Genomic DNA, 144179 nt, shown 5'->3' on the forward strand with positions numbered 1-144179 from the left:
TTAGTAAGACCTTAAGTGTCATAAAATGGTTTAATATCAGCAAAAGAGATTAAAATGTGACTATTAATAAAAATATGTTTTTAAAGGGATTGCCTTGGTATAATAATAGGGCACATGCAGAGGTTGGAGGGAACTGATTTCAGTGGAAGATTCCTTTCGGTATCAGCCAAGAGTATGTTTCCCAAAAGAGAGTGGGTGGAGTTAGTAATGACAGACACATGGAAAGGGGAGCCTCTGAAAGGATTGTATTTTCCATTTGTATTTTGACGTCAAATCATATTTCTAAAGTTGTATTTTGTCCGAATCCTCTGCGCACTTCTCCAACTTGATCTCAGCTGTGCTGCCTTAACTCTCTTCCCCAGGGAGGGTAGAGACAGCAGATGGGGTTAGGGCAGAGGGCTGACGCGTCTGACAGCAAACGGCCGGGTTGTTGAGTGGAAGCCGCGAGCATCAGGAAGCTACTTTTCCCCTGAGAACCAACTAACCACTGAAGAAAGTTGAAAATGAGCCCTTTGAGAAACGCTATTAAAAGTAGTAAAAAAATTGCAATTGTGCAGATGATGTGCTGCTGTGTGCTTATTCGGATGCTAATGAGTTTGACATTAGGGAACTCAGAGGGTTTACAGCTACTCCCTTATGTGATTCAGTTCTTTATTGGCAATCTTTGAGAAAATAAATGGAAAATGTATTGCTAATAAATACATAACACGATAGGGTATTAGACAAAAAGCCATTACTTTCAGAATTTAGAAAGAGCTCTGCTCACCAGTGTGACTGTTTTCCAGGATCTTTTGTTTTAGGTTGGAGTATGGCAAACAAAGGGAAATAGGCAGGTGGAAAGCTTCAGAACTCTTTCTGAACTGAGGGCAAAGTAGAATAAGCCAAACACATTTGTAACAAAAGACCCCCCTGCCTTTTTTTAAGTTGGTATCAAACACAAACTAAGAATTCCCAAGCTCCTGTGCTACTTTTCAATTTTTACACCATGTGCAGTAATCTGCTCTATCACTTGAAATAGTTTTATTCCTGTTTTTCTCCAGGAACCACAGAAGCCTACTGGAGGTGAAGAATCATCTGCTTAATGTATGGTCAACAAATACAATAGACATCTATGGTTAAAAAGCCGGGTACTTTAATCTACTGCAAATGGTAAAACATTGGACAAGAGAAACCTTTTGCAAGAAAGGTTGGTGGTTTGTGTTTTAAAATACCTTGCTAAATATAAACATTTGAAATTTGTGTTGATATACATAGTATTTTATGTAATATTTGTATAAACAGCCCCTCTGGTATGCTGAGTATATGTATTACACTGAATTTCAAAGTTTACTCTCAAGGGCCAAGTGGTCTGAGGATAGATATTATTCTTATCCCTGAGATCAAATGAAGGTCATACAGCTCTGTGTATTATGTCTGAATGCAAAGTAAATCAAAGGCAAATTGTTTCCATAAAAAACTGGTTAAAATATTGGCAAAAAGAATTAGTAGCATTTTATGACAGGTTCATCATTAAAGATAGCACTAAATAACAAGATGAATTTTGAATCTGTCTTTTGTGACTTGAGTGTAGCACATTCCAAATCTTGTCTGAACTTTGTTTTTTTGAAGGTTAAAAGTAAGATAACAACAACAATAGAATCTTTCTTATCTAGTTTCCCTAGTAAATTGAAGACATAATAACATATAAAGTTTGGTTAAAAAGAGAGAGAGAAAGACAAAAATGAATTTGGCTTTCCTTTAAAAAGTAAAAACATTTTTACCATTGATGTGTAGTGTTAAATAATTATAGTATAGTCCAACCAAATTATAAGAGTGTTCACACAATATTTATTATTGTTTCATTGTTAATTATTGATCTTCTATTTAATTGTCCTACCTGATATGCTTCCCTTCTTTTATTTTTTATGTTAATAGAATGAATTTTATGATTTTTCACTGACGTGGACAAAAACATTTAGTAACTTGAACAGAGGCAGGAAAACCAAATTGGAATATAGGTTACCAGTAGAAAAAAAGAGGTAAGGCAACATTTTTATGAAATAGTATAATATATTGAATGAAAATAAATTCAATCAAAGCATGTATATAAAGGCTCTCCTATATAACAGTGTTTTGTCTCTATGGATTTGCTTTTTTAAAATTTATTGTTACTGCTGAATTTAGAATTGTGATTTTGTCAGAAACATGGTCATTTTAATATTTAAAAATATTAAACAAAAAATCCTATGAGCCTATAAATCTTTTGCATATTGATTTGTCTGTGTTATTTGTTCACACATTTGCCCTTTAAGAAAGGCTTAGCATTAAAATAGTTTTAAAAATTCAATTTAAATTCATTTGTATTAGAAATTAATTACTTAAGGATTAAAAGTAACTGATATATTTTAAAAAATATGTCTTAAAAAGTATTATATGATGTGTAGAATTAATTCTTATAAATATTGAAAAATAAGAAATTAGGTTGTCCTTTGGAAAATTTGTTTAAAATAAATTATCTATATATGAAGAACTTTTGCTTCCTAACATTTACATATTTTGCAACACATGTATCTCCAAATATCAGCAAAAAATATATATTGAAGACCCTTTTAAGGTATTACTAACTCTGAGTTATTTTTAAACAGAGCACACACAAAAAAAAATACAAAAAATGTCTCCTAAAACATAAAGCCAACAATTACGCCCTTATGTTACAAAACTGTGACCCAGAGGCCATGGTACAGCGACTAATAGAAATCCCTGGCATACATCGTCTACCTATGGGAATTATAGAACTATTTGCTGGAGTCGTTTGGCAAAAGGACACAAACATATGGCTTTGCTTTATATTCAGCATTGCCAGTTGTGCAAAGTTACGGGATGAAATCTACAACAGCAGTGACAACTCAGAAATGAGAAGTAATAATCAAAATAGATCAGCCTCCTTAGAGTGCTACCTAACTGGTTTCAGGTCTAAGATTTCCTTTAGTGCAGTGCATTTCTAAGTGACTCTAGAAAATCACCACATATGTGAGGAATGTGTATGTAGCTGGCCCTCAAGAACTATTCCCAGAGAACTGTTCTGAATCTGATAGCATACTGAGTCTGCTTCCTCCTTTAAGTATGGTGTTTATTGAGAGTTAGAGGGGTTAATGGAGACAAAGAGAAGTATTGTAAATGTAAAAGGTAGACATTATGCATTCTTCAGCTTTCTACACAGACTCAGAAACTATACAATAAGAGACAGATAGGAACAGAGATTTGAAATCAGGGACAATGTGCTCTTCATAAAAGATTAAGAACATTTTTATTTTATTTAGGATAAAGGATTCAGAAAATATTAAAAAGGAATACAGATGTTTCACAAATGATATAAAAACCTTTTTTTGTTAGTTTAGATATTTTAAATGTTTATTTTTTTAATTACTCATCCTGAGTAATTAATATATGTGTGGAAAACAACCAAAAAAGTAAAAAGAGTAAAAACAGAAAAGAAAAACTTGAACATTTTATCTTAGTATTTCTATCAATAAGGTAACTATCCTTTTAGAATCACAACTCATTTCCCTGATCTTTGTCCTGTGTAGGAGTGAAACATATTTTGCTTTCCTTTTTGGGCTGTTCTAAAGCTATGTTTAAACAAAATGGTGCCAGAATTATCAAAAGAAAAGGCACTCAATGTAAGGTTCTTTGTTCTTTAACCTAGCCAAATTTTATTCCAAGGAACTGGCATCATCTAGTTCTTTTATTTTTGGGTGTTTAGCTTTTCCAACTTCCTGAGTTTCTCTTTGTCATTTTATAAAAATTTATCTTTGTAAAGGAAACATCCACTGAGGATTTAGGACTCCTTATAGAGAGGACCCAGGGACCTTTTCTCAGCAGCCAGAGCACTTCCTCTCACCATTACAATGAGATCCCCAGCATTGAAATGACATCACACAGACTAATGTGACAGAACTTACAAAATGACATTACCAATTCAAAAATATCAGAAAAGGAACACAATAAAATCTTGTTAAAAGTGGAAATTATTGCAAGTTGAATCTATATAAAGGACTTTTCATATTTAAAGTAGCTTCTTGTGTGAGGCTACACTACCTAGACAGTAATAAGATTAATTGTTTAAGAATTTTGAGACAGTGCCCTCAAAATCTTATAATAACCATGGCTTTTTCTATTAATATTAAGAAACACAAGACTACTTATAAGTAAGCAGCAAGAATATCTGTACTTAAAGTTCTGTTGAAGGAGACATAAAACTTAAACATTACCAAGGGATTTGCTTTATCCAGTTCTTAAGAAGTGATTAAGTAAAGCATAGGAAATATACTCATTAATATTGTGATAACTATGTGTGATCCCAGGAAAACAGTATGTAAAGTACTATATGATTGTCTAACCACTAAGCTTACACCTCAAACCAACACAAAATAAAATTGAGAGAATATTTGAATGAGTAAATAAATAAGTTAGAGAAGAAGAAAATTCAAAAATATATATACTTACTTGGATTTATTTACCATTAGGTTACAATAGGGTTATGAGTGAAAAATAAAATCAAAGAAAACTAAATCTTCTCATATACCAGTAATTTACTTGTGTGAATGAAAGCAAAATTGAGTTTATGAATTCTGTATCCTGTTCCTGAGTATATTCATCTGAGAAACTGGTAACTCCAGGACAGGACTCACTCATCAGCACAAAGAAAGGCACCAGATCTGTGTATTGGGGTGCTATTGACAGGAGATTAGGCGTTTGCTCCCAATGTAAGCACTAGTAAGAAAAGGTGGTCAAGTACAAGTTAACTAAGAAATTACTGTGTATACCTGTATACAAGTTTGTAAGGATATAAAGATGTTAAATGAGAGTTTTCCAAATTCAACTAAGTAGTTAGATTTTATTTTATGGTCATTTTTCTTCTTCATTGCCTATCTATTTATTTCTAATGTGTGTTTTTTCATGTCCTTCCTCCAAGTTTTCCTTCTTTGCCTTCCTTACTTTAGAATTTTTCCTCTCTTGTAATGTCTCCTTTTATTGACTCTTCTCCCCAGAGAACTGGAAAATAAAGTGGTCCTAAAGTTTTCTTCATGCCTTTATTATGAATTAGATACCAAGCAAGAACCACTTTTTTCTCCTTTCTATCTAAATATTATATATAACATATCCATGCTTATAAGTAAAAAAAAACTTTTAAAAAGTAGTTTCAGATCTGGAAATAAGAGTGGCAAAAACCTTCCTTTAATATTGTTACTCTTAAGAAGTAGACTGCAAAGCCAGGGGAACTATTATGGGAATCTCAGAAAATATCGTGTCTTGTTTCTCCATAAACAATGGAGTATGTTAGATAAAAGCCCTAGAAACTGCCTGGCCGGTTGGCTCAGTGGTAGAGCATCAGCCTGGCGTGCAGGAGTCCCGGGTTCGATTCCCAGCCAGGGCACACAGGAGAAGCTCCCATCTGCTTCACCCCTCCCCCTCTCCTTCCTCTCTGTCTCTCTCTTCCCCTCCCGCAGCCAAGGCTCCATTGGAGCAAAGTTGGCCCGGGCACTGAGGATGGCTCTGTGGCCTCTGCCTCAGGTGCTAGAATGGCTCTGGTTGAAACAGAGCCATGCCTCAGATGGGCAGAGCATCGCCCCCTGGTGGGCATGCTGGGTGGATCCCGGTCGGGCGCATGTGGGAGTCTGTCTGACTGCCTCCCCATTTCCAACCTCAGAAAAAAATACAAGAAATAAATAAATAAAAATCCCTAGAAACTGAGAGGAGAGCGTTTTAAAACATCACATCTGTTTTGAAATAAGTGACTCATTGAAATTTACAAAATTAATTGCAGACTTGTCAATAATATTTGGAACTTAAGTAGTAAAAATGATCTTCTCTCCTTTTCCAATGAAAATAAATAAATAAATAAATAAATAAATAAATAAATAAATAAATAAATAAATAAATAAATAAAACAATGTTCCCAATTGGAAATGTCATTTCTAAGATTGCAGCATGTTGTTTAGATCAATGTCCTGATTCATGCCATAACCATGTGCCTTTTCTATAACTATAAGAAGATTTGAAAGGATGTTGATTCTCATCACACCTGCCCTGAATCAACACATGCACTGAGGTACAGACCTCTTTCTGTCTTTCAACTAATACCTGAATGAGGTACACACTAAATATGAAGTTTGATTTTACAAAAATTAAGTCTATTCATTGGCAATTTATTAAAGTATATTGTGAATAATTCAAATGAAGAACACTTAGAAATATTTATTCCCATATTCAAGATTTTAGAGAACAAAGACTTATTTTCAAACTAAGATTTATGAGGAGAGCAAGCCATCTCATAAATGTTAAAAACTTTCACCCCCCAAAAAAAGAAAAGCACAAATGTTTTAAGTTTCTGATGTTTTTATTTCTTGACACTGTTTTTCATACTTTTATTATTCTTCAGTTGTGAGGGAGAGAAAGAAGGTGAAATATATAGGCTGTATATTATGGCCTTGGTCCACTTTGTTTTTACAATTTGGCCCACAAGTTAAATCTGAAAACTTAGTTTTATAAATTAGTATTAGTTTTTACAAAATTAATATTGAACATATATACTACATCAACAAGATGACAGTAGCTCCACAAAATTCAATTATAAACTAATATTCCAAGCACAATCAAGCAGGGGTCCATGATTATCTATACATCCCTTCCAATGACTTAAATGGGCAGGTGGCTGCATGAGTTGATGAAAGAGCAGTCAGGTTCTGGATAGCTGAATTTCAAAGTCATCTTAAAGCTGTTATAACGAAGGTTACATGTACATAGGTTTTGGAAACTTTTATTTGTGCCTTCTGGTACTCTTCACAGTCTGCTTTGTTTTGGGGAAAGAAACTCATGGAGTTCAATCTTCACTTGACTTTTGGTAAAAATTTTCAGTGGGGAGAGTTAATTGCACCTCTGTGGCAGGATAGCCTTAGAACCGAGATGAGTTGATGTTCACCCACAGGAGGAACTTCATCAGAAATAGTTGATGGTTTTCATCATGTTAACCCTCATGCCACTGATCTCCCTTAATTGAGTTATTTGTTTAGCACACGGAGGGAAATTTGCTTGAGTTGAGCCACTTTATATGCAACAGTGATCCTCATAGAGGAGGAGGATTTTACAATGCAGAGCTAACCATCCTGAGTAAACTAAGCCACTTTAATCCTAGGTAGTATCACATCTGTCATAAATTCATGTGGTTTTAAGAGAAGGAACATCTACAGAAAAAAAAATCACCTGTTTTATTGTTGTTTACTCTTATTATGTAATTCAAAATATTTATAATGATGAACCATTATATTTAGACTAAAGCAACTGCTGTTCAACAAAAGCAGTGAACACTTTTTGTTTGCTAATTAAAAAAACAGTTCAATGATTGGTGTGCTGTTTATTATGAGATGATGACAAAAGAGTGCTGGTGGTTTTAATAGTTTTAGCTTACAAGAGCTGTCGTTAATTTTGTCTGTAGTGTTGCAGGTGAAAAAAAATGCACAATGGATAAATAGTCTATATTGGTTTAACTGAACATAATATATAGTGTGTTCTGGAGTTGTTTGTCTCAATAGACTATAGTAATCAAAAGTAATGAACCTATTATGTGCAGGACCTTGGAGAGCGTCAAATGGCAGTAAAAGTGTGGCACATAAAAGGTTTATTAAAGGAAATTAAAGTCCATCATTGCCACACCTGCTCCCCTATTATAAGTCTATGGCAGGTCAGTGCCTTCAATCACAACTCAGCTCAGAGAGCAGAGATGCATCTCCCATTACCATTGCCGTCACAGGGTTTCCATGCTAGTGTCAGGATTTAAGGATGGGAACCACAGAGAGTGCCTTCTGCCTGTGTCTGATTTTCATCAAGCAAAGTAACTTCTTTCTATTTAAGAAACCTTTTGATAATGTATAAAAGTGAGTTAAACTAAGAAATTATTAGGGGAGTCTGGTGAAATGGATGAAACTACTCAGGTCAGAATCTATCTCCACATGGATAAAAACAACAGCCTTTTAAAGTTTTTGCATCGCTTTGATAATGTACTTGATTATATTTAAAATATTTAGTGATGGTGTCTAAGGGCATTTGCTGACACACAAAACACTCAAATTTTACATTTCTTATAGATTAGGATGACTATAACCAGTATTTATTCTGAAATTCTTAAAATAAAATGTATGTCATTATTGATGATCAACATTTCTAATGGTTTTTGAAGTAAGAGAATTGCGGGATTTGCCTTCACACTGCTTTTTTACATGGAGAAATATTTTTTTCTGACTTGGCAAGAGGTATGTAGCAGAAATAAGGAAAGGAATCAGGTTTTAGTAAATTAGTCTGAAACCTTTAGGTTTGGCATTTGAGGTTTCGTCTCCTTTAGACAATCTTTTTTTTTTTTCTCTTTGTAATGCCAGAAGTGTTTGAATTACTAGCAAACACTTATGGACAAGACATCTGCTGCCTTGTCACTGTTTTCTCTGGTTCCAGCATGTATAGAAGTATTTCTAAAACTCGTAGAGTGTGAGGACAGTAAGAATACTATTCAAGAGCATGGAAGTTTACTATGTTTTTCATAATGACCTTACGACCTTCTAATGACATGCTTTTATATTTTGATCAATGTCAAAGGAACAACCTCAGGACTTGTGTTCAGGTTAGAGATGGATGCAGAGGCTGAAGATAAAATGCTGCGTACCCGCTCTAAAGGAACGAAGGGTGAGTGAACAAGCAGGTTCCAGAACACCGTGCCCACCACACCATGAAATATGGGTGTTCCAGTGCTCAGTCCCTGCTGTGTAGCCAGAATGATTACAACTTCTGCAGGGCTTCCTTATTGTAAGTCAAGGCAGAACATTGCGTCATATTATTGAGAAGTAAAATATTATGAACTAGGAGGTAAAGGACTCAGAAAAGCCCAAATAACATATGACGCTAATTTTTACAAAATGCAATCACAGACAGACTTGAATATCATGAAAACAACGTAAGGGTCAGTAAGGGAAGAATGCTTCATGGAGACTTTCAAATTACTGAGTGACCTTTAATGGCCAAGGGAAAAGATCAAATTGTTAGTTCATTGCCAAAGCAGATTTTAATCTTTATGTTATCTGGTTAATGACTCCCAATCTAAACTTAGTTCAAGTAAAATGATGATGTTTATTCTTTGACTGTATCTGCTGGGAATTTCCAGCAGCTCTGCAAATAAATGTTTGAAAGGTTTAACTTACCAGTTATCCCTCTCTTTTTGTAACCAACAGATGGTAATGTAATATTGAAATATAAACAGGCCCTTGATGATATAAACATCTGGAAAATAGAATTGACTGGCAATAGTACACCTTAAGGAAAATAACTTTTATTATAATTAGCTATATTTTTTGTGACCCTTAATTCTAAATAATAAGCTGTAGATTCACCGTGGCCTCTGAAAACACTCTGGGTAGCCATTCCCAGTCTTCTTACACTCAGCTGTTTCCAATCTTCTTATGCTCAGCCTTGCTGAGCGGGGCTGAGTCAGGTAGCTGTCATGCAATATTTCAAAAATATTTTGAGATTCATGGTTGAAAGTGACAAATCAAATGAAATGCTTTTGTCATATTCAGTCAAGGTAAATAATTCCTGTTTGAGTAAAGCTCAGAATCTCAAAATTTTTAATAAATTCTAGTATGATATTTTTTTCAGTTAAAACGTAATTTTGGTTTTCATTAGCATTGATAATCAAAGTGCAGAATAATGATGTATGAGATATAGGGCTTTACATAAACAGAAATTTTACACTATTATCTTCCAGTTTTAATTTACTTACATTTAAACTAATTGCATCATGTTGTCTAATATTTGGAGTGCAATATTTCTAAATATTGAGTTTTTATGCAGCAAACTGCTCAATATAAAACAGGTTTAAGGAAAAGAGGTTTTTTTGTTTGTTGTTGTTCATTGGATTACACATATAAGTGAGATTATATGGTATTTTTCTTTCTCTGACTGGTTTATTTTACTTAGCATAATAATCTCCAGGTTTATTTTATCCATTAGATTCCACGTATGAGTGAAATCATATGGTACTTGTCTTTCTCTCACTGGCTTATTTCACTTAATAGCTGTCAGAGGGTGTGTGTGTTGGGTGAAGGGCATGGAGGGATTGAGGGGCATAAAAAGAGAAAGAAAAACTCATGGGCATGGGCAGCATGGTGGTGATTGCTTGGGTTGGGGGAGCAGAGGTGGAGAAGGGTAATAGGGGGAATAAATGGTGAAAGACAAAGACTTGACTAGGGGGTGGGTGAACACACAATATGATGTACAGAGATGTGTTGTAGAATTAGACACCTGATACCTGTATAATTATGTTAACCAGTATTACTCCAATAAAATCAATTAAAAACAAATAACAATCTCCAGGTTAATACATTCAGAGGCAGGGACACATAGAACAAACTGATAGCTGTCAGAAGGGGGTTGGTGGGGGGACTGGATGAAAGAAGGTAAAGGGATTAGCCAAGAAAGATATAGACACAGACAACAATATAGTGCTAACCAGAGTGAAAGGAGTTAGGTAGAGAGGGGAATGGAGATGGAAAGAGACTTTGCTTGGGGCAGAGGGCACGTATTGTGGTGTGCAGATGGTGTTGTATTGAGTTATACACTGGAGACTTGCCTGATTTTGTGAACCAGTGTCATCCCAATATATACAATTAATTTTTAAAAAATGGAAAAGAGTTTTTATCATTATTTAGAATAAGCTTATGTCTGACATAAATATCAGTGTTCTAGGGACTGTATTTGGACTATTTAAATCTCTTGTTTGGACTTCTAAAAGCACACTACTCTAGCATACTTTTATATTGTGACTGTTTTAATTTGCAAGTTTTTGGACTTCAAATTCCTTTGGCTCTTACATATACATTCTTAAATAGAACCAAAATGTTCTTCCAGAAATGAAACAACTGTTTCTCATGTAGCATGAGTAATCTTTAAAACCACCTGTTGTCTCTCTCAGTATGTTGCTTATCCTTGTGTAGGCAGGTATTTATAAACATGAACTTCTTCAGTTCCCATCATTTCAGTAAGAAAAATCAAAGCTCTTTTTTCCAAAATGATATTAATATTAACATGGTTGAAACTTATCTTCTTTTCTTTGTGTATAAAATTTGTGAAACAAATCTTAGGACACAATCATTCATATATCTTTTGCCAATTTTATTTATATACTTGTTTAATGTCAAATTAAAATGTAAATAGGTTTTTCTTGAAAACTTTCTATAAACAATAATGGTTAAATATTTAAACAGTTAAATTGATTTAAAAAATAATTCAAGTCCTTTGTGCTCCTGTAATTTTTAAATAAATCTCTAAAAACAGTTATTTGGAAACTCCTATTTATAACATCAAGTTTCCAGGGTTACCTTAGGCACTAAACCTAGAATCATTTGTTCTGGGACATATTAATTTGTCCTCTTGTCTTCAAAAACCCAATATCAAAAAGATCAGTCCACAAGTGGGAAATTATTGTATATGAGGTCTATAGTAATCTATTGGTCATTATCTCTAGGTAGGTGAATAATTTCAGTTGTACAGTTTTCAAAATTATAAACGGATTTTTTTTTCCAACAGTGCCAATGAATTCTCTAATCCAGGAGCTCAGGTAAGATTTGTCCTGCATTACTTTTTTCTAATATTGATTTGCTTTAATTATAAGATATTTTTTTTTGTACTCAGAATCTTTTTTTCACTATGAGGACTAAGTCAATGGGCATGGGCACCAAAAAAGTGGAGAAAAGGAAAAACTATTAATAGTTGATCCCAAACAATTCAAACTACTATTATGATAACAAACCCAGAAGCATTTTGCTGTAATGTGATTTCCCACTTTTCTCTGTGGATTGTGTGTTGTCTCTGTGTACACACCTCACACGTGGTTTGTTTTTGTGCTGATGGTAAGTGAAGAACTGAGCTGTTATCTGTGAAACTGGTTAACGAATAACCCAAGTCTCAAATTCTCTACTTTTTTTAATTAATCGGAACATTCTCTCAGGTAACCACATGATTTTTTTTAAATGTAGACATTTGAAGATAATGTGGCTGATGGGTATTGGGGCAGATTCAAACATTTTCACCTTACATACTGTAAATGTACCTCAGGTAATATTCTGAAAAGTCCACTTTATTAGGTTTTACAGAAAAACTCTAAGTAGATTTTCTTTCACATTATGCTTGTGAAGTATAATTTTTTTAAAGTACATATTTAAAAATAAACACTATTGACAATACATTTTCTAAACTGGTGATATTTTTAGTGAAATTGTGTCAGGAACAAGATAAATCCCTTGTTTCTTCTCTAGATGTACTATTGTAATCCCAGAAAGTCCCAAACACACTAACTAATCCACTTTTGTGAAAATGACAATAGTCAGCATGTGTTCCTCAGGGAAATGTTTGAAAACTGAAGGGTGTGTAACAATGTTCATACACGTTAAAGTCTATAACGTATCCATGAACAGTTTACATGTTATTTTTTCAAGCAACTATGCTCTGTGACTTTTTGGAGCCGGGGCTTAGTTACTTCTGTGTCCCATGACTCATTCAGTCAGTTTTGGTTCTCCTGTTTAATGGAACACATATCTATCAGAACTGAGTACAAGCTTTCATGCTGATGCTCTTATCTGTGGAAATATTTTAATAGGGAATCCTTTGCACTCCCTACATTTTCAATTTCATGATTGAGAATTTTACATTTTAAACACTTTTATAAGAGCAGAACATATAGTATACCCCACATTGAGACAGTATAAAAAGATTGAATTGTCTAGCTCAACTAAATTCTTGCTTTTCAAACCTTTCCATTTAAAATTCCAATTATGTTCCTTATAGACTGATCAAAAGAAAGTTAAATTATTAGACTCAAAGTGGGTGAGATGTTTACCATTACAGGGAACTGTTTTCTAGTGCAACAGAAACTGGGTGCCCACGAACCTTGGTCCTCTGTCTATTATAGTAACTGTGTTTTCAGTCAGCCTTTTTAGGAAATAAAATTATTTAAGAGGAGGGGGAAATGTTGAAGGCTTTCTGAGTAATGTCTTATAAAATAACATGACAAAGAAAAGAGAATATTGAACAAATGAGTGTGTGCTTTGACCTAGGGAGAAATTTATATTTCATAGAGAGAAAGAAAGAAATTATCAGAGAGAAGCACCTTTGTGGGAAAAACAAGTTTAAAAAAACTTTTTTGGAGAAATAGAAATTATTATTTCAGTTACTTTATTAGCATTAATAATAATAATAATAATAATAATAATAAAACTAATATTGATTGAGGTCTCATTATTTGCCAGACACTCTTGAGCATTATTTATCACTGTCATTTAATCCTCACAATAACATTACAATGAAAAAACTATGAAAGTTCCAATTTTCAGGTGAAGAAAGTAAAACTAAATAACTTATGTAAATAGCCCAAGATTTCACCACTAGTAAGTAATCCAGACTTCTGACTCAGAAACCAGCTTTTCAACCACCAAGCTACACTTTCTTTTTATTTTTATTTTTTATTTATTTATTTTTATTTTTTTGTATTTTTCTGAAGTTGGAAACGGGGAGAGACAGTCAGACAGACTCCTGCATGCGCCTGACCAGGATCCACCCGGCACGCCCACCAGGGGGCGATGCTCTGCCCACCAGGGGGCGATGCTCTGCCCCTCCGGGGCGTCGCTCTGTTACGACCAGAGCCACTCTAGCGCCTGGGGCAGAGGCCAAGGAGCCAACCCCAGCGCCCAGGCCATCTTTGCTCCAATGGAGCCTTGGCTGCAGGAGGGGAAGAGAGAGACAGAGAGGAAGGAGAGGGGGAGGGGTGGAGAAGCAGATGGGCGCTTCTCCTGTGTGCCCTGGCCGGGAATCGAACCCGGGACTTCTGCACGCTAGGCCGACGCTCTACCACTGAGCCAACTGGCTAGGGCCAAGCTACACTTTCTTTATACACAATTTATAATAACTGCCTATAATATAAATAAAACAGTTGATTGTTTATGTACTCAGTGGCTTTATTTTAAAATTTTACTCTTTAACTCTTATAGTATATTTTTCAATGCATAGTTTTCTAAAATTCAAACAAAGAATGTTTTAATTAAAAATAATGTTTCATGTTATCTAATTCCCTTAATTTTTTTAATCAGATATTTAATTTTACCTAATTTGTCATTAGACCTACTCAGAAAGCTGGTGATAATGTCTGGGAAAATTCATAAACAAAATTAATTCACCTATTATTCTTTTATAAGAACCAGTTTATAAAAATTTCTGATTACTGTTAATTTTATAATTGTGTATTTTCAACAGAATGATCATACTTAAGTTAAATGGGTCCCAAATTATTTCTTAAATGTTTTAAGTTGACCCTGATAGAGACTCTAATTATCATTCTATGTAAATCTTGAAAAAAGTTCTAATTAATATCTAAGTGTATATATTTTAGTGTCTTTTTAAATTTTCTACAACTTCACTTGCTACAATTGCTCCTCCAATTTTTTCCTCAGATATTTTGTGATCTAGAATCCAGAATTTGTTCTGCACCTGACCTTTGAGTGTTATGTGGCATATTTTTCTCAATATAAAAATTATGGCTATTTTGTAAAAAACATTGGTAACTTTTTATTTAATTTTTCTTTAGGATGCATTGGGCATGTTATTGCTTCTAGAGATACAACTTCCATAAATATTGTACATAAACCAAAAGAAACTAATTTAAATATACTCTATATTGTTCATAACACTAATGAAAATTGATACTGATATTCTCATTTTCTTATTATATTCTATGTCAGCTACTGTTATCACCACTAAAAAAGCAGTTTATAACCACAGGCCCACCTTTAATCAGATTTATTTTTTTTTAATTAAAAATATTTTTTTTCTTCTTTTTCCAAGTGAAAGGAAGGGAGATAGAGAGACAGACTGCCATATGCACCCTGACCATAGTCCACCTGGCAACCCCCATCTGGGGCCGATGCTTTGCCCATCTGGGGCCTTGCTGGCAATTGAGCTATTTTTAGCACCTGAAGCAGAGGCTCCAAAGAGCCATCCTTAGTGCCCAGGGCCAATGCGCTTGAACAAATCAAGCCATGGCCGTGGGATGGGAAGGGAGAGAGAGAGAGAAAAAGGGGAGTGGGAGGGATGGAGAAGCAGATAGTCACTTCTCTTGTGTGTCCTGACCAGACATCAAACCTGGACATCCACACTCTGGGCCACACTACTGAGCCAATTGGTCAGGGCTTAATCAGATTTCTTATTAGCATTTCACGTCTTTCCTACAACACAATTCAGGTTGTATAGAGAAAGCTCTATTGCATCTTTCTAAATCATGACCACTGTATTCTTTTCTTTTATTAGTATTATTCTTAATCTGATTCTCATATTATTGTACTACTAATATTGGTAATTGTCTCCTGCATTGAATAAGTGTTTTTATACCAGTCCAGCCCCTTTGCTCTAATTAGAAAATATATTACTTCTAAAGTGTCTTTCTTATGTAACTACTTAGAGGTAAAAATAAATTCAATGTTCTTAAGTATATTAGAATCAAATCCCACTGTCCTTTTATGGCCTTACTGCTGCTTACCAATTTGTTTAGCTTAAGTTTTATAATAAAATTAATTTATTTGTCTTTTTTAAACTTTATTTTATATCATTTGTTTCTTCATTTAAAACCTTATCATCTGGTATTTTTTTGTCAAATTTTAAAATGTTAAATATTTTGTGAGCTCTATAATCAACAAGCTATAGATTTAATAGTAACATCTGATAAAATCTATAACATTTAGTTGGCTTTTTTTCTATCTTATTTCATTCAGTATAGTCTTGATATCAGCTAAATAATTTATTTAATAAATTTGTATTTCTTCTTTGAGTATAAAGTTTTTTTAATAGTCATGATTTTATTGGAGCTATTATTGCACAGATTTCTAAAGATGACAACTAAAAGAAAAGAAAACACATTTACAGAACACTGAATAACATCTGTGTTCTGTAAACCCATCATCAGGGTTAAAGGAAACAAGTAGTTGTAATCATAAGGTTAGATTTTAAAAAAGGGAGAAACCCTCTTTTCTCACTTCATTGCTGTGATTTCCAAATTCAGAGCTCAATTTGTTTTGGATATTTCAATAACATACTTACTATATTTATGTTAGTAATATGTCTTTCTAAATATGATGCCAAACCTATAAATTAGAATCCAAGAATCTGACACCTTAAAGAAAACCTGTTTTCCTGTAAGCCACTTTGAGAATGAAGTGAGACTGATAACCAAAGAAGGTGATAGTAAGAATTTTATTTAGAGAAAGAAGAAATGTATCCATTTAGGGGACACCTGAAGTGTCACTATTCAGTCACCCACTCTCCTCCATCTTCCTCATACATTCCTTGTGTGAGGCTGCTATTGACTATGCAACTTTGATGCATAAAATGACTTAATCATTCCAGATTATTTTGTTTACTGTACTGTGCAGTAAACAAAATAAGTGTAGGATAAAAAAATGTCTTAAAATGTATTAGGGAGGCTTTGACAAGAATGAAAATAGTTTGTTGTTTAATAAGTAAATTCTATTAATTATAATGCTATCATATATTTATATACTTACATGGTCTTTTTAAGCATTTAGCACTGAGTTTGATGTCGAGTGAGCCTGCAATATGTCTATTGAATGAATTGTTGAAATAATATGCACTGTGAATACTTGGATACATACCACCTTATAAGATAGTTAAGACAAATTATAATATTCACATTTACCTCATGAACCAAGTTCAAGAAAATTTAATGTTTTCTACATGGTTTTTGCCTAAATGACTGAACCAGAAGCAGAATTAGGTCATCTATGGTCCAGTAATCATTCCTTGCCTTTCTGTACCCACTGCAGTCACTGTATTGTCTTCTGCAACTACAGGCACAGCATTTCTTCTGTTTTTAATTTTCAATTACAGTTGACATAAGCTATTATATTAATTTCAGGTGTGCCATATAGGTTAAGACATTTATATAACTTACAAAGTAATCTCCTTGATAAGTCTAGTAACCATCTGACACCATAAACAATTATTACAATATTATTGTCTATATTCCTCATGTTGTATTTTATATTCCATGACTTTTTATAACTGGCAATTTGTACTTCTTAATCCCTTTACATTGTTCACTCATTCTCCCCACATGTCTTCCATTTTTCAACTTCAAATTATTCTCTGTATGTATGAATTTGTTTCTGTTTTGTTTATTTATTTATTTTGTTTTAGAGTCCACATATAGGTGAAATCGTACTGTATTTATCTTTCTTAGCTGACTTAATTCACTTAGCATAATTTCCTCTAAGTCCATCTATGTTGTTACAAATGACAATATTGCAGGAATCAAAGGAGGACAAAAATGCCCAGACAACTTCATGAAGGAAGTAGGATTTACTAAAGCCGGCGAGCATGTGAGATTTGTAGCTCCAAAACATAGGCTCCCTGAAGTTGATTTTTTTAAAGGTTATGTACCTTTACAGTGTCTAAGCAATGGGCATATGATTTTTTTAAGGTTTGCCAGGACTCAAGGAGAGGGGAGGAAAAGTTTTGATGGGGTCAGCAAGGGGAGAGGTGTTTCTAGATCACTGGCCATAGTTACCTACAGATCCTGCTATTCTTGCTTTGTATTATAACTATAGGATATAGTTAATTTATTACTGTCTGACTTAGTTACCCCTGCTGGCTTCTTTCCCTTGTATTCTTTTCATTTCTTTCTTCTCAGGGAAGAGGGGGCCTGCCTCTCCTTCCTCATTCCCCCCTTTGAGACTTCAAAATTTCTTTTATACTGGAGTCTCATATTCTTTATCTGATCCCAAGGGGAAGGCCCAATAGTGGTGGGTAAAATATACATGTGTTGTTGTTGTTCGTTGCTGTACTGTGGCCTCTATCATGATCCTTATGCTGTTTATTAATAGTGGCAACAAACATGGACCAATTAAAGAAATTCCTAGGAGTAGTAAGACTGTTACTATTAGGGTTTTAAACCTACTAGAGGCTGAGAATCATCCCCCAAAAAGGCTACTGGGGTTTCCTTTAACTTTGGTCTGGGCTATTGTTGGTCCTTCTATCCATTTCCCCCATCTTCCTGCTGCTATTTTTACTTTAAATATTGTTGAAGTAGGAGGATTTGTAGGATCATAAGAGACATAGGGCTGGTTATTCCCTGGGTCACACACTAAGTTTGAGTCTGATTTTAGGTACAGGTCCCTTTCTGAGTTCCCTTACACTCATAGAAGCTATAGAAAAGCAAGGTGGTAGAGACATCTTGGCTTTCCTTAGTGACATGGATACATGGTTCACAGTCCTCTGCCCTAGTTCCCCTCCCTCCCCAGAGTTCAATTATAAGGAGATCCGCAGCGAGCTTCCTCAGGCTTCAGTAGTAAGTGGACCAGCCAGTTTCCAGTTTGTGGCTGGAGTAGGGCATGTTGTTCTTCTAAGGATCAACTTACAAGGGTTGGTAGGGTTAGTCTCTTCTGTCTATGAAGATGTTTCTGCTGGGGCCGCAGGCTTCAGTCGACTGTGGTGAATCCAGATGGGTATGCCTTCCACCTTGGCAGCAGTGGGAGTGGTCAGGATCATGGTGTAGGGTCCCTTTCACCAGGGTCAGAGGGGAGCTGGATTCTAATCCTTGATCCACACCTTGTCTCCTAGGGAAAAAGAATGGACAGGGGCAAACAAATTAATCAGAACCCTATCTAACACCTACTTGAATATGGTACCGGCTACCTTGCCTAGAGTTTTTAATTGCTTATGTAGTTCTGTTTCTCCTAATTCTCAGAGAGTCCCTGGCAAGCTAAGTAATATAAGGGGAAGCCTATTGTATAATACCTCATAAGATGAATACTTGGTGTTCTTTGAGGAGGTGTACCGAACCTTAAACAATATTAGAGGCAAAGCTTGTATGCATTTAAGACCTGTTTTCTGACATAATTTGCTAAGCCCTAAATAGAGTTCTATTTATGCTTTCTACCTTTCCCGAGCTCTAAGGTATGTATACTGTGTGAAACTTCCAGGTGATGTCCAATGCTTGAGCTGTTTCTTGTACTAAGCCACAAAGGCCAGGCTGTTGTTGGAGCCTATCCGAAGTGGTAGTCCAAACCTTGGAATTACTTTTTGGAGCAATGCCCTTGTTACTTCTCTAGCCTTTTCAGTCTGAGTGGGGTAGGCTCCTACCCATCCTAAGTAGGTGCATACTGATACCAACAGGTACTAATAACCTTGACTTTTAGGCATCTTGGTGAAGTCCACCTGTATATCCTCGAAGGGGGCTGCCCTGTAAAACTGAATACTGGGGGGTACTGAAGGTTTGTTTCGCATTATTCTGATGGCAGGTTGAGCAGCGCAGGCTGACTTTCTTGGCTAGGCTTGCCAAGAGAGGGATATAGAAATATCTCTCTAGCAGTTTTTCTGTCTTTTCTTGTCCCAGATAGGTGGCAGCATGCAAAGCCTGGTCTACTGCTGGCCTCAAAAGGTGGGGAACGACAACTCTACCATCTGGTGGTTGCATCCAACCATCCTTTAATTCTTTTCCCCTTCTTTCTTTGTCCACCTTTTCTCTCCCTCGGAATATCTGGGTGCAAGTTCTGAGACCCACAGGATGAGAGGGGCTATAATACCCTTGTGGTAGGGCAGGGTAGAAGCCCTCTTTTCCTCTGCATCTGCTCTGGCATTTCTCTGGGCTTCCACCATTCCTCCCTTCTGGTGTCCTCGGCAGTGGATCACTACTATTTGTTTTGGCTTCCATACTGCTCCAGCATCTGGAGAATTTCTCCTGGATATTTAAGATCTTTGCCCCCAGAAGTTAGGAGTCCTCTCTCTTTGTAAATTGCCTCATGTACTTGGAGAGTGAGAAGGGCAAAACGTGATTCTGTAAAGATATTCACTCTTTTTCTTTCACTGAGCTCTAAGGCTCGAGTCAGGGCAATCAGTTCTGCCCACTGAGCAGAAGTGAATTGGTGTAGAGGCTATGCCTCTATAGTCTCTATTAAGAGTCACTACAGCATACTCTGCCTGTATTTCTCCCCTTGAGTTGATGGAGCTGCTTCTGTCCATATACAGCTCCTAGACAGGCTCCCTTAGGGGTTGATCTAGCAAGTCCAGCCAACTGGAGTATACTGCATCAAGTACTTCTAAACAGTTGTACTGCAGCTTTTTCTCATTCACTGGGAACAGTGTCACTGTAATAGTGGTACACACCTCTATTACTAGTCTTGGGTTTTCATGTAATAAACTCTGGTACTTAGTGAGATGGACACTAGAGAGCCAGTGATGTCCTTTGGCATTCATCAGAGTCAGTATTGCATGTGGTTCCCGCACTTTTGGGTTTTGTCCTAAAATTACGTTATCTCTTGTACCAGCATGGCAGTGGTTGATAGGGCTCTTAAGCATGGTGGCCAGCCCTTTGCAACCTCATCTAGTTGCTTGGAGAGGTGGGCTACCAGTCTAGGACATGGCTCCAAATCCTGGGTTATTACACCTACTGCTGTCTTGCTCCTTCCTGTCTGAGACATAGAGCACAAAATGTTTTGCTAGGTTAGGAAGACCTAGTACTGAGGAAACTTGTAATTCCTTTTTAAGAGTCTGAAAAGCACAGTCCTGTTCTGGCCCCCAGTCCATGGGCTCTTTTTCTTCCCTCTTTGTGACTTTATAGAGGGGTTTGGCTAGTACTGCAAAGTTGGGGATTCATAAACAGCAGAATCCTACTATACCCAGGAACTATCTAACTTGTCTCCTTGTGGTGAGGACTAGGATGTTCCGAATTACCTGTTTCTGTTGTACTCCTAGCCTACTTTCCCTCTGTTGGAAAATGAATCCCAACTATTTTACTTGCCTTTGGATGATGTGGGCCTTCTTCTTCAAGACCTTGTATCCATTCTTCTCTAGATGGCGGAGAAGCTTGTCCATTCCTCGAGCACATTCTTGGAGAGTCTCATGACCTAGCAACAGGTCATCCATGTACTGAAGGAGGACACATCCTATGTCCTGTGCCGGAAACCTCTGGAGGTCCTGAGCAAGGACCTCCCCAAAGATGGTAGGGAAGTTCTTCAACCCTTGCAGGAGCCTAGTCCAGGTATACTGCACCTTTTGCCCCAGTAGCCGGGTCCTCCCATCGGAAGGCAAACAACTCTGGCTTTCAGCAGCCAGTCTTAGGCTAAAGAAGGCATCTTTTAAGTCAAGCAAGTGAACCATGAGACTTGAGCAGGGAGGAGGCTTAGGAGTGTATAGGATTTGGTACTGTTGGGTGCAGAGTCAATGCTGCCTCGTTTATGACCCTCAAGTCCTATGTTGGGTGATAAATATTTGTTCCCAGTTTTCTGACAGGGAGTAAGGAGTATTCCAGGGTGACTGGCATGGTATAGTAATGCCATACTCCTTGAACCTTTTAAATGCACTTGGATTCCTTCCAAGACCTCCCTAGAAATTGGGTATTGTTTCTGGCTGATGGGCAGTGCCCCAGGTTTTAATTCCATCCACACTGGCACTTGGTTTATTGCCATCCTGGGAGCGGGCGTTTCTTCAGCCCAGACTTCGAGGTATTTTTGAATTAGTTTTTGTCTCGGCAGCTTCCCAGATGCAGTAGCAAAAATTCTCTACTCCTTCACTCTGGGAAGAGTTAGTTAGAACAAACCTAGGCTTAGGTACCAGTTATAACCTCCCAGCTAGGGGAGGAGACCCTGGGCCTGATTCTGGCAATACAGTGCGAGTCACTTCTGGCTCAGGCTTAGGCAAGCTTTTGCTGGGACCTGATAAATCTGGCAACGATGGGCCTGAGTCAGTGGCAGTCTCTGTGGTGGTCAGAGAGTCAGGTATGGACATAAGGCACATAAGGTGGAGGAACCAGAGTTTCTGCTTCTTCTGGTTCACTGGAGGTTAAAATTTCTGACTTTGGCTGCTGCAGCAACTCTCTGGGTCTAGTGGAATGCTTCCCTGCCTTAGCTACCAATACTGTAGAAGCCTGACCTCTAAGCCAAGTTGGGTGGGTGCAAAACTAGTGTAAGCCAAGTGTCTATGTAAGGAAACTACTCAGGGTGACCTGGATCTCTAATGACTACCTGTCACACCTTCTGTATAACAGACTTATCTAAGCTTCCTTTTGTCAGCCATTCTACCCAAAAAGTGGGCTATTCCTCAATTTCCCTGAGGACATAGTAACCCTGTAATCCCCTGAGAACCTTCTCTTAAAATTCTTGACCATTGTGACTGAAGGAGTGCATTTTACCTATGAGCCTCCCATACCTCCCACGACAGACAACAGTCACACCACAAGAAGGAATGGGGGAAAGGGAGGAGAAACTTGGAGGGGATGCCGCTCGCTTCAGTCTGTCACCGGCCACTCCCCTCATGTGAATAGCAGGCCCTCTTGGCTTATGGCGGGCTGATTTAAACCCTCAGCATGCAATATTGCCACCCTGGCCATTTGGCCTAGTGGTAGAGTGTCAACCTGGCAGGTGGAAGACCTGGGTTTGATTTCCGGCTGGGGCACAAAGGAAAAGTGCCCATCTGCTTCTCCACCCTTCCCCCTCTACTTTCTCTCTCTCTCTTTCTCTCTCTCTTCCTCTCCTGCAGCCAGGTCTCCATTGGAGCAAAGTTGACCTGGGCACTGAGGATGGCTTCATGGCCTCTGCCTCAGGCACTAGAATGTCTCTGGTTGCAGCAGAGCAATGCCCCAGATGGGCAGAGCATCACCCCCTGGTGTGTGTGCTGGGTGGATCCTGGTCGGATGCATGCAGGAGTCTATCTCTCTCTCTCCCTGCTTCTCACTTCAGGAAAGTACACACACAAAAATGTTTTCAGTCATAACTAATTCAAATAGGTTTTCATTCCCTTATTCTTTCTCTTCTCCTTCTGGTACCCTTATGATGCAAATGTTGGTACATTTGACATTGTCCCAGAGGTCCTGTAAGCTATCCTCATTTTTATTTTGTTGTTTTCGTTTTTGCTGTTCCAACTGGTGTTTTCTGCTATCTTGTCTTCCAGATTGCTAATTCAATCCTCTGTTTCATCTAAGCTGCTGTTGATGCCCTTTAATATACTCTTCATTTTTTGTTATTTTTAAAATTTATTCCTGACTCGTTCTTTTTCCTGGTTTTTATCTCTTTATTAAGGTTTCAACTGAGTTTATTTACTCTTCCTCTAATTTGAATGTGCATTCTTATAACCAATGTTTTGAATTCTGTATCTGGTAGCTTGCTTGCTTCCTTTTCATTGATGTATTTTTTTTTTCTAAAATTTTGTTCTGTTCTTTCATTTAACACATATTTCTTTGTCTCTTTTTTTTTTTTTGGTTGTTGTTGTCTTCTTGTGTTTGTTTCTATGTATTATGTAAATCTGCTATTTTTTTCCAACTTAGTCAGAATCGCCTTCCGTAGTAGGTTTTCTGCGAGGCTTAGTAACACATTCTCCATGTTCACTTGATGTGGGTACTCCAGAAATGTTTCTTGTGTGGGTTATGTGTGCCCTTCTGTTGTAGTTGAACCTTGATGATCTTTGGCATGTCAGTGGGTGGGACTGACCCTCAAGACTGAATTACTGTGAAAGGTGGCCATGACTATTGCTCATGGGAGGGTGCTGACCCATGAAGCAAGAATCACTTTAGCTTTGATCCTAGCCAAGTTCACCCTTTGGGTTTATTATTTGTCATGGTAGCTGAGTGGTCTTTTGGTGTAGTTTAAAGCCAGTCACTAGATGTATTAATTTTGAAGCCTCTCCCAAGGGGTTCTGATGCAGACCAAAGTCATATGCCATTTGTGACCCACTTGGGGTTGCGTATGGGAACTACAAAATGATGTTTGGTTGGTTGCTGCTTGTACTGGGCTTGGAGGTGCTTGGGAGAAGCTATGCTGAAAACCAAGGCCAGCTGCTGCTAGTGCTATGCTTGGCACCCTTTGTTGGGCCACACAGTGTGAATTTAGTCTAGTCACCACTTGTGTCAGGTTTGTGGCCACTTAGTTGAAGCTACGTTCTGAGTTAACACTGAATATAGCTTATGCCATGCTTAAGGACACCTGATAGGAGATACAATTGAAATTAAGACTGGTTGCCACTATTGTTGTCCTTGGGGCTGCTTAGAAATAAGTACGAGGCACACCAAGGCCAGCTGCTGCTTGTTTGGAGTTTGTAAATATTTGAGAGGTTTTAGGAAGTTCTGTAGTGCAAACTAAGGCTGGTCACTGGTATGGGAAAGCCATGGAAAGAGGCTTGGTTTAGGCAGGTGAGTTGTATATGACAAGATCTTAGAGAATCACAAGGGTGGATCCAACAGTTTTAGCTAAGTTAATGGAGAATCAGATTTGGTATAAGCTTGCACCTACTGGCTTGGTGAAGAAAGGGCTCAACAATGGAGCAATGGCACCTGCTAGTGCTTCCATCCCTGAAGAGAGCTGCCATGACCTCTGCCCCTCCAACCTTTACCCTTTCAGTTCTTTCATATATGTTCCTGGTACTTTTTGAGTTGCTGCCCCTGCACTGAAGCCTAGAGTGAATGAGTCTGTGAGCAAGCAAGTCCATGCAAAATTCCCTCAAGAAAAACAGATAGGATTTTGGCAGTCCTCCATCTTACTTGGATGCAATCTCCACTGTTTTTCATATCCAAATGTTATGGGGATTTCTCATCCTGGCATTTGTGTCCTGGGTTGGGGAGCTTGGTATAGGGTGGGACCTCTCACTTCTCAGGAAGGTATACCTCCCAATTTTGATTGCCCCACTGTGGTTGTGGGACATGCCCATTCAGTGACTTTTTCTTTATATCCTTATTTATAGGATTTCCATTTAGTCAAGCTTCAGGTGGTTCTTCATAATGGTTGTGGTAATGGGAGAAAGGAAGCATGTTTACCTACTCTGCCATCTTGACTGGAAGGCTTCATCTTTTTTTGTTTAAATAAATTCTACTTTTTAGAGCATTTTTAGATTCACAGCAAAAATGAGAAGAAGGTACAATGATTTCCCACGAAGACCTTGCCCCCATACATGCACAGCCTCTTCCATTATCGACATTCTCTAGCAGAACAGTACACTTGTTCTTTCATATTCTGGGGAAAATATTAATTTAAACTTTATTGGTAAATTAGCAAATGAAGTTGAAATATACCAGACCTAGAAAATCACCCCATTAAATTTTCTTAATTCACTGCACTGCCAATTATAAAGAAGCCACTATTCTTTTCTTCTAGATTTTTTTATGAATTGATTATGTGTTTTTAAGTCTTTCTTAAAGCTTCTGAAGATAATTCATATTTCTGTCCATTCTGTTTGTTCTTCTTTTTAAAATTCTATCATGAGGTAATGAGCTATCATGGATCTTATACTTTAGGGACCAGTTTTATAGTGGAAGGTGTGTGCTACTTAGAGTCTACCTGAGGTCACTGACACACATTTAGAAAAAAGGCAACATTAGGGTCTTATCCCTTCATAGCCTGTAAAACTTGAGAATAAAATGGCTGTGTGGCATATATATATATATATATATATATATATATATATATATATATATGCTCTAAGTTATATCTGCATTTCTGAAAAATTCTATGAGATTTATGAGTAAATATTTAGAATGGCATTTCTTATAAAAAAATAAAAACAAGAAAATGTGCTTTATTTACCTTTTTTGTATGTTTAACTATTATCACACGGATACTAACCAATTAATTATTAGAATCTAAGGCACTAATATCTCTAGAAATCAGACATTTTCTAAAACTGACCAAATGCCACTGCAGATTGCACATGAAAATTTACTTCACTGTGGTGTTCAGGTTTGCAGAGCTCACCACCAGAGATCATTTATTATTTTTTTTTACCCATCTAACTTTATTTCTCTGTAACACAAATCTTTTTACATATCAGAGTTTGTCAATCCTGATTGAGTAATGAATATTTCCTTTGATATTTGTTCATTGAACACTTCTTCTGTATTAGAATAGTACTAGCTATTTCACTGGGACCTAAATTAAAGGCATCCATGTAATAAACCCAGGGAATAATGGAATAAATTATTGTGGGTATTATAAGCAAGGTGCTATGGGTATTCAGAAGCAGCGATGACTTTCAACTTGGGAATCAAATATAATCCTGGAACCTGATTTCTTAGATTATCGACCTGGTTGGCATTTCCTGGGAGTTTATTAGAATGCAGATTCTCAGGCCCACACCAGACCTATTGAACCTGCATTTTAACAATATATGTAGGATATTAACATCTGTATTAAAGTTTGAGAAGTGCTAGTTTATTTAGTATTTATTTAGAAAAGCTAATTTTCAGTGGGTTGATTGGCAGAAAAGTCAAGTGTCTGAATTTCTTTGGGATTTTCATGGTCTGTGAATTGCGAGTTGATATTAATAATTGTTTGTATTTCTATTTGGTGAAGAGTAGCAGAATTCCAAACAAACAGTTTTGACAGTAGTACAGCAGAAAGCACAAGCCTTAATCTTTTGTTAGTCTTTGAGTTGACCTCTTAGAAGTGTTTGAAAACAGCCTGACCAGGTGGTTGTGCAGTAGATAAAATTTCAATTTAGGACACTGAGGATTCAAGTTCAAAACCCCAAGGTCACTGGTTTGAGCATGGGCTCATCAGACTGAGTGCAGTGCCGCTTTCTTGAGTGTGGTGTCATAGACATGACTCCATGGTTGCTGTCTTGAAGCCCAAGGTCTCTGGTTGAAGCCCAAGGTCGCTGGCTTGAGCAAGGGGTCATTGGCTCAGCAAAGCACACCCCCTCTGTCAAGGCACAAATAAGGAGCAATCAATAAACAACTAAAGTGCCATAACTATGAATTAATGCTTTTCATCTCTCTCCCGACAGTCTCTCTCTCTCTCTCTCGCTCGCTCTCTCTCTCACTAAAAAGAAAAACAAAACAAACAAAAAGAAATGTTTGAAATTAACTAAATCTTTCTTAAATATTTTTCAAAGATTATTAGAAAGAGAATTTATGCAAGGACACTTTTGAATATTATTTTATATACATCCATAGATGACTCTCTAGTCTTCTAGAGCAGCGGAAACTATTTTAAAATAAATAAGCTCAAGCCTTTGTTTCACCAACCATTTTTGGGCCACGGACCGGTTTAATGTCAGAAAACATTTCATGGACCTGCCTTTAGGGTGGGACGGGTAAATGTATCACGTGACCGAGACAAGCGTCAAGAGTGAGTCTTAGACGGATGTAACAGAGGGAATCTGGTCATTTTTAAAAACTAAAACATCGTTCAGACTTAAATATAAATAAAACGGAAATAATAACGAAAATATAAATAACTTACATTTATTTTTTCTCTGTGGACCGGTACCAGGGTTGTGGACCACTGTTCTAGAGTACATTGGCAGAATATTTATAATGTTTCAAACAAAACACAAAATCTGTCAATTTTCATTTGTCACATTACTGTCTTGCCACTTTGATAAATTGGTAAACAGTATGCTGAGGTTCCTATCAACCTGTTCAGCTCTTCACAGTTTATAAATTTTGGTTAGTGTCTTCTCACCCTGATGTGCTTTTGTGTATCTCTTAACTCAGCAAGAAATTTTTAACACTATTTCTTGTTTCTTCTCCACCCTCCTTATAGGAATGCAATAACTTTAATCTTAAAGCAAAATATACTTCTATTGTTATCTTTTAGGTAAACTATAACTAATTTACTGGTAAGTCTCATTTTACTTCATTATATTTATGAAAACTTAATATTTATGATATCTGGTAATATTTTTCTTGCTTAAAGTATTATCTGAAATAAATGTCCTACAATGTTGACAAATTAACTCTCCACAGGCAAAACATGATATGCTTTAGTTTTTAATATTTCTTCATAATAGGTTACTTTCACAACTCTAATTTGATCCCTCAGTTGGATTTTGACAACTGATTCTTTTGATGGAATAAACAGTGGGATAGGTTCTATCAGTGACTAGCTGTGTGATTTTGGAGAAGTGTTCAAATCTTGCTACCTTTTTTTTTTTTTTTTGTATTTTTCTGAAGCCAGAAACGGGGAGAGATAGTCAGACAGACTTCTGCATGCGCCCGACCGGAATCCACCCGGCACGCCCACCAGGGGGCGACGCTCTGCCCACCAGGGGGCGATGCTCTGCCCCTCCCAGGCATCGCTCTGTTGCGACCAGAGCCATTCTAGCGCCTGGGGCAGAGGCCAAGGAGCCATCTCCAGCGCCCGGGCCATCTTTGCTCCAATGGAGCCTCAGCTGCGGGAGGGGAAGAGAGAGACAGATAGGAAGGAGAGGGGGAGAGGTGGAGAAGCAGATAGGCGCTTCTTCTGTGTGCTCTGGCCAGGAATCGAACCCGGGACTTCTGCACGCCAGGCCGACGCTTTACCACTGAGCCAACCGGCCAGGGCCTCTTGCTACTTTCTTGACTAATGAAACATTTTTCTATAAAATGCTTTCAGTTCTGGCTTCTAAATTTAGCTCCTTGCCTGACCTGTGGTGGCACAGTGGATAAAGCATTGACCTGGAATGCCCAGGTTGCCAGTTTGAAATCCAGGGCTTGCCTGGTCAAGGCACATATTGGAATTAATGCTTCTTGCTCCTCTCCCTTCTCTCTCTCTCTCTCTTATTACTAAAAAAAAAAGAGAGAGAAAAGAAAAAATAAAATAAATTTCTTTTTTTTTCTCAGAGACAGAGAGAGAGTCAGAGAGAGGGATATACAGGGACAGACAGACAGGAACGGAGAGATGAGAAGCATCAATCAGTTTTTTGTTGCGCACTGCGACACTTTAGTTGTTCATTGATGCTTTCTCATATGTGCCTTGACTGTGGGCCTTCAGCAGACTGAGTAACCCCTTGCTCGAGCCAGTGACCTTGGGTCCAAGCTGGTGAGCTTTTGCTCAAACCAGATGAGCCCACGCTCAAGCTGGCAACCTTGGGGTCTCGAACCTGGGTTCTCGGCAGGCATTCCAGTCTGACGCTCTATCCACTGTGCCACCACCTGGTCAGGCTAAATAAAATAAATCTACCTCCTTGCCCCTGCCCCATCTCCTTCCCTCATCTCAAAACAGCTAAATTAAATCTCTTGCTTTATTCAAATGTATCTTCTGAATTCATCTTTGCCTTTAAATCTCTCTTTTGCTGGCTTTCACTTGGTTTCTTTTCTTCGCATGATCTCTCTTATTTATTTTCTCCTCTTTGAAAAAAAAATAAGTACTTTTTTCTGAACACCCCTAGCCCCAAATTTTGTTCTTCCAATTTCATCACCATACTATTTTCTGCAGGAAATTTTATGAACAAAGACACTTCTTTTCTTTTTATAAAATACTCTTTCCATCTCAACTGTTACAAGATATTCCTAGAAAACTTCTTTTCTTTATCTTTTCCCAGATGGGATTTGTACTTAAACTTTAACGCTAATCACTAAGGTCATCTCCTCCATAACTTCTCCCCATGACATCCCAGGCTAACTGATACCGTTTCTCTTGTGTACACAAAGCACTTCTTTTCCTGTCTGTCTTAGAACACTTATTACTTTTAATCATAGCTATTTTATTATTCCTTTATCCATCTCTCCAATTATTCAAAAGAAAGAAGATCCCTGTCTTCAAGTTTACATTTTAGTAGGGGGAATAATAAAAAAGGAACAAACTTTACAAAAAACTTGATATAGTTTTTCCTTTTAGCTACAGTCAACTTTTTAAGGACAAGAAATCTATTTTACTGAGTTGTGTGAGAAATATTTATTTTATATTGTTTACCAATATTTGTTTTGAAAATAACAATGTGATTAGTAATTTATTGTAAAGGAATTTCTATTTTATATATTAATTTTCTATCACTGTCTTTAAAGGGATTATAAATTTTGCTTCTAAATCTTTAGATTCTTTTGCTAGTCTGTCCCTTTAAATTCAAAATTGTTTGTTTACCCAACAGACCTTCCACTGGCCCCTTAACAACAAACCAGCTTACTCTAGCTGTAATCATTTCTAATTTATTTTTCTTCTGCCAATAAATGTTTTCCTCTACAAATATATTTTATGAAAGTATCAAGTATAAAAGTGAGGTACTCTTAATTTTGTTAACTTCTCCCTTGATATCATTTGGTCATTTTTAGTCAGGGAGGAAGCAAAAGTGAAATAGAAATTTATAATGCCCTTTCCTGAGTTTGCTTGTATGAGGGATCAGCCAAGTGAGTCTATGGACTGGAGCAACCAGATGCCACAGGATCAAAAAGCAAAGACACTGCTGAACATGTGAATGCTTAGGCTGGGGCAGCCAAGTCAGAGCAGTGTACACAAGAAAGAACAGTTTTGGGATTTTGTTTAAAGTTCCTCACAGTGGTTCTCAGCCTGAGACTTGGGAACTTACTCTATCTGTATGGGAGTCACACCTGGGGATTTTCCTCAGAAGGTGGAGTGGAGTGTGTGTCTCTAGGAGCTCTTTCAAAATCAGGGCCAGGGAAGTAAAACTTGTGTAGGGAAATGATTGCATTATGCCCCTTGGGTTGCTCTTTATCTTTATTATTGTATGTGAGAATCACAGAGCAGACACTGTTTTTCAGGTTGCACCTGTGAGAACAGAGAGACTTTAGACTCCTATATACCTCAAAGTATTCATGGTAATTGGTCAAGAGCCAAGATACTGTGCGCTTGTAGATGAGAGTTGATACAAAGCATTCCATCTGCTCTGGGTTTCAGAGTGGGAAAGCTGGCAGGCTCACACTCATTGGTCATTTTCAAATAAATGTGATTTCCCAACGCAACATGCTCCTTGATTTACTCCTACCTCACTGACTGTATCTTCTTAGTTTTCATTCCTAGTTCCCCCTCAACACTCCAATCTCTAAACAGTAGACTCCCAAGTAGACTTGCTCCTTTTTGCTGGTGATCCCTTGGTGATCTTATTCAGGCTTTCAGTATATTAGCATATAAATAAACACTGTTTTCCCTGAACTTCAAAGTCATATCTCTAATGTTTTAGTCAGAATCTCCAAATGGATCCTTAATGCATATTTCAAATTTAGTAATCCAAAATTGAAATTATAATATTTTATAAGTTGGACAGACCCACAGCCTTCTCCAAGTCTGTAAATTGGGAAGCATGAAAGCTTTGGAGCCACCCCTGATCCTCCACTAGAATCCTATATGTAATCTCTGAACACTCTTATGGCTCAAATTTCAAGCTAAACCCACAATATGACCATGTCTCACTATCTAGATTGCTATTACCATGTTCTCAAATCATCATTGCTCGCCGGAATATATAGCAGTAACTTCCTCACTGATTTTCCTACCGCTGTCCATTGCTACCTACAGTTCATTCCACAGAGCAGCCAGAATGACAGCCTTTACCACTTACCCTCCATTGAGTTTCCCTTTTCTCAAAGGAAAAGGCAAAATCCTTCTGGCATGGTCTCTCTGACCTCTCCACCATTGCCCCCTGCACACTGAGCCTTTCCTTAGATCAGACCTGCCAATGCCTTAGCTTTTTCCCCAGAATGCTATTTTACTGCATAGCTGCATGTCTTTCTCCCTTACTTGCCTCAACTCCTTACTCAAATGAGTAAGACCTTCCTTGATAATGCCAAGCCCTCATTTCTCAGTTTTCTCTATTTTGAGTTTTAAAAAATCAATTTAAAATATAAAGTTCAACTACTTATTACCATTTTTCTAATATGTCTCCTTTCATAAAAATGTAAACTTCCTGAAAGTAGAAAAGTAGAAATTGTCTTTTATTTCATTGATAACATCTGCAATATCTGGAGTAATACCTGATACATATTAAAGTGGTAATAAAAAAATTGTGTAAATATTTTCTGAGTACTGTAGAAGACACTGGAATAAGAGAGGAACTCACAGTTTTTACAAACTAAAGATAATAAGCTAAAGGTCATGAAAATACAGTATGATAATTCTTATACAATAGATTTATGTAAGGGAGAACAATGGAATGAGCAGTTAATTCTGGCTGACAGTTTGACCTGAGCTGGAAGGATTAGCATTCATCCATCCAAGAATTTCTATGGGCAGAAAGCAGGAACTCTGTATAGATGCATTAAATGAGATTGAGTGGAAAACTCTTTCAGCATCTTGTTTCTTGATCTTATGTGGATTTGAGTGGCTGGGGAGTGGATGGAAGATGGTCAAACAAGGAAGGAAAAATAAGACTAGAGATTGTCCCTTCATGCATATGAAAACCAATTCCCTTCATTACTTCAAACCCATTTCCATTTACCTATCCTTAACAAGATTACCCCATATTTTCAAAATTAATGAAAAATCATGTATCAAAAGCTTATATTCTAAGCTCCAAATGTCTTCACTGTTATGATTTTGGACTTTAATGAATTAAGCTTTGATGTTAAGTTTTTTCTATATTAAGGTGACCAACTTTTTTACAATGAAAAGGAGGACAAAAATAAATTAAAGAAGACAATATCATAAATAAAAGAAATAGTTTATTCATTTCAACAATAATATACTATAATATAATAAATGCATAATAAAACACTTGTAATATTTTATATTGTAATTATGCTTACATGCCTATTAATTTTTAATAATAATTGTAAGAAAAAAGTGCTCATTTAGATACAAATACATCACATCACACGCAATGGATCGACTCTGCATCGATCAAATACGGACATTTACAGATTAGTCTTCCAATATCAAAAAGGAAGACATGTAGGAGGACACTTTTTGAGGGAGAACAGAACTTACAAAAGAAGAACTGTCCTCCCTAAAAGAGGATGATTGGTCACCTTATCTATATCTAAAACAGATGCAAAACATTTCTTGACAACCCTGTAGATCAGTGGTCCCCAACCCCAGGGCCGCAGACCAGTACCGGTCCGTGGACCATTTGGTACCAGTCCGCAGAGAAAGAAGAAATAACTTACATTATTTTTGTTTTATTTATATTTAAGTCTGAATGATGTTTTATTTTTAAAAAATGAACAGATTTCCTCTGTTACATCCGTCTAAGACTCACTCTTGATGCTTGTCTTGGTCACGTGATACATTTATCCATCCCACCCTAAAGGCCGGTCCGTGAAAATATTTTCTGACATTAAATTGGTCCATGGCCCAAAAAAGTTTGGGGACCACTGCTGTAGATCAGTGGTAGTCAACCTGGTCCCTATTGCCCACTAGTGGTTGTTCCAGCTTTCATGGTGGTGGTAGCGGAGCAACCAAAGTATAAATAAAAAGAGAGATTTAACTATAGTAAGTTGTTTTATAAAGATTTATTCTGCCAAACTTAGCAAAAATCCAACATAAAGTACTTGGTAAGTAATTATTATTATGTGCTTTAACTTGCTGTAACTCTGCTTTATAAATTTTATAAAGTAAAGTTACTTCTCTACTTTATAAATCACCATACTGTGGAACCAGTGGGCGGTTAGAAAATTTTACTACTAACAGAGATACAGAAGTGGGCGGTAGGTATAAAAAGGTTGACTACCCTTGCTGTAAATCAAGCCTGCAAACAGGATTTTAACATCATGATCTCTATTATCCATGGAAATACCCTTACAAGTAATGATTTACAAGATAACTCCCAGAAGCTCATCTAAACAATGTGTGGATCAAATGATGAAATGAGTATTTTGAGCTGTTCCACAGTCTGAATCACTGTCTGTCTCAAGAACTGTGAAAACACTTTCAATATCCTCTTTTATAGGTTATGGGCATGTTCACATTGCCTAGATAAGTGAACTCCAGACATGTATCCTAGGCTCTCAGAACAAAGACTGCAAAGGGGTTTATATCCAAGTTCTGTAGGTCCAGAGTGAGCTCCACAGCTATCAGCATTTTGAGTTTAGCTACTGGTACTTGCTTTCAGCCACAAGGGCTAATCTCATCATGCCTTTGCCCTTTGTCAGGTTACTTGAAAAAGACTAAGACAGGAATTTTAACACAATGCATTCTGGGGGCATGCTCTTGGAGACATTTGTTAGCAGAAGGGAAGCAGGATTGGGCAGAGGGAGAAGTTAATTGTGATGCAGTTGAGAAAGAAGTCTCAGCCATTCTTACTGGGTTGCTCTTTAGAATTTGTTTTGCCTTAAGGTAAGAGTGCTTATGAGCTGCCCACACAGAGATTTGATTTAGGGGTAGATTGTTTTCTGACTGAAGGCAATTTCCAGAAACAGATTCAGCTAAGACCCATTAGCTCCTGACACTCCACCAGGTAGGGGAAATAAATACCTTAGTCCTGAAGTAAGGAGAGGGTAGTGGCATACCACAGTGACCACCATAGTGTCACAGTTCAAATACACTTGCTTTGTTTATTAAGTTTACTGTCTACTTATTCTCTTTTTCTTCATTGCTTTTATCCTTGCCAAATACTTTTGCCAGTCTAGATGGCTTACCTGATGGCCTAAATCAAACTTTCATCCCTAAAGGATCTGAGCCTCTGGTCATTATGATCTTCAGATTCTCTGGCTGCTGCATATGTTTATTCTTGGGTGTCAAATGTATTCTTCTTTTTTCCCAAAAATTTATTGGCAGCCGTACTATTCCAAATGATCAGGATCAGTTACTTCTGCCAGGATGGCGATTCTTTTCCTTGCCTGCTGGTCTCTAAGTACAAGTAGCCCAAGTAACTAAGAGGCAGTCCAAGTTTTTATTAGGAGTCATACTATGTCTCCTGATGGAAACAGTCTTTCTTTGTGAACTAAGATTGTTAGATCCACAGAGCCAAGATTTGGGGTAAGAAATGTACAAACATTTCAAATTGGGCCCTCTCCATTATATAATGATCACCACAGAGTGCATATTGCCTCCCAGGAAGATACTTCATCTTGGCAGTTTATAACCTCCAAGCTAACATCTCAGTTGTGCATTTAAGAAGTCATTATATTTCTCCATCAAGCTGGAAATTTCTGGGATGTATGATAGTGTGGCGAATAATTTTGTTCTCAAGGTGATCTTCTTAACTGGGTCCCTGGGTCTTGTCAATGTAAAAACAAAATAAAACAAAAAACAAAACTTCCAAACCTGTAAGAGTTTTTATGAGTTTATTTGAGCCAAACTGTAGAAAACTGCCAGGAAGCAGAGTCTCAACAAATGAGAAAGTGCTCCGGAAAATAGCAGTTTCACCACTTATTTTATACATCAGAATCAAAGAGGAAGATATAGGGTTACATGAAATTGATTGGTGATAGACTAGGGAAGTGGGGAAATCTCTGAGAGTGGGTAAAAAGTAAAAATGCATATGCTGAAACTTCTTTACTTAGGCAGGAACAAGACAGTTAACGGTTCACATAACAATAACAGTGAGGGGTCCTCTGGCTTCTGCTCTGATAGGATGCCTGACTTGATAGAGAAGGAAGATGACCCTTACATTGCAAATGCATGTTATCAGGTGCATTATCATAGATGCAAAAGACAGCAGACAGGCTTGAGTAAAAGCAAGCATTGATCTTTGTTTAGAGAAAGTTCTTCCCTATGAAATAACTACCTGCCATGAACTGCTTTTAGTTAGAAAGGTTTTGGATAGACCATCCTGTGTTTACCTTAATTCCCTGAGTTTGCAAGGCCATTATGTAGGCTTTCCCTGAGCTTCTCAGGTTAAGTTAGTGGCCATATCTTGATTTATCAAAAAAAATTTCTATCTACAGTCTAATGAGCTGTATAAAAATTCCTTGTTGGTAAGACAAAGTTCTATAAGCCCTTAGTGGTGTTGTCTGAGGCTCTAAAGGCAGGGAAGACAACTTCATATCCAGAATACCGTATTTCTCCAGGTATAAAACGCACCTTAATTTTGGGACCTGAAATTTGAAAAAAAAAATGTATTACATAAAGTTATTGAACTCAAGTTTTATTCATCATAATTCCTACAACTCCTCATCACTGTCAGAACTCCCATCCATTAGCTTGTCCTCATCTATGTCTGATGACAAATCACTGTCTTCATGTATTGTCTCATCCTCAATTCCATCTATGGCATTTGAAATGCCACACTTCTACAAACACTGTATAAGATGCACCCAGCTTTTAGACCCAAAGGTTTTCGGGGAAAATGTGCATCTTATACATGAAGGAATATGGTGTGTGTGTGTGTGTGTGTGTGTGTGTGTGTGTGTGTATGTGTGTGTGTGTTTCAATCAAGTTGAATTTCTGCCTCATCCAGAGTGAAAAGGATCCAGTGGCTGGTTGGTCTTTGAAAGGGATGGTATAATATTGGGAATTTGGCATTAATCTCTTTTGCTGGCAGATTGAATCTTGAGCTGTGAGAACAGCTAAATCAGTCTTAATAAAAGCTATTTAATACCTCAATCCCTGCCACTATGGCTACTTCATTAATGACTCCATTCTGCCAGCAATATGAAAGCTGAAGATGAGGCTGGCTGACTTCTCCATAGCAGACCATTCTGTCTGAATGGTGATTTTAATGCTTATTCACTGGTATATGTTCTTATTCCTTGGTAAAAGAGAAAGACCTTCACATTTCCTGTTAACTCGCACAAGTTCACCCACATGCCTTTTCCTCAGACCTCTTTGTTCCTAATCTTTGAGCTAAACTATTCATCTCCTTGTTCCTGCCTGACTAGTTAAGCTATTAACTTTGCTTATGAGTTCATTTATTTTCTAAATTTAGCAATCTTTCAATCCATGCAAGACTTCAGCTCTGGCCTTACATCTCTGTCCGTTAGAAAGATTTATTCTCTGCGTTCCTTTCAGAGCCACCTTTAAGACAACCTATTTTCAGATTGTACTCAGAAGCAGAGACAACACACTTACCATGCTTGTCCTTCTTCTTCTTTCATATCTGATATTCAGAAACCCTACATATGGCCCATTTGTGGCAATTGACCATGAGGTACTGCCACCAGAGTGATGGGTATCATGAGGGTCTGCTCATACAGCTTGCATGTTCTGTTTAGACTTGCTTCAGCCCAATATTAGACCTTTCGTCTTATGATGGATTACTTTTTGGCCTGTTTGACATGATGACTTTGTAAAGCTAACAGACACCAGTTAAAGATGGTCAGTTCTGGCTTCATGGTCAAGGATTCTGTCTCTCCTAGGACTGGTTATAGAGTAGTATATAATTCTTACTACTAATTTACTTGCTCCAGGAATTTGTGGGTCTGTGTTGTGATTCTCCCATTAGATCTTGCCCTAGACTTCATTAGCATTTTTTCCTTTTATTACAGATACATTCAAAAATACCATAGACTCTATCAAATTTTATGTCCAACCAGCAAGGCTGTCCATAATGCAGCTAAGACCTGCTCTGCAGCTTTTTCAAAGCTGGCCACCTTCCTCATCACTCAATTCGTGGGTAAAAGTGATATTTCCAAGTGTGGAATGTGATGTCCCCAGAACCTAAAAAGGCCAATCTGGAATTTACTTTCTTCTCAGTGGTGAAAAGTGTAAAATGCAACAATTTTGTCTTTTATTATAATGGGAATACCCAGAATACCCCCAGTCTACTGAACCCCTTAAAACTGCACTACAATGGTGTGCTTCTGAATCACACATGGTTTATCTTCCAACCTCTGGAACACAGATGTCTTGCCAAAGCTTCTAAAGTTCCACTTCATGCTTATCTGTTCTTGTTAACATGATATTATCAACATAATTTACCAATGTGATGTTTTGTGGAATGTCCTGTTAACCAGGTTCCTTTAGACTGTATTATGACAGGGAGCAGCAGAATTTGTGCACTCCTCAGCAAGACTGTATAGATCTACACTATTTTTCTTATTATTGGAATGCTAAATTGTCCCTGGTTTTGCTCTCTGATAGAGATGAGAAAGAATATATTTGCCATATTGGTGACTATAAAAATATTTGAATGTATTAATTTGCTAAATAAACATCAAATATTTTAGAACTAGTATTTGCTTGAGTTTGTGGTAGTACACTGTTAATCACTAGAATTCATCTTAGTGGGTTCTACATTTGTAAATTTAATGGAAAAATTATAGGGCCCACTAACCATGCATTTTCTTTGTTTTAAAGGTGGCCTAAACTTTGCTATTTTTTCTAGAATATAATGCTTGGATTTGCTGTTTTGGTGATGGAAAGGGAGAAATTTTAGCAGGTTCAATTTATGGCTCATACTTCATTAGCCAAGAAGCCAGTGCATATTTTTGCATGTCCCTGGAGATGAAAGAGCCTGATCACCTCTTCTTTTGTGTACCATTTGTTTTTTGATGTGCCTACCCACATCTTTTGCCCATTTTTTTACATTGATTGTCATTTTTTAATTTATTTGGAGGATTTATTTTTTACATATTCTGTATATATGAGTTGGAAATAACTTCTGCTCTGTGGCCTATTTTTTTTATTCTTACTGGTCTTTTAAAAACTGTTTTGAAGCATATAATAGAAGGACATACATGTCACAAGAGTAGAGCACAATGAGCCTTCACAATGTGAACATGCTTGAGTAAATAGATCAAAAAACAAATTGATGGGAAGCTCTGCTTACTGGCTGTTATCTTTTGATGAATAAAAGTTTTAGTTTTAATGTATTCTAATTTGTCTTTTTTAAATTAGGGCTTTTTAAACTGCTTAAATCTTTGTGAAGGTCATGAGGACATTGTCTCACTTTTTTAAATATTTAAGTCTTTATTTATTTATTTATTACAGAGACAGAGAGTGAGTCAGAGCGACGGATAGACAGGGACAGACAGACAGGAACGGAGAGAGATGAGAAGCATCAATCATTAGTTTTTCATTGCATGTTGCAGCACCTTAGTTGTTCATTGATTGCTTTCTCATATGTGCCTTGACCGCGGGCCTTCAGCAGACCGAGTAACCCCTTGTTGGACCCAGCGACCTTGGGTTCAAGCTGGTAGGATTTTGCTCAAACCAGATGAGCCCACGCTCAAGCTGGTGACCTCGGGGTCTCGAACCTAGATCCTCTGCATCCCAGTCCGACGCTCTATCCACTGCGCCACTGCCTGGTCAGGCTATCTCACTTTTTTTTTAAGAAGCTTTATTGTTTTATTATAGTGCATATTTGAAATCTATAATTCTCTGGAATTTTGTTGTTGTAGTTGTAGATACTATAAGGTAAAAAAGTCAAGACTTTTGTTTTTCTTTTTTTTAGACAGATATCCAATTGACCTAGTTAGATAACCTTTTCACAAAAGACAACTTTGGTATAAATTTACCACATATGTGTGAGTCTATTTCTGGACCCAATAGATGGGACATCTATATGTTCTATTTCATCAGTCTACTTGTTTGTGCTTGCCCCAATAACATCTTTTTGTTAGTACTACAGATTTATGATAAAGTTTGACATCCAAGACTTTAAGTGTTCCAATTTTGCTGCTGCTCTTCTCCAAAATGATCTTTGCTATTCTTGGGTCTTTTCATTTTCATACACATTTTAGAAATAACTTTTTTATTTCTAGAAAAATTCTTGGATAATTTTGGGAGGATTGCATTGAATCTAATAAATAAATTTGGAGAAAACTAAATTTTTATAATACCAAGTCTTTTACTCCATGAATATCTTATATTTTTTCATTTATTTGTTTTTAATTATCTCAAAATATTATCTGTTTTATACAAGTTTTATACATCTTTTTATATTTATTTTTAGGTATTTCTTATTTCTATGTGTCATAGGTGGTTTTACTTTTAAATTATTTTTCTAATTTTGTATTGCTATATATTAAGTTCAAATAATTTTTAAAAGTGACCTTACTAAATTTACCTTCTTATTTTAGTGTTTTACATGTAGATTCTTTTGAGTTCTCCTCAAACACAATTATTTCTCTGAAAAAATAAGAGTTGAAGTTTTTCTTTTTAATCATTATAACTTTTATTTTCTTTTTAATTCAAATTCAAACTTTCTGGTTTCTTTCTATGAGTCTGTAGTAGTCTGCCTAATTAGAAGTCAGTAGATACCCACTATAAATTTTTCATAAAATATTGGAGCATGTAAATAATTTCTTTGGACTTGGGGATTAATAAATTCCAAATTGTTTTTCAATAATATTCTTCTGGGGGAGTATGCTCAGAACATTTGTATTAGTTAAGCTAAATTTTTAACTGTTACATGACTTCTGATAACTTGCATTGAGAATTTATTACTGTAAAAAATAAGCCAGAAAGCTGTGTTGGAGCCCTGTGCTTATTAGACAGATATTGGGGATTTACAGTTGCCTAATAATTTGTGTTTTCTTTTCTGAAACCTGAACAGTTAATGAATTTGACTTCTAAACATACTTCAAGAACTGAGTTTATCATTAATGTTACCCAATGTTGTTTTCCTCAATCACTGTTGAATAAAATTTCAGTCATACATTGTTATTAAAGGAAATACTATTTCAAATAAACATTTGAGTTTCTAAATGGAAGCATTTACAAAAGTATAACCAAATTTTGGGGGGGAAGGGATTCAGATATTATAAAGATACTTTAATAAAATCAAAACCACATATTTAAAATATGGCATTACAACATATTTGGTGCATTGATAAAGTCCCCTGGAGGACTCTGGATGTCTAAAGCAACAGTTAGATTCAATAGAACAATAAATGCAAGGGTATTTTTTTCTTTTTGTTTCTCATCTACTAGAAAAATATAGATAATAGAGCTCATTTATTTCCTTAACATTTCAGAGCTCTGCAGATGGGAAAACACAACCCAGTGGAAATTATTTCTGGCAACCTTGAGAAGATATGTTAGCATTTTGTGGCATTTCTTTCAGTGACATGTAAAGCATGGCTTTCCCTCATTGCAGTGTCACAGTGAAGTGTCATAATAAAGCCAAAATAGTGTGCCCTCAGGGAAAACCAGGGAAAGGGACCATTTTCCATGCACACAAAGGGTAATATTTATTATGAAGCCTTTCATTTTAGCTAAAAATGCTGCCTGAGTGATGGTTACTTTGCAATAGAGAAGTACACAGAGTATGAGATTTAAAGCAAATGTTATGTATATATCTAATGTAATTTACGTAAATATAAATAGTATGTAAAAAAGGAAAATGCACTTATGGACATATAAGCATGCATAAATCTACAGTGTGCCAGGAAGAGAGTTTGTGCTGTTTCATAGTGGCAACAAGAGCCTGATGTTGATGGAATCCAAAGAGCTCTAATCTGGGAGTCAGAAAAGCTCAATCATGACCTGTTTTCATCCTTATTGGCACAGATGTTATTATCTTCTTTATCTACAACATGTGATATAAAAATTATTATCCTTGTTTGCTGTATAAGAAATTTTGTGTTCAAAAAGATTTAATTTTTTTGTTACACATTACACAGCTAATATTCCTTAAGGATCTTTATACACAATGTCATATACAGTAAATTCATTTTAAGTTAAATTTGTACTTTTGATAAAACCTTGTATTTCCCTTTTATCCTTGCACAGTTCTTATTTGGATCCAGATAATGAACTTGATTTTTATTGTCATTAAATATCACCTCATTAGTTTCATTCTACTGCTCCATACTATGGACATTCTGGGGATCTTAATTACATTTCACAACATGTTTTTCACACTTAAACTCAGTAGCTTCTCCGGAGCTAATGAGTATTGTCTATATCTGTACCCGAAGCATTGGGCAGTGACTTGTGATAGGCGGCTTCCTTCCAGTTGGAGAAGTGCTGGTTTATCCAGGTACTACTTCACCCAATTGTCAAATTACCCAAGTTCATTGTTCTTATTTTGCAACCCGCAAGAGAGAGTAGGAGCTTTGGGGCCTGCAGAGTCAGATTCAAATATCAGATCACCAGATACATAATTTGGAGAATGTAACTTGTCTTTATAAGTAAATGTAGATAATAATGTTAAGAAGACAAAGTTTATAAGGATCTTACAGGTACTAGATGTGCAGCCTCATTCATCACCCCTACCATCAAATAAAGAAATGACATTTTTCTGACTGGTCAGTTCTTTTTAACCACCACCACCACCAGCCTTTTCCCCTAATACCAATATTATGCTTAAACTGGTTTCTAGAATCCACTCTTTTTCTTGCTTTAATATGTGAAAGACATTTCTCAGGACCCTTTTTCATTTTCTATAAACCTTCTAAGTTTAAGACAATGGTCTAGTGGTCTTACTTGTATTTTTTTTTAGCATCTTTCATGGAAATTCACTTGATATTGGAGACTTTAATTAGTTTAGAGAATTTCTTTTAACTCTTTTTACATAACGAGGAAATTCATTCCCCTTTGATGTGTTTCTTCTGTCCCTCCTCCTTCAAAGGTCAATTTCCTTGACAGAGGAGGTAAGTGTAAGGGCAGTTCTGTGTGTCTATACCTGCTTTCATTATATTATGACTTCATTATAGACTGTTTTCCTTGACAAATTGGTAGGCTCAGGACATGAAAGTTTTTGTTTGCTGCAGTCTTATTATAAAGACGTGTGTTTGCTCTCATCGCCATATGGTTATATTCTCTTTTGCTCCATTTTTTGTGCATGGTCATTTTAAATTTAGGCTCATCAGAGAAATTTTGCAAAAGTATATTAGTTTGTTTAGGAACTACACTATTCTTTTTCTCAGAATAATTTTAATTTCTCTAATTTTTAATATTTTTTAGAGATTTCTAACTCTTTCCAATGGTCTTTTCTTCCAGAATCATTTTTTTTTCCCTAAAGAGAAATAACATTTTATTTCTCTGAAGTTTTTAAATCTACTCTTCTAAATACATAATTTTCATGAAAGGGCCACCATCTTTGCCTTGATGTTTCTAAGAGAACAATTTAAAACTTTTGTCTATTTGGTAATATTCCTGAGTATTTAATGTTTTTTGTGTGTGATGAAATGAGTAATACCATATTATTTTGAGTCTAGTATTCTCTCTTCTGGATATTTTTATCTAAAGCTGTTGCATTTTTATTCCTAGAGAACTGAATGAATATGTCTTACAAATTCACTGCTAGCTAATCCCTCTGGTCTTTTTGGATCTTTCCAAGAAAATGTTTGTTTCAACTTCAATACATAGAGTGATCTTCAATACATAGAGTATTCAATACATGGAGTAATTCTGAGTGAGCTGTATGTAGAAAATCTCTGTTGAAAGAGCCACCCTCAGGAGCACTTTCAAATAAAATCATATGAGAACAGGAATAAGGATAAATTGTCTGTTTTTATGAAATCTAATCTTATTTCTCCTCCTTTTATGTGTTTCTTTCAGTGTGCCAAATGGGTGAAAATCAGAAAATAGAATGCCATGTAGCATCTTTTTACTTTTTCATTGTTGTTATTGACTGGAGATGGGTTGATTAAATTTTCATAACTTGTTCCCTCCCTTTATGCTCCTTTCTTTTAAGTCAAAGCACCAGATGTGGCATCTCAAGTTTGATATGCAACTATGGCAGAGATAGGCAGGTTGGGTAGCAAACAACTTTGAAAAACCTTGTGATTTATCCATGCTGGACTTGTTTTTGTATCCAGTGGTATGCTTTTCACATTAGCTTTTTTTAGGATTAGCAAACCAGTGCAAATCTTGTTTTATCTCTCCCTGGGTATTTAGTGTAGTGCCAAGCAAATCACAGATTAACATATGCTTACTCAGGATTAGGGATGATTTTTTTTAACTCTTCATAGGCAGTAAAATAGAATACACAATTGATTCACTGGATGGACTATTTTTGTCTGTACTAACAACAGACCCAAATTTCCGCAGACTTTGCGTTATATTTCATGAAAGTCAAAAGACAAATAGCAGTAAACTATTATACTATGCACTTAAATGTCTCAATTGTTACAGTGCTGCATATGACTGCTCCATGGCAAAGAAAAGGAGAACTGAAGAGCAGACCTTGGGTGTCCCTGTCAACAAGAGGAAATCCTTGCTGATGAAGCCCCGACACTACAGCCCAAACATGAACAGCAAGGAAGAGCACGACCCCAGGACCAAGGAGGAAGAGGACGATGGCCTTCCTGAAACCAACAGTCACCTTACCACAGGTATCAAGGAGTAGCCCAAACTTTATCTACTCTTAGTCATCAAAGACTCAACTTTACCATATGTAGGACATACAGCTTGTGTGTTCTAATTTAGAAGTGAAAGTAAACATTTCTTTCACTCAGAATCCATTTACTGAGTGCTGATCTTTATCTTTAACTGGGAAATGTCTAAGATAACAAACAGAGAGTCCTTTTCCTGAGTCCATTTTCAAAGTGCAGGATTGAACTGTGGCCCTTTTTGAAGAATACAAAAGCTACTAAGCCTTAAAGTTGAAGAATATCTTGACTCCCACATAGGGTAGATGTCTAACACCTGAAGGACTTTGTAAAATAAAAGGATAAATTTGAGCTCTAAGATATTTAATATGTAAATACATGAATAAAACATTCATTTTAGTTCCATAAACATATATAGTATATATTATTTAGCCCCCCCCCAATAGAACAACATAGACAATACATATGGAAAGTGACCTTAATATTTTCAACATTTAAAAGATAAATATTTATAACAGTAGACTGCAGAAGAGACCTAAAGTTGACAGTCTAGCATCTCCTTCAGTAAGAAAATGCTATATTATAGAAAATTATCACTGTGCCCATTATTTCCAAGATAAATCATTTTAATTTTCCTATAAGCACACATATTTCATGAATTCAGTTCTTCACTCACTCATTAAATGTTGTTTAAATGCTAAGTGATAAGTAGGTACAATTTCAGAATTTTTGGATGTTTCTAGCCAGTTCACAGTTACTCCCATTGATCCTTGGTAGTCATAGTGCCTCCAGGAATCTCACCAACCACTCTGTTTCATGGGGTTGAAATTGAAGAGCATGCAAAATATCTTTAAAAATTTTAAAAAAAAGTCCCTGGCCAAATGGCTCAGCAGTAGAGCATCAGCCCAGCGTGTGGAAGTCCCGGGTTTGATTACTGGACAGGGCACACAGGAGAAGCATCTGCTTCTCCACCCTTCCCCTCTCCTTTTTTTCTATCTGTCTTATTCCCTCCCACAGCCAAGGCTCGGGCACTGAGGATGGCTTCATGGCCTCTGCCTCAGGTGTTAGAATGGCTCCAGATGCAATGGAGAAATGGCTCAGATGGGCAGAGCATCGCCCCCTGTTGGGCATACTGGGTGGATCCTGGTCAGGTGCATACGGAAGTCTGTCTGTGCCCCACCCCCCCCCACTTCAGAAAAAAATACAAGAAAAAAAATCTAAAAAAATAAATAAATACAAACCTAAAGCATGACTTATAAAATGAAATTAAGTGTTCATATATTTTATTAAATACACATTTTTTCTAAATGTGATTTTATAGAAATCAAAAATAATTGAATTGAGAAAAAGTACATACTATATAAATCAAAGGAAACAAGAGTTTTAGATCATAAATATCTATATATATAGAATTATAGTGATAGCAATAGGTGTTAACAGAAAAATATAAAAATATATGGACTGAGCAAGCACAAATCTCAGAGCAAAGTCAACAGATTTCCAGTAATCTTGGCAAGTAGTTTCAGATTCTATAGTTAAAACAAAGTTGTATTCGGATGTGACAGTGTTTAACTAAATGTTCAAACTTCTCTATATTTAACATATGGCTTAAAACTTCATGGCTCACCTGTAAATTATAAACATTCATGACTTTTTGTTTTCTTGAGCTGTTTGGACTTTTGTTGATTTGTGAAAATTGCAGACTGACTCTAGAAAGTCCTTGAATCAGTGTGGTTGGACTTGTACTATATCTGCCCACTGATTATATTGTAGTTGTGTGATCATTTTAGATGCTTAATATAAACCAAGAAAATATATTGTAAAAATGTATCAGTTAAAATTGCAGTTATAAGCACTGCTGGACATCTATTTGCAGGTTCACAAATATTAACTACTTTTTTTTTTTATAAATAAATTTTTATCTTAATGGGGTGACATCAATAAATCAGGGTACATATATTCAAAGAAAACATTTCCAGATTATCTTGTCATTTAGTTCTGTTGCATACCCATCACCCAAAGAGAGATCGTCCTCCATCACCCTCTATCCAGTTTTCTTTGTACACCTCCCCCTCTCCCTCCTCCCTTCCCCCCACCCCCCGTAACCACCCCACGCCTGTCCATGTCTCTTAGTCTCGTTTTTATGTCCCACCAATGTATGGAATCCTGCAGTTCTTGTTTTTTTCTGATTCACTTATTTCACTCCACATAATGTTATCAAGATTCCACCATTCTGCTGTAAGTGATCCGATGTCATCATTTCTTCTAGCTGAATAGTATACCATGGTGTATATGTGCCCAATCTTCTTTATCCAGTCTTCTATTTTTTTTACAGTGATTAAAAGCCTTTAAGCAAGCTCTTGGCCAGTACAGCAAGAATCCATAAAAGAGTAGTGTCCTTAACATGTTCATCAAGTCCAAATTGGCCCCATCACCATGCCAAATTCTTGAAAAATGCAACCCAACCACAGTTCAGTCTGCTAGGAGCTGTCACAGGGAGCAGGAGTCCAGGAAAAGTCCACATCCAGGAAAAGTCCTCATGGCACTGGAATTGTTGTCACCATTCTATACTTTGCAGCTCATGTTCAAGTCCCAGTGACCGCTGCTTCTAGCTGGTAATGATTCAGGTAGACTGGAAAAGCCATTTGCAGCATGCGTGGATATGGAGCTTCTGTTCTCTGCCTGGAGAGATGAGACTATGTTGCTTTTCCTTGGAGATCTGCGACTGTGGCATGGTAAAGAGAACCTTGGGATACACTAAGCTGGGTGGCAAAGGTAGATTCATAATAGAAGTTGGCAAAAGGGGGAAAGAGAGCTCTAAATTAGGAGTAGGTCCCAGCCTGAAATATGAGTGGGGCATTGAGGTAGGAGGAATAAAGGAAACACTATATATTAAGCAAAGCAGCAGAAAATAGGACTATCAACACCCACAACAGAGATCTTTGAGGGAAGAATAAAAAACCTGACTATTCAGGCAAAACATAGTTAAGTGGCCCTTGTGCAAATGAGATCAGTTTACCTGCTTCTTGGAAGAAATACCCTAGGCTCATCCACAGTGTCATAGATGGGGCCGATGGCTTTGGGCACCTTCAGCCTTCGGTGGCTAACCCCAGCATTCTGGGAAAAGTTAGGTCATAGGTGGCCGGAGCAGGGCTGGAAGAGACTGAACCCTCCCTTAGAGGAGCGAGGGGGAAGCCTACCTTCCAGTGTCCCTGTTTCCTCACAGCAGAGGCATGTAAGCCTGGCAGGCTTTAGCTCAATGACCTTCCTTTCCAATATTGAAGCAGGACCCAGATGGCATCCTATGAGACCCCTTTGGGGTGTTGGAGCCTTTAAGGGTGTATCCTAAAAGCTGGTAGTTCCCCTGATCTCTATTGGGCTTTTTCTGCCTCTAGGTATCTTAAAAGCCATGCTCAGAAGATCTCGCTGAGGGGTTTGAGGATCCCCATCCGCATATATAAATCTTTTCCATGTATCTGGAGCTATTTGGAAAGAAGAAGCGCCCATCTACTTCTCCACCCCTCCCCCTCTCCCTCCTCTCCGTCTCTCTCTTCCCCTCCCGCAGCCAAGGCTCCACCAGAGCAAAGCCACCCCGGGCACTAAGGATGGCCCCATGGCCTCCACCCTAGGCGCTAGAATGGCTCTGGTTGCAACAGAGCAACGCCCCAGATGGGCAGAGCATTCCTCCCCCCGGTAGGCATGCCAGGCGAATCCCGGTCAGGCACATGCAGGAGTCTATCTGACTGCCTCCCCATTTCCATCTTCAGAAAAATACAAAAAATAAATAAATAAAAGAAAAAATACAATAACAACAAAAAAAGAAAAAAGAAAAGAAAAGAGAGAGGGGAAAAAAAGGGCATTCCCTTGTGCTAAAGCTACAGGGAGCATGGAGTGAGCTTGAGTATGTCCTATGAAACATGGAGCTCTATGTTGACATATAAGTCTTTGAAGAAGGAGGAACTGCTGAAATAGTTCATCAGCATTTGTTCCTAAGACAGCAGTCTTTATAGTAGAAACACCATAAGTAAATATTTGCTGTCTGTCTATAGATTAAGGGGGGAATATGGCAAATGCTGAAAAGCCATGATCTTTGTGACCCTCCTCTCCTCCAACCCCCTCGCTCTCCTCCCCCACCCTGTAGCCCCAACACTGTTGTCCATGTCTCTGAGTCTCATCTTTATGTCCCACCTATGTATGGAATCATATAGTTCTTAGTTTTTTCTAATTTACTTCTTTCGCTCAGTATAATGTTATCAAGGCCCATCCATGTTGTTGAAAAAGATCCTATGTCATCATTTCTTATGGCTGAGTAGTATTCCATAGTATATATATACCAAAGCTTTTTAATCAACTTGTCCTCTGATGGAAACTTGGGCTGTTTCCAGATCTTTACTATTGTAAACAATGCTGCCATAAACATGGGGGTGCATTTCTTCTTTTCAAACAGTGCTATGGTGTTCTTGGGGTATATTCCTAACAGTGGTATAGCTGGGTCAAAAGGCAGTTCAATTTTTAATTTCTTGAGGAATCTCCATACTGTTTTCCACAGTGGCTGCACCAGTCTGCATTCCCACCAGCAGTGCAGGAGGGTTCCCTTTTCTCCACATCCTCGCCAGCACTTATTCTGTGTTGTTTTATTGATGAGTGCCATTCTGACTGGTGTGAGATGATATCTCATTGTGGTTTTAATTTGCATTTCTCTAATCATTAGTGATGTTGAACATTTTTTCATATGCCTATTGCCCATCTGTGTGTCCTCTTTGGAGAAGTGTCTATTCATTTCTTTTGCCCATTTTTGGATTGGATTGTTTGTCTTCCTGGTATTAAGTTTTACAAGTACTTTATAAATTTTGGTTATTAACCCCTTATCAGATGCATTGTCAAATATATTCTCCCATTGTGTAGTTTGTCTTTTTATTCTGTTCTTATTGTCTTTAGCTGTACAGAAGCTTTTTAGTTTGATAAAGTCCCATTTGTTTATCCTGTCTTTTATTTCACTTGCCTGTGGAGACAAATCAGCAAATATATTGCTGCGAGAGATGTCAGAGAGCTTACTGCCTATGTTTTCTTCTAAGATGCTTATGGTTTCATGGCTTACATTCAAGTCTTTTATCCATTTTGAGTTTATTTTTGTGAGTGGTGTAAGTTGGTGGTCTAGTTTCATTTTTTTGCAGGTAGCTGTCCAATTTTCCCAACACCATTTGTTGAAGAGGCTGTCTTTACTCCATTGTATTTTCTTACCTCCTTTGTCAAATATCAGTTGTTCATAAAGCTGTGGGTTTATTTCTGGGTTCTCTGTTCTGTTCCATTGATCTATGTGCCTGTTATTATGCCAGTACCATGCTGTTTTGAGTACAGTGGCCTTATAATATAACTTGATATCTGGAAGTGTGATACCTCCCACTTTATTCTTCCTTTTCAAGATTGCTGAGGCTATTCGTGTTCTCTTTTGGTTCCATATAAATTTTTGGTATATGTGTTCTATATCTTTGAAGTAAGTCATTGGTATTTTAATCGGTATTGCATTGAATTTATAAATTGCTTTGGGTAATATAGACATTTTAATGATGTTTATTCTTCCTAACCATGAGCACGGTATATGCCTCCACTTATTCGTATCTTCCCTGACTTCTTTTATCAATGTTTTATAATTTTCCGAGTACAAGTCTTTAATCTCCTTGGTTAGATTTATTCCTAGGTACTTTATTTTTTTGGTTGCAATGGTAAAGGGGATTGATTCCTTAATTTCTCTTTCTGACAGTTTATTATTAGTGTATAAAAATGCCTCTGATTTCTGAGTATTGATTTTATATCCTGCCACCTTGCTGAATTCATTTATCAGGTCTAGTAGTTTTTTGACTGAGACTTTAGGGTTTTCTATATACAATATCATATCATCTGAAAATAATAATGATAGTTTTACTTCTTCTTTTCCAATTCGGATGCCTTTTATTTCTTTTTCTTGTCTGATTGCTGTGGCTAGGAATTCCAGAACTATGTTGAATAAGGGGACACCCCTGCCTTGTTCCTGATCTTAAGGGGATTGCTTTTAATTTTTGCCCATTGAGTATGATGTTGGCTGTGGGTTTGTCATAGATGGCCTTTATCATGTTGAGGTATGTTCCCTGTATTCCCACTTTGCTGAGAGTTTTGATCATGAATGGGTGCTGGACTTTATCAAATGCTTTTTCTGCATCTATTGAAATTATCATGTGGTTTTTCTCCTTCCTTTTGTTTATGTGATGAATCACATTGATTGATTTGCGAATATTGTACCAGCCTTGCCTCCCAAGAATAAATCCCACTTGATCATGGTGTATGATTTTTTTCATATATTGCTGGACCCGGTTTGCTAATATTTTGTTGAGGATTTTTGCATCTAAGTTCATCAGGGATATTGGCCTATAATTTTCTTTTTTTGTGTTGTCTTTGCTTGGTTTTGGAATCAGAATTATGCTCGCCTCATAAAAGGAGTTTGGAAGTCTTCCTTCCTCTTGAATTTTTTGAAATAGCTGGAGAAGGGTAGGAGTTAGTTCTTCTTTGAATAGTTGGTAGAATTCACTTGTGAAGCCATCAGGCCCAGGACTTTACTTTTTTGGGAGTTTTTTGATAGCTGTTTCAATCTCATTTGTTGTAATTGGTCTGTTTAGGTTTTCTGATTCTTCCAGATTGATTTTTGGAAGATCATATGATTCAAGGAATTTGTCCATTTCATCTAGGTTGTCTAGTTTTTTGGCGTACAGTTCTTCATAGTATTTTCTTATGATGTTTTGTATTTCTGTTGTGTCGGTTGTTATTTCTCCACTCTCGTTTCTAATTTTATTTATTTGAGTCCTCTCTCTTTTTTTTTTTTTTTGGTGAATCTCATTAAAGGTTCATCAATCTTGTTTACCTTTTCAAAGAACCAGCTCCTGGTTTTATTGATCCTCTGTATTGTTTCTTTAGCCTCTATGTCATTTATTTCTGCTCTGATCTTTATTATTTCCTTCCTTCTACTAGCTCTGGGCTTTACTTGCTGTTCTTTTTCTAGTTCTTTTAGATGCAGGGTTAAGTTGTTTATTTGAGCTTTTTCTAGCTTCTTGAGGTATGCCTGTAATGCTATAAACTTCCCTCTCAGGACTGCTTTTGCTGTGTCCCATGAATTTTGAGTTGATGTATGCTCATTATCATTTGTTTCTCAGAATTTTTAAATTTCTTTTTGATCTTAATGTTAACCCATTTGTTATTTAATAACATGCTATTCAGTTTCCAAGTGTTTGAATGTTTTTCAATTTTTCTATTGTGGTTGATTTCTAGTTTAATGCCATTGTGATCAGAGAAAGTGCTCGATATGATTTCAATCATCTTAAATTTGTTGAGACCACTTTTGTGCCCTAACATGTGGTCTATTCTAGAGAATGTACCATGAGCGCTTGAAAAGAATGTATATTCTGCTGTTTTAGGGTGAAAGGTTCTGAAGATATCTATTAAATCGAGTTGATCTAATATGTCCTTTAAGTTTGCTGTTTCCTTGTTAATTTTCTTTCTTGAGGATCTATCTAATGATGTTAATGGGGTATTGAAATCCCCTACTATTATAGTATTGCTGTTGATCTCGCCCTTTAAGTCCATCAAAGTCTGCTTTATATATTTAGGTGCTCCTATATTAGGTGCGTAGATATTTATAATGGTTATATCTTCCTTTTGGATTGCTCCCTTCATCATTATGTAGTGACTTTCTTTATCTCTAACTATGGTCTTTGTTTTAAAGTCCATTTTGTCTGACATAAGTATTGCTACCCCAGCTTTTTTTTCATTTCCATTTGCGTGGAATATTTTTTTCCATCCTTTTATCTTCAGTCTGTGTACATCTTTTGATTTAAGGTGTGTCTCTTGTAGACAGCATATGTATGGGTCCTGTTTTCTTATCCATTCAGCTACCCTATGTCTCTTGATCAGATCATTTAACCCATTAACATTTAAGGTTATTACTGATATGTAATTGTTTATTGCCATTTTTTTCTTTAAAACTCTATTCCTCTTTTGCTATATTCTTTTTTTCCTTTGATCTGTTTACGACAGGTCCCTTAGCATTTCTTGCAGCCTTGGTTTGGTTGCAGTGAATTCCTTGAGGTTTTTTTTGTCTGTAAAGCTTTTTATTTCTCCTTCAATTTTAAATGATAGCCTTGCTGGATAAAGTAGTCTTGGTTGTAGGTTCTTGTTCTGCATTACTTTGAATATTTCTTGCCATTCCCTTCTGGCCTCAAGTGTTTCTGTTGAGAAGTCAGAAGTCATCCTTATGGGGGCTCCTTTGTAGGTGATAGTCTTTTTTTCTCTAGCAGCTTTTAATATCTTCTCTTTATCATTTAGCTTTGGTATTTTAATTATGTTGTGTCTTGGTGTTGGTTTCTTTGGGTTTCTCCTTAATGGAGTTCTCTGTGCTTCCTGAACATGTGAAATGTTTTCCTGCCTTAATTGGGGGAAGTTTTCTGCTATAATATGTTTGAACAAAGTCTCTATCCCTTGTTCTTCCTTTTCTTCTTCAGGAACCCCTATGATGTGGATATTATTTCTCTTCATGTTGTCACAGAGCTCTCTTAGAGTTTCCTCAGACTTTTTGATTCTCTTTTCTTTTTTCTCCTTTGCTTCCATGCCTTTATTTATTGTGTCCTCTAACTCACTGATTCGATTCTCTGCTTCATCCATCCTGCTTTTAATTCCTTCCATTGTATTCTTTATTTCAGATATTGTATTTGTCATTTCTGACTGATTCTTTTTTATTATTTCAATGTCCTTTTTTATATTTGTTATCTCTTTATTTAGGTTTTCGTAATGGCCATCTATGTTTGTTCTAATATCTTTGAGCATCCTAACAATCGTTATTTTAAACTCTGCATCTGGTAATTTGGTTATATCTGATTCACTTAGGTCCTTTTCTGGGGATTTCTCTTGGTTTATTTGTGTTGTATTTCTCTGCCTCCACATTTTCTCTTCATGGGAGTGGCTGTAATCACATGCTCGGGTGCACAAGGTTGGTGGCCTTGGCCTTTGCCCCGCCCCCGTGTGTGACATTATGCTCGGTCCTGAGGGCACTGGTGAGCACCTTTGCTTAGCTGCGAGTCTCTGCCTGTTTCCGGGCTTTTGCCCTGCCCTTGCAGGAGGAGCCCACTCAAGGAACGGCTCCTAGCCTTGGCTCTACCGCCGGCAGGACTGTGTGCCCAAGCTCAGCTCAGTAGCGGAACTCCGCCTCTTCTGGGCTTTTGGCTCCACCCCCGCGGGAGGAGCCAGCTACCAAGTCAGACTGCAAGCCTGGGTTGCACTGGCGGGGCAAGGCTGTGCTCAATGTTAACTACTTTTTATAGTTAGTACTAGAAACACTACTAATAACAATGAATATGCTGAAATTTCAGCAGTAGTGGCCATTATTTCTGCATTTTCAAATGAATTCCAGGCACATAAATTATATCACTTAATTGACCCAACAATGACATGATATATGTATGATTATGGGCACAATTTTACAGATATGATTATCAAGGACCAAAGAGATTTAATGCTTAAGGTAACATAGCCTGTAAATGTTGAAAAGAATAAAATTAAGAAACAATTGAAGGACAGGCAAAATAATTATTTCCTAGCTAACCATGCTTCATAATCTAATTCTCCCTGAGCTCTGACTACCTTCAGAAAGCAGACTGGGCAAAATTTCTACAACATTAAATCAACGTTTCCAGAAATGATAGGTCACAGATGCTCCAATCTCTAAACAAAAGAGCAAAACTCTAAAGTTGTCTTTAGTACTTTGATCAAGTTATCCCCCACTCTCCAGAAAGAAACAAAGCTAAATCAGTGCTCATTGTCAGTGTAAGGGCTTTTCATCTCTTGTCTCATTTACTGCTGGTACCCCAAGGTCTTTACCTGCTCGGTTATGTACCTAATTGTGTCTTTAGTAGGTAGTTCAGATGATGAAAAGAAGGTATAGTACTCATGAATGCTCAGACCATGAGCTTGTATCCATTTCATGGCAAAAGTACACCCTATACCCTCAACTGTGTCTTTCAAAGAGCTGCAGTGGGCTATGAACAAACCCATGCAGATACACCTTCTTCATTGGAGCAAAGAGAAGACAACCAGTTGGTAGGATAAGCATACACTTTCCAAATGCAGACAAAGAAAAAAAAAGGTCACCTTGAAGTGAGATTAAACCAGTGTGGAATACCCAGTTCAAAGCCACATGCTCATGATTCCAGGAAATCTGTCACTGTTATAGGAGTACAAGAGAATGAGCTAATACTTTTAAAATATATATATTATCTCTAAAAATATAGCAAGTAAGAGACGAGCCACTCCAATTTTAGAACTCTGAAAGACAAATTTATTTTTCTAAGGCTTTTCTTCCCAGAAAATTTACATATTAAAGAAGCCTGTAAGACTAATTTACCTGCAAAAGTAACTAAGATAGTTATAGAAACAGAACAAAAATACAATAAAATCCAGTTTTACTAAATGAGTCGAACTCAAAGTGTATTATGGTTTTCAGAGGATTTCTTTTAAGTTCCTTTGATGTAGTAGAGCTGACATACTTGCAAGACTCAATTAGCATGCACCTTCTAGGATTACCAGTACTTCAGAGTAAAGACTTTAAAGCAAATAAACAAATGTGAACTTTTACATATTAGGAAATAACATTTATTTATTTTTTTACTCTACAAGGAAAGTGTCCCAGCTCCAGCTCCTTCAACATTTGCCACATTTTGAAATGTACTCAGGACTGAAAAATAGCTGTCCTTGGTAACTGTTTAATTCTCCTACTCCTCCCAGAAGTGGATCTAGGAATTTACTGACCTATTGTGGTATTTTTCTTTAAGTGAAAGGAGGGGATATAGTGAGACAGACTCTTGCATGTGCCCCGACCAGGATCTACCTGGTAACCCCCATCAGAGGCCAATGCTTGAATCACCCAAGCTATTTTTAGCATCTGTGGCTGATGTGTTCAAACCAACAGAGCCATCATCAGCACCTGGGCTGATCTTCAACCAGTCAAGCCACTCACTGCGGAATGAGAAAAGGGAGAGAAGAGAGAGAGAGAGTGAGAGAGAAGCAGATGGTCACTTCTCTTGTGTGCTCTGACTAAAATTAAACATAGGAGGTCAATAAGTGGGGCTGATGCTCTACCCACTGAGCAACTGGCTAGGACCTATTGTGGTATTAAGAAAGTAGAGGTGGGGTCATTTGCTAGTATTTGTTTATTGTTGTATTTTATTTTATATATTTTTATTTATAATTTGGACTTTTTTATTTCATTGAAAGTAGGCTGTCAATTGTATTCTACTGTCTATAAATTCATTTTTAAAAATGTTCAAACCTGGGAAAATAATAGGCTAGTAGTATTCTAAACAATTTCTTTTAAGGGTTGCTATATTTTATAAACATCAGGTGTGAAATATATCATTTCTAGGCTGTGGGATCTGGGATAGCTTGTTACATATGGATAAGGCTGGAGCTGGGAGGCACATGGCCCTGGTTTTGGATCTTAGCCCCCTACTGGCTAGATGCCCTTATCTTTTTTTATTTAGGAATTAAATTAAAGGGGTGACATTGATCAACAAGAGTACATAGGTTTGAGGTGAGCATCTCCATAGCATTTGAAGAGTTGACTATGTTATGTGCCCAGCATCCCATTTCTAGGTATCTACCTAAAACTCAAAAACATTGGTACACAAAGACACATGCCCTCCCATATTTAATGTAGCATTATTTATGGTGCCTTTAGTTCTTTAGAATCATAGTTTCCTTTCTGGGAAGTAGAGTAGAAAGAATTCTTCTTATAGTTATTATGAAGATTAAACAAAATAAAGAGTTGAACACTATGCCAGAAACATACCTGTTTATTGTCCTAGGATGTCATTGGATTATCCAGTCACTGGATCATTGAGTTATTTTCATTTTAAAGACAAGTACCCAGAACTCAGAAAACATGGGCCTGCTCAAGGTCACATAGGCAGGTGAAGTAGAGCCAGCCACACAACCTCAGTCTCTGGACCTTGAAGCCATAGAGGTTTTCCTTTCACATTGTGCATTGTGCTTGGACCTTCCAATTTCCCAAGGTAGTTGGTGAACTTTGTCATAGCATGTGTGGTACAGGTGGTAACCTGGGCTAAGTCTTTGTGCTGTGGATTGTGCCCTTTCACAGGCCTCAATTTCACCACTTAATTATAAAGGAAAAACAAGCCCCACCTCACTTATGTGGCAGGCCCTATGTATCCTCTGCTTTTACTACCATTGTTAGCATACAGTGAAGAGAAGAGAGAGCCACCAATTACTGAGTATCTGTTGGTGTCACCTGCTTTCCATGCACCCCTGTATGATAACTAGAGTGTGCCTTGCTGTGCCAGTGAGGACGCCAGGATCAGAAAGTTTAAGAGACCCGTTAGAGTTTGAACAGAGTTGAATGCCAGAATCAAACCTAGGTCCCTCTGACTGTAAAGACAAGCATCTTGTAGTTATTTCAGTGGCAAAAACACAAAATAAATCACTAGGCCATCAGGGAAAATGAAATCACAACTGACAAAAAAAGTAGACAGCCCATTACAAAGCTAGGAGAAACAAGTATCTTGTCACAGATCTTTCAGGTTTGAAAGCTCATTCAACTTTTTATTTCCTAAAATTACAGAGAAAGCCAGAGAGGGTGGGGAACATAGACAGTTGGTTTGCAGGCGTGCAGACCGTTCCTGGAAACCATCATGTGAGATGTACATACGCATGGCTATCGGCAGGACTCCTCTTTTTCTGAAGAATAATTAATAAATATTTTCTTTTAGCATATAACAGTTGAACCAAGCAATTATGTAAACTGGAAATGACCCAAAAAGCTAGCAGTTGGCAGCAGCACAGTGAAGCGCATTGTCGTGCACATGTGCATTTTTGTCACTCCCGCCTCTCTGGTGATCTGCACTTAATAGGAATATTTTAAACTATGTAGCTAAGCAACAGAGGTAATTGTTGCTTTCTAGAGCTTTTGTTAGCACTCTACCACAGCCCAAATATGCATAATTAGGTATAATGTCTATAAATCATTATTGTACACATGTGGGTAGTTAAGTGGAGTGAGAGAATAGTTCAATGAATTGAGCATATTCACTGAAAATGCTTTTTATTTGTTTTCTGTAGTTCATAATACTTTAAAATTATCATAACCCTTTACACTTTCTCTTAATCACCAACCATGATATTGAGAAGAACTTCATTTGCATATTAGACTATGTTTAATATATTATTTAAACCTGGAGTTCCTCTGATATGAATTCAGGAGAGGATAGACCATCCTATCATATTATGTGCTTGTTTATCCAGCCTCTTTCCTAGGAAGTAAAATGTTAAATTTTTCAGTTTATTTTGAATAGATCCCAACAAAAGACTGCACCCTATAATCAGCACTATTTAAAGGGGCTAGTGTTTTGACTAAATTCTTCCCTTCATCCAAAAATGCTTTTAGTTACTATGGCAATATTTACTTGATCCTGGCAGTCCAGTGTTGATTTAGAGAGATAATTACCAGAAAGGAAGATGATGGAGATGTATTTTTGAATGTCCTTGTCAGAGACAATGTTTATTAAAAAATTAAATGAGACAAAAAAGGCTTATTGTCTTCTGCACAGACACCCTCTCCCACAGCATTCACATTGAATGGCTATGCTTTTCTTCCCTCCAAATATGTTCATTAATGCAGAATACATTTCACTTGGTATCTTTAGCAGTCTTTAAGGTGGCTTATTATTTTGTGTTGCCCATCCACCACCCTATCTTTTGAGACACACAAAAATAATCCTCCTTTTCCTCCTCCGCCTTCTTCTTGTTATTTTTCTTCTTCTTCTTTTGCCTTATTTTTTGGCATAATGTTCACTAAGGGAAGCATTGCTGGGTTGTCTGGTGCATTTCACAACCTGGTATGAGCTGGGTGCCATGCTCCCTGAAGTATACCTTGTGATGGGCAAGAGTTAGGTCACCTTAACTGATGTGTATACACTGGAACACACACACAGATACACAAAATCTTGTCACTCCAACTGGGCCATTGCAGAGGCTGAAAGGAAGTGACAGTAAGAACTGCACTGGAACAAGTGAGACCTAGTGGACTGGCTTAGACAGACTGGCACTTGAGAGCCTGCCTGTTCGAGGAGGCACAGGACTTCTTGACCATTAGCACTTCAGTTCGCCCTGTACTGAGAACTAATTAACATTCAACATCCTCCAACCTTCCCCATCTCTTGTTTCATTGTCCTTTAGTACAAATTCACTAAGTACCAAACCAGAAAATGTGTTTTATTTAAGATACTATTTGATCATGCTAATTTTCCCACTTGCTTGTATTTTTCTTATAATAGAATTTTTGTGTGAGAATTATGAAACTGTTCAGAAAGTCTTGAAAGCTTCAGAACTTTTTTAGTTATCATCATTTAGATATATTTTGTATTGTAACTAAAATTTCATAAAATCTGAAAATATGTTTGAAAAACTGTAAATGTAGAAAACATACACCAACTAAGCTTTGAAAGTATGTCGTCATGCTAACAGAGAAATCTGATGAATATGTCCTTTATAATGTATATAGCACTGTATATATTTGACTTCTTTCTCAGTGGCTAAGATTTGCAAATATTATATAAGAAGTACAATAACAATAATTCCACATTTAGTATTCTGTTACTATTATGTATCTACTTCAGTACCCTGGAATTACTTAATTCTTAATATACTGAAAATTCCAATCATGTATTTCTTTAAAGGTAACTATCAGCATGTGAAGGTCTAAGTTTTGTTTTGATTTGTTTGTTTTAAGAAAATACATATTTTCTCCCTAATGTTTTTAAAATTAATAGCTCCTACATAGTCATATATATTACATATTGCATATGTATGTATATATTATATATATTTCCCTAAAATGTTTTTAAAAATATTCTTAAATTTTAAATAAATTTAAATAGTTTTCTTAATATAACTTCCTTAAGCTATTTTTTGTTCTTGTTTTTCAAATATTGCTTTTCATTTTCCATAGAAGAAATCATGATAAAACCTATGGATGAGAATCTTCATTCAACTGCACAAGAAAACTCCAATGGGAAGGAAGACAGATATGGCTGTTACCAAGAGCTTGTGGTCAAATCTTTAATGTACTTAGAGAAATTTGAAAAAAATGCATCTGTTCAGAGTGTAAATGAAAACTTAAATGACAGTGGCATCCAATCTCTAAAAGCAGAGAGTGATGAAGTAGATGAGTGCTTTGTGATTCATTCTGATGATAGAAAAGACAAAATCAGTGACTCCCACCTAAAGTTCTGCTCCTCCAATGACAATGAAAGTAACTCTGAAAGTGGAGAGAATGGTTGGGACAGTGGCTCCAACTTCTCAGAAGAAACCAGACCACATCAAGCCCCAAAGTATATTTTAGTGGATAATAGGAAAGACGCATTGGAAGTTACCGAAATAAAAACTGAAGGTGACAAATTTATCTCTTGTGAAAATAGGTGTGATTCTGAAACAGAAAGGAGAGACCCACAGAATGCTCAAATGGAACCATTGGATGTCAAAGCCCAGGCCTCATTCCCTGGCATTGAGGAAGATAATAACAAGTGCTTGGGAGTGATGACAGAAGAGTCTGTTGGCCTGGAGAAAACAAAGGGAAACTTATGTTTGCTGGAGCAGGCAATAGCTCTGCAGGCGGAGCGAGATTGTGTTTTCCATCACACCTACAAAGAGTTGGACAGGTTTCTACTGGAGCACCTGGCAGGGGAAAGGAGACAAACCAAAGTCATTGACATGGGTGCAAGACAGATCTCCAACAATAAATGTAAGGCATGTTTTTGCATTTATTTTAGAAATAAAATTGCTTTAGGGTTGGAAAAAAATTAGTAAGTGGATTATTTCTTCCAAACAGCTTTTTTGACAAGCTAATACAATTTAAAAACTAACTTACTATATTATAAAATAAAGACTTTCTTTTTGTTTCCCCACTCTCTCAATTAATCTCAGATCAAGGTTGGTCAGTTTTGCAGTTTTTCAAACACAATCAATAGATCATTGCCTCTATTTCTTTAAATTTGACTGCTTTTTAAAAGTATATAATACTTTTTGAAAAGTACCTTATTGGACATTAGAAGTACATTACGACTTATTGGATTTTAAACCACTGTATTAATCAAATTAACTCCAGAAATTTATTTTTTCTTTGCCACCCTCTTTCTGAGATCATTTGACTCTGATTAAGCTTCAAAATAATGTCAAACTACTTGTAAGTCAGGCAGGATGATCTATCTGATCCTTCTTAGGATAAAACTGGTTGTTAATGCTTTTATAAGCCTATGTTTTTTATAAGCTCTCTAACTCAGGGCCCACAATATATATTGGCCAAGCTTAAATGAGAGAATAAATATGTTTAAAATTGTTCCTCAAATTTTAGTGAAATTGTGTCCTCTCTCCCTTAAAGATACTCAACACCACATCCCACTAGGTGGACCTGATGATGATTCCCGTAATTAAGTGGAGTTTTCCAAATAATGGTTCTTAAGTGCCTAGAAGGCTTGTTTAAAATGGGTGTTTCCAGGATCCCATCAGACACGCTGCTCCAGAACTTGATTTCTTTTTTTGTAAGCAAGTTCATCAAGTGACTTAGAGTCTAAGTCACTTAATAAGTGACTATTCTAAGTCAGACTTATTCTAAGGTCTGGTAACCAAAGAATTAGAGAAAATCAAGGTTGTGGCCCCAAGGTTATGCTATGAGAATATTTAGATGTGCTGGTTGCTGATATTTATGCAGAAATGAGTGATATATTTTGTTATTTTAAGTTTATCTTAATACTTACCAGCAATCTTGTGAGATATTATCTTGTACCTCAGAGCTGAGAAAACAGCAAAGAGCAAAATAATGTTATGTAGTGAAGAACAAGATAATGCTATGCAGACATACTTCCACGGTTGGGATGGGGACAGAATACTAATCACTAGTAAGTAGTTTGGGACAGGACATTGTATTTAACTCTGTGCACTCTACTAATATGCAATTGTTGGACTTAACATGTGTGTGTGTGTGTGTGTGTGTGTGTGTTTAATGTACTACAAAATCAGAAAAAAATTTACTTCAAATTTCCCAACCCATAATATTTAATATACTATATTTCATTCACTCTAAGATACATAACTTCTCAGTTGAATATCTTTGATATATGAAGGATGTACCATAGTTTAATTTCAATAGGTTTTTTTTTTCTTACTAGCACACAGATGTTGATTCATCTTACAACTGATGAAATCTGTAGGCAGTGAAATATAGTATTTGGAGAAATTTTATCTGAGCTAACAATAATTGACAATCTTTTTGTCAATTGTGTAGAACTTTTGTAACATTTTTTGCTTTCAAAAATTAACAAGATGATAGAATCTATGCTTGTAGGCATGGGTCATGATGGAGATATACTGAATTATTAATGGGGCTCCATGAGTCAATAGTATATTTTACTGCATAAAGTAGAGTATAGTATATTATCCTGCCTTAGGGTGTTAAAAGACTATGCAAGGAGATCCAGACCAGATTAGTATAATACAAAGGGGGAAAAAAGTAAAACTCAGGTGAACTATAGGCTAAGACTAGAGAATGCCTACAGAGTCTAAATTAAGTACTCACTTTCCTGTTCCTTTTTCCAGATTTCGTAGTCAACACATAAGAGGTGCTTTTTTCTCTGGCATGCATTCCAATCTTCTAAGTCAACACTTTTACCAAATGATAACCATGCTCTTCAAAATACAATCCTTATTTTCTTTATGTCTTGGGCATGTGACAGTTAAAAAGAGAATAGTAAGATTATAAAATATTGTTTTACCCAAACCTTCAGATGCATCAGCAATTAAGAAAAATTTGGCTCCTGTTACTACTAAGCATTTAGTGAGACTTTAGATCATAGTGTAAGTAGAGTCATCATATACTTTATTGTACAGCTTAGGGCACTTTTAGCGTGAAGAGAGGTGATTTTAATAATTGCACGGGAATATCAGGTGTGAATAGGACAGTCCCAGACAAACCAGGATATAAGGTTACCAGTGTGTAAGATCATTATGCAGCATTTCACAAAGAAAATGAAAAGAGAACCAGGCCTGAGAGTTGCAGAAGCTCTGGCTTCTAATCCTGCAAACAGGTTCTGTCCTATAGAACATTTCATCAGCATCTTTGTTTCGCCCACAGAGAGGAGGCTTGCAGACAAAGATGCATGACAGACTGTCAGTGGACCACACCTGGTCAGGAGCCAGCCCTGCCTTATCTCCCACACCCTCTCCGTCTTCCTATAGACAGATAGTGTGGCAAGGAGGAGAAACACTTGACCCTAAACCTTTTTGATATGGTTCAGCAATGTGGCCCCACTTTGATGAGAGCCAAGAGAGGAAAGGCACCAAAATACACATTGCTTCTTGTTTTTCTAATTTACTCTTATATGGCATCAACCCTCCTAATTTCATCAGACTTCAAGGAATGTCTGACTGGTCATCTACAAATAGTATATGCCCAGATCAACTTAAAATTAGGCAACATGTTTTGATTAAATAAAATCTATGTCCATAAAAATCATAGTCTATGACCCAGTGTCTCTTAGCTGAAAACACAGTACACTCTTCATATTATGGCATTCAAATCCTGTCTCTCATTAAACAAAAATGCCTACTATTCAAGGCATCTCTATCTTTCCTCTGTTCATGTCTCACTTACAGGTCAAAGCTTGCTTTCTGCTCTATGTGCCACCACCCCTTCTCCCTCCCCCCTCACCTCCTCCCCTCACCAGTGTACCTGATAACTTGGAGGTTCTTGGCTTCTCCCCTTTTGGTGCAACCATGGCTGCCCCAAATTGTATTACAAAAAAACTGCTGTGCCCATCTGCCCAGGACTGTCTATAATCCAACAACTGGTGTGATATGCTACCATATCACATAGGTAGGTCTGCTCGTTGCAATCTCTCTCATTAGAGGTGGCTGCTGGATCGTGCAACATTGCCCTTCTCTGGGCGCCATGCTTGGAGCAGGAGCATGTGTGCCCTATGCATCTTCCAGGCAGCTTTGTGGCGGCAATATTATACAGATTATTTATTTTCACTCTAGAACCAATTGTGTTTATTTTTCTTGATACTTTACTTTCTGAGCAGCCTGCAGCTCTCACCATCCCAGAGTTGTCCTTTCCTGAGGCCTCTGTGCACTCTGCTCCCAGATTCCATAAATGTCCGAATGCTGAGTGACAACCTTGCCTTCATGATGGTATATCATTCCATGCACCAGTGAGGGGAGCAGTTTGGGCTGTAAGAATGCATTTCTGTTTTAAGTTCATCTACTTTCTTACTCACAAATATGAATATTCTAAAGAAGGCCTCCCATTAGCTCTAGCTTAGTTAGAATTCCTTTTAGTTCCTGTTTGTTTTATATATTGAGAAAACCCTTTGTCTAACCCTCAGCAATGTGTGTGCCAGAAGATTAAAACCCCAAGCTTGTCTTCAGCGCTGCCCCTTTAGGCTGACATCCCATGGCAGCCTGACAAAATGAGTTACAAGTTGTCCCTGTCCTCCACCTGGCTGCACCTGTGCTCCCCACCCCGACTTCGTGTTCTTGGCAGCGCTCTGCAGACCACTCAAGGTGGCCTCCAGTCTGTGTACTTCCATTCTCTGTAAGTCTCCTGAAAGAAGCTTTCTTTGCCAGACTTTCTTTCTATTGCCTCCGTTTTTAGTTTATGCATTCAAAGTAAAATCAACAGCTCCTTTTCTGCAGCCATTACATATTGACCCATTGGTATTTTGGAAACTTGGGCCTCTGAAGCACTGCCAGTTTGTTGGGCATGGCACAAGATGGCATTCTTGAATCCCTGTCCTAATTTTTGTGGAAGGAGTTTTCACACATGTCTAGGAGAAATCCCTGGGACCTGACACCTGGGGCTGCCTGCTTCATGAGTGACTTCATCAAGAGCGAAGATGTCTTTCTCAGATAAGGTGACTTCTTCATTGTAATTTTGAACCTAGCTTTTTTCATACTCTTTCAATAAGAGATAGTTTTTGGTTTAAATTCTTTCTTTCTTTTTTCTCACTTTTTATTTCTTTTCAAGAGCCTGTGTATTCTGTGACATGGAATTGCATTTTCGTAATGAGGCTCTCACTATAATCTGTGATATGACAACTTAAAACCATCTTCGTATTTTAACACTCCCTTGCTCTGTGTCAGCCTTTGCTTAGGAAACCAAGAAAATTGAAAACATTTTTTTTTATGTTTCCACAGGTCTTAGTTGAGGGTCTTATTCAATGTAACCTGAGCAGAATGTTTATGATGATAAAACGGAATAAAGTGAGAATGTCAACCTACAAGGCCACTTTATTGAAAGGGAAAAGAAAAAGAAATAACCAAATAAATCTTTCAATTTAATTCCTCTGTAGATTCACCAAGGCCTGAAAAGAGAGAGACCAAGTGCCCCATTCCAGGGTGTGATGGCACGGGACACGTGACGGGGCTCTACCCTCACCACCGCAGCCTTTCGGGGTGCCCCCACAAAGTGCGAGTCCCCCTGGAAAGTGAGTACTACTTAACTCTGAAAGAAGTAGGTGCCTTGTTATACATTCCACAGCATCACGTTATCATTTTATTCCTCTACTTTAGAATTAGAAATGGAAAAAAATATTTGCTTTAATTTCATCAAGATAATTTTTATCTAGCTTGGTGTTCAAAATAGAGTTTACTAATAGAAAACATGGGTGCAGTCAGGCCAATAGACCAGGATATAACTGACATCGAGAAAATAATTTGTTAATTAGAGTTCCCAAAAAGGAGGAGACAGACCTTACCAGGTAAGGCCATACTGGGAAACGCCAGGGCCAGTCAGGGGGCAGAGTGAAGAGAGAATTGTGGGCAAGACCTTTCCTGTGGTTTCAAAGGGAAGGATCAGAGTAAGCAGGTTTAGGATTGGATAGTTTGAATTCCTTCAGTAGCTCTGAGGTTGAGGGTCTGTCTAAACTTGTCTTATACTTGGCCCTGGGAGATTAGGGCAGGTGGAGAGTGACCTGTTGTGCCAGAATCTGATGAAAGAGGCAGTTGGATAAAGTCCTGAAATGATTGGTTTGCATTTGAAAAGTATTTACTGTCTCTAGGAATTAGGTAGCCCTGGGAGGGGCAGTCTCGCCAGGGTAAACAAGACCCCAGAAGTCAAAGAATCAGAAGACAGAAAATAAATGGTATGGTTAATATACTGTGTGACTGCACAGTTCTTTCCTGTGTGGAGGCATGGCTTCCTTGAATCCACAAGGAGTATCAGCCTCAGTGCGTTATTTCAATAAAGGAAGTGCATCACTTCACCAATGTCCTCCCAACCTGCCTCTGCATTTAGGGTCATGTGATGTTTATGATGTTGCCCAGAACATCCTACCACAGCTGAGGGCCCTGAGCAAGAGCAAACCTGAGTTGGTCTCCCCAGCCACATGCCCACTATGAGCTAGGAAACTGATGGAAAAGGAAATGACTGCCTCCTAAGTTTTCAAGTAACTCTGTGTGTTTCAAGTATCCTCTATTTTTTTAACCTACTTATTGAAATACTTCTTGTGTCATACAAACCACAGGAATGGGAATGACTCAACATCACTCTTACAAGCATTTTTTTTTTGCGAATCACTGAATTTAATCAGCTCAGCACTGTCCCACTGGATTAGCAGTTCCTCAAAATGATTGCCACAACTACACTCTTCACCAATAATTGAATGGCAGTGGGGCTGAGGAGCAGTGAGCAAGGGACAAGAATTAAAGTAACATCTCTTAGGAAATAGAGAATATATTCAGAACTTCACATTGGGGAGAAAAGACAGAAAGAACTGCTATTTGACAAATAATGGCTTTTATTCACTCCAAGGAAAAGCACATAAATGTAAAAGGAAGAGTATGAAATTTCAGTGTAAGTTAAATATAAACATAATCATTTACATTTAGTGTTGACCATAACCTGAGATTTAGAAAACCTAAAACTTGGACGAGCTTGCTGAATTTAATTTTTGAAGTCCTTACAATGCTCATTTACCTCAACCCCAGTAACTATGGAGAGAGAGAGCATTGTGGATTATATAATTGAATACATTGAATGCAAAGTTGAGAAGTTAGTTTGTTAGTGTGTTATGTATTTATGGTATACTATTATTTCTTTTTATGTGATAATTTGTGCTTAGTTCTTGCCATGCATGAAAATGTGCTCAAGTGTCCCACCCCAGGATGCACAGGAAGAGGACATGTGAACAGCAACCGCAACACTCACAGGAGGTAATTACGACAAGCTGCTAACCTTTTACATTACAAAAAGAAGTGAGAAACATTTTCCACCAAGAATATAAGAAATTAATAATGTGTTATCCAAATCACTGCATCGCTATCAAAATACCTTACCACTAGAAATAAATAAGAAGTATTCCAAATTTATGCAGAGTAAAAAGAAAAAGACCTCGTTATTTACTTTTCTAGAAATGTTCATTTAAGCAATTGATTATGCTAACAAAAATGTTCAATTTAAAGACTATGGTTACACATTAATATAGTTATATAGGTAGAACATGTTATCTTTTTCTCTGGACCCTCACTATACCTCTATTGACATCGAGAAGAATTGCTTAGGAGTTACCTTGAATCTCATTCTAAAAGCATTAGAAAGTACCAAAAGGGTTTCAGTATACTGTGATTTTGACAATAAATCAAGATGAAGCTAAACATTATTATTCCATTTTATGATCATGGTAACTCCCCTGCCAGGTAAGTATCATTATTACATTTCATGAAGAGTCATCTCATTGAAATCTCAACTAACTTAAAACACATATATGTATTTATATACAAATGATTTGTGAATATGAAAATATTTTTGGTGAAAATGTTTATTGTTTTATGTGTATTTTTATACACATCCCATGATATATAGATTATGTAGTCTGAAGATACTATTTCTTTCATAAGCATATTGCTAAAATCCTTCATATTCTATTCTTTCAAATTAAACTAAAACATCCAATGAAGTCCTTAACATTTTCCTAAAGATCTAAAGATAAATTATGGAGTTATCATGCCAACATCTATAGTTGGATACATTGCAATCAGAGTGAGAATATTTCAAGTAAAATATTATGAACTTTCAGAATAATTTAGTTATTTCTCTGTTACATAATATTTTGATTTTAAAAATGAGTTTGTTATCTGAGATTCAGTTGAGGGACATGCGTTAACACTATTGTTTGCAAACCCTTTGGGGTCTTTCAGTATGAAAATAGTGCTAAGTGAACTATTAATATGAGCTAACATTTAGCATGTGCCAAGTATGCTGTGAGGTACATGCCAAAACAAAGTATATTCTCTTTTTAACTCAAATCTTCCTTTTTTTTTTTAAGTCTTTCAGGTTGTCCAATTGCTGCCGCTGAAAAATTGGCGATGTCTCAGGACAAAAGTCAGCTTGATTCTCCCCAAACTGGTCAGTGTCCTGACCAGGTTCACAGGTATGACCCTCTCATGATGTCCCTAAAACTCTATTCATGCTATGCTCCTACATGATGGATCTGTCACTTCTTGTGTGCTAGCTTGTTTACTATGGCCTGGCTTTCATTCTCAGCTACCAGTCTCCACTTGAGAGGCCAGTCTAGGCGATCATACTATCACTTAAATGAACTTCTAGACCATTGAGAACTTTCACTTGAAATTAACCTGTATGCAAAAATAACATAATGTAGATTAACTTAAAAAAATAAAGTATATGATAACATATCTTAATCAACATTTTGCATCACTTCATGCAACCTTTCCTTCTGGTCAGCTATGTTCTTCCTTATGATTGACTTCACCTTTCTGCCCAGAGAAAATGACATCATAAATCACTCTTATCACTCAAACTATGTGATGTTATATATTTATCCTTCTGTTCTACATATACCTATAGTTTCTTTAAAACAAAAATTTATTCCATGAGTTGATAACTATTGATAAAGTATCTCCCATTGGTCCTAGATGCATCGTAATGTCTGACAGTTTAGAAAACCATATTTATACCTAAGTAGTAAATTACTCATAATACCACTTAATATAAAGTTATACATTTATTAACATAAATTAAACAGGATTAAGACAGATAACCAGATTTTCATTGTTGTTACTGTAACACTAAAATGCAAAATAGATTGTTCAAATATTTCTGAGATTTGGCTTCTCTTAATATTTGCTTCTATAGTTTTAATTGAGTCAAATTGGCATTCAAATCATGAGTGAAGAACATATATGTTAAGTGAAGTACATGAATTACTGTATAACTAGGAATTTTAAATCTTATAACAAGTTCTTTAGTTAGTATTATTATATTCTCTAGTTTCCCCTAAATAGGTTATTTATCAAATATAGAAATAACATTAAGTCTTATTTTGCTCATTTCTTTAAAAAAAATATTGTTTTAGACTAGAACACATGCAACATTAAGGGTATAAACCAAGTTATTATATATTATATATACAATAACAAGATTAACTAATCACTCAAATATTTTTATGTTTCTGATAAACAATTTTTTACAAAATCCAAGAAACATCATCAAAACTTTGACACTCTGATGAGTCAGTCAAGTTTCGGTAGAAAATAAAAAATTTTATATATATATACAAATTTTTGATATTGCAAAATCCTGAAAAGTATATTTATTTATGTTCTTTTGCCATCAGAACATAGCGAAACAACATGTGTGTTCTCCTTGGCTGAAATTGATACTACACAAATATGATGTTTTTATTTAATCCAAATACAATAATTCTAATAAAATATTTAATTCACATTTAGCTGGGATTAGGATAATGTTGAAAAATGTGATAGCTATGATAATACAGTAATTTATATTCATATTGAAATGATTTAATGTCTATAATATTGAAACACTATTTAAAATAGAAAAAAAATTAGACAAATTAACAAGATGGGTGAAAAACCTAAAAAGAAACTCACAATTCAGCAATCAATTTTCTGGTGTCTATGCTGCCTCTTTTATGTGTTAGGCTCGTGCCAATTCTGGTGAACAAAGCTAAGTTCAACATTGCTTTTTCTGAACAGAATATAATGTACAGTATTTTCCTCACTAGTTAAAATTATGACTTTGCACTACTGCTTTGAAAACCAGTTACTAACAGGCAGACCATAAATACCTTGTCAGTGCCTCATTAATAATTATGTGGCACTTTTCTCTAAGGAGCTCAAAGTGCTAACATACATCAAATATTTGTATGTATGATACATCTCATAACGTTACATCCTTGTAACATCTGCATAAGATGAATGGAAGATTGTATGTCTCTCTCTTGCTGGTTGGAGACTGGGACATACAAAATGAAGTTTCACCTTAGCCATCCAGAGCTCGAAGTTCCTCCCTACCTCTTTCTCCTGGTGCAGAGCACTCTGCTCTCCTGTGCTTTGACCACAGTTCTCTCACACAATGCAGTGTCTCTGTGTGTATCTACAAGCATGACACATCAGATTTGCTTTAAATTATGATCCTGATATGCTCACCAACAGTTTTACCATTACTTCTTTTGAACTCTTCAGGACAAGTTTGGTGAAGCAAATAGAATTCAATTTCCGATCACAAGCCATCACCATTCCCAGAGCTACGGTGTCAAAAGAACAAGAGAAATTTGGGAAAATACCATTTGACTATGCCAGCTTTGATGCACAGGTTTTTGGTAAACGCCCTCTCATACAAATAAGTCAAGGCCAAAAAACACCACCATTTCCTGAATGTAAGCTCTGAGTTCTAATACTTATTCCTAAAAAATGAATATTGTGTATATATATGTATTTGAGGGATGGGAGGTGAGTATGTACTCAAATATGCTACTTACTGCTAGAAAGAGAGAAAATATATTGTGCAGTAAACTAAAATAAACAATAATAAATTGATCAATGTTACTGATTTTTTATAAAATTACACTGAATATGGTGATTGGTTAACAGATTAATTATTCTACAATTATGGTACCATTGTTGACTCTAAATGTAATAATTTATAGGAAATATTTAATTCATATTTGGCTGGGATTGGGATTAATATATTAAAATTATAATATAATAATTAATTATAATAGAGCAATTTTAATTCATAGTGAAATTATGAAGGTTAACAGGGAAAATATTGAAATACTACTTAATTCAGCAAAAGTGTTGAGACTGAAAGTAAGAGAAAAAGTGAAAAGTCTAAAGGGAAGGATAATTTAAAAATCAAGATTTTACTAGAAAAAAATGTGTGGCTGTGGAGATATTTATCCACAAATTTAAGAATTTATATAGAGACATTTAAAATGTGTTAATACTTTAATGCTAACACATCTATATAGAAGATATGTTTATAACTTAAAGATGCTATAACATATAAAACTTGTTTTTACTAACACTTTTTTTTTCAAGTTGTTTAGATTCTTTAAATATTCTAATGAAAAGGAGAGAAAATAAATGTTGGCAATAAAGCCAGAAATGATTTCTGCATTATGGTTATTTAATTATAAAGGAAGAAGCCAAATAATTCCCCATTTTGAGTCCTCCATAGACCATGAATCTCATACAACATTCTACAATTCTATGGAATTCCTTTGATCTCACACCTAGTTACTTAGACTGAGTGCTCTTAGAGAAAAGGATATTTGCTTCATTCTGTGATATTGATCCCTTTCAAAGAACTAGAATGCTATATAAAACCCAAGAGTAGATAAATACAGACTTTAAAGGAGTCTGCCCATCAACAAGAAGTACATTATAGTCCAAAAGGTATTTTACTTATTCTTACCAAAAACAGGTCTCAGCCAAAATAAATAACCATTGAAAACCTGTAGGATTGAGGTAAAAGTTCACACACACAGACACACAGAGTATGTTTTGTATATATCTAGCTAAAGAATTTTATGTCCAGTCTCACGTAGTTTTATTAAATATATACAAAATATATACACATACATATGTGTTTGATTTTGGTAAAGCTACTTAATAAGAGCAATCTATGATATTGGTATAAAAGTGGGAAATAAGGATATTGATTTTAAAATGTGAAATATTCAGTAGCATTTTCATATTTTTATATAAGGATAATATTTGATAATGTTTCAAATTCTGTTTTATGAAAAATAACTATTAAAATATTTAAAATAAACAATATTTACTGAAAAATAAATAAATAATTGAATACTTTTATATGATCCCACATTAAATCTTGGGTGTTTTTTCTATAACCTTGAGTGATGTTTACAAACAACCAGAATGAAGAGAAATATGTTTAATTTTCTCAGCAATGCCTTGGTGTCCATAATAGAAACATAACACAGAAATTCAACCTTGGTATCTAAATTACCTTTCTATTCACCTTGAGAACTTTTCTTCATTTTTTACTCATAGTGAACCTGAGTATGCAAAATATCAGTTCATTAAAGATTCTGTTATCTATTTACTTTCATTTAGTTGGATGAAAAGATAACTTCTACTGGTTTAACTACAAAGCAAACCTGTGTATCAAATAATAAAAATGCAATTCCATATCTAAATATAATTTCTTATTATAAAAACAAATATTGAAAGAATACATTTTATTCTGTACTAGAATCGCTGGTCCTCACACATACACAGTTATACATGTACAAGCCTTAAGCCTCTGTATTCCCTGATGTGTTTTTGTTAGTGTGATTTTTAAAGTACAGTTTTTGTCACAAATGCTTTCAGTGTATCCACCCCATAGCATTAGCTATGGAGTTTTTGTCATAAGAAATATAAATACAAAAAAAAAATGAAGAGAATAGGCATTTTCCCCCAGCAATCATGTCATTTGATGTGTGAAATTCTGTGAAAACCAATCTGAACAACCTTCATTTAATCTACCAGTGCACAATGGATCATATTTTAATTTATTCTTCACATATTTTAATGCAAGAAGTTTTACCTTTAAAACAAGTCTATTTAATGACTAAAACCACATACATGCAATTGCTAATCAAATCTCTTTTCAACAGCAAAGCATTTTTCAAATCCAGGGAAATTTCCTAATCGACTGCCTAGTGCAGGCGCCCACACACAGAGCCCTAGCCGTGCCAGCTCTTACAGCTACGGTCAATGTAGTGAAGACACCCACATAGCAGCAGCTGCTGCCATCCTGAACCTTTCCACCCGCTGCAGGGAAGCTGCAGACATCCTCTCCAACAAACCACAGAGCCTGCATGCCAAGGTAGGCCAGTCCAAGAGCCTGGAGGGTGAGCCAGTGACTGAACCGTGAGAATAAACTGCCTTTCGTGTTCCTAACCACATTCACTACCATGCCGCTCCCACCCCTAAAGCACTTTCTCTCCTTGTTTTAGGAAGAGGCTCAGGGGAACATTGACAGGGATGAGCTTGGTGGGTTCAAGGAGGGGTGAAAAAGTGGTTGTCCTGGAAAGTGGTGTACCAAAGGTAGGGGAGAAGTGAACTAAGGAGACTGGTGGTGGGGGATTTATAGCTTTCAACCCATTTTTTGTTTGAGGAGTTTGGCACACAGGAAAAGAGGAATGCTGTTAAAACGATCTGAACAATGAAAGTTTTTTTGCTATCTGCAAATCAAAGATGAAATAAAAATTTTGATTGAACAGTGAGTTGTAAAACATTCCTAAAATAAAAAAGATAAAAATTTTATTATTGCACTTGATAGCTAGCCGAAGTTGCTATAGTATTCTCAAAGGACACATAGGAAAACCTGGATACATTAAATCAACAAGACATAGTTCAGGGAGACTTGAGATCTTAGGGCATTCAAATCCAAAATCTAATTCTGTTAAGTTTACAAAGATGCCACATCTCTGACACCCCTGAAGTAATCATACTTTTTCTAATAACCTCACCTTTCTGACTAACAATGAGAAGTCTACATCCATGTTTACGATACCTGGATGAAAACATGAAACAGAGATCCTCCCTGTCCTGTCTTTAGAGAAGGAGGGGCTGATCAGGCTGCAGTGCCCAGGGGCTGGGTAGGACTGTGCCTACCATAAGCCAGAGCCTATCTACAAAAAGAGCTCAGTTAAAATAAATCTTTTCCTACATAGATGGCTGAAGCCAACTGAAATAAAGTGAGCAGGTTTATTTGGAGAAAAGATTTTTACCATCTTTCAGTGGAAGATGCCTTGGGTTAAACTCTAACCTAGAGACTCGAGTGCTTAATGGATATAGCTCTTTTTTTTCCCATTTCGGCACAGCTCTATCCTGGGTGTGGTCAGCTGTCTACCTGTGCCTGCCAGGTTGAGCAGGACTGCAGTGTTATGGAGCATTTGACAAAAGAATCAGAATTAGCTTCTGGACAAATCTGAGCCAAGTAAACCTCAGGAAGAGTTGATGGCCAAAAATCACTCAAAAACAATTTTTAAACAAAGGAGGTTCTTAAAAAAGAAAAACACATCATCTACAAAAATGTTTTTAAAATACCAAGTTATCCAAATTCAAAAGAATCTATGTCAGAAATTATTTATGTAATAAATAATCTAGGGTACTTTAAAATGCAACTTTAGTTATTTTTATTTTATTTTTTGTTTATTTATTTATTTTAGATGAGAGGAGGGGAGGTAGTGAGGCAGACTGCCACATGCACCCTAACTGGAACCACCAGGCAACTCCATCTGGAGCCAATACTCCTGTACCGAGCTCTTTTTAGTGCCTGAGGCTGCTGCTGGGAACAACGGGACTATCCTCAGGGCCTGGGGCCAGCTTGAATCAATCAAGCCACTGGCTACAGGAAGAAAAGAGGGAGAAAAGGGGGAGAAAAAGGGGGGGAGAAGGAGATGGTCACTTCTCCCGTGTGCCTTGACTGGGGAATTGAACCTGGGACATCCATATGCAGTCCTATGCTCTAACCACTGAGGAACTGGCCAGGGCCAACTTTAGTTATTTTTTAATTTATTTTTTAAACCTCAATATATTTTTCCTTTTTAAAGGGATATTCTAATGTGCAGCTAGTTGGAGAAATAGTAAAATATCTTTCTTCTTAATTCTTTCTTGTTTGTATAGGTTGTTCTTTGAAAATAAAAGTACTGATATTATAATGATTAGTTCTGTTAAATTACTCGAGTAAATGATTATAGGTTTAATTCTTTCTATTTGCATGTATAGGTATATACATATTTCTTATTCCTCAAAATTCTGACTTTAACTTTTATATGTCCTATTAATAGATAAAGCTAAACAGTGAATCAAACAAAGAAAGAAAGGAGAGAGAGAGAGAGAGAGAGAGAGAGAGAGAGAGAGAGAAAGAAAAAGCCACAGTAATTAACCCTGAAAAATGGCCTCTGATGAAACGTGCCCGATGTGTGCCATTTCTTTTGTCAAGGTTTCACTTTGCTCTGTGTCTTTTACTTAACATTGGATTAAGTATAAACAATCTTCCCCTCCACATTGAGTACTAGCCTGATTCTTTTCCCACTATGATTTGTTTTTTCCTCCATGGAAGGTTGTTAGTATGCTTATTTCTTTTCTTTTCCTTTTTTTTTTTTTTTTTTTTTTTACAGAGACAGAGTCAGAGAGAGGCATAGACAGGGACAGAGAGAGATGAGAAGCATCAATCATTAGTTTTTCATTGTGCATTGCAATACCTTAGTTGTTCATTGATTTCTTTCTCATACGTGCCTTGACCGCGGGCCTTCAGCAGACCGAGTAACCCCTTGCTTGAGCCAGCAACCTTGGGCTCAAGCTGGTGAGCTTTTGCTCTAACCATCTGAGCCCGCACTCAAGCTGGCAACCTCAGGGTCTCGAACCTGGGTCCTCCACTTCCCAGTCCAACGCTCTATCCACTGCGCCACCGCCTGGTCAGGCAGTATACTTATTTCTGATAGCAAAAAATCCATAGCTCTCTTGAGTTCCCTATTAGAACGAAGGATGAAGACATATACAGTTTTCCCCTACTCTTGACTTTTATAGACAAGCGTTTTTAGGTATTAGAAAGATATTTTGGCAGATGGACTCTTAGCTATAGCAACCAAAAGGTGTTTAAGTGCTGGATTGTTCAAGCCCAGGTTAGATTCCATCACAGACCCTGCCTTCAAGGAGTTTATAGCTAAAATAGGAAAAAAAATACATAGTTGTTCCAGGTAGAGGGCTAGATTTTTAGAGGTAATGTTTCTCATGTCCAAGAGTGGCATGGGTGGATTTGATAGAACTTTAGTAAGAAGAGCTGATTTCGTATTTTCCTTCTGTCTCCATTCAGTTCTTTCTTTTACGTAATCAGCTTCTCAGAAATAGCTTTAAGAACTGAATAAAAGAGCAACATTACAGAGCATGATGTAACCCAGGCACAGGCTTGTTAAAATCAAGCCTAAGGACACTGACCTTTAAATTGCCTTCATATTCACTTGTTGAGGCTAATACAGATTTTTTTTCTATGCAATACACAAGCTCTCCACTGACTCCAAGTTTAGTGGGAAATCTGAATTTATGATTTGCAAAGCCCTACTCTTATGAAAGATCACAGAAGCAGAGGCTGTTTTCAGAGGGGCAAGAGAACTTGAGTTCCTACACACTAAAAACGATGAAGGGTGGATGATAGGAATATTTTAAGGTGTTCTTCTCTTTCTGATATTCTAAGGTGTTCTACTCTAATCAGCTGTCTACCCAACACTAAAACACTACCTTCATCGGCCCCTTCCCAACACTGAGCAAAGGATTCAGTATTAATATTACTACTCAAACTGAAGCCCATTATATCCTGAATATAATCTTCAAAGGAATTATTTATTAAAATACAATTTGATGCCCTGGCCGGTTGACTCAGTGGTAGAGCATTGGCCCAGCATATGGAAGTCCCAGGTTTGATTCCCTGCCAGGGCACACAGGAGAAGTACCCATCTGCTTCTCCACCCTTCCCCTCTTTTTTCTCTCTATCTCTCTCTTCCCCTCCTGTAGCCAAGACTGCATTGGAGCAAAGTTGGCCCAGGCGCTGAGGATGGCTCCATGGCCTCTGCCTCAGGGCTAGAATGGCTCTGAGTACTGCAGAGTAACAGCCCAGAAGGGCAGAGCATTGCCCCCTAGTGGGCATGCTAGGTGGATCCCGGTGGGGCGCATGTGGGAGTTGTCTGTCTGCTTCCCCCTAGCTTCTTACTATGGAAAAATACCAAAACACACACACACCACACACACACACACACACACACACACACACACACAAAGAAAAAAAAATCTGGCATGAATGTAATACATCTACACTGCCAAAAATTGCCTGTATGTGTTTTAAGTATTGTTTTGAGGAATCAAGTCAGGAGAAAAAATATTATCAATACTTAGTGGACATCAAAATAATTAAAGGTAATTTTGTTTCAGGTATGAGCCTTCTTTTGTTCTAAGATTTATATAACGTGCTTCAATTTAATTTGGAATTTATATGAGTTTGTAAAGCATACATGGGCCACAGCTTCAAACACTTCCCCATTAGTATGGTGACTGTTGCTACTGCTATGAGCAGAGGATTCAGTCAGTATGGGCAGCAGGCACAGAGTGAGCATCCTGGGTTTGTTGAGTTTGCTGAGTGCTTTCTTCCCACCCGGCACCCCTGAGAGCATGTTCCAGCATGTGTCAGAGACTCTCGCCATTTTTCCTCCTTCCTCTGACTCTCATCAACAGAGGTAAAAACCCCCTTCACAATCTATCTTTATCTGAATCAGTGCTGATTGCCAAGCATTCTGTTGTTTGTTTTGGTGTTTTCTCCACCTGTTTAGACAAAGTGGCATATGCACAGTATGCCTTAAAAGAAAACAAAAAATTGACACTTGCTTGAAATGTTTAAAGTTCAAAGTCTGTTTGGTGCTTGAAGATGGCTTAGAAACAACATGATATCGCATCACCATTCTTGCAGCCTGATATCAGAAATAGCCTGGTGGCTCTCAGGATAGTTAGAATCTAAAAACGTCCTTTCAGTAACTTTACACCATATGCTGTGAGTGAAATGTTATAAGGTACTCAATCAAGGATCTCAAATAACCACTTAATATGTACATGTGTCAGGAAAATAGACATTTAATAACTGATGCTTTACCTCTGTGTAGAGTAACATAGAGAGACATGTCTCTTTTGGTATTCAAAAACCCAATTAAATTATTATTATAATTAGTTGTCATGTATTAAATACCTACTATGTACCAGACACTGTAAACAAGCTCTTTTGCCTACATTAATTCTTCTTAATTTTTTAGAAACTCTGTAAAGCAGATATTATTATCTTTTTTTTTTTTTTTTGCAAATGAAGAAACAGTAGTACAGAGATATTAAATAAAATTTTTCTAGTGGCACAGCTATATTGGAGCTGAAATTTAAATTCACACTGATTTCATTTCTTATCTTTCTAAAGATCTTGTCATTGTGTGGTATTCAGCCTGCTGGCCCACCAATAGTTATCACCGTGATTCTAAGTCTCAGACAAAGATTTTTAGGAAATTCCATTTTAATTTTATACCTTATGGCAGACCCTTATTTCTTCTCTGAATTATAGTATTCTATTTATATCAGTAGTTTTAATATGCAATTATTATTTAGTAAGAATTAGACTTTTTTGCATATTTTTAATACTCTGCCTGATTTCAAAACATATTTCAGATAGCTTTCGATCAGGAAAAAATAGTCCCCAAATACCCTGAAGCAAGAATAAAATATGAGTCAAGAGATGAAAGCAAGGGGCTAATTCCAACAGAAATCAGGCTGAGGATTTTTTATTTTTCATGCCATTTTAGCCAAGTCAAAAAAGAAATGATGGTGGGTGACCTATCTTGTATTAATAAAAAAAACTTGCCCAATAAGAAAAACAATGTTGTCTTATTCTACCGATATTTTGAAAATTAGTAATTTTCATAATCAGACATTTAAGGTAGTAATTAAGATTCTGCTTTTTTTTTTAACTTCATCACCATCTTTAATGTGTGGTAATATTTTTAAATTGTTGAAACAATATGGTATTGTTGTTTGTCTGACAAATATTGAAGGAAATAAAACACAAACCTATCTTCTAAAATATAAGCACAACAACTTTTGTATTTTCCTTTTTGTTGTTCTTCAGGAAACAAATTTTCACTGGTTTGGTTTTCTATTTTTTTCTTACTTCTAAGCATACAGAAATGCCAGGTTGTTTCTTGCTTTCACGGATAGGTGATATGTCTTTTCCATATTGCTACAAAGTCTTCATAATTATTATTTTACTGGCTGTGTAATGTGTCATTAAATAGATGTAGCATAATTTCAGTAATCATTTCTCTGTTGGTGGACAACTGAGACACTTTTTATTTTATAGTACAGATAATAATTATAATGAATAATTATCTCAATTTTCAGCCTAATAATCTATAACATATTTATTAAATTACCTTTTAATATAAATTTCTTATATACATAAAATAAGCTCCTTGGAGACAGAAACAATATATTTCTCCAATGTTCTTTTACCCAAAATATATTAGCTTGAAAATATTAAATGTCTTATCAGAAACATAATGAATATATAGATAAATCTTGGGTAACATCTTGAAAGTGGCTGAAATGGATAGATGATTGGCTTCTAAATTGGAATAGTATTAGATCTTATGCCCACCCTCAAAACAACTTAAAATTTAAATTTTGTGATTAAAATAAGAATCCTAAATAATACTTTGAGAAATTAGAATATTAGATGTCTGAGGGTGGGACTCCATATCAACTGCAAGGCTATTTTCTCCTCCTCCCCCTCAACTTCCTCCCTTTTTTATCCTGCCATTTAGAGTTTCAAACACTGGAAAGAAGTGATGTCTGTTGACACTGCTCTGAATAAAAATCTATGAAGTACACATGTCATCCACCCATCTATGGGCAGAAAGGGACCCTTCTCTGGTACTGTGTGTAATTGTTGAATGCATCTGTGCACTCACTTAAAGCCCATCTGTACCCTGTTACCCAAACGTGCTCTCCCAGTCAAGTCAGGTGCTTGAAGCAGCCGGCTGGGGCTTGAGCTGTAGAAAAGTACCTCTTTTAACATTAGAGGTGATTTTTTTTTTCAATTGGCACATGATTACTCAAGATGTATACTCATAAGAACTTTTATTTTTTTTAATTTACTATTTGGAAATTTTTTTATGTGAAAACTAAAATATATATTAGTGTTTTCTTGGAATAATTGATTTTTTTCAGTGAGATCAAATCTGCACTATTCATGGGTTTTGTACTATAAAACTCTGCAGCCCAGTCACATGGCTTCTTTTTCCTAAGCCATCTGTCACAGAGGTCTGGAATTTTATGTGAATGTTGGTTGTGCAATCTTAACCCAAGTTTTTATATTTTTATGAAAAATGTCAGCAACTATGGTATTTAGCATTTTACTTTACATTGGGTATTAAACTTGATTACTATAGCTCTCTTTCATTGCTATAGTTACAAATCAGCTATAAAGACAATAATTGTTTTGATGTGCTCATGACAGAATGTATTGTTATATCATGGAGAGAGCACATGGCACTGATACAGTTAATATCTTGGATTTTTGTAACTAAAGTTTATTAATGCTAGTATAAAAATGTATTTGATATTACAGATGGCATAAGATATTTTGGTTACTAAATTATTATCCAGGATAAGCTGTACTGTCAAATTCAGGGCTTAAAACTATCATAGGAGATTAAACTACTTACTAAAAAGGACAGAAAGATATGGCCAAAGCATCTTTGTATAAACATATTAGAAGTATATTTACTTCCTACAAATACAATAAAGCATATCTATCTCATAGGCTGAGAGATTGAAAATAGAAACTTTGCAGGTAGAACAAGCAAACAGAAGAAGCACTTTTATTTTCTAAATCAGAGGCTAGCAGTGAGCCCAGCGCCCTGTGTGGCACACACCTGAGTGGCAGATGTTGGGGCAGGGATGGGGTTGTTGGGCGGTGAAAGCACAGTGTAAATGGGGAGTTAAAATAAATCCCCTGGGAAGCAACTGGCTACAATACATGTTAAGGATTTTGCTAACATATTCAAGGACTACTCCTGCTTTGGCAGTCTCAAGGAAGTGATGGTGAAAATACCAGAAAGGTAGTCGTTGGACCCACTTTGAAAAATGACAAACATGTTCTTCCCAAATTCTGGGAGTTAGTGCTTGGCAATGTTCACCATTTGTGATGCCATAGAAATTTCCTACAGCATGTACTTTGCAGAATATCCAGAACACATGGGCAGTTTGTTGGCACATGAACCTTTAAAACAGAACAAAACAAAAATTAAACAAAGGTATTCCCCCCCCTCAAAAAAAAAACAACAACATTGTTAATTAGTTTTAAATCTTATACTAAGTATCTGGAAAATAATTACCTTTATTCTGAAGTTTTTACTGTAGAACTTAAACCCTGATTGGTCATGCTGGCAGCTGCTACCCAAAGTGAATTATGGTTTGCACATCTGCCTCCTCCAAATTGACCCCACAACTTAACAAAGATTTTCAGGTTCAAGTAACCCAGGATAAAATGTTACTTTCATATTAATTTAATATTCCAATAAAAATTCTCTTCTAGCTGATTACTTTTTAGTATTTCTCATATTAGATTAATATTGTGCTTTGCGGGTAGGGAGAGTATTATTGTGCCTTTTTATAAAGTCAGGTATTAATGATTCAAATGATGAATTGGGAATGATAATTCTGTAAACTAAGAAAGATTTAAAGCTAAACTTTAAAATATCTATAACAGGTTTAACCAATGCATTTAGTATTTGGAACACCTTATTTATATTAGGCTTACTTAGTTTAAACCCAAAAACATGAAGCTCACTAATGGTGCTGCTCTTAAAAGTATGCCTAAGAATTGACCATTAACCAAAGCGAATCAGAAAGCTGGATTTAAATCAGATATACTTACATAAAAGCTTGCATTTAAAATTATCCCTTAAAAGCTCCACAGGGCAAGGCTATAACTGCAAACTGCTTAAATGTTTTTCTGTTTCCTATGTATACCAGGGAGCCGATATAGAAGTGGATGAAAACGGCACATTGGACTTAAGCATGAAAAAAAATCGAATCCTGGACAAAGCTGCACCCTTAACTTCCTCTAACACTTCTATTCCAACTCCTTCCACTTCCCCATTCAAAACAAGCAGCATTTTGGTCAATGCAGCGTTCTATCAGGCTCTCTGTGATCAAGAGGGCTGGGATGCTCCTATCAACTATAGCAAAACTCATGGGAAGAAAGAGGAGGAGAAAGAGGTATTGTTTCAATATGTCAGTAAGTTTAAGATAGCATGATTAGAGACTATTTTTACCTTTTTTCCTCTAAATTATTTTTTCACATTTTTGTTTAGGTAATACATCATTTAGTACTTTGTTTTAGATTTTGGTAAAGTGATCATTTTAAATTTCAGAGGAAATTTATAAATGGATCTATTTTTCCTGTCACTTGCCTAAAATGATATGTTATTATTGTGAATTTTATCCCCATTATGGCTACAATTTTGTGCACTGTATGAGAGATTGTATTATCTGTCTCTTCAGATACAGCCATCTGTAAGGGACAGTGTATCACTCAACACTGAAATGCCAGATTACAAATGCTTTCTGTACTAGAAAATATAAAATGAAATCAATAAGGGACAAATAGGAATCATGTCAAATTTACTTCCTTGATTTTGTGAAGAAACTCTGTTAGCAAAACTGTACAGTGGACCTCTGTATGCATGATTTTCATACCTGCAGATTGAACCAACTGTCCACTGAAAATATTCAGAAAATGTTATATTTTTGCTGACATGTACTATGTAGTTAAACCTACAATGATGTGGACTGAACATGTAGGACATTTTTTCTTATTATTCCCTAAACAATACAGTATCACAACTATTTACATTGCATTTACATTGTGTTAAGTATTATAAGTAATCTAAAGATGATTCAAAGCATATAGGAGGATGTGTGTAGGTTATATGCAGATTTCATACCATTTTATATGAGGGACTCCAGTATTCATGGGTTTTGGTATTCGAGGGGGTCTTAGAACCAATCCTGTAAAGATCCTGAAGGATGACTGTGTCGAGTCATTGCTGAGGTACTGGATCACAAAAGCTGATAACTGAGTTATGTCAATCCCAAAGTCAAGGAGATGTATTTACATATTTCATTACCATGGAGATGGTTTTACCCCTGAAAGCCAGATGTTGTGACTTGCAGCCTTCATCTCCATAGCTTGAGCCACCTGTTTTGGCCTGATTAGCATGAGTTAGTGTCATTCAAAAGAATTCATGGCCAGAACCCTCTGTAGTTTAGACTCTATATCATTGCAAATGTGACCCTAATTATTATAGTAAATGATTCTGTTTTGCTTGTTTGCCAGGTAAGTTATTGTTATTTGCCAGCTTACATGTTTAAAGAACTGAAAGAGCCATTATCTTTGCAAGTGTGCACCACCTTTTTCAGCTTTTTGAAGTTCAGAGACTTTGGGGGAAGACTAATTTGATTTTAGCATATGCTTTAACATCTCAGAGCATAAATCAATATAAACAGTGGGAATCACAAGATTGGGTTGTTTGTAATTCCCCTCTCTCCCTCCTCCTTCCCTTTCTTCCTCCCTTCCTTCCTGGAGCATACTGGCAATAATCTCTATGTGCAGGCAGTAGGATAGGTCCTGAGCAGTACCACAGTGGATAGTCTCCCACTACATGTGTGCTCAGTCTAGTAGGACTGACACAGACCAATTACACTGATAAATGGAGCATGAACAAGCACACGAAGTAGAAAGGAAGGAATGGCCAACTGTACGTGGTATGGTTGGGGATAGGCTTCTGGAGGAGTTCTTCCAGGATCCAATGCATGCTCTCTGTCATCAGCACACACACAATCACAAGAGGGGAAGGGGAAATTTATACAGCAGCAGCTTCTGATTAAATTCTCTCATACTGGTCTTAATCACTTTATTCTTCTTGGCTTTTAAAAATGTACCTAAAGTATTGAGGGATGGTCTTATTTAATATAATTGTATTTTAGAAGAACAGATTTTAAAAAAATAATATATGTTTGACTATAATAAATATAAAATTGACACCTGCAAAGTGTAGAAAGCTGGTTTTCCTCAAACAATCAAGCATGAACTGACAGATGTGTGTTCCTTCCTTCCACCACATTCCCCCTTGCCACTTTATGCTTGTGCAAAAGAACAGAAGTTACACCTGGCTTCCATCTATTTTTATAACCCAGAAATCTAATGATGTTCATATTTACTGATCATGCACAATCACGATGAGATCAAGATTGTTGATTCAATCTCACTCCATGCTAGTCCGCTTTAGGAAAGGGGGAGAGGGATTGCCTCCCAAATCACAAGTCTGCTTAGTCGCCTGCCATTCAGTTGCCGATGGGGTTGTGGCATATACCACCATTCTACCCCATTAATGGGAATCCCAATCTGAGTTACAAGATCTACTGATGAGGATTCAGTAAAAGTCCTATATCACATAGTGCTTTACATAGCAAACATAACTGCATTTTGATTCTTAGATGACTCCTGCTAGGATAAAACCCACCATATTTTAAAATATCTTAAGGCCATGTGCAGGGTGGGACTTTGTCTTTTAGTCCTTTTCCTGTGACTGTGCTGTAAATTAGCTATTGTCAATGTTCTTCAGAAATATTTCTATTTGTGTAGAGGCAGACATACAGATATGGTCCTAAGTCTTAGCGAAGCAAAGTTTTGTCAAGAGTGTCTTGTGTTGTTTGACATTGGCTATAATTCTGTGCCCTCAGGAATAATGTCACCATTGTACCTTTTATATTCTGAGAAACTCTTCTCAGTTGGGACTCCAGTTAGTACTTCTGGGACTTCCTTGGCTACACTTTTTAATCATTCAGTCAGAAAATGAGGTCTTATAACAAATATTTTATCTTTACTTTCCAATCTCATTTTTTTAGCATAATCCTAAAATCACCTGGATTCACCTTGGGAGTTTTATGGCTTTAAGAGAAGCATATTCTTCTCTAATGCTTATATATCTAAGAGTATGTTTTATTTTCTGGCAAATTCTTGGGGGGAAATGGACTTATTTAGATTAGATTTCTGCTCTTTTCAGAATGGATTACTTACTTCAGGTCTGATCATACAGATTTTTACTGCCATAGTTTACAACCTAAATGATTGAAAATCTGAAATTTAGTAAGTATGTGGAAACTCAATGTCTTTAAGAATAAAAAAGAGGAATTTGGAGATCTTAAGTGAGTTCTGGGAATCAAAGTGCTTGCCCTACATTTGAGTTGATAAAATATTTTTTAAGCTTAGTGCTTATGGCCATAGTTATCTGAAATGGGTGACTCATTACTTGGGGAAGCTACAGCAATAGGTACAGACACAGAATGCTTCTGGATCACCGTAACTCCCCAAGTACATTTTCTCGTTGTACGCACGCCAGTAGTCACAGCCATCACAGCTGCCATGGCTAGGCACATGCAGGTTCACATTAGGTTCGGATAGATGGTAGAGAAACAACAGAGCCAAGAAATGGTGGGCCATCCTTTTATTCTAGCCTCACAACCGGCTGGCGAGTAAAAAACACACAGGGCACCAAAACCCACTCAGATGTTCTCTAGTTCCACAACCATAAGAACCTTTCCAGTTTTTCCTAGAATCAAAGGCCCTGCTAGCTCATCCCCTCTGGTTTCCATCTCCTTCTCTCTACACAAATACTCTTCTCCTTCAGCACCCTGCCATCTTCGCTGCCTCTCTGCAACAATGTTGCCTTTCTCTTAAAACTTTTTGGTGCTACAACCCCTCCTCCAGCACACATTAGCATAACCAAGCCCTTTCCCAAGCAGGAAGGTAATTAGCAGTATCACCTGACAGCATTATCATGGAGGCAGTGGCCGTTTTAACAATAAAAGTGAGCAAAATCAAATAACACAAATTTTTCAAACTTATTTGCCCAACACTCATCTTTTGTTCTTTTTTCCTTCATTCATGATAAGGTAATCAACTAATAGTATTTTTCACATCCTGTTTTGAATCTTAAAAATGAGAAGTGTGAAATTTAGTAGGTATTATTTTGAAAAAGTAGATTGCTTTTAATGTCCTTGTTGAGAAGGTATCAGCAGGATATCACATTCAGTAAAAATGCAGATAAGGGATCTTTATGCTCAGATCTTTCAACTGAGAAGCAGGATTATTTCCAAAGTTTTTAGAGGATAAGATTGAGGCTCAAAGAGATAAAGTAGTTGATTCTCTGTCATGTAAAAATTAAGTTATGGCCCTGGGCTTCCCTAAAGTGAAGAAAAAGGAGAAGAGAGAAAATAGAGAGAAACAAAAGAAAAAAAATACACCAAAAAATGGAGACAACTAGGGAATATTGAAAAAAATTAGAACGGAAGAAAGAAAGAAAGAGAATAATGAAGAAACAATATGTGACAAGGTTGATGGAGGCAACCTTGGTTTACAGTGCTACTCAGAATAGCAGGATCCAAATCTGCAGGATATGACTGCACAAGTTATAGGGACTGGCCCATTCTTGTCATTTCCAATGAGTTTTACTGGGATGGCTGCACATGGCCCGGGTGATATACCAAAATCTGGCCTGTGGTTTATTCCTGCTCCCACACTCTCATTTTTTCCATTGCCGCCTCCCCCCCCCCAACACACACACACATATGACACACATACATGTACACACATACAACCAGAAATTGGACGATTATTTCTAATCCATTGTTATCTAGCTCATATGCACAACAGTTGCTTAATTTGGGTGGTAATTTTCAGAAAATATTGTCTGTCTCTCTCAGTGAAATAGCCTGTCCAGATGCCCCCTAAAAAAAAATCCTGAATCTGGAAAAAACTCAAAATATCTCAAAAGGAAAATGCTGAGAAATAACTAGGACTATCAATTTCATTCAACTGTCAGTTCTCCAAAGATTTCAGGGTTTAAAATGTTCAAAGTGCCAGATGTTATTTTCTGTTATTCATGTTACCATTATGTTTTGGTCTTTACTGAAATTAATATAAACTTCCATCTGTACATTAAAGGAATTTTATTTCACCCACATACTCTCTAAACACACACATATACACCACATTCTCTCTTACATAGCCATAGAATAAAAATATTATTTTCAAAAAGATAATTTTGAAAAATTATAATTTTGAAATTACTTTTATTTTATTTAATGATTCTTTATATTTAAAAATTCTTATAAGTAATATTAACTTAATTTTTTACTAGATGCTATTTAGAAATTTATCCAATATAAAATACTTCTGTAACAAAATTAAGAATTTTCTTAGTAAGCCTGACCAGGTGGTGGTACAGTGGATAGAGCATCGAACTGGGAAGCAGAGGACCCAGGTTCCAAACCCCGACGTCTCAGGCTTTAGGGCAGGCTCATTCAGTTTGAGCATGGAATCACCAGATTGAGAGCTGGGTTGCTGGCTAGAGCAAAGGGTCACTGGCTCTGCTGTAGCCCCTGTTGAGGCACATATGAGAAAGCAATCAATGAACAACTAAGCAGCTGCAATGAAGAATTGATGCTTCTCATCTCTCTCCTGTCTGTCTGTCCCTGTTTATCCCTCCCTCTGTCTCTGTCTCTGTCTCTATCTCTATCTCTTGCAAAAAAGAAAAAAATTTCTTAGTGATAATTACTTGTATTTTAATACTTATGCTCTCTGCAAGTGTTTTAGGGGCAATATGCTGAGCAAAGAAAAAAGAAAAAGACATTTTATTATGCAATCGCATACATACGAGTTTATAGTTTATACAAGAAGTTACAAAATATTTAAAAAGTTATAGCCATAAAATTTTCTTATTAAATAAAATATTACTCCATGTTACTATACCAAATTAAATATGATATATTCTGAAAGCACTACTTTGTATACATTTTAGTCAATTAATTTAAAACTTCATAACTGACCAGCCCCCCAACCTTGCTTCCTATAATGTACAGATTCAGCAAACAACAGCTGGTAACCTTTACATGTTCTTCTAAATTTGCATGCCTTGTTAGAGATTCTTTGTTTTTTACTTTATCACATAGAAAATAATAAACTGGCTCTTTTTACATTTTTTGTAAAAAAATTCAGCATCAAAACAGAAAAACAATGGCTGTTCTACATTGAGACTTAATACTGAACTTAGCATTTTTATCTACCTTCCGAAAGACAAGACATTTAGAAGTTATAGTAGAAAATAATAGCTAGACTTGATCTAGATAAAACCAAAGGGAATGGGTGGTGGTATTTATTAGGAGTCATGTCATTTAATAAAGAATTGCTTCACTTTAGGCATTCACATGGTAAAACTTGAAAAGTATAAGCATCATTCATCTATTTGACTTCAGATTCCACGGAAGCAGCCACTAAAATAGCCCTTTTCTTTGTATCTTAGTAGGCAAGTATTATGAAGTGCCCAGTTATTTTTATTTTTAAATGGTATATTATTATTTGCTATTTTCAAACATTTATCAATTAAATAAAATAGAACACAGCACTATAAATAATATGAAGAAAAACATTGTACTAAAACAAGTTTTATTAATTTGGTCTGAAGATATTGTTACTTGAGATAGTTTACCAATGTATGTATATGATATGGTCTTCTGTAAAATACTTGATTGAATTGTTATCCCAGTAATTGAGGAAAGAAATTGCATTTGCTTTTACAACTGAGATAAAGATTTAGTATTTTTCTTTAGTTGGAAAACTTCAGGAATTTTGTTTTTTCATTGTTTTTGAATGCAGACTTAGGTTATTAAAATTATATTTTACTATTTCATTTTTATAGCCATTTGATTTAAATGAGATTTACCTTAAAGAATTTAAAATAGTTTTATTGCCTTATTTAGATCAATACTTTTGAGAATTAAAATACAATTTTCTATATTAGTTAACCTGAATAATATTAAATCCAGAAAGTATTATATTTACCAGATATAAACTAAACAATAAAGTAAACTAACTATGTGATTGAGGAAAACCATTATTAGTTTTCTGTAATATAATAAATATATCAGACAGTAAATAAATTATTTGAAAGGATTAATGAATCTTTTTTATGAAATCAAGATTTCTATTAAGTTTTTAAAAAGGCCATGAAAATTAGTGATAATTCAACAAGAAATTTCATCCAATAAGTAAAAGTATACCAATTTGGCAATAAATAAATAAATAAAATAAAGGGGAAAAAAGTAACAAGAAAAACAGGCAATAATGTGAAAAATTAAAGTAATTATACAAAACATTAAAATAAATACCTAAACATTATAGACTCAGTTATTTCTATTTAAACAAATAATGTAAATCTAATTACTTGTATATTAGAAAGGACATTCTGTTAACCTAAATTTACTTTTCCCTTTTTGGTTTAAACTTTTGTAACTTATTTTTGCAATATGTCTTCTGTTTTACCAATGACTTCTGTGTGCATAACAAACTAGTCCTATAGAGTCATAGATAGAGAGCAGGCTGACAGCTGGCAGGGAAGGGAAGAGGTGAAGGAATTGAGCAAAAAAGAAAAAAAAGAGATAAATAACTTACTGCACAAACAGTGTGGTGATTGCCTTAGGGATACGGGTAAGGGGAGGTGGAGGGAGGTGTACTGGGGATAAACGGTGCTAGATGAAGACTTGACTTGCGGTGGTGAACACACAATACAGCAGGGGTCCCCAAACTACGGCCCGCGGGCCACATGCGGCCCCCTGAGTCCATTTATCCGGCCCCCACCGCACTTCCAGAAGGGGCACCTCTTTCATTGGTGGTCAGTGAGAGGAGCACAGGATGCATCCTGTGCTCCTGGAGTACTGTATATGGTGGCACCGCAAAGCGCGGCGTTGCTCACATACGGTACTACTTCTGGTGATGCGGGACGTACGTCACAGCTCCAGAAGCGTGTCATATCACTTGTTACGGCTAGCAGTGACAAATATGGAACCGACATTGACCATCTCATTAGCCAAAAGCAGGCCCATAGTTCCCATTGAAATAGTAGTCAGTTTGTTGATTTAAATTTACTTGTTCTTTATTTTAAATATTGTATTTGTTCCCGTTTTGTTTTTTTACTTTAAAATAAGATATGTGCAGTGTGCATAGGGATTTGTTCATAGTTTTTTTTATAGTCTGGCCCTCCAACGGTCTGAGGAACAGTGAACTGGCCCCCTGTGTAAAAAGTTTGGGGACCCCTGCAATACAGTGTACAAATGACGTGTTATGGAATTGTGCACCTGAAACCTGTATAACTTTGTTAACCAGTTCCACCCCAATAAACTCAATACAAAGGAAAAAAAAATTAGTCCTGTGTTCTCTTTGAAATGTTCATTATACAATAAAACCTGAACTATTATTAAAATATTTACTTGATTTGGCTCAAGAAATGCCTCTCTAGTTTTATTTCCCAAAATGTGAAGCTTTAAAGGTATCCCCATGAATTGTAATTTCTCATTCTTCACTGAGAATAAATGTCCATAACAATCAAGATATATCCTAATACTCATTATCTTATTTATTTTGTGTACAAATTCTATGAGGAATGTCGGCAAATTTTTTAAGCCCAAACTCAAATTTTACCCTGATAACTTCAAATACAGCTGTCTTTCCAGGGTTTCCTAATGCCTTCTGTGCTCTTTATTCTTTTTTTTTTTAACTCCAGAAAGACTCAGTGAACCCTCTAGAACATTTAGAGGAAAAAATGTTTCCTGGAGAGGCCTCCATACCAAGCCCTAAACCCAAGCTCCACACAAGAGATGTCAAAAAAGAACTAATCACGTAAGTGATCCAAAATGTCATATTCTGTGAGATTCTGGAAATAAGAGACTCAAGGTCATAATTTTGAGTAATATTTTGGCTTATATAGTTGACTTTAAAAATTTTTTAGGTCAATTTTAATCATTCAGTAGTTAAATGTTTTATATATATATATAAACCTATGCACAGAACTAAAAGGATTATGAAATTAAAAAGCATTCATGACGTGATTTTACACTAAGAGAATTTAAAGTCTAATTGATTAAGAAAACAATTAGAAACATGCATGTTTTGATCAGAAGTTCTGAATTTGAGATCGTTGACCCCAGAGGATCCGAGTCAGGCCTTCAGGTGTCTACAAACTTTTCCAAACTTAATGAAAATTGCTATTTGGGTAAAAGAGTTAGTTCATACTTTTTATCACATTCTCTAACAGTAGTGTGACTCAGAAGAGTTTGAAGACCAGGGCACCTGATGGCAATAAGTACTGGTTAAAACTGACTCAGGGTTCTGAGGTGGCAGATGGGGACACACAAAGCAGGACAAAGCTTTGCAGTGCAGAAAACCCTGAGGGCCAGCTGGACCTGAAGAGTGGTGGTACAGAATTCATTAAGGCCAGAGCCTTGGAGAAGAGTGGCCTGGTGGCAGGTCTTACTGAACAAGCCGCATGCTGCTTGGGTAGAAAAGCAAACCAATTATGTAGTGTCTTAGGAAGAGCACTGTGCATAATTATGCTGAGACTGGATGTACTTGGAGACTGGAGTCAGGAAGAACATCTAAAGTGTTGACATAGAGATTCAGATATCATGTAGAGGGAAATACAGAAAGAAAAGGGCAGAGTGGTCAAAATTGGAGGACACATTCTGCTGGGACCTGAGAAGAAAAAAAGAATACAGAAATGAGTCTACATAGAAGAAAAGAACTGTCTGACCTGTGGTGGTTCAGTTGATAAAGCATCGACCTGGAACGCTGAGGTCACCGGTTCGAAACCCTAGGCTTCCTGGTTAAGGCACATATGAGAGTTGATGCTTCCTGCTCTTCCCCCCCCCCCACTTCTTTCTCTCTTCCTTTTCCTCTAAAAATGAATAAATAAAATCTAAAACCAAAAATTAAAAAAAAATGAAAGGAGGGAACTAATGACATAATTGTCTTGAGAACTAAATGCTGGGGAAATTCCAAAACTGAGCACTTGATATTATCAGCTGCCACCTGAAGTTCAAAGAGATTAAATCAGAAAAGCCTAAAAAAAATCTTTGGAAAAGGGTCTCATAAAATAATGGAGGCCAGCCAGGGTGGTACATTGAGGCAAGGAAGGAAAGTCTGAGGTGTGTGCAGGTACACTGCAGGTGATGTCACCGAATTACTGCAGTGGTAACAACTAAGACTGGAGTTAGCCCACTTCACACATCTTTTTCTTTTCTTTTTAAACCCCAAAAGATTATCGACTGCGGGTTGCTAGCATTTAGAGTGTGAGTCATACAACTTCTTTATGGGTATGAGCTTCGTTGGGCCACTGCCAGGACAGAAGGAGGTTCCGAGTTCCTTCTTTCCCTGGGCTTCCAGCTGTCATGTAGTGGAGGTAGAGACACCAGGAAGACAGTAGGGGAGGAGGAGGAGGAAGAGAAGGACATTTCAAGCAAAGATGGGGCAGGAATCCTGGCTCTTTTGCATTATATCCTCACTAGGTAGTGTTGTGCTGGCTGGGTTGTGTGAAACATCAGTGAGCGACTGAGTGAAATATAGGAAATAATTTCCATGAGTAAATGATTAAATATTAAAGTATACCCAAGTACATGTAAAGCTGCCAATTACTGAAGTTTCCAAGCGAAGAGTAGCCCTTCCACTTAGACACCAGTGTCTGCATCCTCTCTTCTGTATCCTTCCTCGCAAAAATAGGTTAAAATTTGTCCAGTAAAAATTATTTAAAACCCTCTGTGGCCCAGTTTCCACCCTATCCTTTGTCTCTCCTTCCTTTTACAGCAAAACTTTTCAAGAAAACTATCACTACTATGTGTCTCTGTTTCTCTCCTGAATCTTTTCCCAGACATGTTTTCACTCATTGCTCCACCAAAAGCATATTAAGTTTCCCCATGTAAATGTTGGTTCTTGGTCCTTTCGAGCCTACTTGAAGCAATAGGATTTGACAGAGCATATCACTCCCACCGCTATTTTATACACTTAGCTTGTAAGACACAACACCTGAGGACATTTTTCCCACCTCACCTGGTACCCCTTCATAGTCTCCTTTGCAGCCTCTAAAGATGGGAATTTGCCTCTGAGCTCATGCCTGGAACCTCTTATTCCTCTATCTACACTCACTCCTCCTGACTCTCAGTGTTAGAACCGTTGCTACACTGAGGACTCCCAGGATGGCAACACTATCTGTGACCATAGAACCCGTTTACAAGAACTCACATAGTCAGGGCACCTATCCACAAGCCACCCTCTTCTCTGTGCTTTTCCCATAAGGCCTTCGGACCTTACAGTTTCTGTTCCCTCTGCCGAGAATACTCTTCCCACAGATCTCTGTAGGACACTATTTTCACATCCCTCAGGTTTTCTCTCACCTGTCACTTAGCTGAGTGGTCTTCATAGCTACAGTAGTCCCCTCCACCACCCCACCCCTGATACCCTTTTCCTCTTTTTCAGCTCATTTTTTCTGTTAGCATTTATTACTAGCTAATGTACTTATACATTTTGCTTTACCTGCATTCTCTTTTGTCTGCCTCCCCCACTAGAGTGGAGGCCCTAAGAAGGCAATGTTCTTCTCTTGTCCATTTTGATGTCTTCCATGTCCACACCACGGGTACATATTTACAATGCTGCCCCTTATTTATCTAACTATATGGATAGTAATGAGATCAGGGAACACCGCTAATGCAGAAGACAGGACTTTGCATATAGTAGATATTCAATTAAATTTTTCTTAGTCCAGCATTAGTTTGCTGTATGACATGTGAGTAATTTTTAAATAATCACAGACTTTACGTTCTTTAAGGATTACATAGGCAAACATTACTGGCTAAAATACCATGCTCCCTTATGAGTATAATACTCATCTGAAGCGTGGTAGCTAAAGCAACATGATGAACGGTGCCAAACATAATAGAACTTCAACTTCACTGAGCCTTTGTTTTCCCAAGAACCAACTAGGGTCAGCCAAATATTTATTCCCTCATTGAGTTGCTATTCAAATTTTTCAATCATTTTATAAATTTTGTTTATGCAAATTACTTTACTATCTTCAAAAATGGCAATTTTTTTTCTTTTTAAGATAGATATTTGAAAATTATCAGTCATTCCAAAGTAAATATAGTGTAAAAATTAATAACTAACCTGCATACCATCTTAAACAAAAATATGAAATGCAATTTTTAATGGGTACTTACTATTAGTATAAAGTAAATACATCTCTCCCTTTTTGCGTGTCTGTCCCTATCTGTCCCTCTCTCTGTCTCTCTCTCTGTCTCTGTCAAACACACACACACATACGTAAATACAAACGAAATAAAAGGTTCTAAAAAGATTTTGAACAATTTTTGGAACATATTTATGAATTTCTAGAAACTTAACTCTCTAGAGACTTCATAGTTCTCACCTCATTTTACAGACAGTTGAGTGTTTCAGTGGATACCACTTATATGTATATTTTGACATAGTCAGTTTTGTGAAAGAATTACTACTTTTCAGTTTCATCCTGTCCTTCTTATGTGTTTTATGTTTCTAACACATAAATAAATGTACCTTAATTAGTTCCCCAAAACTATCTGGCTTGAAATAAAATTTTTAATGTTGTTGATGGAGATAAATTTGCTTAGAGTTTGAATGCCACTTACTGAGGGAGCTAGCTAGTTTCCTTCCTTTAATTTTGATAATTTCACTTTCAAACCTTCCTAATATATTAGCTAATGTCACGCTGTAAGGTTTTTCATTGAAGAGTTCTAATTAGAACCAACTATCAGAATCTGAAACAGACAATTTTCCCTCTACAACACCTCCCCCAATCTTTTCTTTATTGCTTGACATCTTTACACCAGTAGATAATTAAGTGAACACTTTATTATATTTACCAAATAATTTATAGATGACTCGTTTAAAAATTATTAGCACTTCTTTACCTATCTTGACAATATTAATATAATAATTTAGAAACAGAAATAGGAAATAAAAGAGTAAATGCAATGTTATTTTTGAACACTAGGTGGCGATGTATTTTCAAAGTGGGAAATTACAGACAATTGCAACCCATCTTTCATCCTCTGATATTCTATTTGTATACTGTTCAGAAAATATTGTTTCTCCATTTTTGGGTAAATGGCACTTGCAAGATAACTCCGCTCAAATGTTAATCATTGTTCATTTTTTCTTGACTTGTTTACATATGTTACTAGCTTCCACACTTGCCTCTTTGATATCCCATATAGGAAAGTGATGGGGAAAGAGCTAGATAGCTCTTCTTGAATCAAGACTTGAAAATCAAACACCTCTCTGGAAGACAGAAATATTCTAACTCTTAGAGTTTCTTTAGATTGCCTGAAAATTTTTGAAAGGTAACTCACAGAAATAAAATACCTAGAAGGTGACATTTCAGAAAATCTTGGTATTGTCAATCGTTTCCTAAAGTTCTCTTCAAAGAGGTAAATTATGCACTTTACACATGTAGGTAAGCCTTCCCTTTAGGCAGGATGTCAGAAAAAAAACAGAAGCATGGATGACAGATTCTTCCTCTATTAACACCACCACAAATAGCAATGAGTAAACTGAGGGCAATCTGCTTATTTCAAATTAGCAACTACTGAGCAGCATCAGAGGAAAATAAATGCCTGAGAAAGTGAGGAACTTATTAATATGGACGTAAAACTGCTCAGAATAACAATCCTTTTAGGTTATATTTAAAATACACAGAAGATGCACAGAATGTGAGCAGCTTCAGAGATAAAATAAAGTACACAGGCACAGACTGTGATTTTTGGCAGATGCCGTGAGGGAGCTTATGCTTAGGTTAATTGTTAATTACCAATTGTCTTTGTTTGGTTCAAGATTGAATACAACTGATCTTAGCCATTTAACTAAACTTCTTACTTATTTCTGAACTGTCAGCAACTTTCTCATCCATCATGTCAATTTATATTTCAGATATAGGTAGTATTTTCAAAGATTTTCTTTTTCAGATAGTTTCTAAAATGTTTATGAAGTTACTATGTTGCCTTTCTCTTAAAAATTAATGAAAATTCCTTTCTGAAATGTATTATATAATTGATGATAGTATTCCTAAGAGTCACTATTATTATAAATCATGAGCTTACAATACTATATTTATTTTTGTAACACATATTTTCAAAAAAATAAAAATAAGCGTGCGGAGGACCCGGGTTCAATTCCCGGCCAGGGCACACAGGAGAAGCGCCCATTTGCTTCTCCACCCCTCCGCCGCGCTTTCTTCTCTGTCTCTCTCTTCCCCTCCCGCAGCCAAGGCTCCATTGGAGCAAGGATGGCCCGGGCGCTGGGGATGGCTCTGTGGCCTCTGCCTCAGGCGCTAGAGTGGCTCTGGTCGCAACATGGCGATGCCCAGGATGGGCAGAGCATCGCCCCCTGGTGGGCAGAGCGTCGCCCCCTGGTGGGCGTGCTGGGTGGATCCCGGTCGGGCGCATGCGGGAGTCTGTCTGACTGTCTCTCCCTGTTTCCAGCTTCAGAAAAATGAAAAAAAAAACCAAAAAAAAAAAAAACCAAAAAACAAAAAAAAATAAAAATAAAAAACCACTGATTGTTGACTCACAGCATCACTAGGACATATATTTGAACATCACTTTCCTACATTATTTGAATCAGAGAATTAGATGCGATGCTGAGAGCTAATAAGATCATGCTCGTTTTCTTCTAGCTAGTCTGCTCATTCTTATGTAACATAAATCCTTAGTTCACTAACTTCTGCATGTCCTGTGTTAACTGATCTTGAAAAGTAGCTACCATGTAAAGAATAAGACAGAACAAATGAATCCAAGAAATGCGCTTGACTCTAATTATATATTTTTTGTTGATCCAGCTGTCCAACGCCAGGATGCGATGGAAGTGGCCATGTCACAGGAAACTATGCATCCCATCGCAGGTACCTAGTAACCCGATATGGAGTCAGGGTTTTACCATCTTGATTTAATTGAAATATTTATTTTCACTCATTCTGAAAAATATCTAGATAATGAATTGGAGAGTAAATTAGTTGGGTTTTGATTTCTTTTGTTTTTTTCCAGAAATACAGTTAAGTTTAATGTTTAGTCTTTTCACTTACGTGGTATAAAAATCATGATTTTGGTCAAAGTGGGTATTCTGATCCCATAGTCCAGGTTACAAAGTTAGTTTATGTCAGAGCTTTGGTTGTGTCTAGTTTTAGAACTCAAGAGAAACAAAGGTAAGACAACAGAGTGACTGGAGTTGACAGTTCACCCTGTGGCTGTGGCATTCTCAACCCAGGCATATAACAAGTCAAGTTGTTAGAGATGTTAAACAGTTACAAAGGCTGTATTTAATCTTTCCAGCTGCCTTTTCATTGGTGTGATTTGCTTTCCCTTTGGGTACTGATTTAAACCTTTAAGCCACCATCCTTTGTTGATGCAATGGAAATGTCCTCCTCATCAGGAATGATTCTATCATTAAATTCTACATTTGGGGAGTCTCACTGAGTTAAAGCCCTTCATTTGATAAATAGCAAACCCAAGTCTATTAGAAATAACTGAGGTGCCCATGAGCCTAGACTTGTTAGAGTGACAAAGCCAGCTTCAAACCAACTTATTTTTTCCCCAAATCCCCAGTCCCCATAAATATAATAGATGTTCACAGACTCAGGATGCTATTTGAGTCTGATTTGTATATGTCAGTATTGTGTGTTTTGTTTTTGTTTTTCTCATCCCTTTTTAGCGTTTCTGGATGTCCGTTAGCAGATAAGACTCTTAAATCCCTCATGGCTGCTAACTCTCAGGAGCTTAAGTAAGTGTGGGAAGCATGACCTCCTTGCTCTTTGTCCACTTTGTTGGGACTCTCCTCAGTCAGGACCCGTGTGGTCACTCACAACTAGTAAATTGTGTCTCACTAAAATATACCCAACACACTATTTCAGCAAAAAGTTTAAATGACTAAAACCAAATCACTGAAAGCTAATTAATTAGCCTGATTTGAGAGTTTTGTTTTCAAAAAAGTTTTTAAGTGATGTAATAGTTTAAAAATACTTTTTTCTATTGCCTTCAGAATCTATATAATAAATCAGAAGTATGAAGGTGTGGCAAACCATCTTTATCCTCTAATTTTAAGAAAACTGCATAATATTTTCCTCTATGAGCATTGTGAATCATGTGACTGCCTTTCATTTTTGGGTGCGAGATACATTTGGTTCATTTTTGCTTAGTCTACAAAATCTCAAAGTCACATGTATATTAACTTTTACTTATTGATTTTATTTTTCCTATTTTTATCATTTTTATTACAAAATTCTGACTTGTTTATTTTCATATCTTGTTATATTATATGTAGAATAAATAAAATCAACCTTATACCCTTTTAAAAAAATAACAGAGCATACATTTTTAAAAGACAAAAAAAATATTAAACAAAATTAATGAATTTTACTGAAAATAATAATTCAAGAAAAATGAGTGTTACTAAGTCTAGTGATTAAACAATATTTGTGTAACTAGTAAATCAATATTTGGAATAAAAATCCCAGGTAAATTTCAGATATTATATTCTCTTAATATTTTTTTAGTATTTCCATTTTCTAACTTGCTTAAAAATTTTTTCTAATAATTACAGAAAATATGTTTGTGAACAAAAATGGAATATTAAATGGGTATAAAAATTCAGAATTTAAATACCAGAAATAGTAAAGGGAACTATGAGATATACAACTTTTCTCATTTTCAAAATATAAAGTACAATTGATAGTGTTAGTACATTTTATTAACTGCTGCTTTTTTAGACTGAAATATAAGAATGCTGGCCCTGGCTGATTGGCTCAGTATAAAGTGTTGGCCCAACCTATAGATGTTTCGGGTTTGATTCCTGGTCAGGACACACATGAGAAGCAACCATCTACTTCTCTTCCCCTCCTTCTCCCCCTTCTCTCTTTCTCTTCCCATCTTGCAGCCAGTGGGTCAATTGGTTCAAGCATTGGCCTTGGGTGCAGAAGATAGCTCAGTTGGTCCGAATGTTGGCCTCAGGCATTGAGGATACCTTGGTAGATTTGAGCATCGGCCCCAGACAGGTTGCTGAGTAGATCTTGGTTGGGGTGCATGTGGGATTCTGTCTTACTATCTCTCCTCCTTTCATTAAAAAGAAAAAAAAAAGAATGCTTGCAGCTGTCTTTGCCTGAAGGCTTTTTTTTTTTTTTTTTTTTTTTTTTTTTTGCCTGAAGCCTTTTGATGAATTCATATAACCTGTGTCTCATTCCTCCCTCGGGGCTGACCCCCTTTGCTGGTTTCAGCCTACCTGCACCCAGGCATTTTTTAAAATAAACTTTCTTTTTGGGAAAAAAAGAATGCTAAGTAAAGACAAATAATTAACAAATTGAAAAGAAAGAAGTGCCAGACATACTGGTTCATTCTTACTTATTCTTACTCAGTATGTATTCATTCAGTCTTACAGAATTGCTCAAAATTTCTACGTTGCCATGCTGTCATAATAATTATCAGTCCTCTTAAATATTTTCTCTAAACATAATTTCTAGGAAAAAAATGTTGATAATAAATTTAAAACATGTAGGTTGATAGGTCCTATAACAATCTCCAATATTATGCTTTAAACAATCATCTTAACAGCTTTGAATCATTTTCATACATAAAGAATAAAAGATATTTTATTGACCATTTCTTTAGAGACTCAAGGAGAACTCCAAAATAAGATGGCTCAACACAGATGCTTTTCCACAATTCCAATATGCTAGTAAAGCATTATTGCTAAAAAATTAATAACATTTTATCTTTTCCTACAATATAGAATACATATTATATCTGAAAATGGCTGATTGAAGACTCAGTGAATATATATGTGATTTCACTCATATATAGCATATAAAACTGAAAACAACAAATGAATGAACAAACAAAAATTCACAGACACAGACAACAGTGTGGTGGTTACCAGAAGGAAAAGGGGGAGGGGAGGGAAGAGGGGTCAAATATATGGCTATAGAAGGAGATTTGACTTTGGGTGGTAAGGACAAATACAATATACAAATGATGTATTATAGAATTGTACACTTAAACCTCATGAAATTTTATTAACAAATGTCACCCAAATATGTTTAATTAAAAATTTTTAAGAACAGGTAAAAATAAACTACTCAATGTATGTCTCTCTGGTTAGCTTAAAGAGATGTATGCTGGTTCTATATTTCATTTGAAAAAAGGCATTTACTCCTATTTTCTGCTTCAGGATTGAATATAAAAGCCATTTCCATTAAAGTTCAATGGGTTCAAGTTTAAGAAAAGGGAAAGTGTTTACATTTTTCTTTGGGTTATTATTTTTCTCAAACTTTTGTTTGGGTAGAAATCTGAAGCAGGATGAGTGTACAACTGAAATAATAACAGAGATAATTTCTACAAGAACATTTAAAAAGCAAACATTTGATGGCAGTCTCTGTGTATTTATTAGTTTGGGGGATATTTTAAAAGGCAACAAAGGGAGAATAGCTGTATAAATTGTTGTATTCATGTGTATTTTGAAACTGATTACTAATTAACATTCCAAGTAGAATTGGATTTTCCCTCCTCTTTCACCCTCCTCATTTCAAATTTAATGGTTAATTGTCAATAAGTTATTGGTAGATTTTCCAAAGGACCATTTAATTTGTACCATGTGGCAGAACAGACCAGGTGCAAATGACTTAGGTTTCTTGGCAACCACATTAATGCACCAAATCTCTGGAATTCACATATACCACTGTTGTTCATCTAAATTTAATGGATTATTATGGTAGTGGAGCATATCAAAGAAAATAAATTATGCTCAAAACAATTTGGAAAACTTTTTTTCTTGAGTGAAAGATAAGAACTTTGCATGATATAGACAGAGGTCCAGCAGTAAGTTGTGTGTCAAATTTCAGCTTCCTTCCAAAATAAGGTTCCTTATATTCCAAAAGAAGAAAAGAATGTGGAATAACTAATATGATGTCTACTAAGCACCACACAGGAGTTACATATCTTATCATTTAAAAAATAAATTTTTAGCTAAAAACTAATTGTATTTAAGCAAAACAGGTCCCACCAAAAGCAACTCATTCTGTTTAGTTCTATCTGAATGTGTCATGATGCCCCTCCCTTCACTACAGCCACGTGGCCTGTGCTCTGTCTGTTCCTCTGTTTTCCAGGTGTCCAACCCCAGGTTGTGATGGCTCAGGGCATGTGACTGGCAACTATGCTTCCCACAGAAGGTAGGATTGATCCCATTTCTGATAAATGAAATCAGAGTGTCAGCAGCAGTGGCCATGGACATCACGTGGTTTGATTTTTTCTTTATTGGGTACATACTTTAGTTTGTCCGGCTGCCCTCGTGCCAGGAAAGGTGGTGTCAAAATGACTACTGCGAAGGAAGAAAAAGAAGACCCTGAACTCAAGTAAGTGTGACAGTTGAGGCAGCAGCATGAGGGCCAGTAGTAGCTTGTTGGCAAATGGACGGGAAATTGCTTGGGGTACAACTAGGCATTAATTGCATTTCAGGGAAGGTGTACCTTATGAAACACAGCAGCAGTGTTTGTATGTTTGAGAAAGTTTTATTCCTAGTTATGTTTCCACGTTTAATTTTTTTTTAAAATTCATTGATTTTAGAGAGAGCGGTAAGGAGAGAGAGAGAACAACTTGCTGTACCACCCATTTATACATTCATTGGTTGATTCTTGAGGTCAATGCTCTAACTAAGCTACCTGGCCAGCACTGTGCTGTTTTTTTGATAATGTAAAATTAAAAGGAGGGAGATCATACATTTTCCCAATTGTCTTAAAGTAAAGTAGCATATAGTAGTGCTACAGAACACCAACTTCACAGCATTTTCCCCTGAAACTTTAATTTTGTTTTAAGATGAAATTTTATCTAAATTAAATTCCCTCCTCTGAGACTTATGCTACCATGACTAAGATGATCTATGCCAATATAGATGTAGAAATTTAAGTTGCTTGCTCTATAGCATCTCTAAGTATAATATTTAGAAATTTGGAAACCAAAATTCCAGTTCTGTGAGCAATGTGTTATGTAATGTAGGGCAAGGTAGTTAACATTTTATACCCATGGTCCTTGCAGACAGTGTAACACACTGCTTATCTGGTAGGCTAGGGCTAAAAAGTGTGGGCGTGAACTTGACTCCGCTTCTTATAAAATGGATGGCAAGTTACCCAAGCTTTATAAGCCTCATTTTCCCCACCTATGAAATGGAACAATAACACTCTCTGTCCAGTAGATTTGCAGTAAAGATTACAGAAGAAAATGCATGAAAATAGCTTGGCCCAGAGCCTGTGGACCATTATTACTGGTAGTACAATGCCGTTTTGTTAGTTGTAGTGGAATCTTTTAAAACCCTACAATTTCACCATTTGCCTTCTGGATAGTGTGGAACTTCCACTGCCTTTTTATTCACTTAGTTACTGCATGTCAAGTGAGTTATCCAGTCTCTCCTAGCTGGTCATGTCTCTACTATGTCTTTCTAGATGTCCTGTGATAGGGTGTGATGGCCAAGGTCACATATCAGGTAAATACACATCCCATCGCACAGCTTCTGGCTGTCCTCTGGCTGCCAAGAGACAGAAGGAGAATCCACTCAATGGGGCCCCCCTCTCCTGGAAACTGAACAAACAAGAACTACCGCACTGTCCCTTGCCAGGCTGCAATGGGCTGGGCCATGTAAATAATGTTTTTGTCACCCACAGAAGGTAATGTTTATTCTTTTTTCCTTGTGTTGTTGTTGTGACTATTTGTCATCTGGGTTGCTATCTGGGGCCCTCCTTAAGATCATAAATTATAACATTTTAGATGTGACAACAGTGAGTCTTGCCAGATAGATAGTTAACTAGTTTAAAGAATAAAAAATATTTTCTCTATTTCTAAAAATTCACTACATAATCTTCAAGTGTTCTAGAACTGTGCATTTTTTTTGTATTTTAAAATATTGCTTATTCTGCTACTTTTTAATGGTTTAATCTTTTAATGGTTCACCCTAGTTCCAAGTGGTAATATCTACTCTATTATGTTGTATAACTGTAAACTCTCACTTTACAGATTTATGCCATTCCCTTCTTCTCACGAACTGGCTCAATTTCAGGCCAAATTGTAGTTATTTTGCTGCTTGGAGAGATGTGACTCATCCCCAGCAGCCAGAAAGAAAATGACACAGTGACTGCTAACTGTATGATAGGATGAGAGAGATTTAGAACACCCTTTATAGTTTCACAATGACTTAATTCCTTTATCACCGAGTGTTGCCTATTTCAACAGTGTCCTTTGTGGTTACAGTGATCTTAGTCCAGCTTTTTTGGTTCACATTCTTCGTAAAGGAAAAAGCTGGAAGATTCACTGCACACTTCTCCAAAGAGGGAGGGCCCTGCTAGCCTTGCAAGCCACTGCACAGGATGTGGATTTAATATCAAATGAAGCTTTAGTGAGCCTTGATGCTTGGTGTATGAACAGAATGCATATTGAGCAAAGCTGGGGCATTTTGACATTTTCTTCAGTTTCTAACTTACTCATCAATGGCATCAAAAAATGAAACCATCCAGGAACTGCTGAGTTAAGTGGTAATGCAGTGACACTTGCTTATGAAGAAAACCTGAACTTTTAAAGTGGTTTATTTTTTTTATGATTTTCAAATGCATGGTCACCTCCAGAATAGTACCAGTTGTTTTATTCTGAGTTGGAGTAATAATTCTATATTTAAAAATGACATTTGTGAATCAAATATGTCTGATGTCACATTTAGTATATGGTAGGTTCACTTTCTTATCATGACCTGAGCAATACCCATGTTAACACTAATAATGAAGTGTTACTACTATACTACAGTGAGCACATCCCTCATTTAACAACAGAGTTATCTTTAAAAATCACGAAGAAGTTCTAAATTGTGATACAAAGGTGAGGTGAGAAGGCACAGGGATTCTCATAAACTGCAAGCGGAAGAGTAGTGGGTAAAACCAAGTTAGGAAGCAAGGTGCCTTTTAAGAGTCGGGTTGAAAAAGAGCAGATGAACCTGCCTACTACCCAGGCACTAAGCTCTTAGGCTTATGCTCCAGAAAATTTCCTGCACAGTGGGACTTAGAGACACGTCTGAGCATGTCTGTGGTAGCATTGCTCTACTAACTCCAAACTGGAAATGACCCACCTGTTCACTAGCAGTCAAGAGTGTAAATAAAGTGTTTGTATACAGGGTTGTCACTCAGTGATGAGAATGAAGGCACAGCGCAGGTATATGTTAGAAAACAGTGCTGAGTAGTAAAAATGGCCGAAGACTATGTGCTGTATGATTGTTTACAAAGAGTTAAAAACATGTAACAAAATTACATGTTAAAAAACTAGGTAACTATTAACCTATAATTCAAGTGAATAGTTTTCTCTAAGGAACAGGAACCACCAATTGTTGAGGGGCTCAAGGAACCTAAAGATACTAATAAGGCATGCTGTACATGTGAAGGGAAATGATGCTCATTTTAAGAGTAGTCTTTAAACTGAAAAATCTATATAGTATTTGTATACGTATTATGTATTTTGTAATATAAAAAGCAAAATGATGAGTTCAAGAAACAGGCTGCAAGATTAATAAGACAGTATTTTCTAAGAAAAAGGAAGCAATTAAGAATTTTGACAAATGAATAACTCAGACTTTACTGTTCTCTCTCTGTGTGTGTGTGTGTGTGTGTGTGTGAGAGAGAGAGAGAGAGAGAGAGAGAGAGAGAGAGAGAGAGCAGACAGGCAGGAAGGGAGAGAGAGATGAGAAACATCAATTCTTTATTGCGGCTCCTTAGGTCTTCATTGATTGATTTCTCATATGTGCCTTGACAGGGAGGCTACAGCAGACTGAATGACCCCTTGCTCAAGCCAGTGACCTTGGGTTCAAGCTGGTGAGCTGTGCTCAAACCAAATGAGCCTGTGCTCAAGCCTGCAACCTTGGGGTTTTGAACCAGGGTCCTCTGTGTCCCAGTCCAATGCTCTATCCACTGCACCACCGCCTGGTCAGGCAGATTTCACTGTTCTTCACTGGAGATTTCTCTTGCTGCTCACAAAATTTAAGAGACTAAATTTAATTTCTGAGGTTCTCTTTAATGTGGAATGCTTTATATATATTCACATTTATATATAATATATATGTATAAAGTTTAAGTTATACATATTATATATATTACTTTACATATATATATAATTTAATAAAATAAAGTAACAAAAATACCTGGTTTATTCTTTATACATTGTTAGTGTTCCACACAGACTATTTCCCTTTCATAAAAAATTATATTAATACATGTGTTTAGACAATAATTTGTTAAAGTAACAATGACTCATACTGGAAAAGCACATTCTATTACCAGAGACTTTTACATGTTGTGTATTTTGAACCTAAAATCCCTGAGGTTGTTCAAGAAAGACTCTTTCCAGTCACCAGCATTAGCTGACTAACACTGACTCAGGGCTCTCTCTGCTTCAGCAGAGAGCACTGGTCTGTTCTAAGTAACTTCCATGGTTTATTTCCTCAAACTCTTACAAACCTCTGCAAGCTGCAGAGGGATTGTAATTATCTTCGATGGCCAGAAAAAGACATAAACAAGGGGATGTTCAGGATTGCCACTGCAGACAGTACTGGAATACCAGACCCTTCTTGCGAGCACTGTATCATCCACAGCCCTGTGTTTAATGAGTCCTTCCAAGCAGCAGGCATGTATGTATACTGTTTCTTCAACCATCATCTAAAGTAAGTTTTTCAAAATTTTCCCATTTTAAGATTCAGCAAAATGGGAATAATTATAAAACTTATCTTGAACAATGGTTAAGAAATATTTGACCCATGTATTACACTGGCATTATATTTACATACCAATTACTTTAAAACTTTGTTTTAAAGAAACACACAAACACCATTGTGGATGTCTGCAGCTTTAAAAACAGAATTTCTTTGACTAATAAAACTCAGTGCTATGCCATAATTTTATAATTTTATGAGGTTTATTCATATAGATAGTAAGGTTCATTATATAAGTTATACCACTTGCCATTTTACTTTAACAAAGAAGCTGAAATGTAATTTAAAATTACCTTGATATGCCTTACCAGAATTGCAAATTTGGTCAAAACCATATAAGGCACACTTTTCCAGCCATTTGCAAGATGGAGCCCAAACCCTGACAGGGACATCCCAGGTAACTTCTACCTTTTCTCAACCAGCAAGATAGAGTCTCATGGAAGACATCCTCAAAGGAAAAGAAATTTTTAAATATTTTCTTACCTCAATATTTTAAATTTAGGATTTGCATTATATTCTGGAAGATATAGATACACAGGAAGAAACAAAGTATAAAGCAGCATTTTTAAAACCAAAGCCTCCCTTTCATAATTTAACTGAACTGATTGGTTCTAAGTCACATAGTTCTGGACACTTCATTGATTTCCCACACTATTGGGTTACAACTAGACATTTACTGCTGGGTTGTCTGAACAAAGCAGAAGTTTTTAGGAGAGCCAATCCGAGAAGGCCTTGTGAGCTATTAATTTCCATTACTTTAAATACAAACTTATGATAGGTATATTTAAAACTGAACTTACCAATAATATATTAGTTCTGTTCATGACCATTTTCTGAGAATATAATATCATATGTGACATAAAACAAAACAGATTTGTGCAAGCATTTCAGAAAAAAGAATAATGAAACTTAAATAGGTTACATTTTACAATGAAAAACTTCTAAAATAGAAATATCAATTGCAAATTAAGTTTGTGCTTTTTCATTATTTTCTTTTCCTATGTAAAATATTACATAATTTATTAAATTTTGAGAAGTCACATAACCTTTTTATGTCTGATATTACATACCTATATTTTATAGTTTATATAGTCTTTATATGCAATAATATAGACTACTTCAAAAATACATTAATTCAGTAAATATTTACTTTGCTCATTTTCTTTTGCTTGGCCAAGTGACCTAATCTTTGGATTGAAAATAATTGTTTTGAGCCCTGGCCGGTTGGCTCAGCGGTAGAGCGTCGGCCTAGCGTGCGGAGGACCCGGGTTCGATTCCCGGCCAGGGCACACAGGAGAAGCGCCCATTTGCTTCTCCACCCCTCCGCCGCGCCTTCCTCTCTGTCTCTCTCTTCCCCTCCCGCAGCCAAGGCTCCATTGGAGCAAAGATGGCCCGGGCGCTGGGGATGGCTCCTTGGCCTCTGCCCCAGGCGCTAGAGTGGCTCTGGTCGCAACATGGCGACGCCCAGAATGGGCAGAGCATCGCCCCCTGGTGGGCAGAGCGTCGCCCCATGGTGGGCGTGCCGGGTGGATCCCGGTCGGGCGCATGCGGGAGTCTGTCTGACTGTCTCTCCCTGTTTCCAGCTTCAGAAAAAAAAAAAAAAAAAAAGAAAATAATTGTTTTGTACATGAGTTATAATCAAATTTAGGTGAAAAAATATTTTAAGTAACTAATTGCGACAATTTTTAATTTTATACTCAAAATTTGTATCTCCAAAAATACAGCAAAATTATCAAATAATTCATGAATGCTTAAAACAACAAAATCATCTGATTATATACTATGTAAAACTTGTTTTGTTCAATATCACTATCATCTTGATATAGTTTAAATCACAGATACTTTAAAAAAAAGAAAATTCATTCTGCTAAAGAATGAAATTAAGGAACAGAATATAAATACCACTTCAGGATGATATACTGGTTGGCAGTGATTGTATCTGCATATCCTTATAGTTCCTTTTATTTTCCTTTCAAGGTAGAATTTTTTAATGAAAAAAATAATGTTTTAAAAGTTAAAAAATAAATTAGAAACTTTTCTATACCCAAACTGCATGGGGAAGGAGGGTTTTTATTTGGGGCTTGTAATAATTCGAGTCATTCACATAACAGTATGAATAAAGACAGAAAGAACTAGTTTCTGCTTTATTATTCATAGAATTTTGACTAATTTGGAACAATTGTTATTCATAATTTATATAACTTCATGTTTACAGAAAAATGAAGTAACCTTCATTAAAAAAAGGCAGAATAGAATACAGAACAAAATTAATTAAATTACAGTATCAGCAGTAGCTAGTTGTATTTTAATTTAAGAAAAACAATACAAAATATTTTACATTATTTCAGGGCCTTTCACTTTCATTTTTTATTGTGACTCTTATTATTTACAGTTTTATTGATACTTTATAATTTTATTATTGAAGAATTTCCAAGACCAATTTAATAGCTAAAGAATCAAATTAGAAAATATTATAGCAGATTTTTTTCTCTATCACTTAATTTTGTCTTTCTTTTTCTTTTTATTAATTTTAATTTATTGTGTTAACATGGATTCAAGTGTCCCACTCAATATACCAAATTTACACACAATAAGTGCTGGCAAAGGTGTAGAGAAAAGGGAACCCTCCCGCCCTGCTGGTGGGAATGCAGACTTGTGCAGCCACGTGAAAGACAGTATGGGGTTTCCTCACTTTCATTTTAAGAGATATTTACTTGTTACTTTCTACAATGAGACTGCAACTGCATGTTATAATGTAATTTGTGGTTAGGCAATCATTTAAATCGTTAAGTAGTGAATAAAATTTTTTTATTTTTATAAGGAATAATGTGTGTTTCAAAGTCAATATAATTTCTATTTTCACAGCTTATCGGGATGCCCTCTAAATGCACAAGCTATCAAAAAGGGCAAGGTCTCGGAAGAACTAATGACCATTAAACTTAAAGCAACTGGAGGTAAGAGCTCATAATCAGGGGTCACCATCCCCATCAAGGTCCAGATGCTAGCTCCCCATGGGGTTCTGCATGCCAGATTAGACTCTATTTGTGAGTTGTAATTTTAATATGCAATAGGGGCCTTACCTGTGGTGGCACAATGGATTAAGTGTCAGCCTGGAACACGAGGTCGCCGGTTCAAAACCTTGGGCTTGCCTGGTCAAGGCACATATGGGTGTTGATGCTTCCTGATTTTCGCCCCTTCTCTCTCTCTCTTTTCTAAAAATGAATAAATGAAATCTTTAAAAATATATACACAATAGGAAGATTTTCTCATATTTAAACTAAAATTATAATTTTATTTCAAAACAATAGGTTGATTTTGTTTTTCCTCATGTTTTAATAAGGATCTTCAACAGGGAAAATTAAGTGGAACTCTTGTCCTTCAGCCCTAAAATGGCACGTGTATGTGTGCATACATGTGCGTATCTTCCTCATGTATGCCCTCTATAAAATGTCAAGAAACACAATTTCTGGCATCTATATTTGAATCCTTAAATTTTGTTTTATTCTCAAAATGATACTTTTCTGTGGTGAAACTGATGATTTAAATTTAGCATCTGTCTGTATTTCCCTACATTTTTCCCTATGGTCAATCTCTGATCAGTGTTAATACGCAGTTTCTGGGCTTCTTGTTTGGATTCTCCAATATTTCTTTGATTCTCTGGTGTTCTTCTTAAGACTTCTCATCAACATGTGCTATTTTCCATTGAAGATCATTCTAGATTCTAAGAGACAATGGCAAAGTAATAATTTTGCTTTAGAGAATTTATTTGATGATATCTTTGGTACATAACTAGAATCAAGCTAGGGACTTTTAACTGTTATAACTGTATCTGAAAACGTTGTTCAATCTTTTTTAATTTATGTGTGATTTTTTAAAAAAGAAAATATGCAATATCCTAAGTAAGAAAGCACCGTTGGGCTTCCTACTGGTTTACCTCTGAGGTCTTCATCTGCTGTCAGATGTGTCATTTAAAACGTTCTTCATCCATGGACACTTGTGGAAGGGGATGAAAAGCCCTGGATGTTAAGGACAGGCCTCCACTCTGTGTTCTTTCTAGTTCAGATCCTCAGTCAAAGTGCTTTCTCCACATGCTTTGATTGTTCCTTGGAAACGCTCCCCACTCCTTAAATGCCTCTTAGCACGTTTTTAGTGAAATTGGCACATGTAATATTTATTTGTACATTGCCTTATTTCAAACAATATTTAAAGGGTGGATGGTGCTAAACTGTATTTAGAAAAAAGAAAACTACTTAAAATTAATTCAAAAAATAATACAAAAGAAAATCAAAGATAAGAAAGAAATATGGGCAAGCCTGAGGATAATACAGTGACTGTGTGAAATAAGTCACTTCACAGTGGGTAAAAAAAGATCTCAAATTTTACTTTCAGCTTTGTAGAAGCCAAAGCAAAAGGAGACTATAATCACTATAAGAATCACACTGCCAGTAAGTAAATTTAGAGCAAAACTCCTTTTGGAACTGAGTGCATGAGGAAATACTTTTTATGTGTCCTCATTATGTGAACTGACAGCACCTAAATTGCAGGCTGTTCCTAAAAATGATAAGAACAAAATAGTAAGCCGGTGGCTTTATAGAAAATTACAATGAGGTGTTTATCAGGGCTGATGTGATACAAGCCAGGTACATGCTTGGCTGGTCTGTCTGAATCCACTGGTAGACTGTCACAGTAACCTGGGAGCAGCTGGACTGAGCACACATCTTTTATAAATCCAGCATCGTTAGCTGAGCTTTCAAAGGATGTGGAGCAGCAGTGTGCTGGGTAGAACACATTAACAAGTGTCCAAAGTGCATTAGTTCTAGGTGGGCCAGGAAACCAAAAATTATACGATTTTATAATCTAAGGAGCTAAGAACTGATACTCATATGAAGTTTGAGAATCTCTAATGATTTTTGCCCAAAGAAAAATCTGCCTAAGTAAAGGTTGGTTGTCAGTTAAGGGTCAAAGAAGAACAAAGTGATTTAAGGTATGCTCTGACAGTTCACTCCATTAGCCCTCTACCATAAAACTTGGTGATGACAATTATTCTCTACATAATTTATAAAGCAGGGGTAGCCCGACACTCCCTCAGTCATTAAAAGAAATCAAGTTGCAATAAAATATACAGTGTATACCACTCTAATTTTTTAGTGTACTATGTTTAGGTAAACTAGATGCAAATCATTAATGCAATTGGTTGAATTAGGTAACATGTTAGGAGAATATTACCTACAACAAGTTAAAACATGAATGTCTATATCAAAAAATTACATTCATTTTAGAAGAATTTATCTTCTGATCTCTATCTTTCTGTAATTAAATTGTTATACTAGTTTTTAAAGACCATTACTAGTCCTTGATAACACAATTTGATCATATGTACATGAACAAATTGTTACTTTTTTAGTCTTTGTGGGGGGAAGTAAAAGTTATGATGGTCAGGCGGTGGCGCAGTGGATAGAGCGTCGGACTGGGATGCGGAGAACCCAGGTTCGAGACCCCCAGGCCACCAGCTTGAGCGTAGGCTCATCTGGTTTGAGCAAAGCTCACCAGCTTGGACCTAAGGTAGCTGGCTCGAGCAAGGGGTTACTGGGTCTGCTGAAGGCCCGCGGTCAAGGCACATATGAGAAAGCAATCAATGAGCAACTAAGGTGTTACAACAAAAAACTGATGATTGATACTTCTCATCTCTCTGTTCCTGTCTGTCTGACCTGTCTATCCCTCTCTCTGACTCTCTCTCTGTCTCTGTAAAAAAACAACAACAAAAAACAATAAATAAAAGTTATGATGGTTGACTTACATATGTTTTTACATTCATTATCCTTTCAGTTATTCTCATGTAGCAAAAAAATATTTGATATATTATTCCTTTCCTTTCTGGATATGAAATCTCTTTATTTGTTTAATAACAAAAATAATCAAATTTACATTGATTCATTTTCCCCTTAATAAAAACAGAAGTAAAATCTCAGTTTGTAAACCAGAAATAAAAATATATAATATACCAAATATAAAATATAAAACAAATATAAAAATATACCAAATATAAAACAAAGGATCACTCAAAAAATAAAAGAAAATGGCCTGACCTGTGGTGGCACAGTGGATAAAGTGTTGACCTGGAATGCTGAGCTCACTTGTTCAAAACCCCAGGTTTGCCCAGCCAAGACATATACTAGAAGTAACTACTGTGAGTTGATGCTTCTTGTGCCTCTCCCCTTTCTTTCTCTCTCTCTTCTCTCTAAAGTCAATAAATAAAATAGTTAAAAATATATATAAGAGAGTGTTTAACAGAATGGTAATGTATCATTTGTATAATATGAAGAAATGACTACTTAAAACCCCTTATAAGTTTAGCACACTTATTATCTACAAATATATCCATCACATATATTTCTATGGAATATAAATAAAATATTATTATAAATTATATAGTCCATAATTATGTAAATTAGGTTAGTACCAAGTAAACGTTAGAATTACTTTAAGAAAAGAATGCATATTCTCTTGCTTTTAAACAGATGTACTCTATTAAGAAAAAGGGTCATTGAATAGTTAACTAGCAATACCTACCTGGCCTGAAATTCTATTCTAAGTATATCTGTAAAGGAACATCAGTGTACATATTCTATCAATGCTTTCAAACCATCAATTATCTGTGAATAAAGGTAACATTATAATGGGTAAGAGGATATAGTCTGGAACTAGAAAGCTTGTGTTTTGAATCTCAGCTCTACCAGCTTACTAATTAACCTCTATGTGTCTTGGGTTTCCCATACATAAAATGAGGTAATAAGTAGTAATAAATACATCTACCTTTTGGGATCCTAAGAGAATTAGAGGAGTTAATATTTGTAAGTGCAATGTGAAATTCAAAATCAGTGTCATCCTTCCAGCTCCATTCAATGGTGAAGGCCCTTAAAGAGTATATGAATCAAGAGAAGTGTCCCAAGAGAAATAGATAGGGTAATGAATTCATAGAAAAAAATTACAGCCATAGGCTGACTCCTATGACTAAAATATCTCCCCAGACCCAGAAACCATAACAAAAACATAGTTCACTCATTTGATAATTTCATGGGAATTTATGGAATGTCTATTATGTATGAGATTCTAGCATAGTATTTCTTTTTTGAAGTCCTTCCCCATAGGCATCTTTTGTAATTAAACATCTTCCAAATTTCTCCATTTTGATAAAGAGGCTTGAGTGTCTTAACTAACATTGTACATCAGGGGAGCTAGATTTCAATGCCAAGAACCCAGATTCTTACTTGAAGAGTCTTCTCACAAACATTCATAACTAAACAAAAATAGACTCATTTTCCTGCTCTAAGTTGCTGCTCCCTGAGTCTTCCTCAACTCAGAAACATAATGCCCCAGTTGCTCAAGCAGAAACAGGGAGTCATCCTCGATTCTTCCATTCTTTCATCTCCTTCCTTGAATCATCACAAGTGTTGCTAATTCTGCCTACAGGTTTTATTTATTTATTTAGTTAGTTAGTTAGTTAAGGCAGTTTTCTTTTTAATTGCTTGAGAAACCTCCATGTTGTTTTGTATATTGGCTGCACTGATATTCATTCTCACCAATAGTGCATAAGAGTTCTCATTTTTCCACATCCTCACCCACACTTGTAGATTTGTTGATGATAGCCATTCTGACAGGACTAAGGTAATATCTCATTGTGGTTTTAATTTGTATTACTATGATGATTAATGACATTGAGCATCTTTTCATATGTCTACTGGCCATTTACTTATTCTCTTTGGAGAAGTATCTATTCAGGTCCTCTGTACATTTTTTAATTGGATGTTTTGTGTTTTTGGTGTTGAGCACTATGAGTTCTTTATTAATTTTCGATATTAAAGTTTTATCAGATGCATCATTGGCAAATATGCTGTCTTACATAGTAGGTTGTCTTTTTGTTTTGTTGATGGTTTCTTTTCCTGTGCAAAACCTTTTTAATTTAATATCTTATTTGTTGATTTTCACTTTAAATCATTGTTATTGTATTTAGTTTTGTAAATATACTCTTTTAAATATTTTGTGTGTGTATTTTTCTTCATTTTAAAAATAATATAAGCAATAGAATTTCATTACACAAATTTAAACAATACCAGAATACACAACAGTAGACAGTGACAGGCCCCAGTAATACCACCCATAAGGCTAAATAGTCTGATGGCTTCAATGAAAATACTGGATTTTTAATGCCTGCATTCAAGTCTCAACTCAGCTACTTGCTACCAGAGTGATGTTGGCTGAGAAAAAGAGATAACAAAATACTTATCTCAAAATTTGGGGAATATCGAAACAAAGTAATCCAAATAAAACACATAGTACATTTATTAGCATATACTCAGAACCCAATAAATATTCACTTATCATTATCATTATGTTTAATGTGTAACTACCTTCAATGGTTTCATTTAATTTTCTTTTTTCTAATTAATTAATTAATTTAGTCAATTAAATTTAACAGGTTGACATTGGTCAAGCAGTGTACATAGATTTAGAGAAAAAAATCTCCACATCATTTGGACAGTCAATTATGCTGTATACCCATCACCCAAAGTCAAATCATCTTCTGTCACCCTATATTTTGTTTCTCTTCAAGTCCCTCCCTTTCCCCCCACCACCACACTCTCTTCCCTTCCCCTTCCCCTTCCCCTGGTAACCACTGCACTTTTATCTATGTCCATGAGTCTCATTTTTGTGTCCCACCTATATATGGAATCATACAGTTCTTAGCTTTTTTTGATGTACTTATTTCTCTTAGTATAATGTTATCAACATCCATCCGTGTTGTTGTAAATGATCCTATGTCATCATTTCTTATGACTGACTGGTATTCCATTGTATATATGTACCACATCTTCTTTATCCAACCCTCTATTGAAGGGCATTTTGGATTTTTTATGTCTTGGCCACTGTGAACAATGCTGCAATGAACATGGGGGTGCATGCGTCTTTACATACACATGTTTTCAAGTTTATGGGGTAGATACCCAGTAGAGGCATTGCTGGGTCATATGGTAGTTCTATTCTTACTTTTTTGAGGAACCACCATACTTTCTTCCATAATGGTTGCACTACTTTACATTCCCACCAACAGCGAATGAGGGCTTCTTTTTCTCCACAGCCTCTCCAGCACTTATTATTACCTGTCTTGTTGATAATAGCTAATCTAACAAGTGTGAGGTGGTATCTCATTATAGTTTTGATTTGCATTTCTCTAATAGCTAGTGAAGGTGAGCTGAAGCAAGGAGTTATCAGACCCAGCCAAGACCCTAGCAATTATTTTGTAACCAGTCATTTGGTCTCCTTGTCACCCCTTTAGTCCATCCTCTGGTAAAAAAAATCTGAGCTATGCTTTTGAAAAGTCAGCCAGATCAAATCACTACCTGCTTAAATTTCTTCACTGGCTTCTGTAGCACTTAGAATAAACCCAAGCTCCTTGCGAAGTCCCCCACTCCACTCACTCAATGTGCCTTCACTGGTGAGGCCCTTCTTATGACAGTCCCAGGAGCATCTCCTTCCCACTCCAGGCCTTGGTACTTTCTGCCTCTTCTGCCTATAATGTCCATCTCATCTACAAGCATTTCATATGCCTGCTTTTTTATATCAGTAAAGTCTTAGATTAAATAAGGTTTCTCTAGTGGTTTTCATAGCATTCTGCTTGTTTCTTTCATAGTTCTTTATGTTTTATGTGTTTTCTTGCTTATAGTCTACCTCACCAGATATTATGTATGAAAAATACCATTTCTTGAAGAGGAAATTGACTCCAAAGAGACATTAAAAAAATACATGTCAAAAAAATATAGTAATAGAAGTTTTCATTTGCTCAAATCAGAAAAATTATGTGCTAATAGCACTCACAGTAGTTGTTTAATTGAAAATCTGTGCTCCCTAAAGTTGTGGAAAAACAAATATTTTAATCCCTGTTGTATGGGAAAAGACTCCTCTACAAGTATATCAGCCATTAAGATATGGTGCTGAGAATGCAATACAATTGTTCACCTATAACAAGTGCCATTAGTGAAATAATTATTTAATCTTTTCTTCATAACTGTGTCATACTATTGACTCATATTCAACTTGATTTAGATATAAAATACCTAAATCTTAATCATGAGTTTTCTTTTCCTCTTTATTGAATCTCAGAGCCCATTATTAGAAATCTTATGACACATTTCTTTATTGGCCCATGCATGGCCCACTTTTACTTAGGTAATTAGTTACTTATAATAAAGCAATAAATACCTACAGAACAACCACCTATTTTTATCATGCTGTATATAAATGTTCAAGGCTTACTTTTTGTCTCTTAACATTATATTGATGAGTCATACGTATTGATTTTGGTAGGCATGTGACTTGTTGCCCAGTTGTATTTTTGAACAATATGCTACATGCATCTTGTTTATGCCTTCTCTTGTACATATGCAACTGTTCTCAGGTGTGTACCTAGGACTGAAATTGTTGAGTTACAGAGTATGTGTGTGGTCGTTATCACCTTCGTAAATAATGAACTGTGTTCCAAAGCAGTAATCCCAGGAAAGTGTAAGAGACTAGATCTCTGTCAAACAAATTGTCAAAGCTCCCCATCCTGCTCTCATGAAATTGATCTTATTAAATCTAAAGTGAAAGCTTTCATTTTCCCTCTTAATTGTCATCTTTTTGGTTTAAGTTCATCACTATGGACTGTTGAGATTACATTAAATCCTACTTCTGACATCCTAAATATTAACTACCTTTTCCATCTTTTAAAACCTTTAAAATATATTCACATTCCTTTCTAAAAAATAGTGTTGGGAAAGTAACTCCTGTTCATTGAGAGCCTACTCTATGTTCAGCACTTTATCTTTTATTGCATTAATTTTCACAACGTAGATTTTATTCCTCTTTTACAGACAAGAAATAGAAGCACAAGAAGTAAGTTTCCCAAGTTCAAGAACAAGAGTCAAGTCCAACATTCAAACTCTAAAACTCATGTTTCTTCTAGATTGTATTTGTTTCTCTTTATTCAGTTCCATGTAGAGATCCCAAATTGTGAGTCCATAAATTCTAATCAACCTGCCCAACACTCAACTCAATCTCTATAATGGTTCATAAAGTCCCACTCAGTTAAGAAATATATAATTAGTCAGCGTAACATGTCTTAACAGCCTTTGCAGCATTGTGTATGAGGAAACGTGTGAGAATTCAGTCCCACCTCTGCCTCTTATTTTGAACTTGGTCAGGTTATATCACCTCTGTCAGTGATTAGCGTGGTCTCAACTTAAGGTTCAGTGTTTTTATATGTGATAAAAGATATAATGAAACATGACTCATAGAGCGTAGTAAAGTTTAAGTGAGAAAACATTAACAAACATGAACATATCTAACAGCACACTTGGAACATAATGGAGCAACATTAAATGGTGGTACTTTTATACTTTTTTTTTTAACAAAGATTTTAAATCCCGAAACTCTTTTTACCTACCTTTTTAGAATCTTGCATATGGATTTGAATACAAATTCAACATTTCAAACTAAAGTCTAGTTTCCACTTCACAAACCACAAACTAAATGTAAAGTGATCAAGATATCACAGTCTCGTATTTTCAGTTTGGACTGAAATAGTCTGATTCTTTGTAGGTTTAGAAAGTGATGAAGAAATCAGGCATTTGGATGAAGAAATAAAGGAACTGAATGAATCCAACCTTAAAATTGAAGCAGATATGATGAAACTTCAGACACAGGTAAAAAAAATAAAAGAAAAAGGAAAGCTATCTTCATGATAATCATAATCTTTAGTGGAGGTAAAACAATGAACTGTTAAGCCTTGTGGTAAAAAGTACACTGATATCTTACAATGGATATATTAAGCATGTCTGTATTACATAATCACTGTAAATACATGAGTAGGTGGATCACCTGGGCCATCATTGTTTTGGTAGCTGAAAGCAAAGGTACTCATGTTTCTGCTTTGCGTGTATCAAAGGCTTTATAAGCAAATACAACAGGTCATCCTGTAGTTACAGAGTTCTGTACAGCATGTGCTGCTTTAGAAAATTTGTCATGAAAAGATACGAATACTTAGTTTTATTCAAAATTTAAGTAAAACAGAGCAACTTTTTACATTCAATTTTTTTATAACATCTCTGAATGTGTCAGTTTTTTTTTTTAGAAACAGATCTTTCTGGAGACTTTTATAAATAGTGTCTTTACCAAAAATGCAAGCAATTTCTTAACTTTGCATTCTCCTATGTAATGTCTGCCCCATCCCTGAATAAATTTATCCAAGTGGCAGTTAAAAGTTTAGTCCAGGATTTTTTTTACATACTAATTATGACTCTATTACAAAAATTGCTGTCTCCTTCTCTCTTCTCTCCTTTCTTGAAATGTAGGATTTTTAGACTGTGGTTGCTGACTCTCAGAAGTGATTCACAGCAGCTTAAGACATGATTTAGACCATCTGAAACATAGGTTTGGTTTCCTTACCCAGCATGACCAATGTTATGATCTTCCATTAATAACTATCAGCTCTACAAAAAGAATTTGGTTTACAAATCCATGGGAATTTCTCTTAAGAACCATTAACAAAGACACCAGAGGTCTCTGTTTTCATGGAACTTAAAGTCTAGAAGGGAGAGGCAGAAAATAACAAAAAAAAATTATAAATGATAACTTGTTTGTATGAGGGAAGGGGATGTGGAGAGGCAGCCAGATTTTAATATAAAACAGGATGGCCGGGCCTCATAGAAAAGAGATCACTTGGCAAAAACTTCAGGAATTGAGGGAGTTTGCCAAAGAAGTTCAGGGGAAAAGTGTTTAAAAGAGTAAAAACAGTAAGTACAAAACCCTCTACATTTTGAGAAAACGCAGAATTTTGAGAACGAAGAGAGTGAGTGCGGCTGTGGGTGAGTGATGTGGTAGATAAAAAGAGATGAGTCCCAGGGATAACACATGCATGTCCTAGGCCACAGTAAGGACCTTTGTTTTAATTCTGAATGAACACAGAACAGTCTGAGGTTTTGAGCTAGAGGTTCATGTGATTGTATTTTACCTAGATCTGACCTGCATTTTCAGAGACTTGTATTAATTGCTGTATTGAAGATGAAACAAAGAATAGATTGCAAGGGGCAAAGCCACACTCAAAGTCACCCATGGAAAGGCAGTCAGTCACACTGGTGGCTAGACTCAGAGCATAGCAGTGCAGGTAGGGACAGTCATCACCTCCTGGATATTCTGAAGAAGGAGCCCAGTCGATCTGATGTGTGAGAGAAAGAGGGCCATCAGGGATATCTTGAAATTGAGTAACATTTTAGTTGCTACCAACTGGGAAGGAGAGGATTATATATATATGGAACAGGTTTGGAGAAACACATTGAGCTTGAGATACCTATGATAAAACTATGTGAAGATGTGGTAGAAGCTGTAGTTCTGAGGATAAGTCTGGGTTAAAGATATAAATTTGGAACTGTGATTCCAAACTTTAGGACCATATGGTGGGGTTGCTGTTTTGTGAAGAGAAGTTACAGGGTGTGCATTCCTTGGCGTTAAGTTTAGCTGATATATTTCCTTTAGAGAGAAACCTTTTTGTACTCCTTCCAAACTCTACTTCTCATATTCTCAAGTTATTTCCCTTTCAGATCACATCTATGGAGAGCAATTTAAAAACAATAGAGGCGGAGAACAAACTTATAGAACAGAATAATGAAAGCCTGCTAAAGGAGCTTGCAGGTCTAAGCCAAGCTCTCATTTCAAGCCTTGCGGATATTCAGCTCCCACAGATGGTAAGTACAGGGCCAGAAAGTGGCTGCTTCTTTCCCAGTGATTGCAGTGTCAGTGTGCAGTCACCAACAGAGCGCCAAACAGAGGTGCTGAGCTTTGAGGAGACCTGTCAGCAGTCACCAAGGTATCACGCTTCATCGTACATGACTTGCAATAACCTCCTTTGATGGGAACATAATAGATACATAAATTTCATTTACATTAAGGCCAAAGGTTTTTGATATGGTAGAAGTCATTTAAAAATGAAGACTTATTTGAAACTTATTTTATAATGTAACATGAAAGTTGGAGGCCCAAACTCCCTAACTAAAATTGGTTTTCCAAATAGAATGCTTACATGATTTACAAAATCTGAGACCCAGACATTTGTGTCATCCACCCCATTTAATAACCATAGAAAAAAAATAACTGGGTGCTTTCTTTGTACTATGAAGGACATACTTAAGTCCTCTTCATATAAAATAAAAATCACAAAAGTGATTATGGCATCCTTTATTCCAAAATCTAAACACTTATTTGAAGTATAACAACTATTCAATATTTATAGAAATTTTTTTTGTATTTTCATAAATATAATAAACATTTGAAAAAGGGTTGCATTGTTAAAGGTTTTTAATATCCTCAATATATACATTTTTAGACAAGTTTTCTAAAGGTACAAATTTTATATATAGAGTGTTTCAAAAAAATAGCAATTTAAAGGAGTTTGAATGGTTTCCAGAAAACAGTAAATCCCTTAATTTACCCACTTCTCAGCATAAAACCCTTATCTTAAACAATTCAAAATCTGTTTCTTAACAATAAAAAAATGTAATAATGTAAAACACAAAAGAACATACATGATTACTTTATTGAGGTAATTATTGAACATTATTATAATATTATTTATTAATGTTTATCTCATACTTCAAATTTGTATTCCTTAATATTTTTCCTTCACCAGTGCCATTAAAAAATCATTATCATGCAAGGCACTTTGTATCATTACCATGTAAGCTACTATAGTGGTGACTTTTAGGGCTGATCACACTAAATTTTTACAAAAGTTCCAAAGACATTCTCATTCTATAGTTGAGGAAATAGTGGCTCAGAGAATTTACATAATTTGATCAAGGTTCTAGAGCTAACATGAGTCAGGCGGGCCGGGCTTTACAGTGTGACCTTTGTTCTCTCTGCCACCTGGGTCCTAGTCCAGTTATGTGACTCTCCAAGAAATACATGACACCACAAGCAGAATCTGAAAGGAAACAGAAAACCATTGTTAGACTCATAATTTAGATCAGTACTTTGCTGAGCAAAACAAAATAATCTTCAAATTTAGAAACCTTAGCTTCTAAATAGCAACAACAATAATAATATCCTTTGCACTTAAAAGTATTTAGACCTTTTAAAAGTCCCTTCATCTAACAATCTTGTGAAGTAAAAGCACATGTCATATGTTTTATAAAAGATAAAGAAATGGAGGCACCAAAGAATGGGTAGGTAGAATTGCGTTGTCATTTATTTCTTTTTACACAGCATGCAATTTCTACATTTCAAGTGGTCTATTCTCTCTGAAGCACCACATTAGACAAAAGAGATATCAAAACACACACACACACACACACACACACACACACACACACACACAAATAAAGGATGAGCAAACTCTGACTTTATGGATCTCATGTTCTACCTGGAAAGACAGATAGAGAAGCAAAGTATATTACAACGATGCTGTAAGGGAAAAATGCACACAAAGGTGTCTGAGAATGAAAGGAACATTTTCAACCAGACAACTGGTTAGTGAGCAGCTTGCTAAAATCTCAGCTTCCTTAATCCTGCCCAGTGCTATCAAAGGAAGCATCTGCTACAAGTATGCCTTTCTCCCCACCTTCACTGACACTCACTTTCTACAAAAAGAAGGTTTGTTTATTTTTTATTTTAACTTTTCCATTGATTTGAGGTGAGGAGGAGGGGAGAGAAAGAGAGAGAGAAACATCTACTGTTGTTTTATTCAGTTACATTTTAGTTGTGCACTCATTGATTACTTCTCCTACCTGTCCTGACCACCTTTGGCACTCCAAGTTGATGCCTTATCCCCGAGTCACCCAGCCAGGGCCACAAGGTACGTTTTATGCTAAGCACATGCAATTGAAGCTGAAACTGCATCTCAAGAGAAGCAGGGCAGCTTTAAGGGGTCCAACTCAACAGCCATACAGCTACCTTATGTGGCTCTTCACTGACTGACCACAAAATATTGTAAAATCACATTAATTTTATAAATTGAATAAAGAACTAGAAGATGAATAGCAAAGCACACTTAATCTCTCTCCATCTTCCCAAACTCCAGAAGCCACTTGCATCTTTACTTCCTCTCCAGACTCCAGAGTCAATGATATGCATCTGTGTGGTTTGGTCTTCTTTGCCTCAGCCTGAACTCCTGTGATTGGTTCAGTGTGTTTTGTCTTCATTTAGGGGCCTATCAGTGAGCAGAATTTTGAAGCCTATGTAAATACACTCACAGACATGTACAGCAATCTGGAACGGGACTATTCCCCGGAATGCAAAGCTCTGCTAGAAAGTATCAAACAGGCAGTGAAGGGCATCCACGTGTAGGACTGCAGCGCCAGCAGGCAACAGAAATCACCACCAGCAGGAATACCGGTGAATCTGCGAGGGGCTCCTGTGCTGCTAAGGCATGTAGGTTGCCGTACTGCATTTACAATTGCAACGTTGCACTAATTTCATCCCCCAACCCCCAGCTGTCATAAAAAAATATAGAAAAACTATGATAGACTCTTTGGATTAAAAGCAATGCTGTCAAATATTAGATTTTATTTATTTTCATATGGTTTCTTTTATTTCATTGCACTCTTTTGAATTTTTTCTTTGTAAAGTACATGTAAATTAATGTGACATTTTATATTTTATTTATTTCTAATCAAAGAGTTTTTTATCTTTTAATTGCATTTTGAAGTCTGCCATATTTTTACAAGTGTGTTTGTTTATTTGCCAATAGAATTTAAATAGAAATGCTATTCTCAAATCACATATATTGCTGGGTTTAAATGAGAAAACAACAAGAAATCGTATGAAGGAAATCCTTGTCTAAGGACTGCACTATGTTCCAGTTTGATTTTTATTGCACACTTTCCCCTTTTCATTGGCTTTTGTATTTATAAGTGGGCTATGGTAAAATGAGATGCATGGAAGGAAGAAAAAAGGTAAATGGCGCCCACTAGTGGGCAATGCTTTCTCACAGAAGCACAGGTACCGGAAAAGCCTGTTCAGAATTTGTAGCAATAATTAAACATGGCAATCAGCAAAGTATTTGACTTGGCTCTATGGTTTTGGTTAACATGTATTATTTATTTGAAATATTTTTAAAAAACATAACCTTTCTTTCAGTTACAGATTTGTCTGTTTTTCAAGTCATATGAGATAATTGGAAATTCTTATCCCAAAATGAGAAATAAGACTTAATGTGACCAGCCAGGCTTTCCTGCCATATGTTGGTACAATATACAAGTGACAATGTTGATGTAAAATTTTACTTAGCAAATACAAACAGATCCAAATGGAAAATTTTGTAGACACCGTATACCCTGAAATAGTATTTATTTTACTTAGTTGACTAAAAAGGAATGGAAAATATAGCAACACATGAAAAAATATTACTCTGATCTGAGTAATTACTTTGGACACTGGTGACATTGTCTTACCATCTTTAGGCAGTAGTAAAACTTTCAATTTGATGAAAATATTTCTATAAAACTGTAACTGCTACAAAATATACACACTTGAAACACAGACACACATCCATGTATACACACTTATGTGGATTCAGACACACATAAATTGAACCTGAAATCTTGAATTTCTGGATGGATCAGAGCTTAGTGGTTGTTATAGTAAAGGCAATGTTTATTTCAGGGATTGTAAAGTAGTTAAGCATTGTTTCAAAGTTTTTTTTATATTTTTTTTTAAGAAAAGGTATAGACAACCAGCTAAACTGCCTTTCTGGTGTGCACACACAGTTGGTGTGCAATGTGCCTCCATGTAAATGGACACTTGAACTTAGTGTGGTTTAATTTTCTGTTCTATAACAAAAGTGTTTATTTTTATTAGCCTCATGGTTAGGTAGATTGAATGTGATGGCACTCACAGGCTTGATATATTCCACTGTTATTACTGTTACCTGCACAAATTAAAAGTACTATCAACAGTAATTCCACTTCCTTGCCACTGTGGTCATTGTTATGTATTAAGTGGGGCTTATCTTTGGTTTGGGGTTCATTTGAACTCTTGTATCTTAGTTTAGTGAAAATGAAATGTCTGTTCTTAGGTAGGAATGGTGTTTATTTAAAAATCAATTTTAAAAAAAAGAGCTACTATATGTGCTGTCTATTATAAATGGGACGCCAAACAAAATTTTCTATTAATGTACTTGCAAACATTTTGCTTACAGTACTTGATAGATGCGTACAAATGAGTTCACCTATTACAAAGACAAAAGTTTAATTTGCTAAATATTTTAACAAGTTTGTTATCTATGTTATTTAATTTAAAAGATATCTCTTACCAACCTATGTATTTATTACTATAATTTACTATGACTTCCGGTTAATTTATTTGTGTTGGCATAGTTTGAGCAATACATTTTGTGAAGTACATTTGTATTTATTTGCCTCCTTTGTACTTGGTGTGTTTTGTAATGTGCACTGAATATTTTTTCCTTTCAACTTTGTTGATCAATACTGTAATTTGGGTCTTTTGTAAACAACAAAAGGGCAATGATGTATGCATTTTTTTTATTTCAGGTAGTTTATTTGTATACTGTTTCTTCAAACAATATTTCTTACATCAAAACAACAAAATTGTGTTCAGTGCTGTACATTTGGTATATGGTAGGAAATAAAAGTTAATAATGAGTTTTGCTGTGATCTTTCTCAAGCTACTGTATAGAGACTATTACCACCATCCCATGAAAAGCACTGTCCCAGAGTGGCTCTGCTATAGCAAAGTACACCTGAGTCCTTGTTTAGTTCTGATATATTTTGGTTCTGCCAACCAGTCTGCTTGGCTTGTTTTTTCTACCCCAGGTAAACAGGATTTTTTTGCCCATTGACAAGTTGCCACGGCTTCTGATTCAAGACATCCCTACAGAAAAGTGGGTGCCTTTGATGTAAGAAACACCTTTGCTAGCACTAGCGGGAAATGTACATGGATCTAGTGAGCAATAAAGTATAGGTCTCGCTCTCTTGATTCCAAAATTGCTGTGGGTATATCTGTAAATTCATACAAGTTTGCTGAACTCAAATTAAAGAAAAATAACAATTAATTCTCAATAGCACCGTTTTTACTTATGTCTTTGTCTCACTTGATATCAGGCAGCTTAATTTAATTTTCCGGTTTCTGAAATAAGTCACATGGAAAGGTCAAGAACCATATAATTTCACTGATATGTGGGATATAAAACAGAAAGCAACAAATTAAGAAACAAAATAAAACAAAAATTAAGCTCATGGATAGAGATGACAGAATAGTTGTTACCAGAGGGGAATGGATTTGGAGGAGGATGAAGAGAGTAAAGGGTGTCAAATACATGGTGACAGAAGGAAACTAGACTTCAAGTGGTGAGCACACCATAGAGCACACAGATGTCATATTATAAAGTTGTACATGTGATTTTTATATAATGCTATTAACCAATGTTACCCTATTACATTTAATTTTTAAAAATTCCATTTCTGCTCAAATTTTCACCCTCTCTAGAACTGGATGCCATTTACACTCAACGTGGTAAAACCCATATAGTTTATGTAATGAAGCAAAACTGGCTGATGGGGAACCTGGGCCCACAGAAAAAAGCAGAATACTTGCATAGAACTTTATGTGATGGGTTGGTACATGGCAGTCAATGCACAATATAGCCTGCTTTTGGTCACCAAATTTATTTGTACAAGATGTGCATATGATACATCCTGTGAAAATGGATCACAAGATGTATATCTGCTCATCCTGCTTCTTACCTTACCCCTTTCAGAATATGTGTGTCTTGCTCTGACTGGGATTTTACATCAATAAGTAGTTTCTGCTATTCTGTCACCCATCATGTCAGAAAAATAGTGCCAGTTCTACTGCAAATAAGGAGAGAATGATAAATAAGAATCGTACATTCATGCAATAGAAGCTTAGTTAGAAGATATTTATGCCAAACCCACTTCCCTACTTCCATGTAAATTCAGCCTAGAGGGGACAATGAGATAAGTGATAGGCATTATGACTGAGGTACATACAAGCTCCTGCAGATACAGAGGGTTACTTAACTAACTTTGATTTCCTGGAGAAACTGCTGGTTACAGATGAGCTGCGCAAGTTTGAGGAAAGCCATTATAGGTAGCAGGAACATCACATGCAAAGTCATGGTGATGAGACAAATCCAAGCCATTTAAGGTAATTAAAAAACAAACAAAAAACTAGTGAGAAGATAAGCAAAAAACCCAAGTAGGTGGGAGAGCAGGTCATATCATAAACAGTCATGTTAAAAAGTTCTAATTTGTGTAAGAAGATTTTAAAATGTCAAAGATGTAAAACTAGAGTTATAGGATCAGATTTCCATTAGAGATCATTTATTTTAGCAATTCAAACCATATTTCTTACGTCAAAACAACTAAAGTGTATTTAGGGATGTACCTTTGTTGTATGGTAGGAAATAAAAATTGATAATGAGTTTTGCTGTGATTGTTTTCAGGCTACTATATAGAAACTATTATCACCATCCTATGAAAGGTTTTGGGGCCTTTAGACACAAAACTAGAATACTTCTACTTGAACCAATATGCTGACTGAAAAGATGGGGTGAATTATTCTTTGTTGTCTCATTAGAAAAAGTTTTAAAAATTAACTTTCTATGAGACATAAATATTGTATTAATACCATAAAACTAATGTTTTTCGTGTCTCCGCACATTATGACCATTTTATTATCGTCTGAGAATAGTATTCTGCTATTTCCTCTCATTATTTATCAGATAATTCTAAAGTAAGCAGATTTAATTGGCTAATAATTATCTATACTGTTAGACACAATCAATGATGCATTGTATACTTCATCTCATGAAACCCTCAAACAAATTTATGGAGCAAATATTATCATGCCTGATTAAATTGATGAGGAAACTGGTACTTAGAAAAGTCAGTAACTTGCCCAAGATCATAAAACTCACAGGTGCAGAGAACAGACTAATGATTGCCAGAGGGGATGGAAGATGGGGGGCTGGGTGAAAAAAAATAAAGGGCTTAAAAAGTACTAATTGTTAATTACAGAACAGTCACAGGGATATAAATTATAGCATAGGATATATAGTCAATAATATTGTAATTATGTATAGTAGCAAATGGGTATTTGAAATATTGGGGGAACCACTTTGTAAAGTATATAATTATCTAACCACCATGCTGTACACCTGAAACTAACACAAATTAATATTGAATGTAGACTGTAATTGGAAAATTAAAAAAAAAAAAACTAGGAAAAAGTAAAGCCTAAATTTGACCTCTTTTCACTATTTTTAAGGTCTACTCCATGGAGATCTATCTAGTCACCTGTCAGATGCCATCTCATTTAGAAGATAGAAAACAGGAATTAGTTAAGTTTAAGATATAGGCTAGGGCCCAGAAATATCCAATATTCTTAAATCTTGATCCAATAATAGTGCCTATCTACCATTACTGAGTCCCTCATAGTGCCCCTTGAACCTCTGAATTTCTTCTCATAAAATTGACCGCCACACATTTTGATATTATGATCAGCATTATACTGACAAAAACCTGAGGTTTTCAGAGAATCAAGAATTTTACTGAGCATCAGAATTAAGTACCATGGTCAGGATGCAATTCTGTTCTGACCCAGAGTAGAGCTCCTGCCCCTGCTGCAAGACATCGTTATTATCTCTGGCAAACGCCTAACTTGCTGAACATTATTATAGCCTGCCTCAAGTCATAGTCATTGGGCATATTTAATCACCACTCCAAAAGAAGTTGTTTAAAGAAGCATCATTTGCATACTTAAATCATACTATTATGATATAGTTTTCTTGTAAGACCATATCATAAAAATGTGACACATTAATAATTTATTTGACAAATTGAGATAGAAATTTTATATGGTTGTAATAACAGCCAAAAAAATAAGAAAAGTTTAAATAATTTTTTTGTTTGTTTTTAGAGTACAAAACAACACAATTATTTTCTTCTGTCATTTTGTGCAGCTTGACAATTTAGGATTGGCCTCTGATAAGTAAAAGGACACTTAGTATTGACCTTTACCAGCTATTAAATGCTTAAAACCATAAAGAAGATAGTTTCCTGCTCTTAAGAGACAGCTGTTGTTTTAAACTTTTCCACTCAGATATTATCATCTATAAATGTAGTCTCGTTTCTTCTGTGGATCATTACCTTAATTCACCTTAACAGGGTGACATTGATCAATAAGTGTACATAGGTTTCAGGTGAACATTTCTATAGCGTTTGAACTGTTCATTATGTTATGTACCCATCACTCAAAGTCAAATCATATTCTGTCCCCTTATAATTGTCCTCCTTTACACCTTTTCCTCCACACTCTCTTGCAGCCCTGTTCACTCAACTCCCCTTTCCCCTCCCTACACCCCTTTCCCCTGGTAACCACTTTAATTTAATCTATGTCCATAGTATCAGTTTTATATCCCAACTGTGTATTAAATTATATAGTTCTTAGCTTTTTCTCATTTATTACATTTAGTACAATTTTCTCAAGGTCCATCCATGCTGTCATAAATGACACTATGTCATCATTTCTTATGGCTGAGTAGTATTCCACTGTATATATGTATCACTTCTTTATCTAATCCTTTACTGAGGGACACTTTGGTTGTTTACATGTCCTGGCTACTCTGAATAATGCTGTAATGAACATGATGATGCATGTGTCTTTACGTACTAATGTTTTTGAGTTTTGGTGATATACCCCAGTAGAGGGAATGCTGGGTCATATGGTAGTTCTATTCTTAATTTTTTGAGGAATGACCATACTTCCCTCCATAGCAGTTGTACTAATTTACATTCCCACCAGCAGTGAATGAGGTTTTCTTTTTCTCCACACCCTCTTCAACACTCATTATTATCTGTCTTGTTGATAATAACCAATGTAACAGGTGTGAGGTGGTATCTCATTGTAGTTTTGATTTGCATTTCTCAAATAGCTAGTGAAGATGAGCATCTTTTCATATACCTGTTGGCCATTTGTATGTCCTATTGGGAGAAGTGTCTGTTCAGGTCCTTTCTCCATTTTTTAATTGAATTGTTTGCTTGTTTGTTGCTGAACTTTTGAGTTCTTTATATACTTTAGATATTAACCCCTTATTGGAGCTGTAGTTTGTAAATACCATCTCCCATTTAGTTGGCTACCTATTTGTTTTGTTGTCAGTTTCTTTTGCTGTGCAGAAACTTTTTAGTTTGATATAGTCCCATTTATTTATTTTTGCCTTTATGTCCCTTGCCATTGGGGTTAAATTCATAAATTGTTCTCTACAACCAACGTCCATGAGCTTAGTATCTATGTTTTCTTCTATGTAATTTATAGTTCCAGGGCTTATATTTAGGTCTTTAATCCATTTTGAATTAATATTTGTGCAGGATGATAAACTTTAATCAAATTTTATTCTTTTGCATGTGGTTTTCCAATTTTCCCAGCACCATTTATTGAAGAAGATTTCTTTTCTCCGTAGTGTGTTTTTGGCTCCTTTGTCAAAATGATTTGTCCATATATATGTGGTTTTATTTCTTGATTTTGTTCCATTGGTCTGTGATTCTGTTTTTCTGCTAATACCATGCTGTTTTGATTATGGCTCTATACTATAATTTGAAGTCATGTAGTGTGATACCCCAGCTTTGTCCTTTCTCCTCAGGATTGCTTTGTCTATTTGAGGCTTTAATTTATTTATTTATTTTACAGAGGAGAGGGAGAGACAGAGAGAGAGAGAGAGAGGAGAGACAGAGAGAGAGAAGGGGGGGAGGAGCTGGAAGCATCAACTCCCATATGTGCCTTGACCAGGCAAGCCCAGGGTTTCGAACCGGCTACCTCACTCAACATTTCCAGGTCGATGCTTAATCCATTGTGCCACCACAGGTCAGGCCCTATTTGGGGCTTTTTTATGGTTCTATACAAACCTGGTAATTTTTTGTTCTATTTCTTTAAAGAATAACTTGAGGATTTTGATGGGATTGCATTAAATTTGTATAGTGCTTTGGGTAATATGGCCATTTTAACTATGTTGATTCTTCCAATATTTCCAATATTGAATATTTCTCCATTTCATTGTGTCTTTATCAATGTCTTTCAATAATGTTCGGTACTTTTCAGTATATCCTTTGTTCAGTTTATTCCAAGGTATTTTATTTTATTTTTCATTGCAATTGTAAAAGGAATTGTTGTTTTGAGTTCATTTTTTGAAGTTTCATTGTTGGCATATAGAAAAGTAGTAGACTTTTGTATATTGATTTTGTATCCTGCAACTTTACTGTATTGGTTTGTAGTTTCTAATAGTTTCTTTGGTGGAGTCTTTAGGGTTTTCTACATACAGGAGCTTGTAATCTGCAAAAAAGTGATACCTTTCTTCTTCTTTCCCAATATAAATGCCTTTTACTTCTTTCTCTTACCTAATTGCTCTAGCTAAAACTTCCAGAACTACGTTGAGTAAGAGTGAAGAGAGTGGGCAGCCTTGTCTGGTTCCTGATTTTAGAGGAAAAGCCTTCATTTTCTCACCATTTATTATGATAATAGCTGATGGTTTGTCATATATGGCCTTTATTATGTTGAGGTACTTTCCTTCTATTCTGACTTTATTGAATGTTTTAAACATAAAGAGATGTTGTATCTTATCAAATGCCTTTTCTGCATCTATTGATAGAATCATACGGTTTTTGTTCTTTGTTTGGTTGATGTGGTGTATAACATCGGTTGATTTTTATATGTTCAACCATTTTTGTGCTCCTGGAATGTATCCCACTTGATCATGATGTATTATTTTTTTAATGTGTTGTTATATTCCATTTGCTAGTATTCTGTTTAGGATTTATGCATCTGAATTCATTAGAGAAATTGGTCTGTAGTTTTCTTTATTTGTGTTGTCCTTTGTCCAGTTTTGTTATGAGGGTTATGTTGACCTCATAAAATGTGTTGGGAAGTATTACTTCTTCTTTTATGTTTTGGCTGACTTTGAGAAGGATAGGTACCAAATCTTCTTTAAATATTTGCTAGAATTTATTAGTGTAACGATCTGGTCCTGGACTTTTGTTTTTGGGATGATTTTTGATAGTTGTTTCTATTTTCTCCCTGCTTATAGGTCTATTTAATTTTTCTACTTCTTTGTGGCTCAGTTGATAAAGGTTGTAAAATTCTAGAAATTTATTTATTTTCTCTAGGTTGTTAAATTTGGTAAATAAAATCTTTCAAAGTATTCTACTATGATCTTTTGTATATCTTTGATGTCAGTGGTAATTTCTCATCTTTCATTTTGGATTTTGTTCATATGAGTCTTTTATCTTTTTTCCTTAGTGAGGATAGCCAGTGGTTTGTTGTTTTTATTATTTTTTCAAAGAATCAGCTCTTGTTATATAAATTTTTTCTATTTTTTTGTTTTTTATTTTATTTAGTTCTGCTCTAATATTTACTATTTTCCTTTTTCTGCTCACTTTGAGTTGCCTTTGTTTTTCTTTTTCTAGTTCTTTAAGGTATGATGTTAGGTTGTTTGGGATTTTTCTTGTTTCTTGATATAAGCTTGTAATAATATAAACATTCTTCTTATTACTGCTTTCACTGCATCCCAGAAATTTTGATATGTTTTGTTGTCATTTTCATTTGTCTGTATATATCTTTTGATCTCTGCTTTTATTTCTTCTTTGACCCAGTCACTTTTTAGAAGTATGTTGTTTAATTTCTTCATTTTTATATGTTTCTTTATTTCCTTTTTACAGTTGAATTCAATTTTCAATGACTTGTGATCTGAAAATATGCTTGGCATTATTTCAGTATTTTTGAATTTGTTGAGGTTAATTTTGTGGCCCAACATATGGTCTATCCTTGAGAATGTTCTATGCACACTGGAGAACAATGTATGATCTGACATTTTGAGATGAAATGTCCTATAAATGTCTATTATGTCCATTTGGTCCAGAGTGTCATTTAAGGCAGATATTTCTTTATTGATTTTCTGTTTGGATGATCTATATAAAAGCTGTCAATGGTATGTTGAAATCTCCAAGTATGATTGTGTTTTTATCTGCTTCTATTTTTAGATCAGTTAGTAGATGTCTTTATATTTTGGTGCTCCCTGGTTCGGTGCATATATATTAAGTGTTATGTCTTCTTAATACAATGTCCCCTTTATCATTATGAAATCTCCATCTTTGTCTCTGGTTAACTTTGTTGTCTTGAAGTTAGCATTGTTAGGTATGAGTATGGCTATACCTACTTTTCCTTGGATGTTACTTGCTTAGAGAATCATTTTTCAAACTTTCACTTTGAATTGACTTTTGTCCTTAGCAGCTTATAAGTGTCTCTTAAAGGCAGCATACAGTTGAGTTTTGCTTTTTGATCCAATCTGCTACTCTGTGCCTCGTTATTGGTGAGTTCAATCTATTTACATTTAGGGGAATTATTGATACTTGAGGTTTTCCTATAGCTATTTTTATATTTTGTTTTCTGGTAGCTCTGTGTCTTGTCTGATTTTTCTCTTTTTTGTTTCTATTAATTGTTTTTTGGTTTGCTGATATTCCATGCTTCTTTCTTCTGTTTCTTGTTTTTTACACTGTGTGTTTCAGTAGTGGCTTTTTTGTGGGTAGTTAACATTAGGTTAAGAAAAAATATTCATATGTTTAAGAGTCCTTTGTCATATGAGTGTTTCTGCACTCCATCTTCCTTTGCTACTGCAGATCTTTATCTTCTCCCCTTTCATGTTATTGTTGTCACAGATTATCCTTGTTTTTATTGTGACCTTGTTGGAGCTTTTACTTGTAGTTTTGATTTGTTTTGAAGTTCTTGTGTCTGGTCAAAAAACCCCTTGGCTATTTCCTACAGTGGGAGTTTTCTCGTGATAAATTCCCTCAGCTTTTGTATGTGTGTAAAAGTTTATATTTCTCCTTCATATTTGAAGGATAGGTTTGATGGATATAATATTCTTGTTGATAATTCCTCTCTTTCAGTGCTTTGAATGTTTGGGTCCACTCTCTTCTGACTTGTAGAGTTTCTGCTGAGAAGTCTGATGATGACCTAATGGGCTTTACTTTATATGTTCTTCTTTTTCCTAGCTGCCTTGAAGATTGTTTCTTTGTCATTTATTTATGACAATTTTATTATAATGTGCCTTGGATTAGGTCTGTTTGGGTTAAGGTAACTAAGTATTCTGTTTGCTTCTTAGAATCAAGGCCAGGGGTCCCCAAACTTTTTACACAGGGGGTCAGTTCACTGTCCCTCAGACCATTGGAGGGCCGGACTATAAAAAAAAACTATGAACAAATCCCTAAGCACACTGCACATATCTTATTTTAAAGTAAAAAAACAAAACGAGAACAAATACAATATTTAAAATAAAGAACAAGTAAATTTAAATCAACAAACTGACCAGTATTTCAATGGGAACTATGGGCCTGCTTTTGGCTAATGAGATGGTCAATGTGCTCCTCTCACTGACCACCAATGAAAGAGGTGCCTCTTCTGGAGGTGTGGTGGGGGTCGGATAAATGGCCTCAGGGGCCATAGTTTGGGGACCCCTGATCAAGGCTGTTACTCTTTCCATAGGTTTGGGAAATTCTCATCAATTATTTGTTTGAATAGATTTTCTATTCCCTTCTCCCTCTCTTTTTTTGGATATACTTATTATTTTTATATTGCTCTTTCTGATGGAGTCAGAAAATCTTGTAGAGCTTTCCCATTTTTTAAATTGATAAGTCTCTCTCTTCTTTACTCTGTAGCATCTCTAGTTGCCTGTCTTTGATATCACTGATTCGTACCTCTATCTCTCTTGTTCTATTATCTTAACTTGCTATCTCAGTCCTCAATTCATGTATTAAGTTCTTATCTCTGTTTTTAAAGTTTCAGTCTCCTTGGTGAGGTGTTCATTTTGTTCATTAATTTGTTTTCTGAGCTTATTAAGTTGCCTATTGTTGTCTTTTAACATCTTGTTGAGTATTTTCAGAACTGCAATTTTGAATTCTCTATCATTTAACTCCAAGGTTTCAATGTGATTGAGGGGTTTTTTTCTGGAAATTTTTCATTTTCTTTGTGAAATATGTATATCTCTGTCTTGTGTAGCCATGGTATTCAATTTCTTCTTCTCTGATGGCACTTGAGAGTGGCACCTTTGAGAACCCTAACAAAAAAACAACTAAAACAATCGAAAAGCTAAAAAATATACAATAAAAATGAAAAAATTAAAAAAATTATGACAAATAAAAAAGAAAAACTACAGGAATAAAAATCAAAAGCAAAAAATACATAAATAAAAACACCTACAAAAAATAAGAATAAAAATGTAAAAATTTTAAAAAGTGAAGTTCAAAACTGAAAAAGAGAAAGAACAGTAAGAAGGGGAAAAAAGGAAAAAGGGGGGGGAAATGGAAAAATAAATTTTGGTTTTGAGAAATTTCTTCCAGTAGGTTTTGCTGTATTATAACTTTTAGCTCAATAAAGTTACTGGGTTGTCCACTGAGATGTTGCTGTCGCAATGATGTAAGAAGAGCAAGCATGGCGTTTGTGGGAGGGGCATGTTGTGAGGCTTTACAGCTCTAACAATGGTAACCTCAGGCTTCTGGGCACTCCTCCTCACATCTCAACAGACCTGGAGATCAAACATGGAGCAGCTCTGTTCTTCAGGGGAGAGAATGGCTTTGGAGAGCTAGTTGTGAGAGGTTGTGTGTTCCACTCTTCCTACCACAAGGTCAGAGAGGCCGGATCTGGAAGGCTGGGGCCTGCAGTTTAGCTTTTTCTGTCTCTGCTGAGTGCGGGCTTCAGGCAGACTGTGGGAACACTGGCTATGACCTCATGCTCTGGCTTCTTTAATTTATCTCCCCTTCTGCCACTCTGTCTCACTGCTTCTCCAGGCAGAAGGAGACTCAGTCACTCTGAGTTTCTCTCTCCATATCCCTCAGATAAAATTCAGAGAGCTCAAGCTTATCTCCTCATCATATTCCAGAGAGAAAAAACAAACAAACCCAGTGACTTCAGGTTTGTCTCCTCCCCTTTCCAAAGCCCACCACAACTGTGTTTTTCCTTCTGCCCCCCTTTCACCTCATCCCACCAGTAGTTTGGCTGGTGCATGGATCTTTCAGATGTACCTGCGAGCCCAGCTAGTGTTCCTTAATTGTATTATAGTTATTCAATTTGTTGAAATTTCAAAGAAAGAGATCAAAAGTATCTCTCACACCATCATTACTCTGATATCTTAAAAAAGGATCAAACTCTTAACCATTGGAAATCTTTATATACATTTATCTCCAAGACTACTATATTTGAGAGAACTTTTAAGTATTGTGCCTCAACAATTCCTTGAGGACCCAAAACAACCATACCCAAATAGCTGACTCTGCGTAAACCACAGCAAGCTGTCTCCTCTAACAAGCTTTGACTATCATATTATTAACATTAAAATAAGTTTACTATTCCAGGAAATTCTTGTCCAGAAAGAAAAATTAAAAATATTTTCATTATTTGTTCCAGAAACTTTTTTTTTGTAGCAGAGAAAGAGAGAGTCAGAGAAAGGGACAGACAAACAGGAAGGGAGAGAGATGAGAAACATCAATTCTCTGTTTCAGCTCCTTAGTTGTTCATTGATTGATTTCTCATATGTGCCTTGACTGGGGGGCTACAGTAAACCAAGTGATCCCTTGCTAAATTCAGCAACCTTGGGTTCAAACTGGTGAGCCTTACTCAAACCAGATGAGCCCATGCTCAAGCTGGCGACCTCAGGGTCTCAAACCTGGGTCCTCCACATCCCAGTCCAATGCTCTATCCATTGCACCACTACCTGGTCAAGCTGTTCCAGAAACTTTTTAACAGTACATTGATCTAAATAGAAACTAATCAATGTACCCCTCCTCAGGACCACATACTCTGAAATGATTGTTTTCTCTAGGAGACTCACTTGGAATTCCATACTGTGCTCTTTGCATCTTTTCTAAATTGTTATGTTATGAACTTGCCTAATTCTAATCATACTATCACATTATCACATTCAAAAGCCTTCCTTAAACTAAATCTCCCAAACCACACAAATATCCCACCTTTGCCTTCCTCTCTCCCTAGATGTGAAGACCCTGGGTGAACTTAGTTTTGTGTATCAACAGATTATTTTGCCTGTATTCTGTAGGGGCAGCATTCAACTAACTCAAATAATTATTACACACAACCATGAATATATATCTATATTCTCAGTTTTCAGTAAGTAGGTACAAAAATGTCTTAATTTGGAATTATCAAAAACGTAAAAATTTAACTCTAAATATTTCCAAGCTTTTGTATACCTCTGTGAATAGATAGCTCAGAAATCACAATTCTTTTCTTTTCTTTTCTTTTCTTGTTTTTTGATGGAGAAATCCTCAAAATGTGAGAACATCTGAAAACTATTATGTTCACATGTTTAGGCAAGGAGACAAAATAGCTAATCACCCTGTGAAACCCATAAACATATCAAATATGCTTGCACAATCCTAAAATCTACTCATTTTAGCTTTTTTCTTTTATTTTTATAATTACCGATTTACAGTACCAAGTTCTGTTTTAAAAGATTATTGTCATATTTGGAAAAGTTTTTTAAATTTTAAAGCTGAGAGAACTTATTAGAAATTAGAAGCCAAAAATATCATGTAGATTTATTTTCCTTTAAGAAACAGGGATCTTGGGTTGTTAGGGAAACTTGAGTTTATTTTTGTCATGGAAGGAAAGCATAACTTCCTGAAAGGAAAAGACAGTTTGTAAGCTCTGGTATAACGCAGATCTTTTAAAAGTAGTGTTTAATTAGATCTGGGTAAGGTTGATGATATAATAGCTTAAAATTAGTGGACACAGGTTAAAAGGTGAGAGATTAGAGGGGAGTCTTGAGAGAGTAAACAGCTGTTTGAAGCTATCTATTGAAAGTTGACTGCTGTGATATTCATTTAAATTGGTTTTAGGGAAGAGTTTGAAATGAACAATAACGTTATTTGCAGTTTTATCTTCCTGAGTAGAATCTGCTGGAATGATAAAGTCATGTGGGTAAAGACACTGTAATAGCACTGTCATATTAATTTATATAGTAGACTGTGTTGGATAAATAGATTCTCTTCTCCAAAGTAAATTTGCTGAGATTTTACTATGAACTTGAGGAATTCTGAGACCTTTGAGTTGACTGGGATAGCTTCAGGAAAGGTGTAGGAACCAAGTAACTAGAGTCAGCAGGAGTTGCTAGGAATGAAGACAGAACACATTCACAAAATGCAGCAGAAGCAAGCCCATTATCCACTAACAACAATGGCATCAATGTGGACATCTTTGATCAAAACACTCTTTTCTTGCATGTATCTAGGAAAGAGCTAATTAGAAAGCATATACAATGCCCTTGCCCTTATTAGATAAACACATATGCTTTGAATAAGCAAAACTGATGAGTGGAGAGCTGGGTCCAAAACCAAAAGAGAAATGTCTAGTATCCACCAAACACTGTCAAATGCTGAATACATGTGATCTTAGAAAGTCTATCACCACAAGGCAGATATTTTTATTTTTTTTATTTTTCAGTAAAGACTCAAAAAACGTTGATAACTTGCCTACGATCAAACAGCTGGTTAATGAATTTATTAGAAATTAGTTAAATTAGCTTGTTCTAACTGCAAACATTATGGTTCTCTCATTACTATATACTGACCTTGAGCCATGATTGAGGAAAATACCAGACCTGGTGGGAGATGCAGTATACGGGGGAGACAAAGTTGGAAAGATCGGCTGGGAGGCTACTGCAATGGCAGAGTAGATAGTGAGGGCCTGAACAAAGGCCATTGTATGGATAACTCGGAGGAAGGCCAAGTTCAAAGAAATATTTCAAAAGGTAGAATTATTATTAAACTATTAGATTAACTGAGAAAATTGACACTTGTGTTTTATTTGTACACTTAATATTCATGATTTTTGTTTTACTCCAGGTTAACAAAAACCCAGAAGATTAGCTGACCGTCTAAAGCTGGGGCTTTTAAAAGTATGATGAGCAGGTCACAGTGAGGCCTGGAGGCCAACTCTATAATCTGAAAGAGGTGTGACAGTTTCAGAGGAACAGGAAAGAAACAAGTTTGTCAAATGCATTTTACAAATTTGAAATATAATTTAAATTATTATGTTTTCAGAACTCTCAATTATCATTAAGTTTTTTTAAGAATTGCAAACAAGTTATAGGATGGCCTGGGTTAGTTATTACAAGCTAATATTCTGTTAATGAGGTGCAGTACATCTCAGCAAATGTATTTTCATGTTCACTGTACTTTATGTTTAAATTGACTAAATATTCATTGTCTTGTTTTGTTGATACACAAATGAATCAAGGGCTCAAAATGGATTCATTGTGTGAAAATAAAGAGGCGGCAATTGCAACACAAATATTTAACTTAGAAAAGTTCACTCCCATGAGGCAGATATTAATGCTTTCCCAGTGAGCTATGAGAAAACTGAGGCACATTGAGATTACTTAAACTAGAATCACAAAGCTCTTAAGTGGCCGAGCTTGGATTTGAACACTGCCATTGTGGGTCTGGAGTTGTAAGTGCAATGATAAATTGCTACATGGTTAATGAGGGAGATTTGTTGTATTAGCACCCAAAACCTGTGGGATTGTTTTGCTGAATTAATGACAAATTTTAAGCCATTATTTATACTTAGTATCGGCACTAATGAAGCACCTGCTAAGTGTGAAAAAAGGAAGGGCATTCATGCTGGAATAAAACTAAATCAACCTGAATGCCAATCCACAAACTATTTTATTCACAGAGAGCAGCTGGCATTGCAATATGCCTCTTGATCTTAATGCTGAATTGAAGGAAATACTGGAAATTGAAAAATTATCTTTGGCCACTGAATGTACATGTTCTTAGCATTCTTTGTGCTTTTTCACTCTGAAGTGTACTCTCTAATTAAAGCCAAGGGTAAATGTTATTCAAGAATATTATTAAATAAAGAGTAAGATAATAGTATTTATTTAGTATATTGATATTGCTGTTATAATCATCTATAAGATTTTATGCAGCATTGTCAATTTTGGATTTCAAAGATATTCAGTGTCTTCGATACGTTAAACCTATAACTTTAAGCCAGAATATCATAATTTTTATCGTTGTTGATAAGATAGCAGGATTTCTGAATCACTTTGTTCACCTTGAGTTCTTTCACAACATTTGATTATTTTTTCACTTAGTAGAGAAAGAAATCAGTGGCACCTATTGGATATACTTGAAAACTTTACTAAGATCAAATACATTCCAAAATGCTTTTAGAGACATATACAAAGAAGAAATGGATTAGAAATTCATTCATAAAAATAAAAAAAAAAGAAATTCATTCATAGATATTGTCCAATTTAACAAATCTCAGTTTTATGTGACCATCTTAATCCCTTTGAGAAAATATCAGCATAGTTAGTTTCTTTGAGGCACTGAAATTAATAAGGAGTGAGAAATCTCAGCATTACTTTTAGATCCATGTTCAATCTGAATATTTAGAATTTTCTGGAAGAGCCACCAAACAATTTCTAATATTTTTTTTAATGAGAAGAGGGGAGATAGTGAGACAGACTCCCACATGCACCCTGACTGAGATCCAACCAGCAACACCTCCCTGGGGCCAATGCTTGAATCAACCAAGCTATCTTTAGCACCTGAGGCTGATGCTCACACTAACAAGCTATCCTCAGTGCCCTGGCCCAACACTGGAACCAATGGGCCACTGGCTGCAGGAGGGAAAGAGGGAGAGAAGGTGGAAAGTGAGGGGAAGAGAAGCAGTCACTTCTCTTGTGTGCTCTGACCGAGAATCAAACACAGGATGTTCATTTGCTGGGCCAATGCTCTATCCACTGAATCGACAAGCCAGAGCCAATTTCTGATATTTTAATGACTGATCACTTGGATGTTCTAACAAAAATAAAGAATAATACACTTAATTGTATTAGATGGATTTGGTTCATCTGAACATAATAGTAAAACCCCATTAGAGTAGCTTTAAAATTGATATCTCTCTCTCAGAAGTTGAGTGGCTAGTAGTTCAAAGTGGTGTTAGTTTCATCTGTCTTTCTAATCCATCATCTTGTCACTAGGTTGTATCTTCAAGGTTATCATATTAGCCAATAAGGCTTGCTAGATCTTCAATCATCTCACCTGTATGCTAGACTAAGAAGAAGGTGGCAAGAAAAATGCAAAAGAACAAAAAAGGGATTCACAGACCTTAAGTAGTTCTCTTTAACCAGTCATCCCAAACACTATGTGTAACACTTGTACTTACTTTCCTTGGCCAGAATAAGTAAGTCACATAGACTTACCTAACTCTAGAGGAAGTCTAATGGTGTACAGAGTTCTATCACTCAGAAGGAAGAGAACAGATGTTGAAGTAGGCACCTTTAGTTCTCAACCACTTAAGCCGATGTGGAGAATCACATGTGGCTCATTTATCCAGGGTGAAATTGGATAAAAGTTTTTCACTGCAATTTTAAAAATTGTTTTCCACTCCACCATAATTATACTGTGTGATCTTTGAGAAAAAACACAGAGCTTGTTTAGATTACAGTTCCTTCTCCTTTGAAATGCAGAAAATATATTTTTTAAAATTCTAGAAAATGTACAGACTGAGGTCAGAAGGAAAGAGTTGGTGAAAAGTATAGAGGCTTCAGCAAACCAGAAGGGATTTGAGTCTCACCCTTAGCACCGACCATCTGTGTTTCCTGGGAGTTAAGTGACCTGTCAGTGTTACCTCAAGGGCTGTATTACCAGAGCTTCCTCTATCCTGCTCCAGCCCTCTGCACCAGCCTGGGTACCTTTGGGACCTCTGAAGCAGCTCAAGCTTCTATGGTCTTTGCTTAACATCACACTCTAGCATGGCACCCCTGTCTCCTTTCCCAATTCCCCTACCATTTTTTTTTTCTGGAGACACTTCCTAATATTTATTCACTGAATCTTCATCTCAGTGACTTTTGGATAAAAAACCCAAGTAACATATCACAAGAATAAGGTGAACAACTAGCAGGCAGAGAAGGGGCATGGTCAAACACAAGACTTATTAATTCAGTCTTTCCTACATCTGGCCCCTTAATTTGGGATATCAGGAGGGTCAGGTACCAGTTGACAACCCAATGAAATGATTATCACCTTCTATACTACACTTTGGAAAATCTTACTTAACTGGCAAATCATTATTTCACTTTTACCTAAAATGTATAAAACTATGATTCATAATAATAAAAACTGTGAGCTACTTAGGTGCGATGTTTGGTATAAAACTAAAAACATGTACACATATGTATAAATACAGTTTGTTTGTTTGTTTGTTTGTTTGTTTTTACTTTCCTTGTAACAATTTTGGCACTAAGAACACAGAGGCTGAAAAATATTTCAACGTTACTCATGTTAGCTAATGTTATATAGATTTAGAAAAACAAATTAGCCAATACACAGTTTTTCAAAACTGCAATGCAATAATTCAATGCTAATTTCTCCACTGCAATTACATTTGGATCTGGCACTGAGCAATGAGTAAATCAACTTTTCAATGGCCTTTTTCTGCCTGTTTCTATGACTGAATTATACACATTTCCCACAATGCTCTTAATTTGAAAACTCATTTCCTATCACAATGCATATTATTTTTCTGAATGTTTCCTCATGATTCTGAGGAAGTTTTTTGTATTTGATTCCTCCATCACCTGATTTAATTAGGACATAGAGTGTGAGGAAAGCTTAAGTCATACAGATAAATGGTTTACTCTTTAGTAAAAGGGTTGTTTTACAAGATCCTTGGAGAGAAACTCATTAGAATGGAAAGGGAGACTTATACGTATTTCATAGACCTTACAACAATAATGTAGTTTCATCACATTTTAACAACTCATTTTTTTGACAGAGAGAGGAACAAATAGGGACAGACAGACAGGAAGGGAGAGAGATGAGAAGCATCAATTATTTTTTTTTTATAAATTTTTATTCATTTTAACGGGGTGACAATAAATCAGGGTACATATGTTCAAAGAAAACATCTCCAGGTTATCTTGTCATTCAATTATATTGCATACCCGTCACCCAAAGTCAAATTGTCCTCTGACACCTTCTATCTGGTTTTCTTTGTGCCCCTCCCCTCCCCCCTCTCCCTCCCTCTCCTCCACCCCCCCCCCTTAACCACCGCACTCTTGTCCATGTCTCTTAGTCTCGTTTTTATGTCCCACCTATGTATGGAATCATGCAGTTTTTAGTTTTTTCTGATTTACTTATTTCACTCCATATAATGTTATCAAGATCCATTCATTTTGTTGTAAATGATCCAATGTTATCATTTCTTATGGCTGAGTAGTATTCCATAGTATATATGTACCACATCTTCTTTATCTATTCATCTGTTGAAGGGCTTTTTGGTTGTTTCCATGTCTTGGCCACTGTGAACAATGCTGCAATAAACATGGGGCTACATGTGTCTTTACATTCCAATGTTTTTGAGTTTTGGGGGTACATACCCAGTAGAAGCATCAATTCTTCATTGCGGCACTTCAGGTGTTAATTGATTGCTTTTTCATATACGCCTTGACTGGGGAACTACAGCAGACGGAGTGACCTTTGTCCGACAACAACTCATATTAATTTGTTTTTCTTCCATCATTTTTTGCATTTCTGTAATTATTTATTTAAATGAGAGAGAGACAGATAGACAAGCAAGAAGACAGATGAGAAGCATCAATTAATGGTTGCATCACTTTAGTTGTTCATTAATTACTTCTCATATGTGCCTTATCCAGGGGGCTCCAGCTGAGCCAGTGACTTTGGGCTTCAAGCCAGAAACTTTTGGGCTCAAACCAGTGACTATGAGATTATTTCTATGATTCCACACTCAAGCCAGCAACCCCATGTTCAAACTGGTGAGCCTGTACTTAAGCCGTATGAGCCCATGTTCAATCGGCCACCTCTGGGTTTTGAACCTGGGTTCTCAGCTGTCCCAGGTCGATGCTCTATCCATTGCACCATCACTGGTCAGCCTTCTACTATCTTTTTTGCTCTAATAATTTTTTTCCAGTCAGGCCTACAAAATATTTTATTGGAAAATTAGTTTAGTTTATTCTCTGATTTAATTTGGTCAAAAGCCCTAGTTAGTAGATTTATAATCAATTGATATTCACTCTGTTTTGCAGACCCAAAACAATTTCTCTTTATAATCTCCTTTAATGGTCCTTAAAATGTTTGAAGGCTTTTTCTAAAAATACCCATAATAAAATTTACTTTTATTAGTTTTGGAGAATCCCAGGAAGTGATCAGACAAAAACATAACCCACAACCGCAGTGTCCCATTACTCTCAAGGATCACCAAATAGACATTGTCTCACTGTTCAACTTCCTTGGGGATAATCACCTGAAGGCTATCCTCTCATGATAGAGGAAGGGCCATCTTCCCTCTGTGTTCTCCCACTTAGAACTTTGGGAGAGAGTTCTTCTAGTACATCTGTCAAGGGATGCATTACAGCACCCTATCAGAGAGGAGTTGGAAATAGTGAGTTCCATGAAACTGCTCTGTCACACTACTTTTAATGCTAAAACCACTAGGATGTATTCTAAACCACACCACCTTGCTAGCTTTGGCAGGTTCACTGGGAATTTTAAATATTTATACATGTTCTTAGTTATAATACTGGAGATAGAAAAACAGACTATTTTATTAAAGGTGTTTGTTTGTGACGGAGAGAGAGAGATGAGAGAAGCATTAACTTGTACCTGCATTACTTTAGTTGTTCTTTGTTTGCTTCTCATATGTACCTTGACTAGGGGGCTCAAGCTGAGCCAGTCAGTGACTCCTTGCTCAAGCCAGTGACCTTTGGACTCAAGCGAGTGACCATGGGATCATGTTGATGATCCCATGCTCAAACCAGTGGCCCCATGCTCAAGCTGGCAACCTCTGGGTTTTAAACCTGGGACCTCAGTGTTCCATATCAACACTCTATGCACAATGCCACCACTAGTCAGGCAAAAACCAGACTCTATTAGACTGACCTTCCACATCTTCCAATGTCTCATAGCTCCTTATCCTAGTATTGCACTGCAAGGCAGGGATGCCAGAATCTTCAAATGATGCTGAGACAGATAAGCCCCAGCTTGAAAGGAAAGTCTAAAAATCATAGCTAGAGACCACCAAGAAAGGTCCGAATTCCAGAGAGAAATCTATGAAACTATTAAAAGGAAAGTGAGGACTGGGAGAAGCCTACCAGACACTTCAACAAGGAATGTTTGAATTTTAGTTCAGTGGCAAAGTAAGATCTCAAACATGAAGTCCAAGATGAAGTTAAAGTTGACTTTATTTTATTTTTTTTATATATTTTTATAATGATCCCACTGGGATAAAAAATTTCAGAGACTCAAAGTCACAGGTTTTTTTATGGGTGGTTGAGAATTTGTCCTTATTAAAGAAAGGACTGAGTTTCATATCTACCTCTGTTACTAACTGTGTGATCTTGGATAAGTTTTTTAACCTGTCTTGGCCTCAGTTTCTCCCATTATACCAAGCATAGGTTTAATTTAATTAATATTGCATTCTCACTTAAGAATAAAAGGCTGAGTCTCCTAGCCAAATCTTTTAAACAACTCAAAGCTAATCTGTCATGAAAGCGAGACTTAGATTGGATTTTTTTTATGTCAAACTTTGATAGAGTACAGAACTAAGAACCTTTGCCCTAATCTATTCAACCAACCAAAATGTTCTCAATACCTCTACTGCACATGCCAAGTGCTGCCTACAGCATAAAATAAAACAAGAGATAAGATCCCAAGAAAGAGACACAGAGGTGAAAATCTGTATGAAGGTAATTGAGTGAAGAGAAACAAGTCCTATTGGAGCAAGATTGGGCAGATGGAGGAATTGAACTGTGATACAGTCACTGCAAGAACTCATCCAAACAAAGGATATCTTTATAGCTAAGATGGTTCTGAAGAGCTATTCCGGTTTGAGGCAAGGTTGCTGAACCTTTAAATCCTACCCACCCCTAGTAGTTGAATCCTTAGATTCAAGCATGGTTTGGCCAAAGCAGCTCACTTCAGGAGACAGACCCAGCTTTGAACTGCTGGTTACGCACACTCCAAGAGCTGGGGAGAAGAGGTGTCAGTGCTTTAGCCTGGTAATGAGGGACTGGTTGGTGCATGCACTTCCAATCTCAACTACACTCTATGCAACAGGAAGTCCTCCTTCTAAGTCACCACATTACAAAGCAGAATGTATAAAAGGTTGTGGTAGAGGATAAAAAACAACTAAACACTATGATCTGAGAACAAATAAGATTAACTCTGTCTAATGAGATAAAAGAAAATGTCACAAAAGCAGTAATATTTGAGCTGGGATTTGAAGAATGGATAGAATTTGGAAAAAGGGATGAGAGATAGGCATTCTAAGTGAAGGAAACATCATGTAAAAAAGATTAAATATGCAAGTTAAGAATGACATTTTGGGAGGCAAATATTAGTTAGTCAGATTTAACTAGTGCAAATGGTAAAGGGAAATTAAATGGAGAAAAGGTACCTAAACAAGAATAGAACAAATGAGAGAAGGAAGGAGGGAGAC

At 36.1% G+C, this 144179-nt stretch overlaps 1 protein-coding gene across 1 annotated transcript; it reads left to right on the top strand.

Annotated features, from left to right (window-relative positions):
- Positions 1–1082: 1082 nt before the first annotated feature.
- LOC136401213 (suppression of tumorigenicity 18 protein) lies at positions 1083–121235 on the top strand. The gene is made up of 22 exons (XM_066379067.1): positions 1083–1186; positions 1915–2018; positions 8626–8712; positions 11608–11638; positions 43677–43876; positions 58911–59702; positions 64306–64440; positions 66076–66166; positions 67279–67383; positions 69461–69654; positions 71905–72116; positions 80858–81103; positions 89506–89621; positions 95644–95706; positions 96513–96581; positions 99955–100017; positions 100120–100200; positions 101284–101505; positions 107445–107533; positions 116214–116317; positions 118211–118354; positions 120810–121235. Exons 3-22 carry the CDS (start codon positions 8658–8660, stop codon positions 120948–120950), a joined length of 3153 nt encoding a protein of 1050 aa, XP_066235164.1. The 5' UTR covers positions 1083–1186; positions 1915–2018; positions 8626–8657; the 3' UTR covers positions 120951–121235.
- Positions 121236–144179: the final 22944 nt, after the last annotated feature.

Source organism: Saccopteryx leptura, chromosome 3, assembly GCF_036850995.1.
Source record: "Saccopteryx leptura isolate mSacLep1 chromosome 3, mSacLep1_pri_phased_curated, whole genome shotgun sequence".
NCBI classification, from domain to species: domain Eukaryota; kingdom Metazoa; phylum Chordata; class Mammalia; order Chiroptera; family Emballonuridae; genus Saccopteryx; species Saccopteryx leptura.

Coding starts and splice junctions, on each gene's coding strand:
- LOC136401213 (XM_066379067.1), top strand. CDS start 8,658: ATGGATGCAGAGGCTGAAGATAAAATGCTGCGTACCCGCTCTAAAGGA. Junction 8,713..11,607: donor CCGCTCTAAAGGAACGAAGG/GTGAGTGAACAA, acceptor TTTTTCCAACAG/TGCCAATGAATTCTCTAATC. Junction 66,167..67,278: donor AACCGCAACACTCACAGGAG/GTAATTACGACA, acceptor TTTTTTTTTAAG/TCTTTCAGGTTGTCCAATTG.